General features: G+C 45.1%; 1 long non-coding RNA gene across 2 annotated transcripts; it reads right to left on the bottom strand.

The window, feature by feature from the left end:
• Window positions 1-42,902: 42,902 nt before the first annotated feature.
• LOC147758786 (uncharacterized) lies at window positions 42,903-100,671 on the bottom strand. 2 transcript variants are annotated; one of them, XR_015323791.1, is made up of 3 exons: window positions 98,300-100,671; window positions 46,940-47,067; window positions 42,903-44,048 (listed from the first exon to the last, which is right to left on the bottom strand). It is a non-coding gene; the product is annotated as an uncharacterized LOC147758786 (long non-coding RNA). The 2 variants fall into 2 exon arrangements; XR_015323797.1 differs by lacking the exons at window positions 42,903-44,048; window positions 46,940-47,067; window positions 98,300-100,671 and adding exons at window positions 54,194-54,985; window positions 55,107-55,986.
• Window positions 100,672-144,179: the final 43,508 nt, after the last annotated feature.

Raw genomic sequence — 144,179 nt, 5'->3', positions numbered from 1 at the left:
TCGCTGAGATTTTAGAATTGATTTCAGCACAGCTCGCCGAACCGACTGCCAGCAATCATCCGACAGATCGGCCTCCTTCAGATCACTTGCTCAGACGCATCAATCGGGTGGATTGTTGCATTTACAATTTTAAACGTTGCTGACGTCGTCGGTACCGCAACAGCGGCAGCGGGCATTAGCGTAGTTTCTGCTCGTCAAGCGCCATGTAGAGTGACTGTACAAGTTGTCGGATACTCATTTCGATTCAACGCTATCGACGAAGATACATATATCCTTCAAATTGACGGTGTTGAAAACGGACTTACTATTATTGGTTGTATTTTTACTACTACATTACACTATGCAATAGTAGGAATTGTGTGACACGCAGCAGACGTCAACTGTTTCTATAGCGACCCCTTCCCCCTACCCCCTTTTTTGCTCTTGCCCTATTACCACCGCTATCCGATTGAAGGAGTCGTTCTTTTCATCAGCATCATGATCGTCACCATCATAACCATAAACAGCAGCATCCAGGGAAGTAGGAATAATATCATAATAATAACAATAATCGTAACATGAAATCATTGACCCTACCGGAGAGAAATCCTCGTTACCACCGCAACCATTCGACTTTATATAGTATATAGTTTTTTTTTTTTTTTTTTTTATCTCTCCGCTATGCGTTCGTGCGTCGGTGCTATCGCCGAACAGCATCAGTCGATATTCAATTTTGTTCGAATTTGAATATAAATTTTTTTTTCGTTATTATTTCTGTACGGTTTTTTTTTTTTACTTCGAGCGTCGCTGCTCGGCCATCGAAGCTGCGACAGTTAACCGAAAGGCGGTACCAATTTTAGCGGCCGTGACGCAGTTGTATTGATGACAAAACTACTGGCTTCGGCACCGCCGCTGCTGCTAGTCCGAACGGGTCGATCATTCGCTCGCTCTCGGCGTCGTTTTCAATTTGATTTTATTTGTATTGATCACATAGGCCTCGGAACGGAAGCGAACGCAGGACGAAAAACGAACAGGCCCCAATCGGTTGCACTGAGCCTCGACAGAGGATTTTTATTATGAACGATTGCAACAACACTTTGTTAGACGCGCACTTATTGGCGTAAATTATGGCAGGTTAGAATCAGGATTCTCTCCAAGGGTCGGATGCAAACGATGACTTTCCTTGCCTTTACTATCAATCAAACAGTCTCTTCGAACAAGCAATTTTAATTTAATATATTTTCCAATGCAAATCGCTCAAAAAGAAAACCATTAGATATCTTTCGTTCGAAAATTAATTAAAAAGCACCTTTGGATTTCGTAGAGATCTGGCAGGGCAACAAATCGTGTCTTGCTGCTGTTGAGCTCTAGTTAGCTAGTTGAGAACACGAAGCAATTGCACGAGGGATCGGACTGAGGCCACCGACAGGCTTGTTGGAGAGTCACCTTACAGAGTGCCAGGAGGTCGGCGCAACAATGTTCGCAACTAGGACCAGAAATTTTCATCCTTGAAGAAGTTCACGATTGAAGCTCGACGTGTCCAATAAGCATTAAGAAGAGTGCGTACGTTTGTAGTTGTTTCAGCATACTAGCAATAGGTCCAACGACTGGTTTGTCATTGTTGTCCCTTAGACTGAATCTAATCAATGACAGATATTCCTCCAAAATGTTTTGTCTGAACCAGAACCGTCATTCCTGATGATTGCGGGTATTCCGTATAGTTTCCATCCACTATGATTGCAGCTTTAGCTAGGGATCTCAACCGTTTATAAGCTGATTTTAAGCGTTTTCCTTACGAATGTGTGAACACTTCATTGATGAAGACACGAGTGATCGAGCCCACTTCCACGTTGTCGCGCTCCACGAACTCTCGCTTAATAACACTCCATACGCAGTAAAAGAACGACTTCATAACTGCGCTGCCCATATTTTTCAGCTGCGCCGTCTGCAGTGATCGATTAGTACGAGCTGATAAACCATTATGCTGGAAGACGTCAGATCTTTTTTCAGATACAGTTCGTAAAATATAAAAATATAATAAAAAAAAAAAATTTTTAGTCATAGGAACGCCTTTCTGGAAAAAATACGATGACATGAATTCTTCTTTGCTGGACAATATACTCAGAACATGGACTTTAGCCATAATAGGCACATCCGCCAAATCGTAAGCAAACCGGCGATCATTTCCCCATTGATTTTTGCATCGATAAAGAGTATTTTCTCGTCAGAAAGAAATCGATAATGACCTGCTGTGCTTCCCTTAAGGGAACTGAGAACCAAGCGACACCTATCAAAGCTTTGCTTTTATTATCCTCGGAGAGCATCCGTCTGACTTTTATAGCATATGATGTGTACCTGAGATATTCGTGAGGAATTCGTGATGTTGTACGCCTATTCATATCAAATTTTCTCACTAGCGCTTTGATCGAAACAGAAAGATCTTCAGAAGCTTTCTTTTGGACAGTATCAAGTAGCCCTCGAGCCCGCACTGTTTTTCTCTGCCGTAAATTTTTCGTTGTACTGTGCTTGAGCATGCGTCGTCTTCGTTTGTAGCTAGAAACCCATATGCGATGATCACAGATTGTCGACTCGGGAGTAAGCCAAGAAGTTTATAACCTCGGCAGAGGCTCTTCCTGCGTGAAGTTACTGCATAATAGCTAATCTTCACTTTAATTCCCACAAAGTCACACTGCTTTTCGTCGTGACTGGCGCGTTGTTTTGTTCTAAAAAGAACAGGTTTCCTTTCGATGCCAAGAATGGCGGACAAACGTATGTCTGCTACGAAAAACAGCCCGCCAAAGCTTGGCCAGGTTTGAATGTTCCACCCTGTATACACATTTAGTTGTACCGATAACGTGTAATTAACAATAGCGAATAGTAATCTTCAAGGTAAACCTAAACTCAAACTGATTGGAAAAAGTTCATACAGTTATCCTTGAACGTTGCGTTGTCCATGTTTATCATAATGATGAATTCGCCATTGTTTTTTTCTGACCGAAAGATGATATTAAAATCTTTCCGAACGTTATAATATTTATGTGAATTTCGGACGTAAGTATCTTAATATACAACATCCTGATTGTTCGTTCAATCTACTACCGCCGTAAGACTCTTCGACTGAGAGGGATCCACAGCAAATTCTCTTGTGGGTACGCGTCGCGCCGTTGTCTTGCCGATGTTCATATTTAATCTGTTCGCTGATCCCACTCTAGTGGCCGAGAAAAACTAGAGATCAAGGGGGACCTACCAGCAAAAGTAGAGAGTAGGCACAGTTAAAGAGGTCTGCTTAGTAAATGGGGACATATAGTCAGGGGTTCAAGAGGAAAAAGAAGTACTGGAGGTAGTAGCGGCGTAAACTTCAACCCGCTCTGCCACGGGTAATGCGGCGCGACTAGCAAAACCTTCGTTGTCGTCGTTATCGTCGTTGTATTCTTGAGATTGAGCTCAAGAGCACGACACAAATCCTTGGTAAATACCATTAACAGTTTTAATCATAGTTTCATTTCGCGTTGGCCTTATTGTTAGCGGTGCCTGTGCTACTGTTGTAGATTCTCATATTTTTTTTCTCCTGTAGTAGGTAGTAGCATTAGTTGTAGTGGTAATTTTGCTTCTCAGTATTGTAGGTTGATGGCAGCTCCCTCAATGCGCTATATGCGTTCCTCTGATGTGTCTGCCTATGATGATGGGCCGCTGCACACAGCTCAAGTACATCTCCTCTAAGACCCTCCAAGCTTTCCCTATTCCCTTCATTTTAGTAGCGAAAGTACGGTATTCAGCCACGCTTTGGTGGTGCGGACGACATATAGACATCGAAAAACGCGCTCAACCTCATTTTGCCACTCTTGCGCTTTATCTCTTGCTTCGATGAATGTTGACCTTTGCGAGCCTCTTCTTCGCCTTTATGTCGCTTTATTCCAAATGCTTTAGTCACTAATTCTGCTGCTGCTTCTGGTACTGCTACATATACACATGTATATGTATATATATGCGTTCAGTCCAGCTATAGGCTTGTCTGGCCTACATAGTAGCGCCATGCTATGGGCAACAACAGCAGTAGTCCAGTAGTTGGACTAGGATTGGTCGATGAAAACAGAGCAGCTTTTTAAGTGAGTCATCCCACAGTTTCCTTTTTTTCCACTACAGACGAGAACAGATAGAGGATGATGCTGGCTTCGGTAGCAGACGCCTGATTTCAGCCTTCAAGTTTCGGGCACAGCCCTAAGAGGTCGGTAGGCAGAGGGGCGACTACAGGCTGCATCGCAATGGTGAATTTTTTAATGAAAACCTGCCGACTATTTCTACTACCATTACTACTACAACAACGACGAACACGATGAGGACTAAAGAGCCGTCGGCTCATTCAAAGCTGCAGTTAAAGCGCAGCCACTGCTGTTAGAACCGCAGTAGCTCTGATCGCCGCCAACTCCTCACCGAGTGCTAGTTGCGGGGGTGGTACGAAGACTTGAAGTGGGAGAGTTTTTTTAGAGAACGAAGCCGGGCGGGCCAACAGCAGCATTGGCAGCAAACTGGGACCGACGCGGGGGCAGCCAGGGTTGCAGGGTTTGGCAGCTTGGTGGCTAGGTCCCGGTATGGGGGTGGGGAAAGGGCAGCGACGAAGGAACCTAGAGTATTGGATCGAGGCGCGCGGGCGGGCGGGGGGATTAAAACGAAATAAGAAAATACAATTGCTCGTTAGTAACGCAACGAACTCAGCCTGAACTACGAATGACAGATGAGAGCGAGAGGACTTGCGAAGCCAGGGGGTGGCGGCGAGGTGGCTGAGGGGAAGAGCGCAGAGACGGGAATGAGTGGGATAGACAAACAGGAGAAGATGAAACAGAGGATCCATAGTAGAGAAACAGAGGTGGACAGTGTTTGGCTGGTTGAGGATGAACTATTTTTTTCCTGTTAACATCCAACTTTTTGTATAACGAAGTTCTGTTGGATTCTTCGATACTGTCTATAAAGATAACCATATGTTGCATACAAAGGAAGTAGATTTTTTTTACACTACGCTTAATGTCATAATGCAAAAAAATACCATTAGTATCAATACGGGATTAGCATATTATTAAAAAAAAAAAAGCTTATGCATTTTAGGTCCATAGAATTTCATCAGTGAGCGAGATGTTGATTTAAAATATATAGAAATTGGCTTTGTTCAGTCCATTCTTTATATACTGAGGTCAGCCATGAGGATAACCATGCTTTAGTTATACTGACAAATACATTTCATAATACGTGACGATATGTCTGTAAAAACGCCAAAATTTATCAATATCGTTCGATTAACTTCCGATGTTAGTATCCAGAAAATTTGTAAGTTTTTTTTCTTGCCTATGGTACTCTCACTCAAAATAAGAGCTGCACCTAATGTAATGACAAAAGAGATCATATAAAAGAAGGGCTTACAAACAAGGCAAAATTCTTTTTATATCTACTGAATTTTACTTTTTATTTATTTAGTATTTATTTTTTTATATATTTTAGTATCTAGTGCATGCAGAACACTGTCGAAAGATGAAGTATAGTGATTCTAGTTGTACTTAGTCACTGTTTTCTGTTCTGGTTTAAACACCCGACTGGCGACAATCACTCCTGACCGGGAATTCGCAAGGATTTATCTGATTGATCCACGTCAAATTACGTATTATGTATAACGCCGACGATATAATAATGACTGTTGATAATTTGTATATAATAATAATAATAGTTTGTATAGTTCGTGTCGTAGGAAGGGAAAGGCCAGTTCAGATTCATTATGAAACCGCTAATTCAGCATGGATTAAGTTAATGAGTATTGAATTTTACCAATTTCTGGACTTAATCGAACAATCTACGATGGAATTGTGTGTTCAGCAGAAGTAACGGGTCCTACAGTCTCTCATTTGCTAATCGCAAACGTACCAACAAACGAAACTTATGCCCATTAGATATAGCCAGCGATACTTGACGAAGCTGTTTTTTAATGGTTTTAATATTTAATGGGTCGCAATGTGACATATTTAAATGGGCGGTATTTACATAAATTTGTTTACCGGGTTATTTTTATCCAGCTGCCGCTAATTTTAGCCAGCTTTTACATAGACATAAAGCGTCTAGTTATGGTCATCTAACTGACCACAGCTGACAGTTCCGTAGACAAAGGAAATCTAAGGCAATTTCGGCGTCAATGCTAACCACGATCAGTGGTGATGTACAATAATTACTGAAGAACACATACATATATGCATGTGTGCCGATAAACCTATATACGTTTTCTATTGTATTATATATAGCATACGAATAATGGATTTAAATTGTTTGTTTCCTCATCATCTGTGCCTATTTCTAGCACTGAAAATCCATACAGCGACCTACTGTCGGTCCTACAATACGATGGTGTTATATTGCGAAAAACACATGGACGGCACCGTTCGGCCGCCGGAAGGTGTACAGGATATAAATTAGCAGTCACTGACTCATCAGTATGCGACCGTGCCGCTGCCTTTCCTCCGTATCATTCATTGCGGGACTTTGTTGGTACCATTATTGCTGTTGATGTTTCTGCTGCCCATACTCCTGTGACCACAGGTATAAGTGCACCTGTAGGTAGACAGTAACACCGGGTGATCGCCGGTGGCGATTATGTCGTGCATAAAGTATCCTTGCGGTATTCGTCCGATCGAGAGATCTGGCCGACCACAATGCTGGCTGATCCGCCAGGGGTTTCGTGAAGTAGCCCCTCGATGTTATAAAAATGCCTGACTAAGTCCCAGATCTGTACAGAGCAGCAAACTATCATCGAGATGATCATTACTGGGTGATGATGATGATGATATCAAGGAGACTGTGATATTCTCCTATTTGTTTCCGGCTAATATATGCAGATGGGACCACAATCGAGAGAACAGGATGCACTGAACGTAAGAGTTAGCCTCTACACTCAGTTCCTGATTTGTCTGCTCATCGTCTGTCCAGATTTTTCGCCAATTCTTCCGCGCAATGATACGTAACTACTGGAGCCATCGAGTCCAAATGGCATTGTTGTTATTGTTGATGATCTTTTGTTGTTGGGGATGCTTTTGACTGAGTCGTTGTTGATGAATATGTTGTCGGCATTTGTGAGCCGAGGGTGCCCGTACCTGCCGTCGAGTCGATGCTGTGTTATAGGTAGACAGCAAAGCAACGACAAATACTTGCTTACATTCAACCTTTTTGCTTTGTTACTATCGTCGTTGCCTGTAATTGTTCGAACGCAAATGCGGTGATGAGAGACCTCTGATGATCCTGTGAACATAATCTTGGTTGGCTCTGCACACGAATAAGGGTCGTATGTACAATAAATAGTGGACATAGTGCATATATGTGAGCAGCAGCGGAGGTGTATATGGTGAACGCAGAAAGTTATGAAAATCTCATTAAGCCCAGCATTATATACAATGATTATCGTCACTGGCTGCTTGAACTTGTGCATTATGTGCGCGCGTTGCATGGATCCGAATTCTCCGTCCACTCGTTCGTTCGAAACCATCAGGTCACAACTAGATATCACCACGTGCCTCACACTGCCAGGTTAGAAATGCCTGTGGCTAACTGCTGTCGCCCGAACTTTATGGGCCCGATTGCTACAGCATAACTTTGAGGAGAAGTTACTCCTACTCGAGTTTAAAGGAAGCGGTATGCAACAGCAGCAATAAAAAATGCTACAGTGACAACGACGACAACACAATTTGTACGACAATGATTTTTCGTCAGGGGGTCGCCTTCAGCTCGTTTTCAACTTATGATTCATTTTTACTTGTTATTCCGTGCGTGTGCACGTGCGTGTATGCATAGGCATATGCAAATATATTTATCGATGATAATCTGACAACAGATTTTCTGTGGTTAGCCACATATTACATAGGACGTGTTGTAGTTGGATGCATTCGGGTGTTGTTTGTGCGGCCCTTAGCCCGCGCGGTTCGTGGTCCGGGACAACTACCACGAAAATCAGCAGGGCGGAAAGCCCAGAGCTCGCGACGGCCACGACAGGCTTAGGCCCAGAGAACAATCAGCGATTTGTATCATAGTGTCACAGTGCGTAGATTTGTATTTAGCGTTGGCCTGCTCGATGGCTAGGCGTCGGCTGGCGTACTAATGTTTCTACATACAGAGAACACACAGAGACACACTGAAGCTGCAACGACGAAAGCGACAACTAATAAAGCAATTCATTCAGAGGCTCCAGTACAAATCGTAGTATTTACTGCATCCGGAGAAGGAGTTGACGCTCGAATATTACACTTCAATATATTTGTGCGTTGTTTGTGTTAGCTAGTCGATACGGTGCCGGCGTACGGCAGCTAGGACAACACTTACAATAGTTGTACTTCGTCATGTACATACGTAATCAATGCAGCATGTTTTTTGGTTGATGGCGGCATATAGCACATTGACGACGTCCCCCCACTGCTGGTTCCCCTTCCTATTAAAGCTAACGTGGGTACTCATATATAAACTTGAATGAAGGCGTGCGCGCTTATGAGGCGGCAGCTGTGCGCGTACAACTGAACCGAAAGATAGTAGTCGCTTATTGGCGTGGGCGACTGCACACGTACCGCTGATGTGGATCAGCACTGCTGGCTCGTGATACGAGAAAGACCGGAATCAATCCATGTTCAAATGTGCCTGCGTACTTATGAGTAGTGGTAGTAGTATCCGTAGGAAAGAGCGATTTTCAAATAATTTAACTTTTCCATTACAGGCGGTGCTAGATTGATTTGACGGGTCTGGTCAGTCAGATGCGACAGAGAAGGTTCAACGTTTAAATCTTGCAACAACGTGTAAACGAGAAAAAGTTCGTCTTAAGCTGGAATCCTGTTATCTTCAGCTTCAGGGGACTTGCCGCTTTTGTCGGAGAGACCCCTAATAATGTGCCCTGAGACATCTGATTTGCGCAACCCATGTTTTGGCGAAATGATTTTCCTGAAAACCAAAGACAACGTGGTCATCTGTAAACCCAGATAAGGTCAGGTAATCCTTAACTGTATCCCGTAAAGCTCAGAGCAGGGTCACCTAACATCGTGTTTACTGCTTTGCTGTCGTCGCTAGATCGCCGCCTAGATTCGACTGTTTCTTTAGGAAAAGTCAATCACTTTATGACAGCTACACGAAGAAGCGAGAATCTCGGCTACATCTCCAACATCATATTGAAGTATCGGCTATGCAACTACCCAACAAGTTCTGGCAACCGCAAAACAGATCTGACAAGTGACTAATGTTTGACGAGCCGCTGTGTGGCGGATGCCGTTCGTCCTCGCGACGAATCGAAGGGCAGCAGCAGCGGCAGCGGTCGGCGGATTATGGCTACCATGCTAGCCCATTCCGCAAAATTAAATCGTAGAATTAGTCGCCAGCCAGATAGCGAGACAAAATTAGAGAAAGCAATTATGCCATCCGCCCAGCTAAACTTCAGGCAAGAGTCAACGAAGTACGAATCGGTATTTCCACGAGTGCCTGGTGCAGAGGTAACAGGCACTGCGATGGAGACGACAATCGCACCATCCGTGGCACCAGCGGCAGCCGCCACCTCAGCACAAATTCAGAGGAAGACGAAGGGCAAGCGATGCGGCCAGTACGAATGAAGATACTGCAGAGCTCTCTGATGACTATTCGACTTCGAAACTATAATTACATGTGCTAATAGACGATAAAACCGAACCGAAGCCACCGAATGTACGAGGTAGGCAAACGAAGAGACCACGACGGCGACAAGAAGACGAATATAGTAAAAACAATATAATAATTATTATTAGTATCGTCATTATTATTCGAATAATTATAATTATTAGTAGGAGCAGAAGAAGAATAAGTCAGTGTTTTTAGCGGTTGCTTGCTACCGCAACATTCGTCAACAAAGAACAGAATAACAGAAATAGAACGTGTCCCGCGGCTACGAATACTCGTTGCGTTTTTTGTCGTGGTTCTCTACTGGTAACCGCTATAACATCGAGAGCTGGTTCGCGCACATTGAACAGCGCCAGTGCTCTGGATGGATATATGTAGATACTCATGTAGGTCTTGAGTATGTTCGCAAGGAAAGAAGGCCAGATGCTGTTTTTTTTTTGTTTTCGCCAAGAAAGTCGAGTAATTACAGGTTGGTTTGTCATTGTCTAGCTATACGCAGTGCAGCGGGTTGGCAGCCGGCCAGCTCGATAGAGCGTTGCTTGGCCACCGGTTCTGAACGCCTGAACGCTTAGTTGCTGGCAAAGGCATGCTAAAGCGTCTGAGTGAGGCCAGGACTATAGCTCAATACGTTTGTTGAAGTGCTGCTTGATAAACGTTATAGATTAATTCCATGCAGCGAAATTGTAGAGTCGAATCTTTATTCTGCTGCTAGGATCTATGGTACTATGGCCGTGTAGCAGTCACGCGGTGACGTCTATGCGTTTGTATGGGCTCGAAGGCAAGCCTTTTCCTACTTGTCGTTGATCTTGTTGTTGCTTTCATTGTACTGTCCTTGCTGACTACTATCGCCTATTCGTCAAAGAGCAAGATGGTTCGAAAGGGATTGATGGTTTGCTTCATCAGTCCTATCCCTGCTCCGCTGACAGACGAAGAAGCTCGCGGCTGCAGGAACTGTCCACGATGACCATCGGAGCTGCTTGTCACCGCGTGAAGTCGCAGCTTGCCACCAAATATTTAGCGTTGAAGTTGCCATTTGTAGACGAAGTTCGGATCCGTTTGGGTCTAGAATATATTGTGAGGCATTCCAGATGCGAGATTAAATTTCGCATAATGGAAATAAGTGACAGAGGCCACGTGTTAAAGTTGCAAACGCCCATGCATGGTGTAGTTGTTTGGTCAAGAAAAACTGTTGCCATTTGATAATCTCAAAGCCCATCTCCACGATAATAACAAGAACAGAATACAGCGTAACAAAGTTTTAGTGATGGTAACCAATCCCTATTATTTCGTCCTTAATGATCCTAATTGATGAAGCACAGTTTGCACTAAAGCGGCAAACATTTCGAGTATCTACTATATAGTATGATGTCCTGTGAACAGCGTCGAATCATGCAGACATCGTCAGGCCTTACCGACCTCATCTTGCTCCTTAAACGTTTCTAGACTGTGACATTTCAAATTTTGACGCCTATTTTCATTATCTGCTACTATTATAGGTAGACTAGTCTATTAACCGCGCAGCCAGTCAGTTCGCTCTATCACACAAGGGCCTCACATCGTATGTTTTTTTTTCGTCTGCCCATCGTAAGTAAGTTTAAACGACACAGACGGGAGCGGCTGTGATCGACAAGCGTCTAATAAAATCACAAAAATGATGAAAGATGACAGTGGTGATGGTAGTGTAAGTTTATTGATAAAAACCTCGAAGGAAATTAAGCGAGATTAACAGCAAGGATGTTTCATTAGGGTTCTGTTTCTAGCCATTATAATTATACGGCGCAGTGTCTCGCTATAGATTCTTTTATAAGAGCAAACAGCAGCAGAAGCAGCAGCAGAAACGAATCAAAGGCGACGAAAGTAATAGCGATGATCGTCGCGTCAGGAAGACAGCCGAGCGGCGTCGGACGGCTGCAGTTTATCGGCGAGTGGTGGCGTCAGATGAGGCATGAAGCACCTCGCTAATAGCTAACGTTGTCGGTAGTGTTGTTGTTGATGCTGCTTTGGATTCTGATGACGTGACGTTATTGTTTCAGAAGAATCGGTAACAGTTCACATGACAGAAGGTGCATTGTACTAGAGAAGAATATAGATGTACGAATGATGGGGAGGAAAGGCTCGGTCTCTGCAGGTGGAATATGAGGACTGACTCGCACATTTGAAACTTCAGAACCAATCAAACGAAGAGACGTTACTATTGACGTAACTCAATGTGTCCTGTGACTGATGGAACGGTTATATAGCTAATAGGACAACAGCAGTAGCTAGCGACCATCGTTCGAAGAAGCCGGAATGGTAAACAAGTCAAAAGCAAAAAGTGAATCTGCCTAAAAATCCAGCCAGTGTTGGCTAGTTAACGATTTAAAAACATCTACACATAGAGCATATTTTCTTCTAAGGACACTTTTTAGGTATTATCAGTTGTGACCTTCCCTGTAGTGTGTAGAATGAGTAGTTAAGTTTAGAATATTAGGTCAACGTGCATGTATACAAACGTTCCTGTAAGTATTCCCACCAATATCCCACCAAACCAAAAAAAAGCCTAGTTCAGCTAACTAATATCGTTGCCGTAAAACTCTTCTTGAGCCTTTTCTAGCATTTGCGTGATAACTGGCCAGTGGTGCATTGGATTAATATTAAAATTCCTACTATAGTCACAAAATTTAACATGATAATGGGACAGTACTCTCCGTACCCACCCCAACTTGTGCACTCCGAAAACACCCCAACTTGTGCGAGTTAAGGCACTAAGCTCCGTACGGCCAACGGCATTGTAATGTCAAGCCAGGAACAGTATGGAATTTTCTAATCCCAACAACGATAGTATTAGGAAAGGTCAATCTTATATTGGCGCATTGTGCCGCTGCGCAGCAGATGATGAAAAGCGTTATGAGTACGCATACTACGCAAACACTAATTAAAGTCCCCCGTTCTTTTTCCTATTGCCTCCCAATGAACAGGTGTGCACTTTGTACCTTTGCATAAAGCTTGATAGCGCCGTGTATCGTCCGTTGAAGTCACTCTGTAACAATTCGACCATCCATTTCTGCTAGCTGACTCACTAATGGTAGTTATTGCATCAATGTTGGAATACAACTAAATGTACTATTGTTCTTCCAGTCGACGGCATCAGCGCGGACGGCATCAGCTCACCACAGTGATTACGGCATTCAAGGCGGCGGCTGAGGCAGAAGCCACGTACGGACAAGCTATGCAAAGACGATGATGATGATGATGTTTTTGAGGCCAGCGTGAGCCAGCAGAAATAGGAGCGTTAGAAGCTATCAGGCCAAAGACCAATCTAAACTGATATCAAAATATTCATTATCAAGCGTAGTGACTCATGTGAGCTGATAGCTAACAAATGTGCTGGGAAGCAGTCGTCACGACGTTTAGGTGGCAGTTGCATCAGACCTTGATGATTGATATCTATTTAAACAAACAGCATGGACTGATCCATCATTATTTGACAAAATCACATGATTGCATGGACGTTTTTGGACCTATTTCACCGGCTGCTACTTTATTCGCTCTCGTTTCTAGTTAAATCTGTCAAGTAGAAAAAAATATTAGGACCCTTGTACAAGTCGAACGCTGTATCTGAGTTCTTGCAACTTCGAAGCGTACATTTGCGTTACGAGTTGATTCTCTAAGGGAGCCTTGGCGTTTCATTAGTTATCTATGTACTAATAAGGTGATTGTTTACTGATTCAGTCCCAAAAACCATTCGAAGAAAAAGGTGAGAATCGGCCTGCGCTTGACAGTGGAAACAACATTGGAACTAAAAACGCATATAGCCCTTTATAGGACACATTGCCCTCCTTCAAGGTCAGATCGTCGAGTGGTGTAAAAAAACTGCTCATATTACGGTACATAGTGAAGCTGAGTATTAATGAAGAGCAAGATTTTATAATATTTTTTTAACCCATGTACATTGTAGGTGCAAAATATACGAATACAGTAAGTAATAATGCACAGTGTTATAGGCCACTACTACAAATGAAATTTATGTGTCAACGAGTTTGTCTCCGCTCGCTAACACGCCATTTCTACTATGCTGTACCGGCACTCACACGTACCCCAATAGTTTGGGGCTCGGCCTGCTCCATTTTCTCCTGATTCCCCTTTCGTCATTTGATTGTGTGCTCAGTGTGATTCTTGGCCGTTCACGAAGAGGTCATCTAAGGTTTGTTGTCGCCGTACGGCTTCGAGGGACAAAGACCGTTGTCACCCTTTAAGTGCTTCCCCCTGTAAGAGGTGGTTTGTCCTATTGAGCTAAACTGCCTCCCTATCGTTCGCTCCTGCTGCTGTAGCCGCTTGCCTATTTGCCTGACTGCTCTCGCCTTTATGTGAGCAGCGGCCGTGGAAGTAGTCACCACTGCGGTAGCCGCCCCAACAGAGGCACTGACCACAAAACGTCCCTTCGTCGCCCTTATTCACCCGATCCCGGCTCGTCTCGACATTCCCCCTCTGTCGCTGATGCCTGTCCCATACCACAATCGAAAGAGCCCACCAACTGGCAGGCCATCCTCCACACAGACCAATTGCAGCCATTGCGCACTATGACCACTAACCACTCTAACGCTGGCTGCTTGGCCGGCAAGAGCATCACTGCCTACCGGTTGCCAGCTCTGCCCAACCTGGCGGCGGACTAGACCACACTCAGGGTATCCCCTACCGCCACCGCGACTACTATCTAACAGAAGGAGGTTCCCATTATGAAGCCTTATAAGCAGAAGTTGGCGTTATAGTATCACCAGCAGCACAGGCATAGATATAGCGGGCAAAGGGAATCGTGGTAGCAATGAGGTAAGGAGGTCCCGGATTTTCATAGTAACGACGATAACAAGGACCACCGCTTAGCCTTTACCGGCCTTGCTCTCGGTCGGTTTCGACTGGCAAGGGTGCCGGTGAAGTTGGGCTATCCTGCACAGATTCCACCAACTGCCGCAGCTGTACCTCGGTCGAGTCTAGTTGTCGGCCAACTGGAGGCTTGCAGGTGGGTCGGCTGGTGACGGCGGTTCGAGCTAATGAATCGCCGCCATGACCCCCGGATCCCAAACGCCAGAAGTCGATGCCGTTTCCTTTAGTTAACGCACGACAATAGTGTTGATTGTCGGTGGCTGCCACAGTGACTATCACCCTGTAACCTTTCGGCCAGGCTTTGCCCAGGCGAAACGCAGGCGCTGGAGTAGGTCTTTAAAGCCATCACCAGTTCTTGCGTTTGCCTTATCATAATAAAAACCATTGTAATCTGCAGAGCCGGAAGCGTGCTTCCTTTCCGTTGTTCTATTTTCTCACTTTGGAATTGTGATATATGCATGAGATGTTTTGTTGTCATTGCTTGAGCTAGAAAGATACGTCGAGAATGTGCGTTAGAAGAAACCTCTTAATAAATTGCAATCTAGATTCATCATATTTATAATGTACTGAGAAATTAAACTTCCCACCGTCAAGTTGCCGTTGGGCTGGAACCTCGCCCGTGGCAAACGAATAGAACGTCTGCTTACCTTGTGAGAAATATCGCACTGTGAAATGCTTGCCTTCCAGAACATAAAAGTATAGCTTTTTGCTCGAGAAAATTGAGCTACTACGAACTTAAAGGTCGAAATGTTTAGTTATTCAAAGTAGTCCCGCAGCAATAACGTGTTCCAGCGAATTTTCAAGGATAACTATAGTTACCATATTAAGTTGTCCGCCACCGCTAATATCTGGACTGTGCTCTTTGTCGTGGCTGCTGTTATTAGCGCTGCCACTCTGAAGCAGTATCAGTCGAAAACAAGAAAAGCTCCCTCTTGGCGAGAATATATTGGTGGCATTCTCCCGCGGATAAAGAGTGATTTGCGATGGCAAAATCGGGACTTCGCTATCGATAGTGTGTTGATATCATCTTTTTGATCCGAAGGCCGCTCAAAAGCCATTTTAAGTTTGTCCGCGTAGCGAATCATTCAACGAAGTTCGCATTTCACGAATTCACGAGCACAACAGCTCAACAACATCACAATAACAATCTGTGAGCTGTGCACAAATTCAATAAAAACAGACCACACGCTTCGGCTGTCGACGTTTCGGTAGATGGGTTCGCAGAAATTCAGTCTCCAGCAGAAGCATGAGATGCTTGGAAAGCGACAAATCAGCACTCATTGAGTCGTTCTTGTTTGGGGCGGGGGGTCACTGTGTAGATCTCGAGTGAGTAAAGACCCCAAAATGAGAGTGCTGCTTTTTCATCAATGCTAAAGTATAGCAATATAATTATTTTCATTGATTTCATACTCTATTTTTCAGGTTAAACGCATCCATTGTTGCCAGATACGCGCTGGCGCTGCGTTTTGTTAGAAAGAAATTGAATCAGATTACCATACTTTTTTTTTTTTTATAGGAGACCCACTCCTAACTTACTCTACCACGTGATACGTTGGCCAGACGAACTTGCTTATGCAACGTTGTTTGCCCAGATCCGGAAGGATGTGCTATGTTTTCATATAATCAACATTTCCTTAACTTCGCTCTCAAGAGTGACAAAATAATCTACGCTAGCGTGTTGACTCCTATTAGGATAATTAGTGCATACATTGTCGAAAAATAAAAAAAAAAATAGTTAATTGGCAAATTTACGCAACCATTTAAATACATGCTAGCTAGAAGGAACTGAGTAAATCTATTGTGTACCATTTACTGTACAATAAAAACAGTGGAAGGTAACTTTTTCGATAACGATAAGCCTAGGCTTACCGAAAAATAAAGCCTTTTGCTTAGGCAGTTCCAGGCCAAAAGTGAGTTCGCAGTAAAGATTTGCGTTTACATAGCCATTAAATTGGTTCATAATTGCACGATATCGAAATTTTGCGGGAGCTTACGGCAAGTGACAGACCTCGATGAATCTATTTTGACCTATGATGACATTATGTAAAAATGACGGTTTTGTCGTTTAAACTGGTCAGACTTCATTAAAGCCAGATGTACGGCTATGATACTCTAAATTTACTATTGTAAGCTGGCTAAGTTCACAAAAGTTTTCATTTTGATCGGTCCTACACCGTCTATTGGTTGTATATTTAGACGTTTTTATTTCAGAGAAATTAACAACTGATCCAGAATCGATAGGTCTTTATGTAATATGTGAAAATTATAGGAATTTAACTATTGCAGACGCCAGATCTCTGGTGCTCGGTTATGTTGGTATTGGTCAAAACAGTCCTTCCTCGCATTGAAGATTACATTCAGATAACGTCAAGGATTAAGGTCTTTACAGAGAAAAATGCGTTCTTAAGATGAAAAAAAATATATGTATATATATATATATATATATGCAAATTCGTCCTAAATACCTCGTGCTTCAATTCACAGTACAGCGAAGCGCATTATTCCCTGAGATAGGTTCGATGATAGCTACTTCAGTTACGTGGGCTTTGTATGCCTGCCTTAATAACATGATGTTGGCTATATACACCTCGTCCATACATTTACGATCGAAATGGAAAACTTTACGTCAATATCTTACCAAAATAGTTGTTCGTTTCCAATGGCCATTTTACTTCACAAAGCCTTGTGCCAATCGGTGGTCAAAGAAATTATCTGTTTACCTTCTTTGTACCTTATTATCTTGTAATTTCCATTGCTTTTTCGTTTTAAATTTCGGTTGACCTTAAAACTAGAAAGAGCATCATAACCGGCATTATGTCCTGGCGATAGTAATTAGCTCATCTAAGCCGAACTATTCGAACGTCATCCCTCAGCATCTTGTTTGCTTCGCATTCGTCATTCTTGTAAGGCCGCCGCTATTTGCGAGCGGAGGCGGTGGCTGGGGGCTGACATCGCACTCATAGATCCCCGTGCGCTGTCCGCATCTGAGTGACTCCGATCGAGTATCTTGATATTACCGGGGTTGAATTTCTATAAATTAAACAGCGAGCATGCCGCCGCACCGAGACGAGGATGAATCCGATGGAAGTAAGGATACTTGTAATTGTAGTAGTAGTAGTAGTAGTAACCGTAGAGATACGTTCAGTCGGCGTTTTCGTCGCTTTTTTCTTATCGACGCCATCAGCATGTGGATATATAATCGATCCTGTAGTTGTGCAGACGAATGTACGCGTTGGAAGACATTGCTGCGCGAAGTGGTGACCGAAGCGACTGACTGACCTCACTGCGGCTGCTCTCGCTGTCGCAGTACCAATGGTAACACGCCCTCACGGCAGGTGTCACTGATCGGCCGATCGAGAGTTCTTCATTTGATTTCATCTATTTCGTTTTCTTTTTTTTTTTGCTGTCATTCGAATCAGTATCCTCATCATCGTTTTTCCTCTGGCTGCTTCTGGAACTGTTACTATTTCATACGATGATGGAGGTGATGATGATCCTGTGAAAGCGACCATAAATTGTCAGAAATGATAAATCTGCGCTTTTGTACTGCCAGCCCCACCTGTGCTACCGTTCCGGTTGTTAATGATGTATATTTATCCGATAACATTAATGAGACCTTGCTGTGTTTGTGCTACGAAAGAGAGCATGGCCTTTGTGTCGTTACGAGACTCGACAGCCATCTGGACTGGCTAACTCTTTGAAATGTCCTGTTTTGTCCTTTCTCTCAGTTTGTATTCCTACTACTTACTTCTGTATGATTTTTATCTTCAGCAGCATTTGCAGCACGTTGTATACTACGTGCGTTTCGATTCATTGTCAGCTTTGATTTAGAATCGTTTAATTGTTTCTTTTAATTTACGCCGCTTTTTGTACGCTCAGATCGATTTTACATGCTCTTACCGTAATCCCAATCTCCATTTATCCATATTATTATCCATATTTATACAAATACATGATAATATATATAAAAAAAGATGGATCGATCGCGACGGTGCGTTAGGCGTTAATGAGACCAACTATCTGTAGAGGACAGATTTTTTCCTTTTCTTGCGTAACTCCTTACTTCACCTGTTTGTTCTATTCTATTTCCATCTACCCTTTCAGCTATCCGAAGACTAGTATAGCTATCCTTGCGAGAAACACTGATGTTTTCCTGCATAGTGCCTCGCACTCGTTCGAACTGAGTTTGTTGCATCGTAACAAACAAGTATGTCGAGTTACCATAACGAAATAATCCTGTCTTTTGCACGAAAAAAAAAAAGAAAAAAACATCCGAAACGCAATCACCGATCAACACTGTGTAGGCGTTGAATACGAATGGGGTGCAAACCTAGGTTATTACTTATGGATACTGCATAGAATAAACGAGTTTACCTTTACGTATACAATACCGAGGACAGCGGCTATACAACCGGATTAGCAAAAAAAAAGTAAGTCCCTATCCACATTTGCATATAATAGCGTACGGTTTCGAAGACACTTCGGTCGAAGAATCCCAGCTGGCCAATTCACCTGAAGTGCGAACGGCGTCAGCGTCAGCGGCCGAAGTGTGGCAATGGCTGTAAAACTCCTAGCAATCGAAGTTTTCCGTTTAGGCTGCGGTTGTTGAAAGCGTCGGCTTTGTCACCCGTCTCTCCCGCGCGGCTCTTTTCTGTAATCTATGTGACTTCGCTTTCGAATAGCTGTTTTACGCGTCACTCTTATCGCCGTGATCGTCGTCCAGAAGGAATGTGATAGGGATGGGGGGACCAAGCGACCTTGCTGTCCACGTCCAGAGGTTTAGCGTCTACGCACGGATATCTGTCCGATGAGTGGATGCCTGGTGGTTGTTGGTTGATCCTGCTATTGCTAATGCCGCTGGTGCTATTTAGGGTCTGGCACCTCCCGGCTGGCTCAGATAGTTGATCTTATTTTGTCAATTGGTATTTGCTCGGATTTACACTACGTAGACCCCCCCGCCTTCCAGCATATCCGCTATGAGCGTGTGTCTGTATGTGCGTGTGAAGGCATACAGAGGTCTGGCATGTTTTCATTATTCAGGGTTGGCTTACTACAAGACAAGCCCAGGGTTGCGGGAAAACGGTTTGCGCAAAATAGGAGCGTGCGAAGATTAACAAACTATTACTGCTAAACTGTTACGTGCAGATGAAAAGGGGCAAATATTTGCTAGGTACAAAGTTAAGACAATGGCCTACCCCGAAAGGCAAATTGAACTCATGGTATCATACAGGTTTTGTTAGCTGTTTGAGCACAAGCTGGAATCGAAATAGGGCAAGCACTATTCAGGACTGACCACTGAATGACAATACACTTATGGATACTACAGCAGATAAAATCTCTATCTGCGGGTATGCAGGTAGAGACAGGTTTTTTTCTGGGATAGGCATAAGCGTGGGAGAGATATCGCCTCAGTTTTTTTTCTTCTTGTAGTTCCTCCTAAAGAGGCAAGAAGTAGAATAGGAGCAATTGCTGACTTTGTTGCGGCATCAGCTTTGCTTCAGCTGTGTTAGTACTGATGCTGGTCAGTAGGTTCCGTGGCCGACCCACTTACCATCAGCAAATCCATCATCCTTTAGCCTATTGCTCACAGAACGCATAGGAGGATCAACCAGGATTCCCTGTTTGAATTCTGTAATTCCGCCTAGAGGAAGTGACGACAACAGCGACCATCCATGCTGATTTAGGTTCCTAGGTTAATGTTTTTGTCGGCATTACCACCCCCCCCCCCCCAGGTGGCTACCTCAGACTCCTAAAGCCATAGTCCTTTCTACCTTGAACTATTTCCCATAAGGGCTTTCCGTTCCTTGGGTAGTTGTTCATTAGGGTTGCGTGTGGGACAACATCTCCTGCGTGATCACCATCCACCTTTTTCATTGCCGCCTTAGCCGATGTGGTAGCGGTGGCAAAGGCACCAAGGGTCAGCCTATGATGATGGCCGGTTCGAACTCTTTTTCCCCGTCTTTGTCAGCCCTGGTCTAAGGATCAAGCAGACGTAATTCGTTCATGCAATGTCATTTACTCGAACAAGACAGGACTGACGGATGGGGCAATCGCTACGATGGCTGTTCAAAAGGGTAGTTAATAGACAGAGACTTCTGGATATAGTCAAGGGACGCTTTGAGGCCGATGGACGAAAGGATTACTAAATTACATCTTGATTATTAAAGTCATAATAAAACACTGGCTGTCTACTTTACGTACGATATTTTACCTACCGTTTATTAATAGGGGGAAGTCACAGAGTCCTACGATCAAGTAGCAGCCAGTGCAGACGTGAAGCGCTGGCGTCCGTGCAGGATATGTCCATCAGAGGATTGTCATAAATGCTAACGAAGAAAAAGCCATTGTCACAGACTGCGCCGAATGAGACTCCGACCATCTTCCTGTGCACATGCGATCTGAGAGAGCAATTCGTAATTAACAATAATAATCATTATTACATTTATTATTTGCGTAGTCGTTTGTATCAAAATGAAGGGCATCAGCAGGAGGGGAGAATAGCGACGATTACCAAGATCTCCTCATTTATCTGTCAGATGTAGTTGGCTTCAAGCTCGCCAACTCGTGTCCTTCCGTTAATGAATGGCGAAACCAATCGAATTTTCGTGATGCTTTCTGCAGTGTGTCCAGCAAGTTCGATAGGTGGCGTGGTTTTAGGCCAATGCAATGATGCGTGTCCCTACGAATGGGCAACAACTCTGTTGTGCTAAAATTCCGTTGACTATGTTCTAATTACTATTCTAGTCTCTGATTATGGACAATCGGTCTATTTTTCATACATAAGCGGACGCCTAAGTTTAGGCGAACTATAATAAACGAGAAATTGCATTGTGCATTGTACGAAGGTTACCTCTTTAGAAATGGTTCATTTTGCTCTTTGCGACTTACTCGAGCATCCGACAAAGCCCTCGCGACAAAGCGACGCTGTGGTACAAAATAACGAGTGGATCATGATCAACGATTTAAAGAAAGTTACCTTTCATAGATGTCAGTTGATAATCTCACATGTATCACCTTGGCCTAATTCTGTATATAAAAAAAAAAAAATGAAAAACAAAAACTCCAGGCAATAGTAGAAGCAAAGTTCCTACTGGAGTAAAAGCTTTCCACACATTAGTTATAACTGCCGAAATTAAGAACTTACTGCATGTTACAATTTACATCGAACAACAATTACCCATAAACTCAGTTGATGGGCAATTCTCCAGCGATACCTATTACACGCCGTTAGTCTACAGTTTACTTCAGTCCTGAGTGCTAACACGTTCCTAGTCGTCTAGCCGTAATTAGTCGATAATAATATAAACTGATACAATGCTTTAATTGTGAGTATAGCTCGGGACCTGATCGAGGTAGTCGGCTCGCAATGTGCGGCAGAAGTTCAGTGGTGAACTGTTTGCAGTGTTTATATATGGGCTCTGGATTCTCCCATGGATACGCTACAAAGCTATAATCGCTTACAGGCTTGAGTGGATTAGCTGTACCTGATCGGCAGCTTCTAATCAAAGTCCAATCTGAGCCTTTTCCTCTCTTGCGTGTTTCCTTTCTTTGCCGCTTTCCTTGTGTTTCACCCTTTCTTGCTACTGCTGCTGCTGCTAGTAAGTGGCACAATCCCGACGTGTCGTCATTGGCCAGCTACATTTTGACATCCAACTATCTTGCGGACTAGGTTGGTTCAAGGGTCCAGCTCTTAAGGTCTGCTATAGATGAGCCAGATAGCGGCGGTTCGCCCACTGTCCCACCTCGAAATCTCGACAGTTAGTCCCGGTGACCGTTTCCCGCCCAACTACATGAGTCCGACGAGTTGTTAGACGGCTGCTCGCTGGCGCGAGCTAAGGATAGACAGATTCTTGCTGGGTGTTGGATGTCGATGTAGTGATGCTCCAGGGAGCGTAGCTGCAGGCTGGTTTTGGAGGACGACGAGGCTCAGCCCTTGCAGTGCTTAGTGCATGGCCCGGCGGGACGAGATAATAAAGGATTATCCAGCTCAATCTGTTGATTTGACACCGATATACACAGCGTATAGAACAGAGATCGATGTAACTCACGATAACACACTGGATTTGCTCATCTACCCCACGCTCATATGTGCGTACTTGCCTTCCATTAGTGGCTAGCAGCGTTATTGCTTCGTGCCACTGTGGCCTACTTCGGTAATGCAACGATCACGCACTACTAAAAACATATTGCGAATTTGCAAAAAAAATTGCAAAACCTGCTTCTATTGTTATTTATTTACGCTTGTTCAACATGGATTACCTCAGCAGGTACAATTTCTCTAACCGCTAACTAGATCCAGCGTTATTTTATGAGACGAACGCACCTTATCATACACTTTCCATATAGTTAAATATTTTTTTTCTGTTCATCTGTTTTTCGTTTTTGGTGACTCAAGTCATCGTAGTTGCTAGCAGTTGGCAGATGGTCGTTTCTTTTTCCGCTGCTCACGTCCGTGAGGCCTTCACAAGGGCAGAGAGCCATCCCTTCAGCTCCGTCCGATCTGCTGTCCCTCTATTGGCTCTATCCCACATAGCCCCGAGTAGTCGGCTACTAACGCAGACCAACGCAACTACCCGGTCGGGATGTATGTGCCTGCCTGCCTACCTACCTAGCGCCTATACCTGAGCACCAGTATATCGAGCCGAGATCACGGTATCTCTCAATTCCTGGGGATGTAATGTTCACTCTTATAAGGCATAATATCTCGAAACTATGCTCCGCCATTCGGCATCGCGTAAGTTGGCCGCTTTACTTAATTCTGACACCACCGCCCGCGCCTTCACTCATTCACCAGCGAGACGACTACGAGGGTGTCGATCCGTCGACCTCGCAGGTACTGCTACTATGTATGTAGGTGTTCGGTGTTGTGGCCCAGCGAGAGAGGGCTAAGGCATATTCCATCGCGTTATCCGTCTATATTTGTTGGCAGCGAGTGACGGCGAAGGCGAATCGTCCTATATGTTCATAGATACGACGTGTATGACTCATCGTTACATACCTTATACCATAGGGTGTATAGCACCAGGCACTACCTTTATACAGGAGGTAGACAGGCAGACAGGAAAACAGAACCTTTGAAGGCATGAAGAAGCAACGGCAACAGCAGTACACTTACTGCTGATGATGCCGTAGTCGTCATCGCATGAGCGTCAATTAGTGTTGCACGAGACCGACCGACCGCCCGCCCGCCCGGCCGACCAGCCTGTCGGCCGGCCGGCCGGCCGTCTTCCTAGCCACGGTGGCGTCGCTTTGTATACATGGGGTGTTGGGAAGGGAGTCAAGAAAACCCAGCCCGCCAATGAGAAGTATCGTCACAGGGTGGCAGTGGACGAATTGACGGGGCACTGCAGGCAAAGACGGACATCTAAGGTAAGGATTTTGCTATGTCTATATAGACAAATATTCACTCGCATCCAGCCACACATATACGTATACAGATAGATACATACATACATATATCGACTCTGGATGTACAAGGCGTATACATTGCCTGTAGAATCTAATGCCCGTCGACGCTACCCATAAAGCAGCCAAACAGACCTCTGGTACAAACACTGAAAAGCTGTGCATAAATGCAGCATGGCGATTGAACAGAGTTCGCCCAGCTGATCCTGCTCATGCCGGCTAGTTCGTCATCGCCTTGGCCTTCTGCTTGTCAAGCCAATAGTCCTCTATGCCGCTTGGGTGCTACTCAACGACAACAACAAATCTACTCAAGCTGTTGACCTGGCTAGAAGTACAATAGTAGACGCCTCTTTGTGATGTGGCCTTACCGTCAATAATCGTCAGTCGTCATCATTCACACGATTGCTATGTTCTCGTACATCCTGGCGTTCTACCAAGTATGAAGCGTACGAGCTATAGCGAACGAGTAATATGGCGGTACTCGAGCGGGTATCGCATCGAACTCCTTTTATGAGGATTGTACCATAAAATATGAGCTACGGGCAAATCCAACATGCCAAAAACAGATGTCAGTCGCCAAAATCAAGCTAACAAGCGCACAAACATAAGTTTACTGCGCGTAGTTTTCCTCGACGCTTACAAGGCTCAATAACCAATTGCCATTGCTATACCTAGTCAAAGCGAAAACTAGTTCTCCAGCAAGCTTGTTAGCAACATTGACAAAAACCTTACAGAGTATTCTTTGACAAGGTCAAAATCTGAACGATGTATTTCACATTCTGCTAGGCTCTTCTATGCTGACATTGCTCCTGCCTCGCTTACTACCACCAAGCAAGTCAAACGGCCGAGATAACGGCTATAATAATCACTAATAATCTCTCCAAGAACTATGCTAATTTAATTAGAGCACTCTCAGACCATTGAAAACTTCAGCATAGCTCTAGACTCGACTCATCTCTTCGTAGCTACTTCGGCTTCGACCGGCCCGCTTCAACTTAACTCAAATCCCACAAGCGCCATAGGCGTCTCTCGTTGAAGGCTAAAGAAGTCCCATCTGAGAAAACTAAGAGGGCAACGAAAGATATATTCCCTAAATTTACAACCTCTGCTATATACACATACACAGTCACACTCGACTTACGCATACGCACCCACATACTTACACATGTAGAAACACACTTCGTCCTTCTTCTTAGCGATGGACGAATGGATGGGCAAGTCGCTTCGAACTCCCCAGGAGCGCTGGGTCGGAGAGGGTTGAGAGAGGCCTAGTGCTGTACAACTGGTTATACCACCATCGGTGGCGACTCTGTGATAGTACCAAGCCCCGTGGCACGCTAACTGGCCAGCCCCGTTGTGGCGCTAGCGTCTAGTTTTAGCACGGAAGACGGCGGCGGCACATTTTGGTTGGTGCTATGCTTGCTCCGTAAGAAGGCAAAGAGGGGGGAGTCTGCAATTCGTGCAATTAAAGTGCACATTAAATCGGATTGCCTCTGGCTCTCTGGTCAAGACTAAGGAGGGGCAAGCGCGACGTAAGAAAGCCGAGGTAACGGCCGGGAAAATCTAAGGCTCCCTACATCTTGCTCACTATAAGATGCTTCCAGCAGCAGCAAAAGCAGCACCACTGCCTAACCTTTTCCTGACGGGTTCCTCTTCTAGGTTCGTCTCTCTGCCTGAGAATTGGGGTATGTGGCCGTCCGCGTGTGCGCTCCTCATCAACTTTGAGACATCAAACATAACAGTCGGTTTCGGCTTATGCGAAAACGTGAACCGGATGGCTCTCATAAGATAGGCTCTAGCAGCATTACTCTAGAATATTTTCAAATCGTCGATAGCCGACCATCACCATCTAACCCCCTTCAGAGGGATCGACTTCTAGGAATTTTATTTTCGGTAGAATATTTCAAGGTAAAGTTGAGAAAGTTTCAACACATTTTTCGCATGTTTGAACGTACATGCGTGCTGTTTAAATGTAGACATAGCCATACCTGTTTCGTAGGATCGACTTTAATTTTAATTCTTTTTAAACCTCGTAACTTTTTAAAGTCAAATTGTTACTAACCAGCTGTATTCTATAAATTGCTGAAGGCTAAAACGTCGTGCGTAAGCGGGTACGTCTACGGTATATGTTTGTGTGTTAGCATTGCGCGCGCATTACCTCATCCTGTCGTATCAAAGGATATCGGGATAACGAAGTGTCTTCTATTGGTATTCCATAATTCATTTGTGTTCTAGCTGGCTGTTTGTACTAAATTCATTCCGGTTAACTGACCCCATCAAACTAGATTTAGAATTGTTCAAAAGCTTTAAGCGTGCCAGAGAAAAACTTCATAGAAAGACCGTTATTACGATGGCTCGAAGTTCACGAGGCTCTTATGGCCAACTCTTTTAGTTTGCTTTCCTTTGTTCTAATTGTTATTCAGCCAACCTATATGTGATTTCAATGTCGCTATTGAATTATTAATTTTACTGATATCTTACAACAGGGTCCGGTGCCATGTTTTGTCGCTTCTGAAGGTGTCTTCCTTCATTATAGGAAATGTGATGCATTGACATGAAAACGGCTCGCTTTTTATTTCCAGTAAAAACGTTGAGTGCGAGCAACTATGAAATCCTGACAATGAAAAAAAAAATCGCAGACGAAGATACAGGACTTGTCTGTCTGTGCTGATCACTGAGGGAGTATGGAAAGGACCACGAGACGCATTCGAATTTCAACACAGTAGGCTTATTGTTTGAAGGTCCAAGGAGCTTGTCGCTAAAACCTCTCCTGTTGTCGTCGCCGTCGTCGGTTTGCCCTTAGCAGCAGCAGAGTTTCTCGCTGGACACTGCTCTACCGCCGTCAACCTCCAGCTGTCAATGATGATACGGGGTCGACTCCGCCTTTTGTACTGAGTAGGCCGGCCAGAGGGAAGGTAGACCTAACAAAGCTCGGCTCAACGAACAACCCTGCATTCGACAAGGCTACACAATCTGCTGAATAACTCACTAACTCACGCTAGTGGCAGTAACCCTTACATTGTTGATGTTGTTTTTATCATTATTATTATTATTTCTGCGTTGTTACCTAGCATGGTCTCTCTTTTTGTCTAACTGTATCTCCATCTGTCTCTCGCTACGTAATATTATCGTGGGCCAGTGTCAAGCAAGTTATTAATAATTGAGCTTTTGTCAAGCAGATACACGCTTACTTGCGCGACCTACCAGAGGCGGGCAGGCTAATTTGACTGTGCAGGCCATAGCGACTACACTTACGGCAATAGAATAAGGGGCGGCAGCAACCTTAAGATCGTGTGCACCATGGTATGAGAATGGGTATAGGCGTTCCTTATTTGAGGCAGCCAAACAAACAGCCATGCAATTCTGTGATGACAAGAACGTGATTGACACATCTATGACGCTGTGATACCCACGGTGAGGTATAGGAAGCTTAGAACTAAAACATTCCATATCAGGGACGAAGCTAAAAAACTTAGATAGGGTTAAGTTTAATAAAAATTGTGTGAGTAAGAAGAGTATTTATGCTATTTTGCCTAGTCCTAGACAAATGGTCCAGACGTAGTCAAAAGCATTGCTCGCAAAAATATATTGCCGATAGCTTTCGCCGAAAACGACGCCACTGTAAACTCTGTCCCAGCAATGTAAATGAATGCGATCACAGCGACCGTATCAGCAGCGTGACTGTTTTGTATGTGTAATGAAACATTCTACGTTTGATCTCCAGTCGAAAATCAATGAGGCTAAGCACATCATTCCTAAATCACTGAACAACTGATAACTACTCAAATTAAGTAGCAATCTCAGAGTTAAGATTAGAGGCAGGTGCTTCCTGAAGGCAACGAGCCGCTATCGCTCGTTTTTGTTTTCACTCGACGTATGTTTCACCTGTCAGATAAATCTGCTCTAGCTCTAAATCATCGAACCACGAGTGAATAGTATTCCGCATTCGCTGCGAAAAAGCTTTGTCGCAGAATATTCTTAGATGTCTGTCCTGCTTGGCCTTTTTGTTCTCCATTTTAGTTGCTCGGAGACAGAGACCATTCAACGTCTATGTTTGTCTGTACGCCCGAAACAGCGACGGGGAGGTAATGGGGCGGGGGGAAAGTCTGGGGGGTTCTTAGCTTTGCGTGGCTTGCTTAGCCGTGACCATTCGCTATCACTCTCCTTTGCCATTGCCATCAGGGCCTCTTCATTCGCTCGTCGGCTCTCAGACCCCGACCGCTTCTCGTTTCGTACTTAATTGCACTCATTTCCTTCAAGTAAATGCAATACCTCAGAAGGCCGAAGCGGCGGCTCGAACAGCAGCTCGTGCAGGTCCTGCCCAGTCGCATGCCCGTCGATCTTTACAGAGGGAGCGTCGAACAACGCGGAGGGACGACACGCAGATACACAGCACTCAAACTATCTGATCTCCTTGGGCTGCACTCAGCAAGACAACGAGATAATAGCGCAGGATTCGTTCGGCATCTGTGAAACAACAATGGCGATCCCGGACCAGTGCCAAAAATGTTCCAAGTGCATGAGTAAAAGCAACAGAGGCAGGTAACTAGACGGAGTGCGTCAGGACGAAAAAAGCTCATATGGCTCAAGTAGCAAATAACTTAATTCGGTAGTTTCTCGGGTAAATAGTTGTTTTCTAGCAATCGAACATGCAGTCACTGCTATTTAGTAATATCCGAAGGTCTTGCGCAACAAACGTAGGTAAAAGAAAAAAGGAGACAGCACGTTTAATGGCTATAGTTGAAACCTATTAGATCGCCATATATTCCGGAGTTAGCTTTGTGCACCAAAATATATGTATACCATTAACGGAGTACTCAGGTTCTTTGAAGTATTTCGTTCAACCCGGTTGATTGTTTGTTGACATGTAATGAGTTCACATAGTTTTTATTCGTAGAATGCGGGTCTTCAGTTTTCAGACGCCCGATATTAAAGCCGATTTGATTCAACAAATTTCATAGGATCGCTTCATTTGTCCGACAGGGCTGTGCACGCATTGCCAAAAATATCTGAAACTATCCAGAAGCCACATGTACTCGGCATTATTTGATACTGTAAACCTACTATAAGACATAATATCTATCGCGGACGATAGAAACGGTTTTCGAGAGGCAAGGCATGATCGAGATTGAACAAATGTATTCCAACGTTTCGGTGATGATTGTAGGTCTGACATCTTTTCAAATTTACTAGCAAAGCTAAGATTGTAAGGCATAACGTAATGTTTACACGCAGCGCCATACGGATGCACTTCGAACGATCTATCTTAAGGCCAATTTGTCATAGCCTGGTTTCTCCCGATGGTAATAAGACTATCCAGAAGGTGGGTATTTTCCAACCGATTGTTATCGACTATTCCATCGAATGCAGACGACTGATGTTGACCTAGTAATTCGATCACCATTGTTGTTAGAACATTTTTAGGCATTTGTGACCTTAGAGATCAAGCTAATCTACCACTGCGAGATAAATTACTCTCTAATCCGTACTTGTAGCAGTTGTATTTGTTTGCAATTGCTATTGGCCGTAATAAACAATGGCCAGATAAGAAAGCAACACTGTTCTTAAAATTGTAACTCTGCTATTTAATATATTGTAACACGAATGAATGGGTTGTACGTCAGTGAACAGAGACGAGCCATCGTTTGTTATTGCTGAGAGCGGTAATAGTATCAGCGGAGTTCTTCAATTATCAAGTAATCGATAATATGTCGTTTCTTTGAATGTACTAAAATGCCTCTATGGATTTTTCGGAAGACGGTCGCGTTTATATACTGACTTTATCTCTCACTTAGTAATTGGTTAATTTTAGCATATGATATTACAATAAGCGTCCAATTTCACCAGTCCTTACGATCTACATAATCCGTTGTACATGTATTTAGCAAGTGACGTTTGTCCGGAGACGCAGAATCGGATAGAAAGACAGGGACCATGTCACACTTACAATGCCCGGTCCACTCTGGGCTTTGGTTCGGTGTTGCGGTCTGACTGCCGAGGCGACTCTAACATTAGCTCCAGCTGGAGCAACGGCGCGGCCGTAGCAGAATTACCGGCCGAAAGGAATAGTTGAGGGACGGCACGCATCACTTCTCTCAGGCCCGCAGCGTGTACATCGTTCCGTTTACAAACGCGGCCCTCTTTTGCCAGGCAATGGGGCATCAGGTAAACGGGGTGCGAGCGAAGGGCGATGTGAAACATGTTCGCTTAGGCTTTAGCTGGCTGACGCATATCCCTTGCGTTTAACCAGAAGCCAGAGGAAGGGGTTGGGAACAGAGTGTAAGGGACTTGCGGAGTCAGACCGAAGGACTCAGCCGACTCAGCAGTGGAAGGGGAAAATGGACAAGGGACCAATTGGAAATAATTCGAATGGATGTCTTTACGATCTCACGTCGACGCCATTATTATCCGCCTTTGTTCATCGTCGACATCGTCGCTGTTGTTGTTGCTGTCATCGAAGTGGCCGCTGTTGTCATAGTCGTCGCCTGCTCTTTGCTTTCATTTGCATGAGCGAGGACAAAATTAAACCCCAAAAGTCAGTGAACAGCAATAGAAACCGAAGCAGCACGACAGCCTGCTGCAGGCAGCAGCAGTTGCAGTCAGAGTTTTCGGCCTGAATCAGGCTCGTCTATATTCGTTGGTTAGTATGCCTGTGTGCGCGGTTGACCGTACGTGTGTGTGAAGGCGTCTGTCTATCCGTGGTGTCACTGTTTAACTGCGACAAAGTTCACTGCCACCGCAGGTAGCCTGGGCTTCCTGCTTATTGCAGGCCGTAAGGTTTAGGCCAGCCAAGGCAGCTTATACCAGGTTCAACCATACTAGACTAAACGTCTGCTCCTATCAGTCCTCTAGTGACATGCCGTGCGTCGCCAGTGCTTAGCCCATAGAGAAAGAGACGAGGATAGCTAACACAGCTCGTAGCCCGCATCGTGGAACTCGTCACCCAAAGACTATAATAATCATAATAAGAGTACCTATCTGCTTATACACACGTACATATATAGCAGATATGTCCATATATACATATGTGATACGAGCTCTGTAATTCCTTTAATTCCGATTTGGCTGGTCTGTACGAGCCAGTCGGATGGTACCGGACGTCGAGGGTGTCTGTTCTGGGGGTGACGGGGTGCGCGACACTTACCCGTCGTCGCATTGTGCACGTATACCGCTAACTGTGTTTATATGTTGGCAGAATAGCACGGCTGGCCATATGAAGCAGGGGGCTATGTGGATTGCTGATTGTATGATTTCGGATCTGTTTTGGCTGCGTTAACTTTCGTATTCCCCTACCGATTCCTAAACCAATATCATCAGAGACGTAGAAATGTTGCATCGAAACAAACTCATTGAATGGCTCCTAGTTGACACAACTGCACCCTATCCAGCAGCATCCGGTACCGCGGCTAAAGTGGAATACACGCACACACAGCTTGTTCGAAATGTCAAAAAGACACCTATTATAGTACTAAACCGATTTGCTCTATGATGCCTCGAGTGACTCTAGTCTATAAATGGAATACATCGTATTATGAGGTGGCATAACCTCACAGATTTCCTAACCTTAACTAGAATCGTTCCAAGCGAAATGCGTTCACATGGCAACAAATTGCTGTACCTACATGCTTGACTCGTGCCTCTAACAGAGCCTGGTTCAGGGCAAACGGATCGTTGAAATAAGTACCTATTTACGGACCGTAAGCAGGGATTGTTGAAAATATATTGAATTTTACGAAGCTAGTCACGCGTTAGCATTGCTCTCATGAGTCGTTTCTGATCTAAAAAAGGCCATCTACGAAAGCGGTGTTCACTGTTTGGAACTATACGTGTGCCTTAATAAAACACCCCACGTAAATGGGATATAACCTGGAAAGTATAGTTGTCTGATTACTCCAACCCTACGATTTACCTCTACAATATTTTTCGTTCACAAAAATACATTCTTAATGTATTCATTATGCCGCATTAGAAACGTATTTTACACGCCTTCCGTTTTTCTAACTGATACCGTATGGCATAATTGTAGTATAATGCTAAGCGACAAAACCTTTTCCTAAAAATTAAACCGACTTAGTTGTGTTGTATATTGCAGACTGTGCGTGTTTTACCTAAATGTCTGGAAATGTTAGACTTCGCGCAGTGCTCTCAGATTTGGTTTTTTTGTCAAGCAGGACGTACTCTGGCTTTTCAAGGAATTTATGACTGTTTTGTACGTAGGGTTGCTTTATAGCGCGATATATCACAGAACTTTACATCAGAGAGGCGATCTGAGAAAATTTAAAGGCTCAGCATCAATATGCAACATTTGGGAATTATAAAAATTGATCAAGCGAACAGCCTGTTTTTGTAGGCAATTGAAAAGGTGAACAGGAAGATAAAAACGTGAGAGCATATTTGTATGCCCCCGTATGCGAAAGTAGATCTGCCCATAATAACACTTGCTCTTAGCTTAATCTACACAACCTTGTATTTGATAATCTATGAAGTGACTCCATTTCGATAATGACAGCCTGACCCAATGAGTAGGTGCTTGTCGCGTATCAATCTTTTCTATATGTATACATATATATATATGTAGACGCATATATTCCCCGTTTAACTCAAAGCAGGCATATTCGACACGACTTAACAAGCTTTCGTCATCTCCGCCTCTATTTCACCTTCTTTCCATGGCTGTCCTGCTGTACGTGGTATTGGTCAATTCCCTTTGTCTAAATACTCTCTTCTCCACTGGACCGCCTCTATGGCCGTTTATATGTCTACCTACTTTTCGGTCCGCTTATCTGCCGGTACACGCTCTTGTGTATGTGTATGGTAGCTCTGTGTCGCATCATGGTTCTGTCGCCGCGCACGGCTTCTTTCATCCTCACTTCCGGCCCCACTTCCGTCTCGTATACCCCCGCTACCTCCCAGTCTTCTCGTTGGCCGGTCACTATGTTTGCTTCTCAAACCGCTCGTTTGCTAGCCCCGTTCACCCCCTACGGCGGTGCACCGTCGTCGTTTTCTTCTCGTCTCTTTAGCCCACGTCACATGGCGACAAAAGCCACTTACTCTTCGGTCTTGGACCTGTCGTCTTTCAAGACAGCTCCTAGCCACGTGGAAGGCCATTCATGTCGTTACGTCATCGCATCGGCAGCAGACGTGGGCAACGGCGACTGAACAAAACCAGCCAGCCAGTTCTACTAGCTCGTTCCGCAGCGGCTGGCTACACAGTCAGACACTAGTCGGCAAGTCAGCTGATCAAGGACGACGAACCAAAAGCGTTTTCCTGTGCAGTCACTAGAAGGTACTGTTGAGTACAGGCCTTTGCGTGTGTGTCCTCTCTACGAACTATATGGACAGACATTGTTTGATAGCCACAACCATATCTATTTCAGCAGTCATGTATAGCATTGATACACATCACCAGAAATATATGATATAACCAGGTAATCATGCGCCTGCTGTCCGATCATTATATTATGGGTGCACTGCTGGTAGTGATTCCAGCAAGAAAGGATTCCCCAAGCTGCCGAATAGAAGCAAAAATGTTACATGGATATTACTATCAAGTGGAAACAGGCAGAAAATGTAATATGTAAAAAAAGAATGAACAACTTAAACGCATGGCGTTATGCTCGTTGATGATTTTTTGATAAAGGTTCCTGGTAAAAGGAGAACGGATTACGGATCGAAAGGATATATTTATATTTCATTTCAAGGTCGGACTCATATAATCAACACATTCCAAGCTCGTTCAAGTGTATTATTTAAAACATGTCAGATCGTTAACCGTTAGCTGTTGTCCAACGCGTGACCACGTGAGAGGGTGCAACGCGTGTGACCAATAAGAATGGCTTTCTACTTGCCATCCGCCCTCGAAGCGTCCAGCTCGGCCACTCCCAGGGTGAGAGACCAAATCATCGAGTCCGAGTGCTAATTGGGGGGCCGAGTTTGAATGTTAATCAGCCCGCCAGTGGCAGCGCGGCAGGTCACGAGGCTCCTCCCTCTATCACAAAACCTCACTCCTTTTCAACTAGGCCAGGTCTGCGGTGCACTGCTGCCGCTTCTACTTCGAGCCAGAGAGCAACGCAGAGAGAGAGAGAGAGAGCGAGAGAGAGATCACCTTAATCCCTCTATACCACCCAAGCCCTTGCCCCCCCTTGGGAGGCCCCACCTTTTGTAATTAGAGGGACGACCAATTGAGAGACTGGCCGCATGGCCGACGCTTGCTTTTGTGTGTATCTGGACTCCACTAGCGCAGCATGGGCCACACTCTACCCTGCGTGGTACCGGCAACTGAACTATCACGACTGAACAAGCCGTTGGATAGCAGGCTGTTTTGGCAAGCTCCGAGCCACAGCCAAACCCAGCCGTATACAAGCTGGGCCTGACGGCGAAACCGGCGGACCTTTGCTGGATACGTACGCTAGTTGGTTCTTGGCATGGACGGCAATCGCCAGTAACAGTTAGCGCTCAAATGACCGCTCCGCCCCAGATTCACTGTTCCTCTCCTCTACCCCACTCATGGTTCCGGAAAGAACTTTCATGGCCTCAATAGCTAGACCATTCTTATTGCACGACAATCACCGCTTTTAGTTCGATCGACGCACCTTTCTCATTGCGTGTTTTCGTCGACGTTTTGCGCTGTCCTCTGTCCTTTACCCCCAGCACGAGTATCCTGGTGCTCATCCTATTTCTCCCTCTTCGGTTCCTCCGTTCTCTTTCCATCCCATTTTAGTCGAACTAGCGCCTTTGCTAGTACCACTTCCTGTCTTCCTTTTCTGATACTCTTTGCAATACTCATACCCCAGTCCATCGCGTTGCCCTTTCAGTGGCCCGTGCCCCTATTGAACAGAGTCCGCTTCTCAGTATCCGTATCGGGCAATAACCAACCGGGCAAGCAGAGTTTGCCGGTCTGTTGGACGTCGACACAGTGGACGCAAGCGGTTGGCGAAGTTGGTTGGGCCACAAACCGGTTCACAGCCACAACTGCCAGATTGCTGTAGTCTGCCAGCCAGCCAGCCAGCTAGCCCAGTAGCAGCTCCAAGTCTCCAATTGGCAGCAGCAGGCAGCCTCCTTTTCTCTTTCCACTGTGCTTCCACACGAGCGACCGTGTCCGTGCGCTCGGTCGATCGTTTCTGTTCTGCAAGGAACCCTGCTGCTACCGCCGTCATCCTGCAGCGGACGTCGCCTTACTGCTTGCCACTCGTCTGCCCTCGCCATTCTTCTCCATTGCTGCTCCACGAACACGGACGGCCCTTGCTTCTTCCGCTGTGCTGTACTGTGCTTACCTCTGTCTGTACTACCCCTAATTCCGTCCCCTAATACCGTAACTGCTGTCGGCCCTTTTCCCCTCAACCCAACCCAACCTAACCCATCATGGTCCTCCCTCGTTCCCGCTGCTGTAGTAGACAGCAGACAGTCAACCAGCCTCCTAGAGCGCTAGCAACCAGCCAGCGGACTGTATATAACTCCGTTTGCAATTAGTGTTTCTCTTCTCCTAGAGCTCTCGTCTCGCCTTTACCCTCTTCCACCCAATCCAGTGTTCTTTCTGGCGGCGGCCCCTGCCTCCGTCCCCGTGCTGGCTCCCCCATCGTCTTCTAGCTTCGCCTCCGATCGCTCACTACTGCTGCTGCCGACGCCGTCTTCTCTTGCGTGTTGTTCCTTCCCTTTTCGATCCCAGCAGCACTCGTTTGGTTCGCCTTCTTCTTCGTCTTCCCCTCGCACCACCCTGGACGCTCTCCTCTGTGTCTTGCTCCGACCCGTCTTCCTTCTTTTCCGTCGTCTCTACCACCGCCGCCGGCCGCTCAAACAGCAGCCGCCTTTCGCCGCCGCTGCCGCCACCATCAATGTCAGCGGCGCTACCCCCGTCGCTAGTCGTGGCGGAGGAGTGAGTACGGGGAGAATTCAGTTTGGGGAGAGAGAGAAGGGGCTAGAAGGGAACGGTTTGGGGGAGGGATCGTCGGTCGTGAGTCTCTGCTACTCCTGCTCTGCCAGTGAGGCCCCGAAAGGGGCCACCAACTGTTCCTTGATCCCTCGAAACGCCTGCTTCCTCCCACTTCTCTGTCGCTCCTCGGTTCGTCCGTGCGTTAGTCGACGAAAAACCGGGGCACGGGGAGCGAAGGCTTGCGCAGAGCGTAGGGACAAACGGGGGATCTGAACGGAGCAAAGCATGGGAAAGCGAAGGCCCCTCTCTTCTCTTTCCCACTACCCCCGCAAACGACCGAGCCAAGCCGGGCCGACTGACGCACTCCGGCGCCACCGCACCTAGCGACTACGACGGTTCGTTGACCCGACCACGTTCACGGGAGACACTCATTAGCTCGCGCTGAAATTAACCACTAGTTAATTACTCTTGTCGTTAAAGGATGACTTGTGACGAATGGCAAGAAACGTGGTCGCACTATGTACTTCGTGCCAGTATAACAAGCGCGCTAGCGGTGTTCGTAAAAACAATTGATTTGTGCTGCTCATATGAAAGAACCCTCGGGCGTTACCCTTGTGGAGGACTGTTAATTAGGCTTAATTTTTACACACGGGGCGAGAGGGCGTGTGACTGGCTGACGGCGAACACAGCGCCCTCTAGAGCCCCCTGAAGAGACTCCCAATGGAATCCCTATCTATCCCGAACTCTCGGGCAGCCCTGATTGGAATTAATTATCGGGCCTCATCTAGGCCTGCTAGGAGCGAGTCCAGGCAAGCAGGCCACGGCAGCTTTCTGTACGGTCGGTCCCAATATTGGGCTTGGCAGTGAAGCTGAAGTATCACCGCCACCGCAGTTATCGCTTGATAGCAACGGTACGCTAGAATGACCTGCTGTACTCTACGTAACCGTCTTAGAAGTTTAGTTTGCTAGTTTGCTCCGGGCTAACGGGCCAACCTCAAACGGGGATTCATTGTTTTCCCATCGCCAACCCGTGACTCCCGTTTTACTGAAGCGGTTAAGCCTATGGGATGCTGGGTTGAATTGTGCAGGGCCTTAAAGGACAAGCATGGCTAGAAACGGTCTGACTATGCTGTCTACTCTGGCATCGCCTAGACGTCATCATATCGTCTCATTGAGGATTTGATAAATATTTGAATAAAATTGTCAGCCATTGATCGGCTGGAAACAGCATAGTTCGATAGCTTAATATACAATATCGATACGTGTTATATAATGAATTTATATAATATACTTCCTAAGGTGCTGTTGCTTATCCTGTGCGAAACAGAAAATCGTAGCCAGAAAGCTTCTCAGAAGTAGTTGTCGTTACTGATGTCTCGATCCAAAGACAGGTAAAGTTATAAATAGATTATGAAGAATTAATTGATCGTTACTTTTAATTCCTATCAACAGATTGAGTCATGGCCACGCTCCTATATATTTGCAAAATCTCAATATCCTCAAATATCTCGATTGTCTTCACCGAGGACTTGTGGAGAAAAAATGTTGAGTAACTCTTTTCTATCTATTTCAAGGAACAGTCTAAAAAACTAATATGTCGAGGGTTGAAGGGCTGCGTTTATCAGCCATGGTACTGGAGCAAATTCTAAGACTTAAATGGTGTACCCCAGATTGTGGGGTTATTCAAAGCATTCAGATTATTCAAAGCATCTACAGGTACAGAGAATTTACGTGCAATATTTTGTAGAATTACTCCTATATTTAGGATGTGATACCAGTTTTAAGCTGGGATCTGTTCAGTCTGTGATCTCGGTCATCTTTAATTGATACGATCTTTTTGAACTTGTATTTAATGATGAGCGTATCACCAATGATATTCAGATTGGCTGACTCAATTTTAGTTTTCTGTTAGAGCTAAATATAATTTGGCTGTTGCTCGAGCTTAAAGATGAATGTTTTCCCTGATATATTGCATCGTCCGACATATATCTTATATATATATATATATATATCAAATCGAACAATAAAATTCGGCCTTTTTGGAACTTCGATAGGTGTTGTTTTGAGGTTAGCTTACGCGAGCAGCTTTGAGGCCCGAAACTGTCTCCTCATTGCTCAGCGGTACGGACTCAGCTTACGGTAACAAGGAGTAGTTGTCACACGGACGTACGCAACTGTCGATTCATAAATTTAGAAAGTTCAGGAAGTGGATATTACGGTGGCTTTATTAGGTTGGCATATATGTAGGGTCTATTTTTATTAATAAGCTTTCTTCAAATTTTTGTGTTCGTTGCTAGCTAAGTGTTAGATACCATTAGAAAGTTCTTTGATTACTTTAGGAGGTCGTTACGGCAAATTCTAAGCTAAAAGACTATTTTTTCCACCCAACTATCATTGGGTGGAAAAAAATAGCTTTTTAGACGCTTCCTCTATTTCACCTGTTTTCCTAAGGTAAAAAGCTGCAAAAGGCACTGTATGCTTATTGCCCGTATTTGTTCAATATGAGAGAAACTCGATTGTTACCATATTTAGCGTTCAAAAAAATGAGCATCTTCACAATGCACAAAGAAAATGAACGGTTGTGCATAACTTCATGATTCAGAAAATGTATCGGCAGCTTAATTTCAGTACACGATTTATTGACCACTTACGATGTAGTCACATCTTTCATGTTTAACTTCTATCCGGAGTTAACTGGAAAGCAGGAGAAGCCCTTTATCAATATCGAGCAAAGGTCAGGAGGCTGCCCCTGCCAAACCACATGCACCTTCAGAGTCTTTGTACGCAGGAGGCAGCTGTATGTGACTGAAATGGACATTAAAGAAGAGCCTCTCAAACCTTAATTTAGCACAACCATTGAGAAGATTGCCTTATTAAACCTACTGGCTTAGAAACAAACTAAACTTTTAAACATTTAATGAGTATAGTTTATACTCCTCATCTATCCAAACATTCTCTGAACAGTGCATAAACTCAAATTCAACAAAGGTTTGTTTATAATTACTCTCGATGACTTAACCAGACCGTTATTTAGTCAATAAAAAACAAAAGCAAGTTTGTTAGCTCCAAGATTACTCAGTCAACCAGTGAAAAATATTCTGTTTCTTAGACCCATCAACGAAAACCACATTCATGGTCAATGATGTAGGCAATATTATGTTATTACTTGTGAAGTTTGACAAAATTACGTTTCCTACCCTTCCATATGTATTTTAATGAATTATACGAAACGATAAACTGGCCACCGTTGATCCTTTAAAAAATTGCTGTCTCTCGAAATCGCTTTAGAGCGACTCTCGACAAACAAACGGCCGAAAGAAGCGCATCGATTAGGTCAAAAAGAAACTGTTGAATTTAGCTAAACGCTTTTTGAGCTAGAGAGTTTTCACTGTACACGCCGCGCTTATCTGAGGTTGTTTCCTTATCTAATTATACTTATTGCATAGTATGCATGTAGTATGTCGTTGACGAGACTTGTATCAGCAAGCCCTAAAAGAGTCAATGGTTTAGCCCTGGTTATTTCGCCAATTTTTTGACCTTGAGTAAACGACGAACAGAAAAGGCCAAAAACTCGATTTCTCGCTGCCTGATATACCCGTTTTTGAGGCTCGAAGAAATAGCAATACTCCGTGATCTGGAGAGAACGATGATAATTGGCTTATAAAGCAATGATATAACTTCTTACTTGTATACGGCACCACGAACAAATAAAGAAAGATCTGCGAATGCGAAGTAATGGAAAAACAAGATGACTTATGCGTCAATCCCAATAGTTTAGAAATTCGTGTTCCAAGAATCTGATTTCAGCACAATGTTTGTCACAGAACAAACAGTAAAATATGATATTAGTGTTTGTATGCTATGTGTGTTATGTGTGCTAACCCCATCATGGTTTCGGCGGAAAAAACGAGACTGATCCTTAAACGCTTGCCCGCTTTTTTCTTTTATGAATCTGTACCAAAATTCAATTAATATAACTCACACGTCTCGCGGTATAGTTACTACATGAGCATCCGTCGTAAAACGTAATTAAACAATTTTAACGAATAGATTTATCAGCCGGAGGAGGGCAACTAACGTAATTACCATTTTTTATTAAATTACATAAAATGCATTGCTCGACGCTGTCTTTATGATTACCATAAAAGCAGCACTCGAGGGCTTTGGCACCCCGCACGTGCTTTCGTAGAATTCGTGCTAACTTGCCTTGTCATCGTCCGAACAGGACTTCATTGATCTCAATCGATCCTATTTTGTATGAATTCGATTTCTGTGCCGGCGATAGTGTCTGTGCTACATGTATGCACGTGCGCCACCTTTCCGTCTTGGATGTCCTGGCTTACTGAATACAATATTAAAGTTTAAACTAACTAACTCCTTCCTTTGAAATTGGCTAACTGAAATTAGGTTTAGAATTATACTGGGTATTAATACCCAGAAAGTTACTGTGTTCGCTCACCTGTCGATACCATGAAGCCGCACGCACCTCGCTGATCAATCAAGCTCAAAGAGTAAAGTGTCCTATTTGACTTTCAACAGCTGCTGCCGTTGTGTTTATACGATGCGTTGGTTCTGATAACTAAATCGCTATACCGTATTTCTGCGACGCTTTAATCGCTTAGACAGATCGGAACAATAGGACAGAATGCGTCCACAATAAAGTCTGACCTCTTTAATTCGTTTGCTGTGAGGCAACTGAAACCCATACACAAAATAAATCCCAGCTAGCTAGAAAACGGCTTGGGATACTGTTATGTGTAAATATCTACAGGGAATAACCCTCCCTTACATATGTATTTGTAGATAACTGCATACAAGCCTGTATCGAAGAGTTCTTCGGTCGTTCTTAATATAATATTATGGTAGCAATATTTGTGATGACAGCAGTAGTTCATCTTGGCCTCTAGACGTCGTCCGCCGTCCATCTAAGTCAAGCGATCCATGGGCTCATCGCCTTCCCAACTATATTTACTCTGCCTTATTATAACCCCTGAAACCTACTAGTCTAGCCTAGTTTCAGTCTGCACGAGACCTCCTCTCTGTATCATACGCAGACAGCGTCATCGAGTCTCGCGCACTTCGTCTGCAGGGTCTATACTTATTGGCGCGGTTGGAGGTAGCAGCATAAGCCGTCGATAGCTTACTCGCTCGAAATAATCGCGACATCACGGATTACAATCTTCGGATTAAGTCGGCTCCGAAGGTCACAGTGAGAAGGTTAGCTAAAAAGGAGCTACCTAACTTAGCCGAAACCGTTGCCGCTGCCGCTACTACTGCAGTATCGAGAAGCTATGGGGCCATTTGCCTGGGCTCCAATCATGCTACGACTACTTTGTCTTTTCCCGTTTGCCTTGCTATCTTGGCTACTAGATATCGTGTCTGCGTAGTCATTTCCCGTACTCATCCGTCGTGCTTGTACTACGACGATGCCTCTCTGTACTATGAGTGCGGCAGAAGTATATATATATATATATATATATATGGTTCGTACGAAGTTCGGCCGCTTAGGCAGGGCACTCTTTCGGGGGGGGGGGGGGATGTCAGAGGCTAGGGAGAAAGGGGTTCTGTGCACGCGTCAAGCGCGCCCCACGGGAGCAATGTGTGATCACCCCTTTCGTTTGCTGCAGCGTTCGTGTTTCTAAGCCTTGCTGCTTTACCGTCGTCAGATTCTGATGTGATACAAGGTGAACGCGAGAAGGCAGGCGAAGGGGCGCAGGAACACACAGACATACACACAAAAGACAGAGAGGAAATAGAAGCCACGAGATAGAGAGCGGCGAAGAGAAGAGTCACAAAAAGAACCAGTAGTCAGCGCGAGCACAAACGCAACTCCAAAAACTACTATATGTATGTATGCATACAGCCGCTCTATGTAATACTATGAACGACCGACAGATCTTCATGCACATGGCTATTTGATAGAGCCTCGTTGCAGCCACGCTTCCCTGTTGACCTTCTTCTGTGCGGCTTCTCCTGCTCCTTCGTTCTCCTTTCTTCTCGCTTCCTTGCTGCCTTACACGAAGGATAAAACAACAGGAGCACAACAACGGGCAGGATGACACCCTTTTTGAGTTTTTAAATATTTGCGCCGCGCGAGTGGCGTTCGGCCAGACCCGATCGAGTAGTTTTTTGCTAAGCGCGCCCTCCGAACAGCGATCAAGGACCGTCTCGGATTGTAGTGGCATGAGGCACGAGCCACCGCGGCTACAAAAGCCATGAGTGGGTACAATGATAGTATAGTGCTGCCAATGACGGTAGTAGTATCAGTAGTTGTTGTCGTAGTAGCGGACGCTTGTGGTGATAGTTGGCTGATGGTGTAAGATCATCTAACTTGGCCGGGTGAACAAATCGTGGCTCTTGATGTTCAAATATTACCCTTTTTTCCTTCTCCTTCCTTTATTTTCCTGCACATCTCTCATTGTCGCGTTAGCTAGCTAGCTAGCTAGCGCGGCACTCGTCTGCTAGGCGCAGTAGGATGTGTTTGTTCAGGGTATGTCCTTTTGCTCATTTCGAAGTCTCTTCCTCATGTTAAGTTTTTTTTCTAGCTTGTTGAACGGTGAGGGCTAACTCCTCACACGGGAGTAACTAGCCATTAATAACGCCTATTGTACATGACGAAACACACGAGTAGATGGTAAGTGAAAAAGAACTCGATGTAATTGCTGTACATCGTGGGTGATTCAAGCAGTCGTCCTATTTTCTCCCGATGGCAACAAAAATAAGGTGAGGTCGACTAGTGTAATGCAAGCGGCATTGAGAACGCGTCGAAGAGCGATGAAGCTTAGGTTCGGCAATCAATACATGACGCCATTGAAACCAAAGAGTAGTGGGGCACGTCGGTTAGACGAACACTCGATCCCTGAAAACGCCACACTCACTTAATAGATTTTGGATGACAATGAGTCCCAAACGAAGATTTCGTGAAACAACAGAGTTACAATTCAGACATTTTTAGCTGACAGAAGATAGCTGAGTTACTACGAAGACATGTGCTGTTTGCCAGTCACAGCGCAGATTGTTCAAAGAGAGCGCCTGGAGTTACTGTTAAAGCATAGCTATAGTCAAATACACATTGTGTAGGCTTAATCTAAAGCAACTTGGCCGAATCGTTCGTTCATAATTACACTATATGTTTATTTATTATTGTTTTACAAATTACTAATGATAGTTTCCGTAATATGTAAAATCACCCTTCGCACATCTTTCCTTATTTTACTGACTAAAACGTTCGAAATTCAGTGACGTTCTTTTGATTCGCCTCATCGTATTTGGCTCTCTCTCTCTCTCTCTCTCTCTCTCTCTCTCTCTCTCTCTCTCGCTTTCTCTCTCTCGCTCTCTAAGTTATCTAGTGAAATAATTAAAAAGCAATAACACTCAGAGCAGCCCTATGGACCTGGATTGCTGCCCCCCATCACCCTTCTTAGACCTAGAACGATTCAGTGTGTACGCCGACGCGTCTCTAGCCTTCGGATGCTGTACGCTGATTCACTCATCGACGACGTGACGTTCACGTCAGCTTCATAAATGCAAACAGACACACGTCTTGAAGTAAAAACACACTCCGCAGGCAGACTCTTAAAGGGACAACCACAGCAACAGTGACCGTGATAGGATGGAATATACATCGAGTAGTGCTTCTACTTAGACAAGTTCACTGGTTTTGCACAGTATAGTAGGCCCAAGCCATCTAGACCTGCATGAGTCCGGCCAGTTAGCCGCAGTCTCTGTCTTTGCTTGCGCCATTTTAGAATGAAGACTGAGAATGGTCCATGACCGTACCTTGCGGGGTGGTGCACTTGTAAGCAATTTTTCCACTCATCATCGCTGCTACCAGCTTTACAGTATATAGTGAGTGCCATGAGACGGCGCCAAGTCCTCATGAGGGGACAGCTAGCTCGTGCGAGACATTTTTTCTTTTCTCGTTTGCTTGCTCCCGCTATTTTGATTAATCGAGCCATCCAGTCGGGGCTGTTCTCGAGTCGGTCAAGTAACAGCGCACTAGAAGGAGACAGAGAGAAAGGTAGACGACGACGCTGAAGGTGAAAAGACTCTGAGGAAGGACCAGCAATAGGCGGCATTAAAGCAAAATGCGGTGGTTCAGAGTTCGCGAATTCGCAGTCTCAGTGTTGTGGGACGACGACTTCGAAGAAAAGTTCGCATCACCGATGGGTGTAAACGAACGATTTCGAAGTCGCGGTTCACACCCAATGGCACTTCGGCAATGGCAGTCAAAGCAGCGGCAGTGCCTGCAGTGTTTTCGAGGTTGACTGCTGAACGAAGTTACCTTAAAAGAAAAAGTGTTAGACGAGTAGTCTTAGAGCTAGTCATTAACATTTTGATGCAACGCCTCAGGATAGTGAACTTAGGGAACAGAACCGGCCATAATGAGCACTTGGTAGTAGACGCCATGTTGTACTTTGTGATTTAGCTCTGGACAAGGTCGGCATACATCTGGATACAGCGGACAAACGTGTGCTGATTCGGGCCTAGGATTGACATGTTAAGATGGTCTAAGTTCTTGAAGACGGAGTATGCAAATTTAACGTACGAAAAAAGTGACTCTAGTCTCCACAGATACTTCCTTAATATTCAAATAAAGCTTTGTTGCGAAATGGCGCGAGACCGGAGGCTATCTCTCAATCACGAATGATGACCACAATAACAATAATGATGATGTTTTAAAAACAGGAAGCTCTCATCTTCTCGAAGCTTCGTATATCACAATGAATACGCCTGCCGTAATGGTTTTCGTGCTAGCGTTTCTCAAATCGGTGGCATTCGGCCAACTTAAATTTGACTTCCTTTTAGACTCTAATTACTTCCAGGTACCCAGACATAGCCAACGAAATTTAGGAGTACTTTCATTTAACTAAGGAGGACTACTTACATGCATATTTTGGCAATACGAGTATTCAATATGAATGCAGGAGATAAACTGCGATCTATAAATAAAACTACACAACAAAAGCTATTAAAACGGCGTTCAGAAATGACCGGCGGCTTTATATAATAAAGAGCTGAATACGCTTATATAGATGTAACAGTAGAGTGAGTGGTTTAGTCAGATATCTAATATACTAGAAACACCTTTCAAAATCAATCGGTTATGATTGCCAGGACAGACACCAAACGTACCCGGACCTTAAAACAGATATGAAACGTAGGTTGCAGATGTCATCACTTCGACAATCGTAAGCCGCAAGGCCAAATATGGGTTACGGGTTGTCGAAACAGCTGAATCGAAGAAAGCTGTGTATCTCTCATTATTTCTAAGACGAGATGTTGCTTATGAGCGATATGAGTATGAGCTTTTTTTTTATTCTGACAGCAGTAGCTTCCCGCAGTTTTCTCGATTCGACCACGCTTGTCATTTCAGCAACGAAAGCTCTCCGCCTCATTTTCGGTTTTACTTCATTGCGATGCTTCAGCGGTGGGTTCTAGGACGAAGGGACGAAGCATTTGCGTAATGCGTAGCTCTACCGCTTTTCGCAGAAGACAAGTGACTACTCTTGCTATATCAAGTACACTCCCCCTCTACAGATATGTGTATCTAGAAGTTCGTTCGCAACATCTGTATCAGACAAACGACCAACTAACCCTCTCGCGTTCATTCAAGCACACATCGACAGACATCGTCAGACAGGCACAGGAAAGATCAGAAAAAGCCAAGCTCATCGGGAACGCCACGCTCACACCCATGCACGCGTAGGTACGCGCGACCCCTTTAAAAATCGTGACCATACATAATGGAAAACTGCAGACAGAAAGAACGAACTGCTCCAGTGTGATTCTATCGAGGGAGTACCAACAGCGACCTAGAGATCAACTCCTTGGCACAATGTGGAGCTCAGTGAGGACAGGGTGTGAGGGGAGGGGGGACAGCAGTAGGTCAGCCCTACGAAGACCATACGACATACGTTTGTGTTGAGTAGTAGTAGTATTATCTGTTGATACGCGCTTATGTCGACCACACTAAAACGGGTTGACAGCAGGCCGAAAAAGATCGAAGGGAAACTCGTGGACGGCGAGGCTAGTAGCAGTCGTAGGGATAGGCACACACCCATTGCAATAAGCCGATACAATCGCCTCATGTAATGGCGTTCATCTCTGGCTGAATATTTTACAATTGCAGTTGAGGGTTGAAGCGAACCTCTTTTTTTAGTTTCTTATGGAGAGCGCACCACCGCGCGTTTGACGAGTGGCAAATGGGCGACAAAGGAAAAAAAATTGTAAAAGCGACTGTACTATATAGTGCTAGGACTCGTACTAGCAGACGACAGGTAGAGACTTGTAGCACTAACTGGTCGGTTGTGTGGCGGTACCTATTGTTATACTACATGCAGGACGAGGAACGAAACTGAGGTATGCAGCGACGGGGGTATGCATTTGGAGAAAAAGTCTAAAGAGCCAAAGAGTGAAATGAAAATGAGGATAGGTTAAAACGAGAAAGAATCAAGACAAGAAGCAAATGCCGAAAAAAAGGGATATGATGATGACGAACAGAAGGAGAACCAGTTTGGTACCCTATATATAGATTATAGGTTTCTTCTGGGGATTTTTGGGGGATAATATCGCCGAAATGGTGAGGGAATGGTAGGGGGGTCACCAATGACTATTCGAGCGGCCCAATATCATTCACTCCGTCGTGATCAAGGCGGCCACCTTATAAATGGAGGTCAACGCGAATTATAGACAACTGTTGCTTTGCTTTGGTGCTTTTTTTTCTAGTGGCTATGGTAAACGTGTCCTCGATTCTGGTGACGGTGATAATGATGATGTCAGTTCAGTACCAATTGTTCAGACTCGATTCCTTCTGTCCTTGTTGCTTCCCCACAATTATAATACCTCGATTACGCAAGTAGCGACCACTATCCTCTTTTGAGCTGAAGACTTTACGAAGTAGAAATTGGGATACAATTAAATGCCAATTGAAATGTGGCTTACGTTGCTGATCCTTATTTCCTTCTTTATTGAGAAGTATTTAGGTGCGAAGCACCTAAATACTTCTCAATTTAAAATTACTATTTTTCCGTGCGTATTCTAACAATATTTTTTGCATTTGTTCACAGGTTAGTCGACGGTAGCGCTGCAGTGTAAGATTCCCGCGCACTCGGTACATCGTTCGGGTCAGCCCGCTAATGGTCCCCCCTCCCCCAAACTAAATATAGTACTTACCCCTGTATGTAGACATGAATACAGAGCAATGACCGTCTGCTTAGACCAGCGGCCAAAGAGGCAACGACAGACGGCCGTCGGAGGAAACGTAAAGGACCTACCGCTACAACCAGTCAAAAGGAGAAGAACTGCAATAAAGCCGTAACAACAACAACAATAACAACAACGAGATTAACAATGTTAACAACAACGGTACTCAGTAATACCAAACACAGAAACAACAGAAGTTGCTTGTTATAACTCTGCGGTTATGCCACCAGAAGCCGCCGCTGGCCGCGCGATGCCAAAGCAAGCAACAACAGGGTCTACGGCAAAACAGATACTAACAAAAGAAGAAGTTGATTGTAGTAATTATATATTTGCATCACTACGAATTTCTACTCTCGCGTTATTTATCTACTTTTTGGATAGCAGCGATCATGGTTACCCAACGCTAAACCGAGCTAGGATTGACAGCAGGCTAAATATAAGCTAGCAGCAAGCAAATGAGTCGCAGATTCGCTGAGGCGATGACTAGATCTGTATAGTTATTTGGGGCATTCTATTTAGATACATATCAGCAGGCTATTGACAGTTAATGCCGATGTGTTAGTTTTCACCTGTACGCTTAAGAGCTGAGGTCAAAGTAATAACATATTTGAACTATGTCTTATACTTACACTTGCTCTAGGAGGTGGCCTTCAAAGGAGAACTCGGTTTAACATAAAACATGTCTGCTAGTTAGTTGACTTCCATTCTGATGAAAGCCTGCTGGTGACACGTCTTGCAAACGTTTCGGTCTTTGAAACGCATCATACGGTCCCCCAACAAGGGATGAGATTTTACTTAAGCGAAGTGATACCTCACGCTGTTCGGGGCCAATAATGAGTTTCCACATGACCGTAACAGATATGTCATAAGCTTCTAATCTATTATTTCCTTCGATAAGAGGATTGAAATGTTCGAAACTTGATAAGCTTGCTACTATAGATGAACTACGATGTCGCATGATGACACGTTTACTCTGCGTTGGCGCCATTGCGTCCCCCAAAGGACGACATCAACAGTAAATCCAACGGTGACGCACTTCATTGCAGTGGCCTACCGGCATCTGCTGTTACAGCTGCTGCATATGAGCAGCAGAAATAGCCTTGAGTAAGCGACAGTTACATGGGTCACTACAAAGCGTTGGTCTGCGATAGCCAGCGTTGGTGCTCTAGCCGTCAGCAACAGCGAACAGAACGCGGTAATTACATGTTTGCCTTTTGGCCACAATAAAGCCAACGCCACAGTTGCTACCGTCGCGACTACTGCTGACCCGGTAGGTACAGATGGCAGTGATGGACTCCCAGCCAAGCGGCCAGCGACCGATGGCGTCGTGGGCAACGCCGACAGGACGATCAACGAAACGGGATGACAACAATCATAACTCGTTCGCTTCGGAGGACAAATCAAAGAGAGCAGTAAATTTTTTTGCGTTTGCTTTTTTTCAGTGCTTAACAAGCGAAACCACCTGGAGCGTTTCCATTAGACGACGGAATTCTACACAAAACGAGCGAGCAAAACCCATTATTGGACGAATCAAATAAAAACTGACTTTAAAATGACAGCCGAATGATGTAAACGACGCAAACTTATTCCGAAAACAGAATATTTCCGTATACACATGGGCTGAGTAAAAAGACGACGTTATCCCTAAAAGGGATTCGCTTCTGACCAATTACTCCAGCTGTGAAATACTGTCGTTCTGCTAAAACTTAACTTCAAGGCTCGGCTATTGTTTTCGCATTATAATATATAATTGATTACAATAGGCCACACTGTCCTATCGTAACTGTTTATGAGTCTGTTATTAATTAACACAAATAATGCAGTTTGGCTACGCAAACAAAGATCGATTGTCGACGGCTCCGTCTATTCTTCAATTGTCTTACAATCAGTCTTTAAAGCATACAATTCACCAGATAAAGCGTACCGAAATGATTAACGGACTGATGCTATTTAATTTATGTAAGAGATCACAAAGATTGTACATCTACCAAACTTACCGTAAGCCATATTACTGCCCCTCTAGTTATTCAGCAAGAACGTACAGCTAAAAGCGACAATCTAGATTATATTTCCTCCGGATTTTAGTATCTGTAATATTTTGCTCAGTCAGGCCCCTTGATCTATTTGAGTGAAGATTATAAACCTGGTTTTTCTGGTTACGAGCTGACGACGATCTAGTAAACTATTTTGAACCAAGAAATAGCTGACCAATCAAAGGCAGGATTCGTTTGTCCTCTCGTCCTTTACACGTTGGTTTTTCTTTTCCCTGGCAAAAATGTCAATGCAGTTTAATGCTATTAGTAGAACATAGAGCTGGTCATGACACACTGCACGATACTTTATTAACTAGAGAATCTTAATCCATCCGAAGCTCACTGATTGGCTTCACTTTTCATCACTATGGCCGGCAGGAACAATGAATACAGTTTTTCATATGCCTGGACTCCAATAGAGCGTGCGCGTGTTCCAAATAAGTGCTAAATCTTACTATGCTACACTGAAAACAACGTACGTATCGTCCAAAACGTCAGACGTACAAACAATTCCCTTCAACGACGGATCTCGTCCATCGTCGTTGTATCGTCAGTGGGTACCATACCATTGGCTACCCCAGAATGACCCGTTGGTCGTGCTTCAGGCGTTTATACAGCACCTTCGAACTACAACAACTTCTCCCCACACTAATCTCGCACTGTAATGTATGACGTCGTATCAGGATGCGCTGTTTGTCTGCTGTCAGCACACGCATACGAGATAACGGTGTTAATTACTCAGATTGGCATGGGGGTAGGCATCGGACTTGGAGGAATATAATGATAATTATAATAATAATTACCTCTCAGGTTGCAGTTACAATTCACTACAGTTTTCCATTGCTCAACAACGGCGGCGGCGGCGGCGGCGGCGGCGGCGGCGCCAGCAGAAGCTCCGGGCATCTATACCTATTCATCTAGATATCTATCTGTGTATAGGAAAGCGCGTCGTTGTCGACAAAAGCCAACGACGGTGATAATTCATAGCGGATGGAAACGCCACCGTAATGTGTGTGCCTATATGAGTACGTCTGTTACGTACTATACAGCGCATATCGTCTCTTTGTGTTCCGTTCGACACCATTATTTTGCGCGATCTCGCGCACGCTCTCCTTCTGCGACGACGGTCGCTTCAATCGAGTAGTCGCAGTTTAAGTAACCACGGCCTCCACCAAAGCATCACTGCGAACGCCGGGATGCGATGGGCACCGGTTAGAACAATCAAAGACGACAGAAACTCAAGAGACAGCGGCAGCGTCTATTTCGCGCGATCGCGATTTCTTGGATCTCGTCTACCCACGTCTACCGATTGGCGTGGTTGTGACAGAAGCAGCAGGCCCGTATCATTCTGCCATAGGTTTTATCAGTAGTGATTCTGCTGTTGCTGCTACTTCTTTTGGTATGGCACATCATCAACACCGCCAGCAGTGCTGGTGCCTGTGCTCTTAGCGGCGATGCTGATACCAGCGCAGTAAAAAGCCATCACCATTACTAACTGCCACAACTGCTACTACTAGTACTACAGTAATTGGGCGGCAGAGAGCTGGCAGAAGCCGATACATTGACGGCGTTTACTCGCGCACACGCCAGCATTCGGCCCGACCCGAACCGACTACGGCTACGTAATACGAACCGCGGCGGCCGGCGTCATTTTCGTCGTGGCAGTCATTCTGGTATAAAAATCTGTGTCTACCGCTCCCTCATCTTCGAGCGATTGCCTGCTCAAACGAGGGAGATTAAGAGCCGAAAAGATTAAACATCGCCAACAATATCATCATCACCCTTATCATGACAACGATGATGATGATGATGATTGTCGTCACCATCATCATCATCACCAGACCAATCATCCCCACCACCATCATCAGCAGCCGCAATTACAGAAATAACGAGTGGATGGGTGTACAGCCAGCCACACAGTTGTTCGGGATAGTGGAGCGGACAGACGCAACTCCACGGAAAAAATTGGCAGAAATGTTTATTATTAATAATTCATATAGGAGAGCCACTATGGCAATAGGAAAAAGGCGAAGGAAGAGAAAAACTCAAAAGAGAGTGCATACTTAGAGGGATAGGAAGGTAGATAGAATAGCAAAAATTATAAAGAAAGATGATAAACGAAGACAAAAAACTATTTTGAATAGATAATTACTACTATTATCATTCACTTGTACCAATGTAACGTTCTGATACGATGAAGGTGAAGTAACAACACAGGGAACCGTATCCGTATTATTTGAGCTGGCGATACGAGAGCGACATCTTCGGAAACGCAAAGCCTGTACTACGAGTTCTGGTCGTTGCGAGCCATTGGCTTTTAATGAAGCCGGTAAAGGTATCTTGGAATGATACTACAAATGTTACTGGCATGCTGGGACAACAAAAAATCATGGCAGAAGTGGAATCGAGTCCTGGCAGACAATCTCGAAGGCCGAAAAAATTGACAAAACAAATGAAGGACCGCTAATTTGTTATATCCACAAGCTTAAACTGGCAGCGAGCTATAATCCGAGATTGGCGTAGATCGATAGTCGTTGATCTAAAACAGTAGCCGAAGGTCTCCAAAACAGCATTCGGGGATAGGGAATATTAAGTAAATACAATCGAGGTGACAACGACCGAGAGTTCGCTGCGCCGATCATGCGTGCCTCGTCCTGAAACGAAGCTTTACAATCATTTCTCCATTTTTAAATATAAAGATTATTAATATAAATAAACTTCGTCTCTGCAGGTACTTCATTTGGTAAGGGTAAGTAAGCCGCTATCGCGGCGATCGCAGATTTCCAGATATAAAATAACGCCTATGCGCCGTGATTCATAATTCCTATTGTCGATTCTTTGTATAGTACATTAGAGATGCGTCGTGAATACTCAATCGTACGCATAAAATAGGGTCGCTTGAAGAATACGTCCAGGAAGTGCAGTATGTGTGATCGACGGCGTTGAAGCTGGTGAGATCTATGAGTTATAATTGGCTGCCCATAGCTCGAACTGATAGGAAGATGACACAGCACTCATTACGTAATGCTAGATATATCGAAGACTTATCGTCCAGCTGCACTGAATATATATATATATATATATATATATACACACGTCTAAAATGCTCTGTACCAACATGCGGTGACACCAGGCGCGCGATCTTGTTTATTTCGATTCAATGCAAAGAGCCTGACTTCGAGCAGACGACGCGAGCAGATGGATGGGACCGGAACAGAATAACTGTACAAGATGATGAAACGTGGTGATTATCTTTCGCTTAATCCCAAAAGACCTGTGACGTCCATGCAGTCATACTTGTCGGACGGATTTTCGATTACAAAACGGTATTTCGGATTGCGCTGCGGGGGCAGGCTGACAGATCGGTCCCGTTTATAATTGTTAAATAATTGCTTTCATATAGGTCGACGACGACGACGAAGACGACGTCAGTCCACTGCTACAGGCCAAAAAGGACGATCCCTCGTTTTCAAGAAACACGAGCCGGTGTTGCTTTCGGTTAGATGACGCGTGCTCTTGCAGACTTCTAGAGAGAACTATCCGTAAATATAGGACAAAGATTCTTTTCAAGTACATGCGAGAAGTTCAGTCAGTGTTGAACGATTCGTACTGCGTATCCGACGCGTCAGTCAGTCAGTCAGTCAGTCAGTGTCGCCTTGCTAAGTTCTCCTCGAGGAAATAGCGGCCGAATTTGATTCTGTGGCTACATTTGGGCGCATATACTTACAATGCAATGGGTAAGCGGGAATGATGACCATCTCAGCATGATTGTCGCATCAGATTATCATAGGCTACATTGGTCACTTTAGCCATTGAAGGTTGCGACATGAGAAAACGGTACCGTACGGTACCGTAACGGTAAAATAACAAAACCGCTGCACAACGCTGAGTCGCATCGCGTAAAGTTAAGAAATTACACAGGTGACATAGAGAAAATATGACCAGTACCAGTATTTATTTAGTGTCGTGTGTAATACGCCTATAAGGATCAGTAGCCAATTCGACATTAGCGCATATGGGATGGTCGCAACAGAAATCGGCACGGGTGTTGTTTGCAGTCGCTGATGTCAACCGTTCGCGGTTAGAGTATTCAAATAGGCCCTTTCCTCTTCGTATCAGTGTGGGACCAATTCGTACCAAACGAGACATAATAGATAACACTAGTCAAGGGGCCAGCTGACGTGCGGTAGGCGGTAGTTGCCACCACAGCGGGCTGCTCCGTAAGTTTTACGTAGGAAGTGAGCTGGAGAGGTGATGGACTGGCAGGGGACGCCACACCGTTGAGCCAACGAGTGGGGTTGTATTTTGGATATATACATATGTATATAGCTATACGTGTAACATGGCGACTGAGAAGGTGATTGATGATGTGTCCACATTTTGATAGAATATTTATTGCAATGGAAAATAGCTTTACAGGGGGGGTAGTGCTTTCATTGCAGATCGGCTTTGGAGACTGAATAAGATAGCCCCGCCGTTGTCGGGATTAGCGCAAGATGTGAGAAAGATCAATTTTGACTGAAGAATTAACAAACGTTATATCCATATAATTTGGTGTTGCTTGCCTACAATAACGCATGCGGTTTTCAGCAGAAATATACTTCCGTGCTTAGACTCTGTGTTTTCGAATAACTTAGGATTTATCTCGATTTACATTGAAATAAAAGCAGGATAAGTGTCGATGAAAATGTCTAGCGGCGCCGTGCTGTAATGGACCGAAAATCCGTCCGAAAAACAGTAGTAGCAAGGTTGCATTATTAAGGTAATAAATAGTTGCCGTACTAAGCAAATAAGTGGTAATAATGTAGATTAGAAACGGTTTCATTGTTAGCTAGCACGTATCGAAAAAAAATGTTACAAAGAGGTCTTCTTCGCCTTCGAGGTTAGGCCATATTCTCAAAAAACCGTTGTCCGCTTTGATAACAATATTGCTAAGCATCTAGCAATTATACATAGAGCTAATTTTGAAAAGATACTTAATAACGACCTAAATACTCCGATACTTTGCCATGAGGTCTTCTCCATTGATATAACACTGTTATATTTATGCATCGATAGATGGATATCGACAAATGTGCCATGTCGAAGCGAAACTCCCTAATAACAGAGTTGAGTTCTTTTTTACTTTCTTTACCTAGTTATAGTCGTGATGATATGTTGCTAAGCCGGTCAATTGTTCGACAGATGTATATCGCACATGTATACATATGATAGAAGAGCCCTTCGAATAAACGGAAGCTTGTTGATTGTATTCAATAGTTTTCTATACACACAGAAATTTTGCAGATGACGACAACGATTAAGCCTGCCACGGCACTGGAAGCCCCATGCCCTCCCCTACTGCAATGCCGCTGCATGAGATACGTGCATCTTGTATAACTGCAAGTGGGACGCGTTCAAAGCATAGCGACGTGTTGGTATAACTGGTCTCAATCTTGAACCGCAAAGCACGCCAATCGATGACTCGAGAATCCGTCTCGACAGAATAAACGAAGAGGCAGACGAAATTAAACCAATTATTCGCTCAAATTGCAGTCTTGTTTCAACAATTATTACGCTCAAAAATGGACGTACGAACGACAATGACCATGACGAAGAAAAGAAGAAGCCTTTGGAAAAACTCTTGCTCGAGAGAATCAGACAAAGAGAGAGGGAGAGAGGGAGAACCACAACCGGTCTGTTGGTTCCGACAGCGGCGACCGCGTCAGCATGAGAGGGTAAACGTACCAAATCAATAGTACGGGATCGTGCGATAGCCGAATGGGTAGATGGAAGGCAAGGTTGAATCTAAGCGCTAGGGGCGAATTTTAGCGACGAACTGTGTATTGTGTGCCGGTAGATCTTGACACGATCGGGATGCTTTACGCAAATGTACGTTGTTATGTCGAAGCTTCGAAACGCGAGATCGACAGCACAGCAGCGCCATTAGAGACGATGAGGATAGCCACTGCGGCAACACACATGACAGCGTACCAGAAAGCGACTGAAGGGCAAAAAATATCAAGAGTAAGAAAGAGAGACTTTGCAGAAGGAAAGAAAACAAGAACGAAATGAGCATGGCGAACAATTAAATCCATTAAAATAGGTTCGGCCTGCTTACCTACCTGTCCGTTTCGTTGAGTCGTAGCTGTTACGGCGTTAATGGCGGCGCAGCGGGAGCAACGGCCGCGCCGCTAGTGGTTGGCTGAAGTCGCTGGTTGAAGGAGAGTTTTTCTCTTCAGTCTCTGGGGAAAAGGAGCACCGACATGTGTAGAGTGGGCTGGGTCCGTAAGAAAAACACGACCGTAGAAGACTGGGCAACCCCGCTGTCACTGCGGGCAGCCTGGTACAGCATACCTATAAACGCATATGTTACCGCTTTTCTGCTCCGATGGGTGTTTTTTGGTTTGACGAACACGCAATGCTATATTCGCGTGTATGCTCCACACTGTGTGTCGAATATAGACTTACTCATAACAATATTGTAGTGATCGCTGGGTCCAACTTACTTACCCACTATTCGGCTTTCCCTATAGTACGGATCCGTAAAGGCAAACAACGGCACTCGCCAGTATAAGAAAAGCTTGAGAGAAATACCTACCGGTGTATGGCAGTGCCATTGAAAAATCGTCTAAAATCATCGTCGAGCCGAATGTGAAATCCAAGAGTTGAGGGAGAAATGAATTATCGAGATGACGACAAGGACTTCGTGGTTGAACTACTTCAGAGGCCTAGATGCTTGCTTATGCGTAGTTCTCAACAGGAAACGACATTAACAGTTAGACAACGAACAATCGGCTAACAAACGAAAGAGAGGGTTGCCGTGGCGAAAAACAGGTACATCTCGACCCAGCTCCTCTTCGAATATATCGTGTTTGCTGGCGGATAAAGCGTCGACAATTGACACCAGCCACGGGGTCCTGTACGATGTTGCTGAATATGGGAGCAGCCCAGCGTGAGCCTCAGAGTTATGCGTTTTTCCCTCTCGTCTCTGTAACATACATTTTTAGTTTGTGATCCGGCCAACGCAATGGGCGCGTACTACCAATAGCCGTAGTAACATCAATGAACTGAGTGAGCTAATCAATGAATGATCAGACGCTGTTGGAATCAGCGTTCTGTGTGAACTATGACGATGGTGAAGCAAAATGTTGATATTCTAATGACGATCATGGTCATAATAGTGAGGTTTATCTAAAAATTCGTTTTAAGAATATCTTTGTGTTTTGTATGTCTCTGCGTGTCTGCTGAAACGATTTGAATTCCCTTCGAACTCGGACCTGAATTATGCCGGTAGATATTTTCTGGCAGACGCTGCTGTGTCGAACGTGTTTTACGAGTTGCTATGCGCGTATTATAAATACGAAACATATACATGACCAGATATATGAATAGCGGTGAACCGCACTCTAGCTGAATGAGAATAGTAGACCATGGCTTCTCTGCACTTATAAAGAGATAAGGCAATGCTGTTTATTTAAGTCAATGAGTCGTTGGAAAGGTGGCTTCTTCAAGTCTTCGACCTGTTCCAAGCCTTATGACATATTTCCAGTGACAATGTCGAGCTATCGAACTTTCCCAGACGCCGGGTTCAGGGAATGAAAATGTATTTGTTACAAGTTAATATTAGTTGTAAAATAGAATAGTTAACGCAAGCTGTACCGCTGCAGTTGCTAACGTAAGGTTAATTTATCTATCGTCGTGCAGGCCTAGATAATCTATTGACTTCTTTGCTAATACCGATTCTGGTAGCACATAAAACGCCTCACTCAATTTAACCATTTCTAGTTATCAGCATTGCTAGCAATTACTAGCAACCTATACGAGCTAAAGGGCGTCTCATGGGTGAGTTGTTCACGGAAGTTAACGTCAAACCTATAAAACCTGAGGTACACACACATCTACTGACTTCAAGACCCGTCGTATATTGTCTAAAGAGTCCAGCATTTTTCGATGCTTCCACCCCAGAGAGATGCCACTATCGATTTAGTATTTTTCTTTTTCCCATCTTCTCGTTAATTCTCCTTCTTTTCCTCACGTTCTTGTCACTACTAGACGCAGTATAGCAGTAAAAGCAGCGCTACCGGCTTCTTATGGGCTCGTTGGCCTGGTCGACCGAAGATCTGGCACCTCCATGTTCTATTTCGACTCCTTCCGCCACCCCAGGGACGCTTGTGAGACCACTGTGTGGGGTGGGGGAGAGGAGGGGGTAGCTCCGTTACTCGTCTTCAGACGGAGACCACACATCACACACTGGTCGACTGAGCAACGAACTAAGCAAGAGACAGGCGGACATCTTCGCATCTAAGGCCATCGAGCGAGTGCTGTCGCAGTAAAGTAACCCCTGTTACGAAGGGCTAAGGGAGTTTGGCGGGGTATGGGGAGATGGGAGCCCTTTGGGCTGGTACTGTGCTGTCAGAGTGAGAGACAGCGGCTGCAGCGCTTAAAGCGGTTGCCGCTGATTCGGTTTTACCCGGCTGATGGGGCCATGCGCAAGCTACTACTTCCGCCCGATGATTCTGTCTTCCTGATTTCTCCTGTCTTACCACACAACCACGGTCGCTGCAACCGCCACTAGCACTACAGTAACGACCGCAGGACAACATGGTTCAAAAGTCGGCCGAGGCACAGGTGCTAACTTAGCCAATACATGTCCAAACAGCGACGCAATACATCTCATAGACCACAGTACAGCTTTTATGGATAGCAGGCGAAAACAAGCAAACAGACGACAATGCGACCGTTTCTCACTTTAAAGTCTGAATCATAAATGTACTACAGTGCAAATTCGTTATCTAAGGCCGCCAACGTAAATACCACACAAGGTCGTTTCAGTCATTGCTTTTCTTTTTGTTAGGCTCAATTGAATAGTGCCGCCTAGTTGGCCTGCTGTTAAAGATAACGTTTAGAAGGGGACTAACTTAGAGAAACTTGTCCAACGGTTCTATTCTATGATTCACTGAATTGTGGTAGCATAACCAAACACGAGTTTAAACATTTTGTTGGCCTTAAAAATATCCTGTATACGTTAAACGTTGGATTGTTCGGCAGGTTCTGATTTTCTTCACATATTCTAGCTGTGATAATTGATACAGTATAAGACTGAATAAGAGTCACTAATTTCGTCGTATTTATTAGCCCCCGGCAGCCTAGATAAGTACTTGGCAGATCCGCGTATATGGCTTTTACAATAACACACATACGATAACGGAGCGCCGTAGGTCTCTATGTTTTAAATTTTACGCCCGGTATCGCCATGTCCCTAAGATTAGAAGGCAAATACGTTACCCAGTAAACTACGGTCTAATATTAATTAAGCACCCATCGAAATCCTATTTTTCTTTCTCGATAAAGGCGTCATCGTTGTTAACACATATATCTATTTATTTATTAAAAGCTAAGTTTTATGATCGTCGAGACTACGCGTAGTACTGAGGCATGTATAATCCTATAAATGAAATTTTCGAATAGCTGATTCTCAGTGACTTGCAAGGCTCGCTCACCATAATCACTACAATTTAGTCAGATTCTGTTCCTTGAAGTCCTCTCGACCCATTATCTCTGCCCCGCCCAAACTGAGTAATGCTCCGGCTTGTTTCAGTCCAGCATGGACTCACTGAAGCATCTGCTGTGGTAAGCTAATCTATCGAAGTGTCACTTTTATGATTTTAACCCATAAGAGTTTTCCCCTAGGGCGAACTAGCCGACGATCGCCGTACCCATGAGCCTGATAAGGTATGGATTTCGGCCAAAATATTAGAAGCCACAAAGACGCTACGCGGAGGAGCTCTACGAGAAGTGGGTTCAGGCTTAGGAAAAAAACGGAGTTCTATTTGATAGATGGCAAACACTACCATTAAATAAAGTAGACCACCCTCAGAACGGATGATCGAGCAAGATAGGTAGAGAAATAGCAAACGGAACAGGGGGGTCATTTTAAGAAACTAGTTGGTTTAATTATGTGAAACGACTTGTAAACTAGGGCTATAGCCTGGAGCAGTCTCAGGAAAAACTCTATCCACTCTGGGTAAGACTGCCAACGGAAGAAAATATTAGCAGAAGTGATAGACATGCTTGTGCGTTCCTTCCACTCGTGTTATACTTAAACTAAGATCACCGATTATCTCAAATGACTGCTAGTTGGGAAAATTGGCTTTCATCATTAGTTACAATTGCAGCCCTATAAAATATCTGAATTTGATATTTGAATTAATTTTACCAATACGCAGCTTAAGCGCATTCTTTCTCTACTGTTTTTTGTTGCATTATGGATAATTTGTAGGTTATGTGGATTGACAATTGGGCATATGGCATATAAAATACTAAGTTTCGTAGACCCATGGATAATGATGATGATGCTGCTGCTAGCCAAACTGTTTCTTTTTTCTCGCACTTCTCAGCTAGTTACCGGCCAGCCACTTCTAAGTCCGTCGCCATACGTTCGTGACTTGTGAGGAGATAAGATATTGTTTACGCCGCTAATAACCCCATCGTCTTCTGCCGTTTTTTCTCTGTCAGGCGCTCTACCATCGAGAAAGCCAGCCCGCCATCGCTGTCGAGGCAAACTGGAGGACAGGATCGGGTTACCTGGCCGCTCGTCGGCCGACGAGTTCTCGCCATTTCTTCATCAACAGGCCTTCTGTACTGTTGCTGCGGCCGCGCCAGCCGCCGTATCGTGCTGACCCAAGCGGTGACAGATAGTGAAGGCTAGTCGGGGTTAGTTTGGGGTACAGAAAACCGCCGGGCCAAGTGACCACCTAGTGGATAGGAGAAAGGATCCTGAACCTAGACTCCCCAACAGGTCCCGCACTAAGCGAGACACCTAGAGAGTGGCTGAGTAACAACAGCGACGAGCCAGCCGTCCGGCGAACAATGAAAAATGCGAATGCGGTGGTCATTTCGCAATATCAAATGAAACCAACATTGTGTGGCGGTGTTCCTAGTCATGATGATGGTGACGATGGCTATGGCGGGCGAGATGGCGCTGTTGGTAATAGCAGCAGCAGCAGCACATTTCGTTGGCTCGATTCGTTCTTTGGTCCGGTGTCTCTCTTGCCGTGAGGTGTTGGTTGCCGTTTTGACCGGGTCGGTCTGTCGGTCGGTCGGTCGGTCGGTCGGTTTCGCAGGTTCGCTTGCCATTTCTGCCTGTTTACCGGCGCCGATCGCGTAATAGCAGGCCCTCATAGACAGAGAGTCAAGCAGACAACCTCATACCGCTCACATGGCTACCTTGTAGTGAGGTGCTCGCTGGTTGGATAAGCGAATGACCGGCTGTTTCTGCCTGTTCTCTCACTTGGATGGGATGGTTAGTTTTTTCGTCGCTCAGGCGGTCGCTCGCTCGTTTGCTTGTCTGCAGAGAATGGCAGAGCAGAACAGAGGAGAAGCACTGACGACAATGGCGGTAGTGGCGGTGGTGGCGATGGCAGCAGCGGCGGTGGCGGCAGCGGCGTAATTAGTGAGTACGCCGAAGGGGCTCGCCGGTGGGGAGGAGAGCGAGCGAGGGCCCAGCGAGGCCATCTGTTCACGTTTGGCCGCTGCTGCTGCTGCTGCTGCTGCTGCCGCAGCTCCTTTTACCCTCTACGCTCTCTTCCCTGCCCGCTCCTCCCGCCGCCTGGCTTCGAGCTGGCCTGTAGAGCTACTGCTGCTGCATTATAGCCGAGGGGGCCAATCACACGAGGCCGAGGAACAGCAGCCTCGGGGACGGTCGGTCTGCGGGGGCCCATTTATCCCCGTCGTGCCGTTCTGTGCCCGCTGCCCCTAACCAGTTTCCCGAAACTACCCCTTCCGGATTCCGAGCCGCTGAGTGGAAGGGAACCAACGGCGAACAGCAGCGGCAATATCACTACGACTGGCACAAGCAGAGCTGCTCCTTCTACCGCCACCTCTAGGACCAGTTACCCTGGCGGTCGTCGTACAGAGCGGAAGCGGCGGCAAGAGCCTGTACCGTCGGTTGGATGTACAACAGGCGCAGCAGCAGCGTAATTAGCGCCACGCTGGCGAAACGCGTGCTGTTCTGTTGCCTGGGCCCTCCAACCGATTGGCCGGACTTTCTGGGGCTGCTGCTGCTGCAGTGGGCTGCCGACTCGACTGTGCTCTCAGCGCTTTTCGCTGTGCGGCTCCTCCTGCTGTTGCTACTGCTGCTACTACTACTCTGACGAGGGCCATAGGGAGAAACTGTTGGGGTCGGATGGTTCAGGTCGTTCGGGGGAGTGCGGGGGATAGGGGCAGTGAGTTGAGAGTCGCCGGGGGGGGGGGGGGGGGTGCCTGCCACAAGGAAAGAATTGCGCTGGGTTGGACGGAGTATAACGGAATTGCTGGGTTGTACGGGGGCTATGGGGGCAGTCAGGGATGCAGTGGAGAGGGCAGACCAGAACGAAGGGGGCACACAGGCAGGCGCCTGTTGGAGAGAAAGAGAACTAATTGCGGCAGCAGCGGCAGGCACTAGCACAAGCGGCGGTCGCAGCAAGAGCAGCAAGCCAGCGAAGGGAGCCGTTAGGCTAGCGAGGCACAAGGGCAGAGGCCGAAGCACAGAAGCAGAGGCAGGCCCAATCCACCCGCCCTGTTCGGCCTGGTGCTGTTCTGCAGAGAGCGGGCGCCGTTTCTGTATCGATCCACCCTCAGAGGCAGGCAGCCAACCAGTTAGGCTCTATGGAGAATGGGTTGGGCTGGGTTGGGCGAGGGGCAAGTTGGAGATTCCGATGCAGCAGCAGGGGCTGGGGCTAAGGCGACGCTGAGGTGCTCTTGAAGATCGCGCCTGCCGATTTGCGCACACTTGCTCGATTGCTCGCTGGCTTGCTCCGTTCATTCGCGCGCCCTTGGATCTATTCGTCAACGAAGCTACCGCTGCCACCAGACCGCCCGGTCCGTTTATCGTGACCATAACACCCTCACAAAGAGACAGATATCCTAGAGAATAGATATAGACAAAAAGAGCCATCTGCCTTCGTTGATGATTATACTGAGCAAAGTCAGCGACATTTGCTCGCCGTATGTGGTTTCGCTCGATGACGTATCAGGCGAACGTACACGATACGTCAACACACAGATATACACACAGATGCACGCAGTTACTCTAACTGGCAGTGACGCAAAAGCGCTTTAAGTGGACAAGTCGACAGCTCAATTCGAAAAAAGTAGAGGAGCAAAAGAGAAAGAACGACAGCTAGAATTCTATTTAAATAAAGGAATATTTCCATGCGAGCAAGCTGTCTATGGATGGGGCCCATGCAGACACCCTCATCAAAGAACCCTTGTTACGCGAGGAGGGAGTGTAGATTCCTTTTTTGTATAGGTGGGCCCACAGTTAAGCTAGCTAGTGTTAATTGGACACCATTTTTAATCAAAGAACCCGGCGCAGCAGCCGTAGCATGCCACATCGCTTACCGCCGCCGCCATGGGCGGGCCGTCACGAGCAACGCGGAGGGTGGGCAATAGAACTAGGACCACCTACAATTACCACGAAATAGTTCAACAATAGAAAGCCAAAATTAAAATCACGTCTTTATTTTAAACAAAGTAGCTTCTAAGTAAATTTTATTCCAAATGTCGTCGATCTTACCATCTAACTTGAGCCACCATAATCATAAGTGTGTTGTATAGATTAAGTTAAAAACGATTGGAGACGATCATTATATTAGCTTGTATTACGTCAACAAGGGCGGCGATAATATTACTTTTTTTTTTTTAACTCTGTCGCTGGCTAAATTGATAGCAGGTCTATGCTATATTTATTAGGTAACCGAAGAGTGTTATTTACGAGTGGTTTTTAACCTAACACTAGGGGCATGAGAAAGCAGCCTCGAGTCTCCAGGTCGTACGCAGAGGAATAGCCATAATGGACCACTTTCTTGTCTATCATCATCATCGAACTTAATCTGCAACGTTACTTCGCTTTAATCGGCAGCAAGAAGAAAAAGCGGCAAAAGTTGCACGATAGCTGTGAAGCTCTGCGCAGCGGTTTATTGAAGGGTCCCCCCAGAATCGCCTGAATCACCGCTGCCAGTGCTACCTCGTCAGACTGCTGGCTGCCCAAACCGCTGTTTGTCAGGAACAGAGCCCTCTATTGAAGGAGCCCTTCAGTTGCAGTGACCTCCGTCGGCTTCTTTGCTTTAGGGGACGACAAGGCAGGGTGTTTGTGAGGGATGGCGGCGTTGGAAGCTCGAGCGGGTTGCCTCGATAGCAAACGGCGAAACAGTCTACCGGCCGCCGGTGATAGCGGAACGGATAGACGGCCATGTCGATGCGGCCAAAAAGAATATATGAATGAATGGAGAAAGAAGGAGACCGGAGAAACTGGCAATGGGAGCCGAAGATGTCGGAAGTAGGCACTCATAAGCCCAACAACCCAACGACCCCGAAACATCAAAAAAGGTCAAGGTCAGAAAATACCGTCGTCGTCGACGAAAGGCCTCTATCCGTAACCACATTTCTCAACCGAAAACATAAAAGGATAACTATACATCGGTGGATTCTAACAACGAAAATTAGTGTATTACGATCGTGGCCAACAAATAAACTATCGGTCTTGCCACTTAATGAAATGTATTAACCAAAAAAATAGCGCCTAAGTACAACGACAATACGTTTTATATTTTGTCACAAGGACATAATCTGTGACGTTCTTTAAGTCTGCTTCATATCGAGTTGAACTATTCGCCGTTGTTTTGCAGTCTTATCAATCAAGTTTGCGAAGACAGTTCGCTCGCAGTAACAGAAGAAAGGGGGTGGCTGGGAATGAAAAGGACGAAGAGCAAGAAGGCGGCGAACACGAAGTAAGGCGACGGTCATGGATGGTTATGTGGATGAGCTTGAAGGAGTTCTTGGATGATTCGGATCTTTGGATCCATCTTCTCTTGGAACTAATGAGGCCGGCGTCCGAGTGCCGTTGCTTCTGCTGCTATTGCTGCGGCCACTGTTGGGCGGTTCCGACTGGGTCGTCGAGGACGGTGGGTAGCAGATGTGCTGAATATCCTGCGTCCCCGCTCCCCGGCAATTAGGAGCTGCCGGACGAGCTGCATAGAGAACGGTGCGTGCGTTTCAGCCATAGCAGTCAGAAGAAAGAAGCTTCTAGGAGAAGAACCAACCAACGAGTGTGTTCCCAGTCGTAGGAGGTGACGGGGGCACGGTACGGCTTTGGGGCTTGGGGCGGCGAACGAGTAAGGGACCTCCGTCGGCAAAGGGGTACAAACGTGGCAAACACTCACAACTGACAGTAAAGCTTGAAGAAGCAGAGAGCAGTAGCGTCATCATCATCATCATTATCGTAATCATCATCGACAACAACGGGATCAGCATTGGCAATAGCACGAGCCTTCGGGCCAGGCAGTCTTAGTCGAAAGGGGTTGGCCGTGCAAGGCCCCTCAGCTGAGGAGGAACTGGCAATGAAGGGAGAAAGGGAGAAGATGGGGATAGCTGGGAGTTACTAGAGGGGGCAAAGGCAAGACGGCTGTGGCAGTAGCAGCAGTACTCTCATACAGTCTGCTTTGGCATAGCAGCTTGGCGAGGCATAACAGCAGCAGCTGGCGAGGCAGCATACGCTCTGCTGCTGGCTCGCCGGTCTGCCGCCACCGTACCCGGTACCGCACACTGCAGCAGCCTACTGCTACCGACCAAAGTACTCACTACTACGGCTGCTGCGGCGACTGCTTCCAGAGCAGCAAAAGTAAGCAGCCATAGCGGGAAGCAGCAGTGATGGCAGCAGCAGCAGCAGCAGCGGCCCATCAAAGTTTTAATTTTTCCCCTCTCGTATCCCTTCGGAGCGTTCAAAGAAAAATAAGAGGAAGGGAATCAGCGGGTAGTGAACGTTAGGCGAACGCTGGCACCCTGTAAGACTGGATATGGCAATGGTCTCACGAGAAAACGAATGGGGTTTGAGCGAACCAAAAAAGGCTGTTGGGCTACGCACACATGAAGGATCAACGGTTCGGAAGGTTTCGGAGGGTGGCAGAAACGACGGCAGCGGCAAGTGGGCAGCGGATGCTGGTGGCGGCGGTTCCGGCAGAAACGGTAGCAGCAGCCACGGCAAAGTTTCGCGCTAACGCCCCTTGCGTTCACTGGGAACGCCTCCACAAACCCCCGCCCCAGTCACGTGACCCCCAGGCCACCACACAGCCACCGTACGAACCATGACTAACCCCATCTGCTGGATTCTTTTTTTGGTGCCCGGCGCTCCTTTCTCCGTCCGATGCTATTTTGGGTCATCATTGGGCGTTTGGCCTGCCACCATAGCCTTCTATCTTGGCCCGCAGCGTTTGCTGCTGCTGCTGCTGGTGCCGCGTTTGTCGTTGCTGCTGCTGCTGTTCCTGATGTCTAGGGGTAGTAGTGCCTTCAACTCGCGCGCCTCTCTTACTGTTTCGCGCTCTTAATGAGGCTACGCCATTGCTGGCTGTAGCTAAGAACAGCACCAGTGGGGGCAGCTCGCAACCGACGACCTTAGTGGCAGAAGTGGCCAAGCCAGCATGCGGCTAACCGTGGCCCATCGCCCGAACACTCAGTAGCACCCATGGTGTGGAAACAGCGTGAAACCCTTGGTCGTCATTTTGCACGGCCCTACTTTCTTTTGCCGCTTGCAATAGCGCCTTTCCTTACCGGCGACACGCCTGTGTGTATTTGGTTGTATGTGTGTGTATGTATGTATGGATGCTTGCGTATTCGCTCTCAGAGTCGTTCACGTAGAAAATGTAATGCAGCAGAGATAAAACCGTTTTGGCACTAGTCCTATAATTATACCTGCAACAGTAGTGAGACAAGCCTAATGACAAGTATCTATTAATCGACCTATTAAAAGGTCTGTCGACCAGGCATATATTAAATTTGGGCCACATTATTTTTCCTAAAGAGACCTAAATAATATGTAGATAGGCATGAATAGTAAATACGTCTCGCTCATCCAGTACGATGCGCAAGGAAAAATATAGTCTAAGGCAAGTGTAGTTGAAATTCCGCAAACTAATTGGTTACCTAACAGAAAATAAATAGATCTAACGAAAGGACATACGAGTCTATATTTCCCTGGTAAATATAATCCAACTGCTAGAGCTTGTTCGGCCGGCTTTATACCGTACTCTCGAACGATGGATCGTGTGCCGCAGAGTGAATATGTATATATTATAGCCTTCAAAAGTAAAGCAAAGTTCAGGTAGGAAGTCAATGGCATTACGCGCGCATCAGACAACGTGGAGTTTTGGAAAACAACGCGAATGGGCATCCTTATGTGATCGTATCATGTGGCCTTTCTGTAGCGGATAACAGATACGGATAGGACAGTGACGATAGCAGCTAAAATGGCCTTGTGAAGAGGAATCCTAAAGTTGTGTTTGTAGCATAGCCGGAAGATCATAGCTGTAAAAATTTACCTGTTTTACTAGAGCAAAAGACATCGACTCGTTTCCACCTTACTTATGAGCCTGCGGCTGCTCATCGCGGCCAGCGATAGCCAGATAACAGCTGGACAAGGCTATGCGTATTACTGCGGCCTGCAACTGTTACTACAATAGCTACGTACTACACATACGAACTGTTGCCGCTGTTGTTGTTGTTAGTGTGTTACTCCTCCGTTAGATGCCACCACTATCATTGCTGCCGCTGCTGCTTCCGCGGATGCGACAAAAGTCTTCCTGCAATATCTGCAAGCCATGGCCTGCATGCTAACGTATTATGTAATAACATATAAACTCACACAACTATTGTACCCACAGTTGTGAGTAGAGTTTGCAGATCTATAAATGAGCAACGTTTATCCGCCTCGACCCACTCAGAAGCAGAGAAGGCTACAGACCCATATGCGGTTGCGGCAATTCACCTTTTTCAGACTGGTCGCCCAGCTTCAATTGGCAAGGGGTATATATGAACATAGTCCTTACAAACCCTACCAGATGCGTGATTATTAATCAGTGGCCAGCGGGCAGAAGATTCAAAGTTTTATGCAGTTTATAAGAAGGCTCGTTTACAGGCTTGTCGTCTAATACGACTGTTCCAGAGATTCAAGTAACACGACTCTATTGGATTTGGTAGGGCTCGCTGCTATGAGCTTAGGAAGTCGTGAGCCAATCTCTCTGAAAAGTTTGTCTGTGCACAAACAAACAAACGTAGATCCAGTGATCTGCGTTAACTTCCATTTTATATTCCGGCTAATAAAATACATAGGTAATGTTTTAGAGGTCCACCTGATACTGATCAAATAGTTCAAACGTCGTGAACATTTTTATGAAACACCTGTCGAGGTATTTTGCTTTCGCTTTGTTTAGGTCACTCGAAGAGAATCTAATATTGAATTAAACTAGGTAGAGGTCAGCGAAAGGCGATGGCAAGTTTAGGAACTAAGATAACTTTACAGAGGAGGACACAGTGCATTAAAGATATATTTTTCTTTCACATAAATGTAGAAATATACATAAATATAATAAATGCATAGTTAGCCAACTGTTGGTTCTCCAGAATTCAGTCTATCTACTGTACATCCATTTTACAAGTTGATGCAGTCCTCAATTATAGACCTAGGTTACTTGCTGAATATGGACGCAGATACCCTATGAATAGTGCTATTTGTAGGCAGTGGTGAGTACACTCCAGATACGTCATGTAAGTTGACTGACATCTTATCCCACATGCTCTCCACGATATAAGGTATAGCCCATATGTATTACCTTGTGTTATTAAACATATCTCAGCTGGAGCAGCTATTTAACTAAAATAATCCGCTAACAATAAAAAGACGCTCAGAAAAAAGGGGCTATAAGGAAATCGGGCTTTTTCGCTATACCGCTTAGCATGAGCATGAAACATAGAATACTATTGCTGATTATAATGGTGAATTAAATCAATGATGATTATGTACCTACATCTTAAGCTGTGCAACATGCAGGTTTAGACTTTAAAGTCATTCTATATTATTATTATTATTACGACTTGCCTCAATATGGTCTTCACCGGCATTGGGCAGCCTTTGGCCGAGATCTTGCACAGAATTGTTTGGGTTTATCGGCCCTTAAACAAATACAATTGCAGTTTATTGTCCGGTTTATCCAGTGGCGGTCCGTTATCTTTAGCAAATACTTTGTTAATTCTCATTATTATAGTCTATTTGGAAACTTGCAAGTACGCGACAGCTAGCAGGCAGCCCAAAAACAGATGAATCTTCGGCTGCCGTCAAAGGGAGAAACTACGGTATAAGTAATGGACAACAGCATAACGTATTAAACGAAGCCGCTACTATTTCGGCTGGCCCGCCGTAATTCGTACTACTTAGAATATCTATCTTTGGTCGATATCATTAGCAGAGTGTCTGCATATTCTGGGGGCTCGAAAAGATCGTCGGCCGAATAACGCTTGTCCCATATCTGAACGAATACGAGAACAGATATGCCAAGACTAGGTTGCCGATCGGCAAGACCGAACTCCGGAAAGACCGGTGACTGCTCTCATAAACATTATATGCAGAGGCACGCATATACACACCGAACCGTCCAGGGATGCATATTTACAAATTGACATTCAATCCCTAACTGGCACTTATACGCTAAGGCTACCATATGTTAAACCGCTAATGAGAGCTCAGCCTTTCGGCCATAGGCAGTCGCCTTTTACACCATCTATAGTCCCTGTCCATTTTATGCTAGACCTACACATCTAGGGTTGAGACCTCGCAGTCGAGGTGCAGGGGGCCATTGCGCCTGCGCTAGCAGCAATAATCACTATGAGCACTCTTACTGAGAGCTCAAAGACAGCAGCTGTATCGGCCAACGGAAAACATTCCGCCGCCGCCTCCTTTCGATGTCGTCGTGTGTCGGCTATTGTCGACTGATAAAACGAATGATATGTGTCGTAGAGCAAATAGCGGCAAGGAAAAGCCAAGATCAAAATTAAAAATATCAATAAAATAATTCTCTTCAGATTCTTTTGTTCTTGCGAAGCAGGCTGAACGCTCCATCACCTCGAACTGCCAGATCACCGTGGCTGCCATCTATCGGGACTGGAAAATACTTTTCGCTGTTACTGTTGTGACTCGGCACCAACGTCGCCGTTAACATGAACAAAAGCGGCGGCAATGAAAGCTACGACATTATTAATATCGAACACTACCGCGACGCGCCGCGCCGCACCACCAGCATCGGCAGGTCGCTGATACCACTGTTTTGCGTTTCGTGCCATACTTCACGAAGCTGCTCGGCCAGATCACTAACAGACAGAGAACGAGAAAAATACGAGACAGGCAATTAACACGATTGGTCATAGTGCACGTTACGAGTCTCTTGTTTCCACCGCTGCCGTCAGAACCCTTGTTGCTGTTGGTCTACCACTATTATTAATATGGTGCTAAGACTGCGAGAGGGACGTGAATGCCGAGAAGACAGTAAATCGATTGATGCTCTTGATGAACCTCATGGGAAGAGATGAGAAACCATCGATAGTAATATAAAATGATGTTGCTGGTTGGGCCGACGCCACTCGTGATGCTGCTATTCTGTCTATCTATTTTTACACGCGAAACTATACGATGAGCAACGACGTGCCGATTGTTTTGCAATGCAGAGTGGCCGATAAGTCAGCCCATCCACAGGCGACGACGCAATGGACATTTGCTTACGATATTTCTAATGTCTGCACGAAAATAGCGACGAACGAGCTGAAAAAATAATAAGCGAGGGGTCTGCGTGAAGGGGCTGATGTCTGTGTGCGCACGATATATTCAGTTTTATCAGACGGTCGGCGGCTTTAATGCGGTAAATGTTCGGCGCATGTTTCTAACTGCAGTGACACACATACGGAATGAGTACGGTGAGTACGGAATGAGCCTTCCATTGAAATACGCTAATCTTGAACGAAGAACAAACACACATGTAGGTCTAATTGAATTTTTTTCTATGAGATAGAAAGCGTGAGATACGTGAAGTATCGATGATATCGTATCTTATAATGGACGAGCAGGAAGACCAACCTAATTGTTTCCGTTGTTTCAAGTCGGCACACTTGTATCTTTCTGGCGTTACATACATCACGGCTTACGATATAAGTTGTGAAATACTTAAATATTTATAAATAATGCATCATGCGTTAGTTAGTTGCTTTTGCGTTGGTCAGGCGCGGAATTTTTCAAATTGTTCTAATACTTGCTAGATTATGTTACATGTTGTGAGAGTTCTATTCGTGCGAGAGGTCGTCTATCGTGATCGTAGCCTAACGAGACGACTTCTTTTGTAAGACATGTAGGTTATGTACTTGTTCACACAGATTTTACGTATTCAAACCGTATCGCCTTGCACGATTAACTCTAGTGGCGCCTCCTACATTTTGTTTACCTTAGCAGACACCATTGGATTGGTACTAATAGTTGACCCAATACCTTACCTATTGGCACCTAATATCCTCCAAATAGCAAATATTTTATATGTAGACTACGTCGTCAAGTGCAAAGATGTAGTGTTTATACGAAAATACACGATACCAGCTTTTTTCTCCTATACTACATGAATAGCCGTGTAGACTGTTTCCCTGAACGCACATGGATAATAGCTAAAAAAAAATGGCCATTGTTGCATTTCAACTTTGCCAGCAGTTTTTTTTTTTGTTTTTTTTCCGATTTTACATCACTTAACGACAGCTATGCACGGATTCACTCTGCGGCGTTGTGAAGCAGACAACTATCCGCGACTAACTAATTCAATGGTACCCCATCCAATTTGCATTTCGCTCAAATGAACTGAGCCAGTAACAAAATTACCTATCGTATGCTTAGCCAGAATTATACATAATTACCATAGCCACTCTATCGGCAATCATAATGATAATAATCTTCATATGAATATGCTAATGACAATATTAATCGTGGTTGTATTTGAATTTAAGCAGGTAGCCTCGCCGCTGGTTCGGAGCCGCTTACCTAACGGCCTCCGTCCCAACTGCCCCCGCCGACCGCACCGCCATGTTAATAGAACGGCGACAGCAGTAACAACAACAGAGTTTCGTCCACGATAGCGTTCTACGCCTGAACTATACAGCGAGCTGCCGATGCTCTGCGTCTGTCTGATCGACAGACGTAATCATCACAAATTTGTAGCCCAGCGGGCGTTCCGTCGTTAAAGCGGCCGGTGGAATTCATTCGGGCTAGAAACAGTACAAGCACTGCGTTCACTTGAACGCTTTAAGCAATCGCATTCTGTGGCTAATGTTGTCTAACAGAGCGGGTCTATCTGCGCGTATCTCGTTCGTCTGTGGCCTAATGTTGACTCGCGTAGGCTTAACTGCCGCTACCGTTCACTTGGAGCTCAGGCAGAAACCATAATTGTTATTGTCCGGCAATGTGGACACTGCCTAGGAATCTGTTTCGTCATCGTTTACTAAATCTACTCCGGCCCTCTTTTACTTTATCCGGCTCCTTGAGTCCCCGATTTCCTGCCAGATCCATCTACCCACTCGAGACCCAGCAGCATCGTGCCCAACAGAGTTTTCATACGGTGCTACACATAAAGTGAAATATATGTCCTGTCCCCCGTTCGCTCTGTACCGTACTATCTATTCGACTGAGCCCGAATGCATCATCGTCGTGAGCCGTTGTGTTGGATGGGTCAAGCCCATCGCGGCTGTCGTCGCTTCATAGCTGTGGGTGTATGCACGCGTCCCGTAGGTCACTAGCGGGACTTGTCGACCGGCTCGTCAGTTGTCTACTACGTTTATGCTTAGTCACAGTTGTTGTGGCGAGGTTTAATCTGTGCTCTCTTTCTGTCGTTCTCGCTCATTTATCGTTCATCCATCCACGCTTTCATTCTGCACGCACCAACGTGACTGTTGCGATCGAATTACTACTGGAAATTCAGGGAGTAGGCGACCACAACCAGTACGAGCGCGAGGGCCACCACTACACTATGGCGCTCCTTGCCCATCTGCTGCTTTCCTGTCTCGTGACGGCGCTTATCAGCGATCCGATTTTCACGATTCGCTCAGAAACACTCCAATCAGAAACGTAACTGTCATTAATCACTAACTTATCGCCGCTTTGCATTTTACATCCCCTGCCCCTCTCGACGTAAGCTTATATATATATATATATATACATGGACGCACGCACAAACGCACGGCCGTACCCGGAGATGCACGCAGTCACAAGACACAAACAAGCTGAGACAGTGAACCAAACGGACGGGCGGACGCGAAGACGCAAGCAAGACTGCGGCCAATGAGCAATCTCTAAGTCGAGATCTAAATGACGACCCGAACAACAACAGCGGCGGCAACAAAAACTACTGCTGAAAGGTAAACTGTCAGAACGCCGGCCCGATCGCGAGTGGACCTCACTTGTTCTTTGCGGATATTGAAGCTGTTTCAAGTTTAAGCTCCTCCCTCTCGGGCAATCTTTTACTAAGCGCCTTTGTGAACGTTTGTCCCTGACATTTGCCGATGAAATGTCTCGTTGAGAACTTCACATACAGAGACAAAAGGCGATAGGCCGCGTTCACTGTGTGAGCGTTCGAGTTGATGAGCACAGGAGTTGACGATAGCGTTGTTTCGTCTTGTGACGTTTGGCTCGATATAAAGAGCCACTTTGAAGTCGGCACACATCGCCAGCTGCCAAAATAGCTCAACAACAATAACCTCAAAATGGTTACTGGACGGTAGAGAGCTTTGGCCCTTACGTTGATTTTCGTTGACGTCTTGTCGTCATTATCAGTGCGACAGGTTATTTATTTCCAAAAAGCGTAAATTCCTATTCTTTGGCTGTGAATTGTGTTGCTGACGGGCTTCGTTCAGCATATATGCATAATTTAATCTCTATTTGACTGAATAAATCTAATAATTATTCGTTTTTGCTATAGCATGTAGAAGAAAACGTACGCCTTCTAGTACGCCTATGCGACTATTGATTACATCAGCCTACGTGACATCAATAGTACTTTAAGTGATCTTCCTTTACATCCCGTGATGATTATCATCCAGAATTGAATTGAATTCAGAATTAATTTAATTTAATGATACCATTTTCAAACATATTAAATTTTCATAAACGTCCTAGCATATAGCATGCGGCTATTACAAGGCTAAGACAAAATATCATACGAGTAATGTATACAGGCGATAAAACTATAAATATTTGTCTTCTCACCTGTCAACCAAAGCTATCTATATCTACCTAAGGTGTTCTAATTCGTTTACGGTCGTCCTTGGGGCAAACAGAGCTTAAGTAAAACATGGCATTCTACCGTATAGAGCTGATGTGTATTTTTACCCCAATATCAAAAAACGCATGCAATTGCAGATGGGTGGCTCACCAGCTGATCTGAGGCAAACTCTGATCCATTCCCTGTCCGATTGCCATTATTAAGTCGGCGGCTAAGTAACGATATTATCATATCTATGATCAAGACCGAGAAGAGGTCTCCTATTCGGCTAGGAGAAGCAGAAGGGAGGGGCGAGGGGGTTGAGTGGGGGCCGGTGGGGAAGGTGGGGGAATGATTTAATTTTTTCTTTTTAGGCGCAAAAGAAAAATTGAGAACGTGGTACCGGAAGTAATGGCTCTAAATTCTACCTAAATTGCCTGCCGCTACGGTAGCGCTACTACTGCCGCAGTCACTGCCGCTGCTTGTCGGTCGAACGACCAACTCTATATGGCCGCCAGATTCCCAGTGGCCAACTAAAACCCGTCGTTTTTGCCCCAACTGCAGTAGCGGCGATAGGAATCGCCGTTAAGTCGCCGTGGTAGCAGCCGAGATCGTCGTTTTTCGCTGCCAACAAATAATCAACCCTAAGTTAAAGGATAGAGGTAGTTTATTCCTACACTTATATCTTCGGTCACGACTCCACGCCGTTATTGCTATCGGAGTTCTTTTTCTTTATTTTGATTACTTTTCTTTCACCCTATGCGTTGTCCCGATTCGTTTAAATGATAGCATTACTGATGATAGTTAGAGGAAATTAGTTTATTATATCACATCTCTAAATCTAATTGATACGCGACACTGCGAAATGCTGATTTATTACGAGGTCGTTTGGCCGGAGGAGAAGGAATTGAAATGGGTGCTGGTTGGACCGGGGCGGGTTTTTGTTGGACTGGACCGTACAGGGCAGCGATTGTATGACTATATGCCCTAGGTGGCTCGACCAAGTAGCCAAGTCTGAGGGCGTAAACGTGCAAGGGTACATGCTGTTCTACCTAGTCAGCATGTTCCATTCGATGCAGACCATAACCGATCGTTTTTTTCATTCCGTTTAGAAAAGGGTTCTTTTAAGACGATATTTCAGATCCAGGACGCTCCGAAGAACTGTGTGTGTGTGTGTGTGAGAAAAAGAGGGGAAAGAAAGCGCGGCCATTTTGAAGTAAAGCAGGCTATAATCTGTCTCCCATTGCTTCTGCCTGTCAGCCTGTCCCAGCTGAACTAACTTGGCCTCAATTTCTGGACTAGGACGAGTAACGACCATAGTACATATAGGATGTACATGCCATGCATGTATTCATGGATATATGAAATGTCTGTATCAAGGATGTACTAGACTAGTATGGTTCCTTGTGAAATGAGGCTACCACCATCGCCTAAAGCTTACGGGCGTTGCCTACAAAGTATAGGGCCTCGTTGTGGGTCGGAGTATTGAAAATTCGAACTGACTACGTTAGGCCATAGTGACTGCAGCGCGGTGCGTGAGTCACACTTAGTGTTTTACTGCCCTCGATGAAGCGTGGGTTCGAGGAAGCATCCTGATTAGTATAGAGAGGACAATCAGGAGGAGACTTTGTCTGCGAGGTGATAGATGAAAATTTACAGTGAGCTAGTAGAAGTAATAGTACCAGTAACGCAGCGATGGCTTGGTCGTTGGTGTAGTTGCCAGACAGAAGTGGGATATGGAACGAAGGCCGTTGAAGCAGCAGTGTGTAATGAAGAACGCTCACGGCGAAACGGTAGTCGTCCTTTCTTCTATGGCGAAATGGCATTGACGCCAAACGAAAAATAAGAAACAACAGAGTTCAGAATACATTGACATTTTACATTGTATAAACGAATCCCAGTATTACACTTGTTTCATAAATAAATTGAACATATGAGATATTTAATTGTTTTAGTATTCCTAAAGATGAGACACCGAGTTTACATGAAAAATACCAGCTGTTATATTACGAGGGCTTCTGCGTGCTATACGTTTATAGTTATACTTCTAATAACGGAAGCAGTGCTAGTAGTAATGGTGGTAGTGATTGTCCCAATGATGGCGAAGACGCTACCGTCTACGATGAAATGCCCTTACATAGCCGTGAATCGGCAGAGTTCCCCTCAAAGAGGATCTTGTGAGTGATATGTACATTTTTATGCTTCTGGTACTTCTTCCTAATCATGAGCCGCAGCGCTCTCTGGGTATCAGACAGAGAAGATCACCAAACCTCCCACGACCCGGTCCCGCACGCGGATCCCCATTTTCAAAGTACCGGCAGACCCCTCCAACCGCACTAGTTCTTTCATTCGCCTCTATATATTCCCGTCATTTTCCCCTATTTCCACAAAACGCGCCTTCCTTTGCGCTGCTGCTACTGCTCTTTCTGCTGGTTCCTCACTGGCTCCCGCCGACTCCTCTCACCCCCCCCTCCCCCATACGCTCAATCTGACTATGAGTACGCGTGTCTGTATAGATGTCTGCATGCATATGTGGTGCCTTATGCTTTCTTGTATGAGCTGCTAGCAGCTATAATACTTTAAACTTGCGATTTCTTGGGCCTTTTTTCTTAGGCAAAAAGGCGCGCTCGGCTTGGCCGCGGCAGCAGCCGTAGCTACTGCTGCAACTGCCGCCCTGGTGCTACTGCTGCCGCGCTCGCTGTTCAATCCGCGATAAGGGAGGGATTATTTTAACGCGTTATACTTCCTTTACTGGCTTCTTCGGCTACCGCTGTTGGGCGCTCGAGCGCTGGTGAGGCGACGGCTAAGGCGATGGCGCCAACGGCGGCTACGACTCATCTTCCTTTGCTCGCTTCCACTTCGTCGTCGTCGTCGTCGTTGCCGTCTTCCTTTTCTTCGTCGTCTCTTTCTTCTTTTTCTTCTTCGTCTTCTCTTCCAGCCCTCATCACCGATATCACCGACCGAGCGAGCAGCCGGCCGAAAGGCCGGCCGTTCGTCCCGTCTCTCGGCCGTGGTTTGCGAAAAAGAAGGAAAAGCTACCCCTTACACCATCATCCCTGCTCCCCGTACGCCTACCCCACTGAGCGACCGAGCAAGCGCGATCTCTTCCAGCGAATTCTGTACTTAACCAAATTGCCTCATTTAGCATATCTTCCCTCCATCGAGCCAAAGGGAGATCTATTCCTGCTCATCGCCGCCAACGACTTTAACGTTATCTTCTCGGATGCTGCTGGAAGAGGCTGGTTTCTAAGCATACCGCCACTGCTGCTGATGCTACTGCTGCCGCTGTTTCTGCGGCAGCTGCTGCTGGCCGGGTTCAGGACCGAACTATCGAGCTTGCTGACTGCTTGGTTTAGCCGTGTCTGTTCGCCTGCTTGCGGCTGACTTTCCAACTTCGCTTTACTACTGTTGACTGCAAAATATAGACCAGCTACCTGCTTCGTACTCTTAGCTAATGTGGACCGAAGCGGCTTGCCCTTGGCGGAAGTCATCTGAGTTAAGTTTGGCCTATGATGATATTTTCTGGCTGAGCTATTATCTTGGTTGCAATAGGGCATATGCGTACATACAAGCACTACTCCAGAGATGGCGGCCCTGTAAAGAGACTTCAAAGCCGTTGGTCCCTATATAGTTCTTATGGATTCATCAATCTTGCGTAAGCAGCCACAACGTCAACCAGCTAGTTCTGTCTGCTGTGACACTCTGAAGTGCAAACGTATTGTCTTTCAGTGAGCTTGGAACAAATCGACTATATCTTGAAACATAATTGTTTTATGAGAATTAGTGGGGAGTTGCACGTTTCGCAGTAACTGAATTCAGTTTGGCATACTAATTTTAAATTGAAGCCGTTATAGAAACGAGTAGCATTCACATATACACTGCGAAAAATTACGGCCTCCTAACGATTGGCTGTTTGATGTAGGCCGACTTGTACTTGTCAAAATCTAAGCTTAATATTGCCAGTGCTGAGTTTTGGGGTTACTTTTCTCTCATCATTTCGAGCCATATCAATCGTACGACAGCCAAACTGTCAAGTATAGCAGAATTCTATTGACTGTATGAACAAAGCTTGAGAGTCGTTTTCGGAGACTGTTTACTCTTTGGCTGCTTATTAATAAGTATTTCGCCTACCCTTTAAGGGTATTGCCAAGAAAAGCCGTATCTAGAAGATTCTTTTTGCTGTTATCTTGTCCCAGATCTTAATCTTCTTAGAGCAGAAGGCCAGGCCACTTAGAGCAACGCAACTGTCGACGGGTCCATGCTGACCATTCGGGCATGACTGCCCCGACTAGTAGCCCTGAATTATGTTTGTCGAACAACAAGTTACAACAACGTCCTCTTGACGTACCCAACTGCATGGTATAACTCGGTTTTCATGGAACTGCATCAAAACAAAAGTTTCAAGTAGACCAAAATCTAATCATGCTATTTTAAAAACGGCTTTTTGTGATTTTCACAAATATGTATGTAAGCTTCACTTTGCAAGTAAACGCTACGGCGGAAATCACATACGTGGTTGAAAGAAAAAATGCGTTTTCTAAAGAGAACGATCGACAGTCTCAGATGCGATAACTGGAACGGGTAGCAAGTTGACTGAGCAATTAGCATGATTCTGAAGAATTCGAATCGGGAAGAACTTTTAGTAACTCTCACCATCCGCCAACCGTAAGACCTAACCCTAAAAAGACCGCGCTGTCGGAGCAGCTAATGCGCATCTCATTGACTGGGTTGCCATGGCAACTCTAAACATGGGTTGATAATTACCACAGCATCTAGTTACCGTGTCTTTGTATAGGTCTGTTAGAAAAAAGCCCAATTAATCTTCAGCAAGATTCATCCCGGCTGGACCTTCCAATGGAAGTACGTCCTTGATTCTACTACGAGGAGATGATTTTGAGGAATTTTCCATGCAGCAGTAATAGCCGTAGGAGTTCGCAATATCTAAACAAATTGAAAAAAAAAAACCCCTGAACCACACGGTAAGGCAGTTATAGTCATTGGCAATTCGAATCTTGACAGATCTACTCCCTGCTTCGAACAAGTAGCCGTTTCTAAAGAAAAGCCTCTATTTTACTTGCAAACGGGAAGAACATGGATGATGGCGGCAGCAATCGACGATATTGAAATGGCTCAGAAAGGCTCGTACACGGTGGAGGGATATAATTGTGCCTCGGCGTCTCTGCTGTGCAATATCAATCCAGCCCTGTCTACTTGTCCTCGATTCGTTGAAGAAGATGCTGTCCGCCAACGCATCAGTTCCGTCGTTTGCCATATACCATGCAACTGTTATGCTCCAAATTACTTGTTGGGTGAAACAACTGTTACGCGTCAGAATAAAGTCCGAACGGAATTCCTATTGGTCGTCTGAACACGTGTCTGTCTACTGATAACATCATCGCACCGTCACCACATCATCATAGTTATTATTATCATCTCATCATCGATCGTAATATACGCGTTAAGTGAAAGCTTGCATATTAAACGCAACCGACAATGAACTGCTTTTCAATACAGACACACAAAAGTCCACGTAGGATGCACACATAGGTACAAAGATGTGCAAACGTTTGTGGATCGTGTGAAAAGCGATCTATTTTCCTGTACTCTACCAGCTAATGGCCTCGTGCTAAGGCTCCCATGATGCGCACTCTGGAGTTCTTTTATTCTTACTGTTGCTGTCAGCGATGGCGGCTTGCTTGTACAGCTAACTTCGTGTCGTCACCGATCGAGGACGCCGCCTTCTACTACGGAACGGTAGAGTTTACGTTAACTCGCATCCAGTTATGGGTGCGAGTTTCTGGGTATGTCCCACCGACACGGGCAGATGTGTCAGTTGCCCCTCTTCTTTTTCTCTAAATTGTTGCAGATTCAATCTTACCAAAAGGAAAAGCATATATATATATATATATATATATATATATATATATATATATATATATATATATATATAGTCACAATGACACATTTAAAATGACCAAGTCGTGCCCTTCAGCGTTACTTCAGACCGATTGCGGTGCGTGCCGAACACTATGAACTCTACAATGCTTGTAACACGCATGTTAAAAATCTATTTGAAAATCATGTTTTTGGCAGAATCCAGTTTGTGCCAAGTTTAATCAATTTGTTTAGGTTCGATTTATAGGTTTAACTCAGGAGGCAATCGTAGGGTAACATATTTAGACTAGTACTTTCTATTGAGATCTCTTTGATCGGCGACTCGCTTGCCAGCGACTAAATGTGAATTAAGTCCTACTCAAGGGATGTCAATTATCCAAATAATCGAAGGTTTTATTAAGCAAAGACAGGGAAGAAATTCGGCTTCGCAAAACTTAACCCCCATCACGTTGAAGCCCTCAACAGGATATGTCTGCTATAATTAAGAATCAGCCGTGTGTTTCTTGCCTTCCAGTCGATGCTTGCCATGCCCTTTTTTCCAGTACATTGTAACCAGGCAGATAGGAAATATTCTGCAAATAGAATTGAGTCGTTTGCCTATGTTTATTTCCGCTGCAGCAAATTCATCACAGAAAACATGTGCCATCGTAATCAAAGTATGGCCGTATGTGTAAAGGACGCAATTTACCGGCCGGCGTGTATAATTAACTTGGCTAAGAACTAGTCGAAATACGCACAAAGTTTATACCTGGACGTTATTGGGGCTTAACGCATTTTGCCAAAGTTTCTCATGGCTAAAGCTGATATGTATAGAACCTGCTCAGATGGCCATATCTGCTGCATTTCTAGGCTTGTCGTCGACAGGCACCTACTCCCGTAAAAACTATTTTGACATCAACCATTTTCAGAAGGTGCTAACAACCGGGACGTTGGCTTCAGTGTACCTACAATGATCTATTAGCCCAGCTCTAGAAGTCAAACTAGATGCTATCGATTCCTCGATCTTCGAGCAGCTCCGTCGTTCTATCACATGCCATCTTCTGTTTTTGTTGATTATTTATCTGGTTTACCTGTATCGCTTTCGCGGCGGCATCCACATGATGCGTGTAACCACTGTGTGATATGGCGTTCACTTTTCCCTCTCGTTTCTGTGGTTTCGGTACGTTGCTACGCCGCTGTTGCCAGTTTCCCAACCAACGGCTGCTTTTACTAACGCCGCCGTTGACCTTCTGTTTCCTCCGTAATACTCTCTTTCTTCCCTTCGGGTTTTTTTCGGTTGGTCTCAGACGAGTGTTTTAGTTGCGTTTACTGATGGTCCTGCACCGACACCACCGCCGCTGCAACGATTTTGCCGCCGTCGCCGGACGCGCCCTTCATGATAACCGATGACTTTTATCAACAGACGGCGGCAGAAGAGACGCGGGCAAAAGGATGAGAATAAACTAAGTCAGTACCGGCCGCAGCAACGACGAGAGAGCAACGCTTCGAAAGTCAACAAATGAACGAAGCTAATAGAGGCACTGGCCACTACGTAAGTCTTATAGTCAGCCGAAATTTGTTGATAGGCCATTGTTGTCGATGAGACTCGTTGCGTGCCAAAGGTTGATAATCGCGTAAGACGCTATTGTCACCGGACATACGCATTTCGGGAGTTTTTTTTTTATCATACTGTTAGGATAAGGGTCACGTATAAGATATTGCTTTACATGTGTAACTACCACGAATCAATTGCAAGAAACCTCTGTTTGACTAAATATAATGCTTATAGTATCAAAATGAGCTTGTAAACAATAAACCATCAAGCGCGGCTAACTTGCTAGATAGAAAAACGCCACTCGTTGTGTTATCGTGTCTTTGCCCACGTGCAGCGGTCAACCTTATCGGCGTCAGCCGCCATCGTAACATTCATTAGAGCACGCTAGGTAATTCTATAATCCGTGTTATATGATTAGGCCTTTGTTCATGTGTCTCTCTGGGAAAAAGATGTCTCCTGATCTTGTATAGGTGTATATACACATACTTAACAGATTGAGAATCCGTTACAGCATTAGATATTAAATCCAGTTATAACATTGTATTACACGCATATGTAAGAATAATTCATTTTATCACTGTTTGAAGTTGTTTTGAAACACTTCTTTCAGCTCGATTTACTCAAAATTTGTCTAGATTTTATCGCATGATAAACCGTCGTCAATTTGGTAACGATATGATCTGGAGTTTCAGAAATGCCATTCATCATTTTATTAGGGCACACTTACTGCTCGGCTTGGTAGGTGACCATGCTGGGCTTAAGAGACGCACACAATAATTATCCATTTTTTTGGCAATTATATTATTATTGTTACTTATTTAACTCACGACCCAACAAAGTTACGTTCGAGAACAAAATTCGGTGTATGGTTATGCATGCGGCGTCGTGTATACAGTATCTGTTTGCTTCTTTATATTTTTCGTTCTTTTCTGTTGTTTGCTCTCTACAAAATATAATTGATCTTGGGTAATTGCACGTAATGACGTTGAGGACGGTTCTGGGCTGTATTAGTCGTCATGGCCCCTATCAGAGCTTCGTTGAAGTCCGCGGCTTCTTACGCTCTTGTATATTAGTAAGCGAACCGTCATGCCTATCGGCGTTGGCCCTCACATGATCATATCGTAAAAAAGGATCGTAGTCCATTTACATTGTCGATTTTAATAAGCGGGTGCCTATACAGTGTACCAGGGCGTAGATATGACTTGGTCGGAGTGTTTCTTGTTCACGATTCTAGTTTAGGCGTAACGAACCACCGTTAACTTCATTAACACGTCGAGCACACCCACCAAATATGATGCGTCTTTAATTCGTCAGCAACTCCCATCAGGCCGAGCTAGCGCCAAAAATTTCATTTCCAACTAGGCCTATTCAGCTGTTCCTGGGCGGGGGAGGAGAAGACGTCGCGGATGAGCGCAACTCGTTTATTGTACCTAATGTGCTTAATGTATGGATGCAGCTTATATAGATGGACGAATGTATTAGGTTTTTGGCGTTTCTTATTTGCTATATGCCTATGCTATATTTTTGTTGTCGTTGCAGCGGAAGCAGCCTCGTTCGTCGCCAGCTCAGCCAGGCCGAAAAACTGTTCATCATATTTTGTGAACGTGAATCGCTGGGTGCGTAAATGTCTTCAATGACAGCAAACACGGCTGTAGCGTCAGCCACCGCCGCACCCGCGATCGCAGCTAGTACCATCAAACGAAGGTTAAAGCTGAACGGCGCGGGCACGACAGCGCGGCCATCGATAACATTACACGCAGATAATTAAGATAATATTCTCAGTATATATTTAGCCGATGATCTATTCAATAGGATCCACCTGTCATTTTTCAACTGCGATGTTGCAATTTCCGTCGCATACTGACACCTAAAAGCTTTCTATAGTTGACTGCCGTCCCTATAGACACACGCACACATACACACGGGTTTATGTGAAGAAAAAAACAAAAAAAAAGTAAGAAGAAATTTACGTAAATATTGCTGTACGTTTAAGTAAATGATAAGATGCTAAATATGGATGGTCACCGGTTTGGGGTGTAATCGGGTTTTTAAGTGGGTAACCCCTTTTCAAAATGTGTATTATTTCTGTTATCAATATCGAGAACCGGATGCTTCACAGCGTTTTAAATTGCATTCTGCCGTTGCTAGCGGTGACTTCCGCCTTAAACAGAACCCGAGCTGGTGAGTTTGTTTTATCGGGGTAAGAAGTTGAAAATACATCCGAAATATCCTGTTATAGGCATGAGTTGCTGGCAGAATTATTGTCCATACACTACCTCAGAACGCGTTAACTCCGACAAGAATGGACGGCCAACAAACCGCATGCAGCTAGTAATTGGACTTTTAGAAAAATCAGTACCAGCTTCAAATGAAAAACAATACGTTACCTCGAATACAATAAAAACATATTACTATCAGCACAACATTGCGGTGGCAGTAGCAGCCTCAGCAAGTAGAAATGATGGATATAACAACAGCAATAACGATAATAAAAGCCCCATCAGCGATCACGCGGGCACAATCGAACAAGGGGAACGTTTACGCAGAGCGAGGATTATGGAAGCACGCGGGAAGGTAGTCGCATCATTGATGCCAAGTCATATTTTACGTTTTATATTTGTATACGACATTCAAAATGACTTTGGCGCGTGACGACTCTTCTACCAACTGCTAGACAATCTTAGTGTGTTTGCATTACGCAGGTATACATTTTTCTATAGTTGTTAATTGCTGCGAGAAACTTGTCAGGACATAGTTTTATGTGTATCCTCTTTTGGGTAGTAAGGTTAGAAAGGAAGCAAGCAACCTACTGGTCCCATTTGACGGAAAACAGCAGAAATGACAGGGGGTGCTCTTTAGCTATCAGTAGGATCAGAGAAGCTTTAATTATGACAGGGCGTCGTCATGTAGGGGTAGAAAACTGGGGTCGACCGTAGGGGGTGGCAAAATGAAGGAGAAAGGGAACTCTTGGAGCATTACGGGCGCTCCTTGCGGGGGAGAGTATAAGACGAGCTTTCGGTTGTATAGGAGGTTCTGGCAGACTGAGTCGCTGATAGAGACTCGTTAATCTCGTATGTGGAAAGGGATGCACGGATATAAGGTTAGAGAATATACGGCCACAAGGACCCAGTACGGGTTGAGAAGAATGAGATTTGGCAAGGAGGAGAGGAAGTATGATTCAACAAACCGGGGACTTCTCGGTAACCGTTGAAGACTACAGAGATGCTGCTGATCTCGGCCAGCTAGTCGATCAGATACTGATGTTGTCGGTGGTATCGACAAGAAGAAAAACAAAGAGATGGCAATAAACTTAATGGGCTCCTTATATATTTCTTTGACCAAACAGCTATATGTTCCTCAATTTGAGATTGTATAATTTGCAGATGTCATTACCACCACCATCATCATAATTTTGCTACGGTTTCCAAAGTCTGTTACTCCATATCGTAGCATTGACATCGCATGGAGACAAGTCACATGGACGAGGAGTAAAAAGCCCCTAACGGTTCGTTACAGGAAATGTGCTGGCATTTTAAATCTTCGTTTTTCACCCTTTAGATTATTGTAGTTCGAACTCAAGCTAAACGGAAAGCAAACAACTTATACACAGCAGATTTATCTTACTTAATTGGTCTTACTTAATTAGACGTTAATTTATATGCCCAGACCCATATGGCGGTTTTGAGTTGACGGAAAGGAAACTTATATTGAAAGCGCGCCACATCTTCTACTTTTTGGAATTCTCCAAGGGCGAATGGAGACGATGTGTTTAGTGATCTTGTTACACGGCTTCTTGGAATTCGAGAGCTAACGTCCTTTGGCGCTAAAGTTAATCTCTCACTTTTGCATATCGCTTGCTCTCTACAAGCACTTTTGCGACAACTTAGAACTTCAACCGTGATTTATTGTTGTGGTAAGCATCCTATGATCCACTACTAAATTTCGTTCATTGTTAGAATCGAGGCAGACGTGAGTTTAGCATCCGCTATTCGTTACTTGCATTTACAGATCGTAGGACTGATGCACATATTGTATTTTATATATATTATATACATACCTGTATGTGTCTGTGAGCCTTCTCCCCTGCTCCGACATTATCAGACCTATAATTGAATGATCAGTCTATCAGGAATCTCCACACTGTGAAGTTACCCTACGGCTAAACCTACATATTGTCAAGGGCAAACCCTAAGGTAGGAGGAAACGAAATGATAAAACGTTGCACACATATGCGCACTCGCACTATGTACATATACGCTATACGTGTCGAGGTAGTTTTCTATCGCTGCGACTGAGGCTGGTATTCCGGGGTGGGTTCCGCCCAACCTAGCTCCCGTAACGGTGGTCCTTGCTGCTTTGTCGACGACGACGACGACGGTGGCGTAAAATCAATTCTAGCAACAGCAGTTGCAGCACTGGCAGCCGCCCTTGCCACCGGCTGCGGCATCAGTACCACCAGTGGCCTCGGCAGATTCGTCGTCCATAAGTGACGATGTCGTGATCCAGCCCCGTTCGATTATCTACTACCGTACGATTCTTGAGTCTCGTCGTTGTCGCGAGGCTATACCGATTACCAATCATGAGGAGCAATGGAAACGGAGCGTATGCTCAAATTATGATTATTCGACAGAATTCCTCCGCTTGCTTGTCTGCTGATATCCGCCCTTAGGAATACCCCCAACGTCGATTTCAGCCTTAGCATCGGGGCGGAGTCCCCTTGGCCACTATAAAAATCCTTACTTCAGGGAAATGTATGGGTTTACAGGCAAGCAGTTAGCGGCTAACTGCTACCCCTTGCGTCATCCTTGAAAGCTGTATCGGGCGGGGCAAGCCACAGTACAGAACAGCAAATCCTTGTATAAGTTGTCGTCGCGGCGTCCGTTGCGACAGCCGTGGCCGTCCGGACAGTAGTAGCGGCGATGGCGACTACGGCAGCGCCAAAGAAAACGGAATGATAGCGAAAGCAATGGGGACGTATCGAAATGCAAATTGATTCGAATAATATCTGCATTACAACTCTAAAGCGTCTATATATCGATGTGTGGTCCGTCTGCTTTTAGTTCATACACGCCAGCTGGCTTTACGTAAGCCATATGTGAGACTATGAGGCCTGCCAATTTTGAGGGACTTCCTATTTCCCCTTCAAATGCCTACCTTTTTTAGCGGTTCCTATATAATGTGCAGAGAGGTGACTCTTTGACGAGCCTTGCGAGTTCCGTTTACTCTTTTCTCTACCCTCTCTACTCCTATCTAACCCCCAATGGCCTTACCAACCATCGAAATCGCTCTTAGCCCCGATTACCCCCCAGCCAGAACTATTTGCCGTACCATGTGCGGTTCGTGGACACTCCTTTTCTCTCTCTCTCTCTCTCTCTCTCCCCCTGGCTTTTCCTAAACTCCTATATTACTCTTAGACATTTCAGCGGTGCCTTTACGGAGGAAAGGCAGAAATGAGCAGCTAGTGAAATGACTACGTTACTGCCTCCAGACGGTAATAGTTAAATTCGCCATGCTAAATTCGATCGTTCGACCACTGCGTTCGGCCATAGATCGCTTCGTCACAAACCTCTTAGTGCCCCCGCTCAAAAGAGCGCTAGCCAAGAGAACCAACTATAGCGACTGGTGCTATCGCCGTCAGGGATGGCCAGTAGTGGTATGCACGTATTCTATTTTATTAAAACGGACGCTCTTGCTATATGCTTGATAATAATAATAATAATGAATTTAGTTTGCATGCTCGAACTGCTCACGACTTCAAGTGCTTTCGACTGCTGCTATATGTATAGTACTTCCTATAAAACTGGCAGCCAACCTACTAGTTTTATCGTTTTCCGAACTTCCTCAACGGCCGAAAGGAGCTCCGCGCCTCTTGAGGCCTTTTTGGAGTGACAGCCATTTCCTACGGGACGGATAGTAGTCTTGACAAAATGCGTAACGGACAAATCCAACAAACGCTTAGCGGTTCTAAAACACTGGAGCTTGTTGACGATTCAATGATAAATTACACCCGCTTTAGCTTTACCCTGTATGTGCCAGTTAATTGAGGCGTTTATTCAGTAACACATAGACTAGTTTTTTTGGAAACCTTTTTAGTACACGATAAATAATCTGCATTGTTTCTTCAACCGCGAACGTGTTTACTGCCGGTATGCTATGGAGTTTTCGACACGTCTACCTTATGCGATATGGCCATAGAAACACCGTTTCGAGTAGGCTTTCGGTGTCTAAGGTCGAGGAACGACTGTGTTACCATGTAAGTGCAGGAAATCTGAAGGCCGACAAGCCTTACAAAAACGAAGGAAGCGGACCTGTCCTTCGCTGCTCGTTTCCACCCGATCGATCTTTTTACCGTTTTCAATTGACCTTCACGACATGGAAGAGAAGATTCTCATGGGAGATGAGACGCATTCCATGTTATTGATTGCCGTTGCTATGGGCGAAATCAGTTATTCTGAAGCTTGGTCACATACACAGCTAGGCGAGAATCAATCAATAGATGTTCCCACAAAGGAATCAATTAGCATAGTCCGCACTATGAATACGTGCGCGAAGGCACAGAGAAAATGCAACTCTATTCAGTGAACTTCGATATTTGACGTTCATTAAGTTACTGTAGAAGTTATGCTCGGCTAACACAACTGATCGTCATCATGATAATAATAATAACATTTATCTCTGTTACTTTCTATAGGGAATCGTCAGTGTAATTATAGATATATTAGAAGATTCATTAACAATTCATTCCCTCAGCCAAGCTATCTTACTTGCTCTCTACGTTGAAAAGCATTCAAAATAACTGCACAAAGTCTTAGTTGAGCATTGCCCCCCCCCCCCCCCCCCACACACACACACAAGTAGTACTGTCATTGCTGTAGCCTGCACGTATTGAACATTCTATAATAAGGACACGCCGTCTCTAACTATCGGCTTTGCCATATGTTGCATTATGACTATTAAATCGACCTTTCTCAGGAAACACTTCGTTTCTCCGGGAGAAAGTTTATTGCTGGTTCTGAATATCGTGATACAATAGTCCTTTTTTTACTCTTCGTTGTCAGAACAACGGCACCGTTCAGGCTACGCTCTCGGACGCCGTGCCAGCATCCCGTTCCGTCTATCAAACCTTAATAGAATGCAACAGGGACGGTTCATATCGTTATGATAATTACTATTATCGCCTATGTTAAAAGTACATTAACGCCTGAAGGTTGTCACACCAGGGCTGGGATGGATGATCTTTACGTGTGCCTGCGATCAAGCCAATTTCTGTATAACAACTATTCTTCGTCCAAAAAAGAGCCTTGACATTGCTTCGGCAGTAAAATCTGATAGCAGAATCGACCACAACTCCACGTTTCGAATTGGCCGGCAGCCGGGCTGGATTTCGGTTGGTATATGTACGTGTGTCTATGCGTATCAGCCGCCGCATGTATATTAGACGCATCGGATGAAACGACTCTGATTGACCATAGAACGCCGACCCTATACGGCCTAATCATAATAACAGTTCTAGTCCCTGTAGTAGTAGTAGTAACGGCAAATGCGACCCAACTATAATTATCTGTAATTACTAATTGTTGTATCAGAGGCACATTGAGCACGTAAGCAGTCGTGTGGTGGGATTGCCCCTTCTGAAATGCCAATTTACAATGGCCGACTCTGGCGATACCCGGCAGGAATTACAACGATGGTGTCTCCACTGGTACTGCTGCAGCAGAAGCACATAACTTCTGCCAACGGATTGGGGCAAAAAATATATGAAGACTAACTATTACAGCTAGCCTTTGGGCTGTTGATTCTCTCTTGCGCGGTCTGCCTTTACCCCTCTCGCGCTTTGCTGATCGGCTTTGCAGCAGCAAGGGGCAGAAAACTAAACACTGCCAACTCGTTCCCGAAAAAGCAAGGCTTTTACGCTCTTGACCTTTTACTTTTGAAGCAACCAGATTGGTTAAGCGTTAAAAGAACCGAAACTTGATGAACGGGAGGCTTGAATGTATTTTCGCACGAGAGAAAGTGTCGAAGCTATGGGAGTGAAAAAATGACAGTGCTTGCCGATAACAGTAACAAAATGTATATTATTGACGTGATCCATTAATTTGTTAGCGATCGAAATACACATTGTCAAACGTATCCGTTTGAGATTACTGTTAATGTAGTAAACAATTGTGTATATAGACTCAAATCTAGTAGGTTAATGTCCTTACTAATAGGGTTGTTTATTTGCGAAAAGCAACAAAAGTCCGTGAGGTTGAAGCAACTAATTCTACTTTGGGTAGAAAGAAGCCAATTTGACATACTTACTTATAGAACTTAAAAATATCGCTGCACGGTATGTTGTCGTCTGCTAGCTTCCAGATAGGGTCCATCTTATTTATCGCCGTAATGCCGGAGAGACATGTATAGGGGTTGCGTGATCCTGAAGCCGACCGCGAGCAGTTCACGCTTTTAGTCGTGATGAAGTTTAAAAGGCTCCAGAGCCAGAAGCTACGAGACGCTCGAAGGACGAAAAAGCTCAGTGTCCAAGTATGGCATTTCATATAAACTGAGATACTAGAACAATTCTACACATAATAGCTATACTTTACTCCCTCAACAGACTGGAAGACGAGAGCTGCAGTACCGCAATATCGGTGATACTAAACGTATTGTCATAACATTGCAGAGCATAGTTACTGCGGTCCGTCAGCGTTGACATTACCGACGTCTCCTCCCTGTGTCGATCGACCTTTGCGTAAAATCGGACTCAAGAAGCGTGAATGACTTTTCACTGGGACATGTCATATCAAATACGGCACCGTCTTTCAGCAATAAACATACTTGTAAGTTTGTTTCGGGAGATACTTTCTGCAAAACAACAGTAGCATAGGGCAGGTACAGTTGAGATATGACGGCATAAAACGCCATACATGGAACATCTATCTATCCTTTTCAGTGTCTGTTTTTTTCGTTCGAGTGACTGAAGTTCCTGACTGGTCTTGTCGCTAATCCAGGACACGATAATTTGCCATCTTGCTTTCAGTTTCTTGTACGACTATTGCTGTTCTTTCGTTGGCAGTCAAGGCTAAAGTTAAAAGCGACAGTTAAGCTGATTACGATGCCGCGGCGGCGGCGGCGGCGGCAGCAGCAGCTGCTGCTGCTGTTGTTGATGGCAATGACGACCACGTATAATGGTGATTCTATGGTGGATTGTTAAAATTAGTACAATTTCTCTCTCTCTTTTTGCGAAGTGAGCCGCATGGGGTGGTTCAAAGGCTGCCGTCTAAATGGACGCAGCTTAAAATCGCAAACCTTACCGCCGTGACGTCAATTGAAGCCCGGTAGAAATAGGCACATTTTTACAATCGACTTTGAACAGTATTAGCTAGCCAGCTCAGATGTCGCTGCCGCTGCATGTCTCATTAGGCCTCTTTTATCCTATCATTAACTAGCAGGTAGCTGCAGGAGCCAAGGAGATCGCGGCCATGTATTATATACAACAAAGCAGAACAATATGATTTAATTGGCCGACGGTAGACAATCACAATCGCTTTCCCCAACAACGAACGCGCCACGTCGCGCTCACCGGTACGCTTGCCGTTTTATAATTCTCTAAAAACCGTCTAAATAATACCTTTTTATAAATGACATTTATAAAAAGGCATTATTTACAAGAAACAAACGAGTCGAACGAAGGCTATCGATGATATTGTGCGCCCCACTGCCGGCATACTGGGGCGTTTTTCAGACAATAGCTATATAGCGTAAGCTTTTAGAGGATAAATACATGAGCTCGGTCATGTATTTAGCCTTTACTTTTGTATGGGTCAGGTGACGTGTGTCTGGGTCTATTCCAATATTCCTAGATAAGGTCAGAAGCACTTGCTAGTGACAGTTTTATAGTATTCCGCATTTCCGACTAGTTACTGTTGCGCATATCTTTTCTACCAACAATTTTCGACGGCTCATTTTTATGCCCAGCGACGAGACGCCGCACGAATATTTACATAGCGTGTCATCGCGGAGCTATTTCAAGTACGTCAGTACTACCCTAAAGTGTCTAAGTAAATTAATTACTCAGCCACCGTGAATTTTCACCAAAGCTGATATCGATAGCTATCGATGTTACCCGGCGTCCTAAACTGGGCCTGCGGACTTTTTCCACTCTATTACATTCATTCGTTTATTCTGCCGTTCCACCGTCTTGGTCCTGGTCAATTTTTTACATCATCCCGCGCCAAGCACACTGCGGACTTACAGAGATGTATCGGTTGAAGCTGGGCGTTTTGTGTTATTTTGCCAGCTAATTTTACACACATTGTACACACAGACTACCGGACACTGAAGCCCAAAGTAAATGCACATCTAGTAGATCTGTTCGCTACGGCCATTGACAATTTGGAGATCGACGTTGATGTTTAACAGTAGCAGCGGCAGCAGCAATGACGTCTCGGATTCATTGAACGGCATAGTTCTATTTTAACTGAGCCATGTCTTTCATAGAAGTTTGGTACTACTTCCCGGAGGCGACCGAAGCGTCATCTCTATTGGCTGCCCGATCGTCCCCAGCTCGGCGGCATAAAAGACCCGGCAACGCGTTGGATGAAGTGACTGGGCCCGCTTGCGCTGGCTAACGATAATTCTGCTCTCTCTCTCTCTCTATCTTACTTTTTTCTGTTGGGGTTAGCGGTAGAAGTTCGACTGGACGGCGAGGCGCAAGTGTTCGCCATTCATCTTCAGGCGTTACGACGAGTGGACAAGTAACTCGCTACTAAGCCCGCCAAATGGCTCCCCAATGCTCGTCTCGTGCCGCTCCACAATGACGCCAGAGAAGGCACGAGCGAACGGCGAGGAGACTCTACTCGTTTCGTTTTACGTGTTGTTTCGTGGCTCCGGCTAGCGGTGGCCAGCAACAGCACCTTCGAAATAGTAAGATTGATGTTTCAGTGAAACGCTACGTCCGTCGACCAGTCATTCAGATTTGTTACGTCTCGAAGCTGGAAAGCAGCGTCGCTACTAAATGAGCTGTTAGCAAGTTTAGCCGTATATACATGTATATATATATTTTTATGCGGGTAGTCTGCGCAGAGGCCTTTTTCTTACACTCCAGCTTTAAGCGAAAATGACAAATTGTCTCGACACGGTAGTACGTATTTGAAAGAAAAACGACACTAATTTGAAAGTTATGAAAATTGCATCTATCACTATAATACAACAGTAGTAACTTATCCTTCCGATGTATATATGTAATTCACAGTGTTAACTTGTTTTATCCCGTTCGCTCCTGTCCGATTCTTAAACCGAAAAAAAAAAAAAAAAAGCCAATTCAGCTTTAATCGTATTATAGCAGAGACACATTTCTGCGTAAGATTTATAATTATTTGTTTCGTTTTTTGATGAACACGAATTCCATAAAGACACTGCTAATAGTACTCAGATCTGTCTGGCCTGGTTCGACCCGGCCGGGCGTCACTTTCGAACATAAAGTACGTGAAAGAGTCACTAAATTTCACAGTCATTGGCGAGAGACGCATCACCTCGTGGCCGGAACAGTACAAAGCACTTGCCGCCCACAACACGATCAGTAGGAAGGGCAACGGCAGTGGGCTAGCGAAAACAGGCTGCCGGGAACGATTACCGTTCAGCGTTATGGCAGGCGTCGCGTCACACAAGTCGGCTGCGCCATATGGTTTTTGTCTTCATGTTTGGCGCCATAGACGGCGACGGCCGACTGTGTAGCGTTCCAGACAACGTTAGGCCGTCGGGTACTGTACATTTCTCCCACTACGAAGTGATTTCTTTGGATATAAAACTAAACGCTGGAAACCTAGTCCGTTTGTTTGTCTGAATTGGTTCAGTGGTGCGGTGCTACGAAGTGTGTATCAAATATATATTGGGTCTATTAACAAACGCTGCGCGACACCAGTCCCTAATGGAGATATCGAAAGAGACGACGATGAACGAAAAACCCGTGCGAAAGTACCGGCCACAACAGTTATATCGCATGTCAGATGACAACACTATGCGAGGGCAAATTATTGAGGAGGCCGACTCTGTGCTCTCGACGATATACAGATGTGTGTACAAAGACAAAGGATCGTGTCGTTGTTTGGCGTAGTAAACTTTAAACAAAAAAGAAGGATAATATGCAGTAGGTCCGACTTAATTCTTTCTAACCTTGAAGATATTGTAGGGACGGCTACGAAGGACCATGTTTGTACATAAACGTATGTCGATGGTGTCGTAGTTCGGAGGCTCGTCCGCTTCATTGACCTACAAATCAGCAGGAGAGTGCTTAGTGGCTGGTCACATTGATAGACATATTTTAAGGGTGAAGAAGGAACGGTGATGGTGATAGTGTCAGTAATAATAATAATAGTAATGCATTAAAGTTATTAGGGTTTACCTTTGTGGCTGTACTGCCTTGCCTTACTAGATCTTCATTTCAATGGCGATGGAACCCTAAGTGCACTTCGTTTTCAGGATACCTACTTGTTCTGTAGCCATTCATGGACGTTGTGTTTCCTATTTAGCTGATGCATGATGCATGCGAGTAAAACACTAAGGGCCGAAGAGGCAAATGTATACATAAAAAAAATTCCTTTCTAATACACATTGCAGGTTTGTTTGTTTGTTTTGCAGCCAAGACTTGCACATAATTGTGTTTCTTTTACTAGCTTTCTAGCTATTATGACTTATGTTCTCCTCCGTGACAGACTGGTAGAAGTGTCACATGGTCGAACCCAAAGGAGCACGCGAAAATAACCAAACAGCATCTTATTCTTCAGGTAAGAATAGGTAAAAACAGCGTCGATATGTCCAGCTGACAGAAGTATCTTTGGCGCGCCAACGGGTCGACGGAATACAGAATTCGCAACGATTAACAGATTGACGAAACTTTATAGAGTCGTAAGCGTATGCTCATTTTTAAGGAACGGCGATATTGAGCGCGAAATTTCAAATTTCAAAAAAATGAATATATTTTCGACAACCAATCAACAAGTTTAATTAGCTTTTAGGAAGGCCCATCCGATCATATCGTATCGTATCCATTAAGTATGCTTCTACACGTAACGCGTACAGATAAACTTTTGTGGAATGTTAAGAAGTTGAAGTTATTTATACAGCATGAAACAGTGCTTAAAGACAATCTAACTAACTTTGCCTTGATCGACCACCGGTCGATATATTTTAGCTCCAACTTAGTCCGAGTTGGCATACGCTTGTAGGAGTCAAACAATGTTTGACACATTTTCGTAACCATGCGTTAACAATTAGATCATACCAAACGACCCAAGTACGTTGAGAAGCAATAGCACCATTCGTTGAACTTATCGAGGACATGTACATGTACGCTTACATCCAACAGGGATAACTTGTAAGCTTTTTTTTTTTCGAGACATTCTATTCCATTGATCTAACCGTTTAGCAGACAATTTCGAAAAGGTATCGTTTGACCAGAGGTCAGAACGGAAGCGAACATTTAATTTTTTTTATATAAACGTACATGATTGCTCTTGTGTTTCCCTTTTATGTAGTGCACCAGCTATCATCCCAGTGTTTTCCCCATATAAACAAATTGTTAAATACATTACTTCGACAACGGTATTTCCTCGAAACTGCTCAAATCTACACTTCGATTATTTGTTGTCCGGACGGTGCATTACGGTAATACGCGGAAGCTCGCATACATTATTCAGCTTTTTGTTAGTAACTTGCTTATCTAGGATCATATCCAATTATCTTTTTGATCACATCATTCTCTCTCTCTCTCTCTCTCTCTCTCTCTAAAAGTACCAAAACATATTTTCTGTACTTAATTCTCGCTGTATCGAGAGCTTTTTCTTTACGGTCTTCCCGTCAGCTACTTATGGCTAGCAATTAGATGCTGGCGCCTACGAAATGCATCACAATTTAAGCTTCTGCTGTAGTTTTGTGTCTCCTTTAACTATCGCTACCTGCCACAATTAACTGCACGATCCGTCGATCGAGTGGGTCCTAGAAATTGACGATGAGGTTCAGACATGCGACCAATTGTCTATCTAGTATTCGGAAAGAGAGAAGAAAAAAGGAAAATCCTATTGAGCAGTTCAGCAGAATGAAAGTTGGCTTAACTCTGTGTCCTAGCCAATTGGATTCTATGCGGCAGTGGCAATAGATGTGCCTATAGTAATTATAGTTATTGCTATCGTCTAGTTGACAATTTTGATGGAAAATATGCCCACTACGACCTAACAAGCGTAATGTACGGCTTCAAGGGAACCCTTGTTACGAATCCGTTGGTATAGCACAGGAATTACAAAAACAATGGACTCTGTCGATAGGAAGTATACTTCTTACGTGATACAGAAGAGATCGCAGTTCGTCTGTGCTGTTTTTCAATACAAAGAAAAAAAAAAAACAAAATATTCTCGTCGATCGATACACTTCTATCAAACACTGTCCCGTCTACGGACTAATTTAAGTGAAGCGCTTCAATGCGGCCGTAATCTGGAGTTCGTCCCTGTCGTAGAGGCCTCATGCGCCGCCTAAATAACAACACAATCACACGACCTGCTGCGCCGCCACATTTAATATGTTTGTTATCGTTGATGTTTTGCAATGCTGAAGCTATTACCACTGCCGCTTTTGCTGCTTTTACCGAGATTGAGATCAATGTGAGAAGAAGAATAAAAATTAAAATACGACCCCTTCGGGGTTATCAGGTGCCCCCGACTTCACTGCTTCATTGTCCCGGTCGTGCACTCCCTCCTTTTTTTCCTATCTAAAAGGACAAACAACAACGGCGGCAGCAGCAGCAGCAAATACTAAGCAGACAAGTCCGTCGGGGGTTTCGCGAGAGAAAGCGCCTGTGAATGACTTCAAACGCTGATGGAAGTGATGTATCTATCTTGCTTGGCTGTAGCATTACTACTATTACTACTACTACTACTACTACTAGTATGACTGTGTATGCTTGCTATGTCACTTTCTGACTTCGTTTGTCAAAGTCGATGTTTGGCCGAGGGGGGATGAGGTCGGCTTCTGCGTGCCTAACCCGTACACTCATTGCTCTATGTAGTTGCTGTCGCTGTACTCAATGCTTCTACTATCGCTGCAGGTGGAGAATGGCACCGGCTTTCGCGCTCGGGCCAGACAGCCGGTTGGTTGTAGAAGCGCAAGTTGTAGAGGTTAGTGCTCTTCACCGCCGCCGCCGCCGCTTTTGCCTGTAAACAAATCATGAATGTGGGTGTCGCTTGCTTGCCGGCTCTGATTGAATTAGTGCTCTCGAGGGAGTGGTCGGGTTATACGCGCCGAGTCGCGCGGAGAGCCTCTCTCCCTCTACCGGGCAAGGGACATCTAGCCAGAGACCGGGAAAAGAAGATAGCTAGCCGTACTGCTGCTGCTGCTTAGCATGAGGCGCACGTCCCAGAAATACCATCCAGTTTAATTACTCAATAGCAGACAAGGGGAAATCAGCCCAGGGGTAGTCGGTGGCCACCCCGACACAGTTCCACCATTATCTCGTCCCATTCTGCTTCACCGTTGCTGCCGCCAGTGCAAATCGACTGACTGTCTTCAATCGATTGATAGGGAAATCATTTTGCGAGTGACCAGGTCGTCTGGGTCTAGCCGTCGAGAATGCATTAGTAAATTCCCTATTCTGGCCATTTTCGAATTTGAAGCAAACAACTTTCTATATATTGACTATCCCTTTGCACCAAGTATCATTGATTAGGCTTCCCTGGAGGGCGCTATTCGTATCAATATGTAAATCCTAATATTCGTCTACAGCCACAACCTACACACTTGGAGAAAAACAGAAAAGAGCCGCCTCGGCAATTGAAAAGCGTCGTTCGTTTGGCGCACTGCTTTCCCTACCTCGAAATTCGGCCTGTAGTTAACATCGGTATGATCAGCCTGTTCGATACTGGAAGAACTAAAAGAGAGCGTGTTACACAAACTGGTTAAATACGTGCACCCACAAAACACTTCCCTCGATTCCTTTCCTTCAGGCTGAAACAAAGTGGTCACGTCAATCAGCGTACATAACCAATCATCCGCATGTTGTTACATTTCTTCCAAGATCAATCTCATTTTGTCTCTACGGCGATCGCCACCGCTGTGATAGCGAAGGCCATTTTGCATCGCTTTTTTGAAGGCCTGTTTTCTTTCTCATTAGTCGCCCCTTCGCGTAGTGCCAGTAATCGCAGTCGTGCTGATGTAACTATGCATGTTTAGTAAATACATTTTGGAATCTCGTACCGCGGCGGACCTTCATCGCGGCATCGGTGGCGGCGGCGACAGTACAGACGTTCATTAGCGGCAACAACGAAATAGCTCACTGTTGTTTTAGCCGCGTCATGGACAACGACGTAAAGGGGGCGGCGGCGGCGGCGGACGACGGAGATAGAGCAAAGGAGTGACTGTTGTTGTGTACAGAACATTGGACTGACGATGCGAAGGCAAGCAACAAGAATTGCGCGCGAAATTCGTTCACATGTTGCATCCGATGCGGCATCGAATCAAACTGGCTTGTTCGTGGAATCAACTTAGTGCACTACCGAAACTAGCAAATACGGCGTCACCATCTCTAAATTGGTAGCACAGTTTGGAGATAGCAGTGAGACCGACACCTATGACTGGCACCCACCCGCTACCATGGCTTTACGGAGCAGTTACGCCGGTATCCGATAGGATCGAGAGTCATGTAACCCTTCATCTATTGGGAACGGCTTATAATTAACAGATGAAGAAACAGCTGCGCTTGTATCTGGTCGAATGAGGTAGATAGGGGCAGATGGAGCAGGCAAAACGGCAGAAATAGCCCGATTTCAAGGCGAACGTTTCCACAGGAAGTTGCTTTAGGAAGGAGAAGACACATGACTTTACATTCATATCGCTCAAATCTGCCCTAGCCTGCTTGTACTGTCGGGACGCGGGTGAATGGCAACGTTAGTTGAATACTTACTAGGTATAATAATAGTAGATTTTAATATAGTTGTTGATTTTATTATTTGCTGCGGTCTTTAGTGTTGTTTACTTTATTATTTAGTTTATTGTTTTCTGTACGGTCTACTTTAGCGTTGCTGTCGTTGTTCTCGTAGTTGACCTTTTGTAGCGTAGCTACACCCATCACTCAACTCCTGCAGACGTGTAGCGTTTAGCGAGCTCCCCAGACAGCATAGATAGGGACGAAGCGATCCTCTTCCTAGAAAAAAGAAACTCGGCGACAACACCAGCCAGCATCGCGTCGCCCTACGACGGTACCTGCGTAACGTCCGCATAGCCATACTGCACAATTCGCTTGTACTAAGATAGACACAGCAGTTGAAAAACAGACAGACCGACCGACCGACCCACCGACCCGACCCGACCCAACACAGCACAACAGATTACAGCAAAAGATTTCGGTGTTTTCATTTCTCTTCGTCTCGTCCGTTTTCGTTAGTGCTACTGCTGCTGCCGCCACCGCCACCGCCACGGCGTTGCCGTTCCTCTTCGTTAAAAGCTCGAATGGCAAAAGACGAAAATGTCGACGAGAACGTAGAAGCAATGTTACAGAAATATTGGCATCCCCCATTCCACTAGCCGGTTGCATTAACCACCGAATTGGTAAAAATTTACGCACAGGACGCTGAGGACACTAAAAACCCAACGGACAGAAAGGTGAGCGAACAAAGCTACAGCCAGTGATGACGGATTCCTCAACGACAATAGAAAAATATGGACGAACAGATGGAAGGGCGAAACACTAAGCGAGAGGGACAGAAAATGCGTTCAATATACGATGAAGCCGATTACCAGTAACAGTCGGTCAATACCATTTTAAAGATGCACTTACCGTTTACTGGCGTTGTCGTCGCTGTTACTGACGCTGTTGTTTGTGGTTGGCTTTGGTGTTCGGTGCGCGGCAGAAGAGTGATGGCAGACCGCAAAATGGCGAAGGATAATTCTCAAGATGCACAACATCAGCCAAAACAGCAGAAGAGTAATGAAGATGATATAACTTCGACAACGATTCAAAATCGAGCCGATCGACAATGCGTCACTTAGACCGGCTGGCTGGCCGGCCGCTTTGCGTTTGGTTCTTCGGCGTAAGCGATGCCCGTCATAAGTGTCAATTAACAAGAGGCCCCGATGAGCAGATTGGCTGTGTTCAACATCTTCTTTTCTCTTGGTGTTTCGAATTGCCATTGTCCTGATCGAACGCAGGGATGCAGCGAGCCAGAGAAAGGCTAAACGAAGTTTGGCCAAAGCAAATGTCACTTCGTTTCAGGGCAAAGCCACAAAGAGTCAGACGGTCAGAGACGCTGAATCGAACCTCTTCAGCCGATTCGCGCGCATCTTCGATTGACGACGGCAAGGCTGCGTTTTGCTAGTGAGCCGCATCCATGTTGGCATTACTTGCGCCTGCTGGACGATGATGCCAGCAGATGTCACCCTAGACTGATAAAAAGTGATCAATCGCTCGATCGAAATCGTAATATTAATAACCATTGTGTGATATTAAGGTAATGCTTTTGAAATATGGTACACAGGTGGGCTGTCAAATTGCCGACTCCTTCACAGATCATCGTCGTAGGGCTTCGGTTGCCGACGGCAACGATGACTGCTAGATGGGCCAGTGTCCACACTTATTAGTTAATATCAATAGGCGTACGAACGATCATAACGAATGACGGGATAAATGCGCTGACAAAGTTTCTAGTTACCAAATAAGTTATATTTGTTGCAAATTCGAAAAGAAAGCATTTCCAACTCTAGACGCCCTAATAATAATTCATATGGTAACACTGTTCAACGCTACATGTCGCCATATCGAATAAAAATAGATAACTGATAAAAAAAAAAATGTCGCATTGATCCGCGCAGCGCTAAAGACATTATGCTGTGGCATCCGGATTGAACTTAAACCAAATTCTAATAGTTTATTTCTACCTGCTCACCGAGACGCTAGTGTCTCTCGAGGCTCGAGTGTACCGTTTACGTAAGCCTTCGAACAGCCTGACTTTCAAGCAGCCGAACGCATTGCCCCGGCAAAAGGTAACAGAGCTATTGTTGTTTGCCGTATATTGTTCTGCCACACCAAAGTCCGACATTTGCCGTGCATTCGGCCGACTGGGCAGGCTAGCAGATTCGTAGCTGGATTGATTGCCGTCTTCGACAAAGACACAGCCATGGTATCGCGAGCGTTACAAGCCGATCTCAATAATACCATCATTACTATGTGTGTACTGCTCCTATAATACCACTACAGTTACTTTTTCCATTATCGCGCATTTCTATAATAGCCGGAGACGCGACAACTCCCAGCCGATGTTCGTGTAGTCGCAGCGGTTCAAGCAAACGAGTGATAGATGTTCGTTGGCGTCCTCGTCAAGAGTCGGCCCAAGTCTATGTCAATTTCTATTTATTGCATTGCGCGCTCCATTGCTGCTACTCGTTCCATGGACGCTGCCGTTGACGCCAGCGTTGTTTGTGTCGTCGAACTTCTACTGCCATTGGGTGACAACGGAAGTTGCAATGGCAGGATCGCTGACTTGTTCGTTTGCTGCACCTTTCCCAGCTCAGTTCTTTCCTCCACCGCTTCTCTCCTCTGCAGGCCCTGTTTGTGCTTTTCGCTAATTGCAATTTAATTGTCTTCGGATTACTTCTGTCTATTCTGAGCTGTCTTTTGGTGCGTGCTGCCCTTTTTTTGCCGACAGTTAGCGGAGCAGGGTCTTCTTCGACTCGACGTCAGTGTCACATCAAAACGCTGGAAAAAAAAGGTAGGTGCCCCTCATCTTCGTCGTTTTCGGGTGGTCGTGTTCGTCGTTGTTGTTGCTGTTGTTGTTGTTGTTGTTACCGTGTTCTTTCGGGCGGCGGCGTCGTCGTCGTCGGCGGCCGCAGCACTCCCACCCTGGCCGGCGCACTCTATCTGTCTGTCGTTTAATTTATTCGTCCCATACTGAGTGAGCTCGCACATTTGTCTCTTCATTTCGTTTTTCTTCACCTTGCGACCGCTGAGCGGTTGCTGCTGCTGCTGCTGCTGTTGATTCATCGTTGTCGGCAGCCTGCATCATTACTACGCAACAGAAAAGCGAGCCAAAGAGCTCTCTCAAATATCGTAGCGGGATCCACTGAGTGCGTATCGCAGATAGAGACGATCAGCGACAGCCATCCGAAGATCCTGTCGGCTGGAAGTGGCCGAGTGCTATTCGTACGGAAACAATAAAAAGGACATGGGATAAAGTACGACGTAGCAGCAAATCGATGGCAAAACTAACTTCCGCTATAAAAATGTAGCAATAATGCGGATAGCGAAGCAATGATTTTACATTAGACAAAAAAAAATAATGATTATATTAATAATAATATTGTACCTAATAACGAAAGAATGGCAGCGGCGGTGAATGGTTAGTAAGCGAGTAAACAAGAGACAAAAGCAACATATTTGCCCAATCGGTTTGCCCAACAATTAAGCCGATGGATCAAGCGAAAAACAAGCCCCTATAACAATAACAGTATTGACACTCCACGCGTCTATGTAATTGTAACCCTCGTCTTATCGTCACTACAGCCATGGAAATTATTTTCGGAGCTCTGAAAACTCCAGCTCCGAAGAATGGCGGTGATCCGCACTGACTCTTCGAGCCATTACCGCTGCCAGACAAAGTCCTGCACTCGGATTCGATGTCGGCATCGACATTGTTGTACGGTTAAAGGTTCGCAGTAACTGACTTGCACGTACGCACGCACGCACGCACGCACGCACGCACGCAGGCAGGCAGGCAGGCAGGCAGGCGTATCCATAGCTGTAAGCCTATAAAAGGTCGTCTCTGAGATAACAACTTTGGAAAGGTAGCCAGTTCTAGTAACCGCAGGAGTTTCGCAGCTCGGCTCTCGTTGGACTCGCTGTTGTTTGTACCTGAATGTCCGCACTAAAGCAAGCTACGAAAAATCGGGTGGAAACAAAGTGAACAACGGACGGCGGACGCCCAAACGGTAAATAATCTTCTGCGGTGCCACTTTTTGCCGTAGTAACTCATTTTGTGCGTTCACCGCTTCGTCTTCCCGTGTCTATCGGAGGGCAAGGTAGAAGGTTCGATTTTCTCTTTGACCTTGTCCTTTTTGGTTTTTGTCTTTCAACAAAATGAAAAATCGCCGTCTTCTTTCTCAGGTCTCCATTTAGCTTTATCTAGTTCCTACCCGGGTCATCTCTCGTTTCATTCGCTTATTCATTCATCCAGCCGATCCCTTTCAGCTGATGGCCATGCCAAGCAGCTAACAACAAGGCATCCAAACTTCTAACCAATCACTTCGCCAGTGTGTATCTATTTGTGCCTCCTTTCGTATGGCTGGCTCCCTCCGTCCGTCCGTTTGTATGCTCCACTCCGCCTTCACGTAGTCTGTCCATCTGTCCACAGCCATCATATAAGTAAATGCTATTATATTATACGTTTAAATTCTTCACTACCATAACTGCTGCTGCTGCTGCTGCTGCTGGTGTTATTCGTAGCAGCAGCAGCAGCAGCAACGGCTGATGTGGTTGATGGTCTGTCCGTTTGTGTGTTTAGCCGTCCGCTTTTTGTCCGTCCGGGCGTCTGTTTGTGTGCCTGACTATCTGTCTATTTGTCCAGTCGTGGTAAATTCTGCTCCACCGGCTGCATGAGGTGGGCTAGCGCATGTTTATAGCTGTGAGTGTGTGTGCGTGTCTGTGGCTCTGTTTAGCGTGCAGCTCACTGTTGCTGTTTCTGCACCTACATGAGTTATATATATTTTCTTTTTTCTAAATGTTTGAGCTCCGCATTGCTAAATTTTCGCTCTGCTCAGAACGAAGGTGTCGCAATGAATGATGTGCGAGAGACGCCACTACAACAATATACTGCTGGTAGTGCCGCCGCTGCTGCCGGTGTAAAGAAATTAAAATTCATTTTTTTTTTTTTTTTTTTTTTTCGCCTGTCAGTTTTCTGTTCATTTCACAGAGGTACATTAGTACTATTATTATTATTCTGGACGTGCGGGCAGGAGCCCACCAACAACGACAAGAGGGGTGGAAATAATCCGGTATAGCAAAGACAGAGGCCAACGCCAGCAGACGAAGCCGATGTACTGCAGTGGACACCAAACCAGGCCAACGCGGACAAGCAAAAAAGAGAGGGGAGAAGAATTGTTCTAGACGAGTTTGTGTCTTCGGAAGCAATCAGACCGGTGGACTACGGCGTGTTTAACACGTAGACGTATTCTGATAGATAGTGAGGGATACAGCCATTAAAAAGCAACAACGTATTTAAACATGTTATGCGAATGGTACTCCACCTAAAGAGTTAAGCGAAAATAGACTTCCATCAGTTGATTAGTTTATGTACGTTTATACTGTTAATCTATACTACTAACGTGAATTAGCAAGAGCTTGAAATCTCGATTGAAATTATGCTTGTTCGTCCATTTCGCATGTTTATAGCATCGCCAATGGGTTGCAAACATCCTCTTTACGTTACTAAGGGTCTCGTTGCTTTTTCTCCGAGCTCTAACCAGTTAGATTTGTGCTCGCCGCTTAAGTTTCGTTTTATCTTCGAGTATCTTTTATGTATCATACAGTTTCAGGCTACATCCGTCCGGCTCACTGCTGCTATTTTCACGCACGTTGCCAGCACGGCGGCAGCTGCGAAGCGTGCCTGCAAGCAAGACGCAAAAATAGTTGTCTGATCCCGTTTTTACCGCGTGCGGAAATGGCTGGTGCCACCACAGACACTGCGGCTAGCTCTGCCGCCATCCCTGAACGACCTCTGCATGAAAGAACGAGACGTAGCCAAGCCACGGTATAACAAGCTGCTGTGAAGTAAGGGCAAAAGGTAAAAAAAAAAGCCACCGCACCATAGTGCTGGCCGTCCAGGACAAGGAAAAAAAATGCGAACTATACTGCCACTGTCGCTGCTTTGGCCACCATTACTCTTACAACTGTAACTTGTGCACGGTACTTGGCTGACAGCAGGTGTACTTCCTAGTAGGTACAGTTGTGAGCTGGGAGCAAAAATCTTCTTCTTGTTGCCACCTCAAATACTGTCGTTTCTTGCCACCATATCTTCATGCCTTTTTTCCTTGCTTCAACCTCGCGCGACCACAGTCCGTCGTCCTGTTCCTTTTGCCCCATACCCTACCTCCCTTTACCACTCCATAGGGTTTTTCGGTTAGAGAACACTCGTGTTCTCCTTCGTTTTCCTTTTAGTTCTGTAGCTTCTCCGATGGCTGTATCCCCGTTGAGCCATCTCCGTCTGTCTCCTTATTTCTTTGCTTGCCTTGTCTGCCGCCACCATCACCAAGCAGAGCTCAGCACAATGGCAAGACTCCCTTCAGATGCTTAGTGCTAATTGCGCATGCGTAGAATGAAAATGTCTGCCAAGGGAAAAATGGGAAGAGGCGAAACGCAGAGGAGCAAAGTTGAGGGCAGTTCGGTCCTGCTGCGGCGTTTCCCGTCCAGTACCCCACGCCTTACTCTACTATTTGCTGCTGTCCACGGGAGCCCCCTTCCAGTAGATGGCAGTAGCTATAAGGATCCTATGTGGCCCGGCGAGAAGGAACTAAAGGAATTAGGGGCCAGGTGGGGCTACGTAGCATGGCTGAAATACGGGGTGTGTATTGGCAGAAACCTAGTAGCGTGGAGGTTATAGGGGACGAAATGGGAACGAAAAAGGCGACTGTTGAAGGGCAAAGATGGCAAAGGAGTCTCTAAGACCAAAGAGGGCGTTGTAGACAGAGGCTGGTCGGTTGCTTCAGAGAGTAGCGGGCGCGGAGGGGCATCTGAGTACGGGGGTTAAGAGGAGGGGACTTTAATTTTGATGAGGGACAGCGGCGGCTATGGCTGCGGCAGTGGTAACTGAAGCAGTAGCAGTGAGTGCAGCGGCTGCCAGCGTCTATACTCCTATCTGCCTTTGTGAGGTGGTAGCTCCTTTGACAGTAGTGGTTATGACGATGCAAAGAAGCGCAAAACCAAAAGCCTTCGAGTAGAAGACGCCAGATTGGGTGAGGCTAACTATCCAAGAAAAAATGGCTGACTGTCAAAAATATCTATAGAACGAGAAAAAGGAAAAACAGACCAAGAGGGAGGAGAGTAGAGAAAAAACAATGAACAGACGAGAGAAAAACTACCTTGATAATAGAACTCATTGAGCAGTTATAGAAGTCCATCTGAGCAAAAAATAGATGGCACGAAGACGCACAATAATATAGATCACGAGACTTATATTCTATCAACTGGAAGCCCATTTTTCCATTATAAACATAGAGCCACACATGAATGAATGCGTATTTCATTACACGTACGTGCTGACCCTGCCGTTTTTACCTAAGTACTTATTATTCTTATATCATGTTCATCTGACATTACGTATGTTAAACACTTAAACATGATGTCTATGGGTACGTAAGTACCTAAATAAGATTAAGGTACGTACGTGAACCCAAGCAACATATACATAGCTAATCGTAAACATCACTTCGGAACTCGTTGTGCCAAATTTAATATTACTAGCGCCAGGATCGGTGGTGGACGGCAGCCGTCTCCGATCGCCAGAACTAATAATACCAACAATGATCACCGTCATCGCATCATCGCATCATGGCATGTTGAATTTTATCTGAGTGGTTGGCCCATTCAGCCAAGATGATTAATATAAAACGTCGAAATCGGCATTAAGATCTAATTTAAATAGAATGCCAAATCCTATTAGAATTGAAAAATAACCTAACGACGGAACCGCACGTACACAGCCACCTCTGCCGTTACTGCGACGCGTTCGAGTGTCGCTATTGATACTCCACTGTGAAACATCGTAGATTATGACCTAACTATAACAGCTATCATTCGAACAAAATTTCGAACATGAATTCGTGTTAAAAGTCTTACCTAATTAAGTTAAAAATCTAGTATGGAGATGAGCCCGAAGTACGCAACGAGAAGTTAAGCCCCTGGAAAGGCTAACTGCCATCGAAAATCACACCAAACAAAACTATGCTTTGCCTTTGATAAACGTTTCGTTCATATGCAGTAACTGTACATTATTGTTCTTTACTCAGTGTAAGCCTTGTCAAATGCTGAGCTAACCATGTGGTGAATTCTATTTTTTTTTTTTTATGTTATTGCTAGATAGCTGAAGCTTTTAAAATCTGCCTATATGCTGGAAAACAAAAATGACTTCTTGAGAACAACATAACTAATTGTATCTATTTTCAGAGTTCAGTAAATAAATAAATCATCATATAATTGGGCATGTTTAATGGGTATGAGCGTGCCATTGATGTTTTTAACGTACTCAAAACAAGCCGTGTTTTGCCGACGAACTAAAAAATGTTTTAGAAGTTGGTTAACCGCAGTCAGCAATATACACAATCTGAATATTAACGACTAACATAACTGTAAATACGTATAGCCAGCTTCTTACGCAAAATTCATCAGAGAACACAGCCTCTTTCCAACAAAGCTGAGACACAATGACAACTCTAAACAGAACAATAGTGTTATACTTGAATTGCTTTTACGTATTGCGTGACACCATACAAAGCGTTTTGCGTTGCGACCCTTCTGGCAATTATCGACTGGACTTCGAGGCCGGTAAACGTCGTCTTTTCGCCGTGTATAGACATACAATCTGCCTCACTTCTCCAAAGTCTATGTGTACACAAAATAGCCATATCCATACACATATGTGGGTTCTCACTGAAGTGCACGGTGTCTCTGTTTCGAAGGGTGCCTCAATGATATGGGTTTCGAGGGGTTAAAGCATAGAAGGGAATCGGGCCGATTTCATTCACCTGGTACAGTTTCCGTATCCGCCTTCACATTAACTGCTGATATACCTATTACATGATCCATTTCCACTGCTCGAGTATCGGTCCAATAAAATTTCAGCAAGCGGGAACGTTGATGATCGTTGTGGCGGTGGCGGCGGCGATCTCAGCGAAGCGTCATAGACCAGAATGTCGTACATATGCATACACACATCACACAATAGTTTAAGCCTACCCCTCGGCACTTTCTCCATGTTGACTCGGGTCTACTAACATATGCACTGATGTACTGGATATTGCAGAGATATACAGTCAGATAGCCAAATAGCGTATGTGCTGGCGCGCACCTTCATATAATAATTCCAATAGTCCTCATATCCCAGCTTCCCCCGGCACGCTTTGCCTATCGCCCTATCTGTACAGGTCCGCGTTCTCTACGTAGAAGGGGCGGTGAACAGCTTGTAGAAGCGTACGAAACGCCTGGCATGAGATAGAGAGACCGACTCGAGGTGAAAATCGATGAGGTCTGCAAACAAACATCGACCCAGCTGAGCAGGAACGGGGAAAGGAGAAACTGACCGAAGCTTGCTACAATCTTCGTATTCCGATCTTTTGGCCGAGAATACTCCTAGCAACGCTCACGCCCACAAATGATTTGTGTCGTAGAGAGGATATCGCTGTCTCCTTCGCATTGGCAGAGGTCGCAAAAACCTTAGTGGTTTCAATTCGAGAATTGGCCTTAGGCAAAACAGCGATATATGACAAAAGGCTGGTAGGTGACCCTGCTTGTCTGTACAAACGCGTTCAATGAACATGTAACCTGTACCACCTATAATTTCACAATATTCGGAGGCGGGTCGGTGCTTCCACTTTTTCAGCTGGTGATGTAATAAGCTTTTAGCAATGGGCAGCTAGCGATGACGCTACATGGCGGATTTGCTCGATTAGAGCATATGAGAACGCACAAGTGGCTACGAGCACGTGTCCATAGAAAGCATGATCCGAAAGGCGCTCTCCTATGACATGCTTATAACTAAATATATATAGAAACGGTGGTGGAACAATGGAGGTATTCAAATTCAGACGAGTGCTATATTTTAACTATTTTCGTCTAAAAGGTTAAGCTTACAAACCTCAAATGAAAGTGGCATTCAGTACTTTGTCCTAATTTCTGCTACATCGGTAAGGGGTCTAATTGTGAAGCGCAAGAAAATGAAGCATAGTCCAGCTACTAATAAAAACGCATCATTTAAATTAAGGATTGATTCGAAGACCTGCCAATGTGTCTTTGCTGGTAACTACGAAAGGAATACCTTATAAGTACTAAATACATCGTTTTCCTATACTTCGACATACTTCAGTTACTTTAGTAATTATAATAAAAATAGTATATATTCTATGTATAATGTATCGACGAATAGCGTTGTGAATGGGTTTATTTTTAAGCAAAAATGAATTGGATAATTTCGCCGCGTTGTGAGCCTGAAATGTGCAAGCTCGTAATGGCCCCAGGCCTCAAATGCATAAAGCAGGAGAAAATAGAGCTATTCAAAAAGATTCCAAATCGTAAATTTCCGTATAGAAATATGTATATAGAATATATCATATAGAGAATAGTTTTTTTTTCTTGGCAATTGACGATCATAGAATTGATAAGGATGATTGTTTTTTGCATCCGCACATGATTCACATTAGGGTTACCCCAGTGTAATTTCCGTACGGCATGTAGAAACAGTAGTTCGCTGGCACTCGTTCTTCGACACAATGTAGTGGGACGGAACGGCCAGGGGTTCAAGTTGCCATAGTAAAGAACATATAGTACTCTTGAAAAACTGACGCTAGTCTCATTCTATGGATAACGATTTTATCCCATGCTTTTGTATTTACCAATTATTAACAAATATTTATCTACAAGCCTACAAATCGACCTTCAGATCTACCGAACTCACAAATGTCGTTTTTAAGATGGCTTGTCGGATATATCACTTGCCGATGCTCAATTCTTAACATCGCTGCGAGTAACCCTCTAAGGCAACATGTCGTGATTTCGATATCACAACTCATGTAGCAGTCGCTGCCTATTCAACAAGTACGAGCTAAAGCACCCAGCGGCACTTAGTAACGAGCCGATACGATATCGCTGTTTTGTAATGATCCTGATCTGAGATAGCAATATAAACTTGTGAGCATACGCAGGTCGAGATCAGTGGATCTAAACACAAATCACTTTATATCGATGTCTGCTCAACTGAATCTGATGCGATATAAACATCTCATATTTATTATACACACATATAGTAATAAGCTATTCGTGCAGAAAATGTGATACAAAATTTGAAACAAACAAAGGCCAAAAAATATTCGTACGTCCTAACAATATCAGTGTATCGTTTAGCCGTACAGACAGTGTCTCTTTTTGAAACTCTATAGGTTTCCATAAACTAAGGTCGCAGGAACTGTTCTGTACCCTGTCGCTATTGGCTAGATTTCTCAAACGCACTTTATTTTAGGGTCCGTCCGTAGGGATACGAAACCGTGCCAGTCGGCAATCTACTTAAGCAAGCGGATGTTGGAGTTCAGCTGCTTGTTTCCCAGCCATACATCAATCAGTTGTGCTATCGAACTGGTCTTTGCAATCAGCTAGTAATATATGCATATAGATGTAATTGATCATGGTCAAGAAGCTAATATTATGAAGGCTGACCTTAAAAAGCAACGCTTGTATACTTAATCTGGACGATACGTATGCATCTTAAGGTTTTACCTGGTAGGACTTATAATATCGATCACGAGTTGAATATATCGTCTAGTTAAAAGTCTGGTGGAGAACTTGGAAACTCATTACCATTTTTCGCTTTCAACAACGAAGTCGCTTGGTTGCTTGATGGCAAAAGCTGATTTTAGCGTGCCACTCTACACGTTGGCCTTGAATGACCTTAACGGGCCCGTTTTTAATACTGTAATCTTTTAAGAGCAAATTTTTTTTTTACTGCAGGACGTCGTGTTTTTGAAGGCGCACAGATGTCCAAGAGTTGAATTTTGATCATTTCAAATCGGAAGATATTTCCAGTACATGAGCGTAATAGCCAACTAACCAAGACAAATGATAATAATAACAACCTAATTTGAGACAACTCTTTGCTGAGTCCTATTTAGATATGTCCTGGGTTATCTCAGACATGGTCTGCTTATCTAGAAAACTGTTTCGTGACTGGTTCGTAGCGAGAATTGCAAGTCTTGAAATATTTCAAAAGCCATGTTCGTCTTATACTACGCATTACATCTCTGTCATTTTGATACACACGCATCAGTGGGTAGCCATAATTCACCTTCTCAGTTAGTAGCATAGACCCCGCATTTGCTCATTGTCTCCATTCAGCTTACTGTGCTTGAACTCTAAGTAACTTCTACCTTTCGATTCAGGGGTCAATTAGTACATGCATATATATATATATATACCTACTCTTCGCGATATTTCTTCGCCATTGATTCCGCGGGCTCTCTAGTTAGCTCGGGAAAAAGTCAGTCTAAGCATACCTTTACGGCAAAGTTCGGTCCGATTCTTCTGCTACATTGTTTTCAAGCTGTTTCTATATTCTCGACCCTCTTTCCGTGTGCTTTCAGCGACGACTAGTCGAGTTGGCAAGCTACACAGGCTCACGCACATATAGCGTCGTATTATACGACATAGAGGCACAGACCCTAGTGTCTACGAGACAAAGGCTGTCTCGGCGAAATGTCGTAGACTTAAATAATGACAGGAATACCCAATTAACATGGCTGCTCAACCAGGGTCGGGGCTTCTCAGAGCGTCGTTCCTTTGTTCATATGCAGATGACCAGTAAGAGGAACTTGGGTTGCTCGCAGGACGACAGTGGCAGCGGCAGAGGCTTGCGGCGCCTGGCAAGAGGCAAGAGCGGGTTGTCCTCAGTAGATGTAGCCTCGTTGAAAGGAGTCCACCGCAAAGTACGGGAGATACTCATTGCTAAAGTCTGTACTTCTCACTCTCTCCTTTACTTCCCTGAGTGTTTGTACCCTCGACAGCACCATCATTGCAACGACGACGAACGAAGAAGATAGCTGAGGCAGGACTCGGGTTAGCAATAGTGCTCACTCTTTTCACAACTTAATCACAGCCCAATTGCTTTTCGCTAAAAAGCAAAACTCAGTCGAGGACTTTTAGTCAAACCCAACAAGGGAAGAGGTTTGTGGACTTTTTCGAGATCACCGCTCAACGTCAGCGAAAGATTGTGCACAAAGGTGAAAGCTGAGCCTCAATGTAACTAGCTTGCTTGAATGGCGAAACAATACTGAGCTGTGACCAAATTGCTTTCCTGCAAGAATTTATGTTCTGTTTATAATCATGAGATGATATGGAAAAAATCTTATGGATTATAAGGATATTCTCAATATGTTTTGATTAGCTCACAAGTAGACGAACAAACAGTATTTTCTGCCATAATGACATGTTGGGTATTTCTTGTAAGCAAATGACAACCAATTGGATGGATCATTTCTAACAGGCAGACCCTATGTTTTGCTTACGGCGCGGTGTATATGATAAACTTATTGACAAAATAGAAACTACATCATATTGAAACATTTAACGTTACCTAAAAACAGATCGATTTGAAACCTCAAATTGGCTGGGCGAGTATGTCTCGCACAATCTACTTGATTCATGTTTTTCTCTTATAAAGTATATAAAGATTATCCCTTTGACTTGAATCCGCAGATTGTCTGGGAAATGCATTTTTAAACTCAAGGTGCCAATAGTCATGCCGATCGCTTCATGTTCAAATGACTTCTGAGCTGCAGGCTTGTCCTGTTTACGTTACTTACTTACGTTACTGTTTGCAGCCGAACATATCCACGGCACTCCTTGAAAACGCTCTTTTAGAATTCGTTGAAACATTTCCTCGCACACTCCCTTGATTATTTTTCCTTTACTCATATGCTTCTTCGTAAGAATTTTTTTTATAAAAAGAGCTATGTTTTCGGTAGATCGTATGCATTTAAAAAATCTGGGCTTTTTTTAATTTGATCTGGCCTGCCCACCACCAGATCAGTATCTATAAGCACTTAGTCCGATTCTATTGTAAGCTTGGCCTCTCGACACCCTTGTCGCCTTTGTCAATTTCGACCCCCTTGATGGCCCTGTTCGAAAACTTCCCTTTCCTCGACCCCATTTACTGGGGTAATTATAAGTGTGAAGTGGAGATGAGTGAACACTTAAATGATTCTTCTTCATTCGTTCGTTCGCCATTGTCCTGTTCGTCCTACTTGAGACTTCAAAGTGGTAGTGGGTGTCTGTCTCATGGAATGGAAAGGACTTTGTCTTTGCAATTATCGAACGCAGTGGAGCGTCACGGACGCGAATGGGACCCAGTCTGCTGGCCTGCTGCCTACCGTTTGCTTGGTGCTGCCTAAGTCTGCTGGTCTCAACTATTTCTATGACCCTATGACATGGCGATACGACAACGGCCTAGTGGTGGATGGTGGCTATTCCTGCAAGCCGCCGGCCGTGAGCTACTGGTGCTGCTACTGCTGCTGCTGACTCCTCCGCTGCGTCGGACACGACCGAAGTGCCATCGTACAACCGAAACCCACGGTTCCTCTTAACAAGAGTCGTTAATTTCCAAGGATTTTTATAATGCATTCATCCCGTAGCCAGTCAAGCTGACACGGTAGCGGCGGTAACAGCAGCGGTGACGGGAAATTTCACCGATCAGGATTTTGCAACGCCTCTGGGAAGTGATCGCGAAGGTGTCTCGCGAGTTACCGCTGTTGTTGCTGCTACTTCAGTCGGTGTACCCCGATCGGTGCGCTCGACTTTCTTTCTTACCACGCACAGACCCCAGCGTTCTTCTGCTCTCTACCTACCAATTCCTTTCACCCCCTGAGCGTCATGGAGTCGTATTGATTTGTTCGTCTCTTGACAAACGATGAGTTCTTATGACACTCATTAACGACGCTTACGCTTAGTTCGCCAAAGTGATCTTCTTTTGACTGCTAGACTAGCTGAACGAGACAACTTTCTAGCCGAATGGTGAGCATCGACGGGTGACGACACCAGGCAACCGCTTCCATATCCTCGGAATTGCACTTAGCGCCCGCTGTTCGTCCCCTCGAACTCGTTTAAGTGTCTGAGGTCTGTATGTGTCTATGACCACATGCGTCTTTTGACGTGAGTGGGCACATATATCGATGTGCACATTCACGTCCAAAGTATATATATCGATGCGTGTACCTGGGTGCGCGTTCTTCAGACGGCGAGACCAAAACGAAGTAGAAAGAGAAACGATTACGACGGCAACCTGGCGTTCAGTTGCGATAGGTCGTTCGCTGTCGTTACTGCCGCTACTGTTGGTGTCGTAGAGCATCGTAACGTTGTCGCTTCTCATTTTTCTCTTCTCAATTGGACTGAGTTCTCTGCCGTTTGCAGGACTAGGCTTGTTCTGAGCTGGTCCGGTAAGGCCACGTTATGCTACACTATCCGTTCGTAACCGCTGTCGACGGCGAAAACGACAAAATCAGGGCAGCGAGGGCGAAAACTACAGCCAGTGGCTAGCAGCCCCCGCTTGCCGGCGACTGTCGACGCCAAGAGGTGGCGTGCAAATCTCATCTGCTATGCTGATTGCAGAGATAAGAAGGAACATCCTCTTTAGCCTCATCGTCTTAACATTCGCTGCATTTTAGCCAAGAAGACGGGACAGACCAGCGCATGAGATCGTCGTCTTCTGCGTCTCAGCAAGTGGGTAAATGAACGGACGAAGAGCAAACTGCTCTCTCAAACTCGCTTTCTCGTTCTTTCTTTCCCTTTTTTCTTTCACTAGCGGCAGGAATCAGACCGTAAGGACCAAGCATGCAATAGAGACAGGGGGAAATCGGGGGTCGGAGAAGAGAGTAACGAAGGAAGATCGGGAGACCAAATAGAGCCAGATGGAGGTAACGCTTAGGCGAATGGATAAAAGGCGACAGCAATGGCGATGCCGACAAGGGCTACTACCACCAGTAGCAGCAGGAGGACTACTGGGGGATGGAGGATGAGCAAGCAAGGCCAAGGGGAAACAGGCAAAGAAAATAGGGAGTTCGCGAGTAAACTCGACGTCGCGCTTTCGCTACTAAGGGGCGAAAAAGCAGGCACAGCGAAGCGGGTTGAAAAAATCGCTCCCAACTCGTTAATTTTTAGCCTAAACTCTCGGCGGAGACCTAAGACGCCTCAGGCTTGGCTTTTAAGCATAACATTAGAAAAAACGAAAGAAAAGAAGCGAACATAAAAAGAGAAGAACAAGATTGACCAGCTGCTCACTAAAAAGAAGGCGGCTGGTTCCGTTCTGTAGCTAACCCCTTACAGCTAACACCTTGTCTTGGTCACCACTTAACGGTGCAACGAAATAAAAAGAACTCGCTAAGCAAAAGAACCAACGACAAGGCCTCAATGCATAGAACAAAATAAGACAACAACGTATTGTTTGCAACAAACTGCTCAATACGAAAAGATAAACTAGAAAAAGGTAAGGTTCAGCGTTACCTGTTTGCTGTCCTAGTCGTCCTTTGTAAATGCATTATATATTGTAGATAATCCTTTTAGCCTACCATATGTCTGTATACATCTAACTCCTACCTAAAACTGCATCGAAACTTTGAACATTTGCCTCCAACAGATTGTTCAACGAAGTAGAACGTTCGCTCCAGCTCTAACGCTGGCAGGCGAATGTAACCGTCGTGCGAAGAAAGGCGAGAAGGCGTTAAGGCAAGCGAAGTCGTACACTTGACGTGGGCCGTTCCTTCCTTTCTCGAAGTGCTAACGAGGGGTCTAATTTTTCACTTTTTAAATTGTAGCGCACCCGCCACTTTCCCCCATGTAGCCCCTTGAGCTTGAGCCGTCTCCCTCCTCCTACTACCACTACTTCTACTTCTACTACCACTACTTCTACTTCTACTTCTAGTACTACTAGTACTACTAGTACTACTTGTACTACTAGTACTACTTGTACTACTAGTACTACTTGTACTACTAGTACTACTTGTACTAGTACTACTACTTGTACTACTACTACTACTACTACTACTACTTGTACTACTACTACTACTACTACTACTAGTACTACTACTACTAGTACTACTACTACTACTACTACTACTACTACTACTACTACTACTACCACCACCACCACCACCACCACCACCACCACCACCACCACCACCACCACCTCATAGTCCGAACGATGGGAAAACGCCCACCGGGCGTCCACGAAGACCAACGATGCCACTTCATGGCTTTCACGGCTCCTGCTCCGGCTACCGGAGATTCAGCCGCAGACTTCACCGTTCGCAGGCCCCGTAGAAAAGCCTGGCCAACTGGTTGGTAGCTTCTTCCACCATTGCCTCCGTCCCTACCCCGTCTGCTGTCCCAGTCCATCTTTGGTGCCCGCGGCGCTTCGTTTAGCGAGTGTGAGTCGAACAGTTTTAGACTGTGCACCCTTTGCTTGTAAGCAAGAGCAAAGCAAGAAAAGTTAGTTCACTTTTTGCTCGGTCTGAACTGAAATTTCGAGAAATGTGGCGAACTCTAGCTGCCGCCACCCTAACTGGACATCAGGAGATTATAAAAGGTCATCGAATAACTCCTTCCAATAATGAGAAACAGGAGAAGCAAAAAAACGGAAAAGATCATAACGATCGAAGTTAGGAACATCTACGAGAATTACGACTGTACGAGGTGAGAGAATGGCGTCATAGTGTCTCTTCTCATGTTATGAAAAAAAATGCTAGTCCATCGCTCTTATCCTACTGCTTTCGTTCAACGCTGCTCTATCAAAATCGTTAAGCCTCATATCGTGTAACGACGTCGAGTGGCCCGCTTATAATTCATAGATAGTTATAGAAATGCGACGGAGTTCGCAGCTGCCGACCGCTGCATTTCGCGATAGGCGCTCTGGTCGACGACAACGTCAAAGATGGAAGTTGTAGCAATTCAGCCCTGCACTATCTATATGTCGTCTTAGCAATCTCGTCACGCTCCTGTGACCACTACACCGCATTCAAATCTCGTAGCACTACAACGGAAAGGAATTCGTAGTTGGCCAGTGCTGCTGGTGATGATCGCATTGCCAGCTGCATATCTTCCTACGCAGCCTGCTATTATACCTAATACTTTCAAATCTCTCCTCTGGGAGAGCAAACGAGTGAGTGAATGATGATCTGATTCTGCATGCGTATGTGGTATGCCATTCAGTGCTACTGCACTGCAGCCGACTGAACTCCATTGCCGACACAATTCAACCCAAATGTGACCCTCTTTCCTTCCAAGGATGAAATCGATGTAAACGCATATTTTTTCCTCTACTACGACTGCCAAATTAGACCATTACTTCTCAATTTCTACGCCGTTCCCATAGACTCACTCACTCACTCCGTTCCGTGTCCTTGCCTGCTATTCCCTCTGGCTCCATCCGAATCCGGCCCCTAATCCGTTCCCCCAGCAAAGGTTACTACACACTACGTCGAGAGCCCTTTTAACTGACAACTGGTTACTTGCAGTGATATGATGGTGACTTTTGTCTAAATCAATTTCCCACAAAACGCAAACAGGCAACCAGCGGTGCATAGTTCTCGTACAACAAGCATCGATAGTCAGACACACATATATCTCCGTGCAGACAAATGAGATACGAACGAGGCAAAATGCTACTGTTATAGTTCCACTTCGACAATCGATATGTCGTACGCGTTCTCTCACTTATCGTCTCGCTCGTTACCCTGACTGGGTTATCTCCTCGGAGTTGCTTAATCCGCTTAGCATCAGCCCCGTCATCTTCGTAGTCCTCATCTTCGTTTGCGTTCCTATGGTCTTCTTGGAACACACGTGATCCTCGCAGGGCGCAGCCCGTCCAAATCACCCTTTTTTGCTTACCTCGTCCTCTCCGGCGTGTGGTCCTCCTTTACAGCGAAATGCAGGCTGAAGTGTGGGTTGACTCGCGCTGACGAGGGCCGCGAGGGCGATTTTTTTTAAAAACAAACCGCATTCATTTCGTCTGCTTTTTTCTACTCTGCGTGGCTGTGTTTGCTACTCGTTTCCATCACTCAGTCCCTACTGGCCGATCTCGTGACCGCACTTTGCCTCCCTTTGCTCCTCTTCACTGTTCCGCTGTTATTCACTGTTTTTTTACACAAGCGAGGCGGGCGCCGCTTCTGCAGACTAACAGTATTAAGACAATAAAAATGGGGTTGGGCCTGCAGTGGACCAGGGATTGCAGCAGTGGATATGGGTCACGAGCATAAGCGACCTGGCCATCGTAGGATGTATATGGCAGTGGCAAGATAAAGGTTCTACTGAAGGCCGTGTCCAGCCGAAGATGAGTGTTGGTGCCTTTTATATAATCTCGTTCTCTCTAGGCATTCGGTCTCGTACGGCAGTGATTGCTTTACGCGATGGTACGGGAAAAAAATTTTGATTTGATTCAGATTTAAGAGATATATATACTGATATAGGAAATACAGTAATATCAGCAGCGTTACTTCTTCATTTCTATCGTTTTCATTCTACCATCAAAGGCACTAACAGCTGTCAACGAAATGAAGCACGTTTCTAGTTACGAAGGAAAGTCCGGGACTGGATGTGTCGCTGCAATCGGACCGCTGTGACTCAGTATCGTATGTTACCCGCAAGCAAAAGACAGCAGTCGCAGCAATACTGCGTCAGTAGAAAGGCCGTATACATCAATGGCTAGCGTCATTTGTCCCCGTTGTACTAGCGAATGTGTATATAACACGTTTATAGTGACGCGCTTTACTGGAACTGTTTAGGTCTATCTCCAGCGTGGCCGGCTTTATCATGACAGTCCGTCTCGCTGCACTGCCGCTAGAACGAGAGATCTGGCAGAGACTTAGCGATTGCGGTTTGAGCCTCAACAAGGTAAGTACTTGATTAACGGGATCTCGTCACAAAGTGCCAGAACAGACGAATGACCTCTTGAAAAACATGGTTTTCAGGACCGCCAAGGAAATGAAATGTCTAAAATAGCCAAGTTGCATGAAACCAATGACATCGATATAGAACTGTCATGGAGAACGACGAGTGGGGATGCAAGAAGTGTGTGACGTTTGTTGGTCTCCGTTACCAGCCGCTTCCCCAAGCTGGTGGTGTGGTGGCAGTCACAACGGGGAGTCGCCGACGGGGCGTGAGCCACCGCGTCGGACGTGCAGTTAGGCGGGGCCTCGGGTCGTGTCATTCAAACACAGCACTCCTCCAACTGACGCCGTAGAGTCAGAAGAAAAAAGGGAGATAGAGAGAGAATGGGGAGAGGTTGAAAAAGAACCACTACAACTACTAATACTACTACAGCCATCATTGCCACCATCAATATCGGTAACAGCGTAACTATGGGCGCCGCTAAGAAAGTGGTCGGCGAACGGAATTGTACCGCAGACTGGACAAACCGCAAAGCAGCTTTAGTCCTACCAACGAAAAGCATTGCCGCCTCGGTGATTATAATGCACCCTTAAGCTCTCGGCGTACCCGGACGCCGACAGCAGCAGCAGCAGCAGACGCAACGTGGCCGCAGCGATATTGGTAGTTATCAAACTGTTCATCATCGAATGGCGTTTAGCTAACGTCTCGGCCGCAGCAGCAGCAGCAAAACTCTATAAATAGAACTACCATAAATACCTAATTGAATCGCTAATTTTGTTGAATATACGCTCATACTATCGAAAAGATTATCGTAAAAACATTTATTACATTTGACTACAACGCCGATGTCAAAACGGGCTGAAGCTGCTTCGCCAGTTCTAATAGAGCTGAAAAAAAAAAAGTGTCTTCTGAATTTTTTTGACGTTGGGGTAGTTGTCTTCCCTGTGCAACAAGAGATAACGACCAGACGAAACAACAGCGGCACTCCGTGTGCAACGATAGTTCATCGTCACTGTGATCGAATACGAATAATTGGGTGGCGTTGTTCTTCAGTTTGGACATAGGCGTCCAGCCAGCTCCGTGAAGCAGTCGGTGCCATGCACAAAACACCGTTCTTTTCAATTATGACAGGATCTTGAGTACATAAAAGCGATGGTAAACGGCAAAGAACGGGTCAGCAATGTCACGGAGGAAACGGTGACAGTCGCCCGGGTAATATGGCAACATCGGGATATGCTTGTCTTTGGCTCGCCAGCAGGCGTATCTGTGCTTTTACGTAGTATATTTATGTATATCCGTTAGTTAGCGGTTACGCGCCAATGAGCGAACGAGCGTAACGTTAAAACAACAACTGATATGATGATGATGGCGGCAGCGCCAGCAGCGAAAAACAAACTACGGCAGCAGCGATGACGATGAGGAAGAGGATGCAAACGCTGAAGAAAAACTCTGACGATAAAAATGTCCTCCTTACGTCCAGAGGAGCCCCGTCGCGGAAGAATCTGACATTACAGCGCGGGTAGGGTCGGGAAAACGCCCCAGATTGTGAACTGTGGGCAGACGACATAAAACGGTCGCATAGTGCACTGCGGAATACAGCAAGTGCCATTCTACGACATCACATAAGAAGCCGTCATTACTACAACCGTTGATTTGAACAGAGGCCCGTACTGGCTGTCCGACTGCCTGTTCGTTGGCCGTCGGCCGTCGGACGGATGGACGGACGGACGGACGGTTCGGCCGAAAATTGAGCGAGAAAAGAGTGTAAAGCGACAAGAGACATCACGATCAAAGATACACACTCACGAACGCAAAAGGTGATCGTATATGTGTGTACACTGCCTGTATAGGCAGACAGACAGATAATGAGGCCGACATGCAATAGTTAGCTGTAGCTTGATAGATCTACTTACATAACAAACCAGCGGACAATCAGAAGCTGTGTACACGCTCACGACGGTGCGACCTATGGGACACCCGTTGTACACTGATCAAGCATGGCGCCGAACAGAGTTTCGAAGCAGTAGTACTGCTATTAGCAAAATGCGTACTCACGCGTACTATCTGTCTACAAAGCAGATATAGAAGAAAGACAACGAACCGGAACACGTGACGGTCCTACGGTGACAGTTACACAACGGCGGCGATCTGTCCGTCCATCTACACGCCGAGGTTTCTGACCGCTGCTGTCGTTGGAATGGAGCGGTTTGAAACAAGTGGAGATGTAGATAGAACGAGAGTTTAAAGAGATTAAAAAGAAGAACACCGATTAACGCAACGTCGTCTCTATTGTCCTTTCTTAGCATCTTTTTTCTTTGATACAGTCAAATGCAACTCATCGCGATAGTGGGTGGGGACACGAAACCAATGGTACATGATGGACTTTGACGCAATAAACGCGATAAATTGCAAGAAAATTTAACGACGGTGGCAATAACTGAACTATGAGCAGATCTACAACAAGTATTGTATAAATGCCAACGACCAAGACACATTGACGCAACGCTTTACCGATTTCAAAATACAAGCAATATCTTCGTGACTTCGTGGCTCAGTCAGCTTCGGATAGCTATAGACAGCTGCACGTGGGCAGTTCAAATTTGTAGTGCGGCAATCGTGTGAAAAGTCCAATTGAAAAGTGATGTACGCCGGTTAAAATGGCCCGCTTGCGTAGAGCAAACCGCATCAACAATGGAAACATGGCAAGAAATGTACAATAGTACTTGTGTACACAGATGTATACTTGCTAGCCATAAAATGTATGACTGGCAGATGGAATTCACCGACGTTAGCTTGATCATGAGTAGTCAAGATGCACATCACATTGAACTCCGTTAGTGAGTGCACTGGCTTCAATATAGATTCGTGTTTAAGCCAAGACTTCGAAAGGGTCTATTTAGTACCAAGGTCGAGTGCATCGTGTTGGAAGTCTATTATTCTATCGCAGGAACGTTGCTGATTACTCTATAAATAATAATGATGATTTCAGTAAATCAGTAGGTACTACTTCTCTGATTTCTTGTATGTCCGGGCAGCTAACTATGATTTTTTCGTTAATCCGATAACGTACCGCAAACATGCTTGACTAACACAAACGTTGAATAGCAGAAACGGTCAGAGTAATCTATTTCTCATCTTGAATATCGTTGGGTCACGGGAGATCGCTAGAAAACGTTTTTACGATCGATCTTCAGTGGACTCCTTTGCGATACATCTCGGTACCGCCGTATAGCATCGGTTTAAACATTTGTCAAGGGAGAGCGCTCGATGTAATTGAAAATGTCCAACGATATTGGAGGTCACATACTGTATTCACCGAACTCAGTTGCTCTTCTGGAAGGTCAAAGTGTGCCTACGACCAGACCCAAATCTCTACCACCTCCAGGTCCCTCAAGTTAATGAGTAAGCAGGTAAGCAGAGCGTTAAGCAAATGAGTCATAATAAATGGATGCGGATGGATCTACGAGCGGTTGTGAATGAATTTTTTCAAATTGACGCGTTTCTGCGTCATCTGGTGTTTGAGTTCATTGCAATGATCTTCACCGTTAAACGGTCGAAGGGGAATTATACTTGCAGTAACAGTGGCACCGAGACTGCTCATCACGAATGGGAAGTCTAAGGCTTGCGCTCGGACTTTCAATCACCATTAATCGCTATTGGCAATCGCGCACAACCGTAAGCCGTTCGAAGCTGATGGGCTTTATTTTAGTGAGTAAAATAGATTTAATAATAACGCTTTCTTAACACATGCTTTTTGTATAATTTGAATAACTGTCAGCAAATTTTACAGATGACTTCAGCATCTCGTTCCGATGCATCATTTACAATATGTTTGTAATAGTGCTATGCACCTAAAGAGAAAAGTATCATTATAACTAAAAACTTTTGTTCAATGTCCAAGTTAACTATCATAAGGTATTTCCGTTGAGATTCGATGCAAGGTTCTCTTCGTCCGCGTGCCGCGAGACACCTTTTCCTACATCATACGAAATTTCCTCTCAGAGTGATGTTCACGCATTTGCTAGCAGCAGCTTCCGGTTTATCCCTTTCAACCTCGTAGCCCTTCTCGTTTCTTCCGTTTCAAAAGGCAATACGACGGACGGGCAATGAACGAATAAACAAAAACCCAAAGGGAATAACCAAGCGATCTGTACCTTCAGAAGATTCCCATAAAAAAGAATAATCTAAGCAAAAAAATCACAAAATGCGTATTTCTAAGGTGCGGCCGCCTTCGCAGCTGAAAATCTGGTATTTTTAATTCGGTTCATTACGTTTTTGTACTTCAAAACATCTATTTGTTTCTTTTTAACCTATTGAACCACCGCCCACACCTTATACCAAACACCGACAGCTACCCCGGGATGTCAACTAGGCCAAATGTCGCCACACCTTATTTTTGCGAGACTCAAGACTTTAGTTCGATATAACCTCGTGAACTATGTGAACTTTCATCATCATTTTCGGTGCAGTCTTGTCTGTTTTTCTTCTTGCACTCCCTCCAATACTCACTTCTACCACTAACCTTGTTGTGACGCCTATTTTATAGCATTAACCCAACAGCACTATACCGTATCGTACGCTCGTTGTCTTTGTGCTATTACCGAGCAAAACGGTCTTGTCCCTGCAGGCGTTAATGTAGTGTCGTAGGCGAAGCGCCTGTTTCGGCTGTGTTGGCGAATTCGGTGCGAACCCTGCGGGGGACTCCGTTAAGAACCCCGCCCGCGCCCAAATGGAACAACAACGACGTTGTGCCTACGTTCGCGGCGGCACCAAGAACCACAAACGCGACGTTGCGATACAACAACAGCAGCAGCCAGCAGCATGGCGTCGTCGTAAACATCTTCGCCGATAGTCCTCTCTTCTCGTGGTATGCGGTTCCACTACGTGAGGCGCTCAGCCGATTGTTTAACGTGGCCGGGACGCCCATCAAAGGGCTTCATCGGTACTCCCTGAGCGTACCTAGTACCAGCCCGCCTCGTTTTTTTCGCGTTTCTTCGCGAAATTCACGATGGTTGTAGGTGCACTTCAAGGTTCACCTCACTCTGTTAGTTGCTGCTGCTGCTGCTGTTGGCTGTGTGTCGCTCCACACATAAAGCCAGATATATAATATACACTTCACCGCCGCCTCGCCCGTTGAACGATACACCTCCATGGAGGCAGCCTACGGATCGATGGTGCCATTGCTGCAATAATAAATGAAACGTCACATCTTGTTCTATGCGTCTCATAATTTCGTATCTTTGTTTCTCTCTTGCTCTATACTCCTGCCCCCTTCTACGCTCGTCTCCCGTTCTTTCGAATCTTTCATTCCTGCTTCACGCTCACGCTCCGTCCGCCGCCGCCGCGTTCAACCTCTTTTCAAATTTTCATTTATACGATTTACAGCGAAGTTCGCTTATTCTTGTCGAATTTCATTTGAACTCGGACAGTCTCCGCGAATTAATCCGTGCGGATGACGCTATTGCCGCCGCTGCATCGGCGATCCATACCACAGGCACTACCGAAGCAGAGAGTCATCACGGACCAAAATCATAATGATTCCCATACGCAAAATTAATAATAAGAACAACAGACGGCAAGCAGCATAAAAAATCATATGGCACCAATAATGTGATCACCTCTCAGCGTGTTCCCGCTCCGCGTGAATCGTGTTTTTTTCTCGATAATAGTCATGAGATTGCTTAATGATTCTGTCATTTTTATCATATATTTTTTTTATCATACCGCTGCCCCCGATGCTACGCTAATGCTATTAGGTTCGAGCTATATGAGGTTGTGCCTACGGTAATATGTTTTTATTTTGTCCGAAGAAATGTGTTGTTTTTCGTTTGACACTTTGCCGAAGTTTCGTATATTACACACAGTACCGTCATCGTCGTCTGCCCCCGCTGATTGATCCTGAAGCGTAGCGTCGACTAGCGAGGCCAACAATATTTCTGATGTTACTGCTGTCGGCGGCCAATGGCCAGCACCTACTTTTCGATAGGCAACAATTGTATCATCAGCGAGTACGATACAAGGTGTGAATGAATTAACGTCACTGCACAACGACAATGGAAACTGACTGATTCTGCCTTTTTTCTGTCGGTCGTTCTTCTCTTCTGTTGTCCTGCGTACTTCATTTTTTTCACCTGCAGAGGAATCGACGAATGAACAGGAGTATGTTTCTGTGTCGAATCCGCCTGACTCGCAACGCCTGTGTTCGCGTCCGCCCCGAGTCCATGTTTGGGCCCTCGTTGCCCTTCTCTGCTGGCTGACGGAACGTCCTCACGTTCTTCCATCTAGACGTTTGTTTCGCACGCCTCCGTCAAACCAATCATCGTCCCTGCTGCCGTAGCTGCCATGGGCGTACGGCAACGTCAGAGGCTAGCAAAGAAACGCAGCTCTTGCCAGAAAAGACAAAGCGAGCAGTTGTCGTTGGAATAGCAACGGTGGCAGCTTCGGCAGTGTACAAATGCTTAAAATCGCGCGTCTGTGTATATCTATCTCGCTGCATGTTTGTGCATGCATAGAAACATTAGATTTCGTGCAGATTTCGTGCTTCACGCTAATACAACGACACAACAGCGCCGAAGTCGAGGGAAGCTGCGGGAGACCGTCGAAGTCTGGCAGCCCTGTCTCCTGTCCCCTTTCAACGAATTCATAGAAGAAACGCAGATTTGCGTCTCGGATTGTTAAATGTTTGCTAAATTCATTGAATATCGTCGTACAATGAAAGCCAAAAGGAGTTCATTAATTAATATTCTATCCGCGATCGGCAGAGCTGGTTCGCGTGCGACCAGCTTGTCCGTATGACTATCTGCGCGTGTTTCGTATTGTACAAACAGTCTAGCTATAACCCAAACCGAATCTTCTAGAACTTTTTGATTTGTGTTTATTAAGCGAAATATCACTTAGCTATAATCGATAGCCGCACATCACTGGTATTAGTAATGTGTCTACATATGATGTAAACACATTTACATAGCGTTTTCTTAGCAGTTACGATCGGACGCAAGCGTAGTTTCGTCAGAATGAATATACCTACGTAATAGGCTTCTCACGCTTTCTTAGCACTGGCTTAAGTACTTTAAACGTCTAAACCTCAATCAAGCATTTTTTAAATATATATTTTCATATCGAGTTAGTCCGATCTTGTCCAATCTAGCCTTTGACAAGCAAATACGCAACGTTTATGCGAACTCCACGTTTGGCCCAACTACCTTGACCAGTATGCATCGATGAATGCATACCGGACGAGGTAATTAGTACGCGTTTTTAATTAAAATTAGGACACGTCGCCTAACAATAGGGCCATGCTTTTTTCGTTCGCTGTTGTCTATTTTGATTTTTCTGAAAAAAAAACAAAAAGGATTACCGATAACGGTAACGCTAACACCGTATGCAATATTGATGACCATCGAGATATCTCACCGACGATCTACACTATTTCATTACGAGCTCGTTATGCATAAAATTACCCCAAAAAGTCAATAGGACCAGTAACCACTTTAGCCGAACAAGACGGAAACAGCAAGCGCATCATTTTCAATCGACCTTTCGATCCTATTTTCGCCCGTGCTCAGCCGCTACCTCGGGCACTTCTTCCGGGATTTCGCCTGTTGTTTCAGAGCCTTTCGATGATTTTTTTCTGTAAGGGTCGATTCTTTGCAAATTCAAAAACTACCACTTTTCTTTCGAAGTGGTGACCGCGATCATTGCTATCACGGCAACTGTTCTTTGTAGTTGTTACAGCAAATCCTTCACGAAATCCACCCTCTGTTCGTTACTAGTCGCACTCTTTCGCTACAATTTCATTGCAGATGTCTTGTCGGCTGTCGAGGAAAACTTAGAACAGCAGAAGTTGTTATCTGTTACGTAGCTGTTTGTGTTTCTCGTTCGTTTTGCCGTCACTGTTGTTTGTCGTCGTTGCCTCTTTAGTTATAGTTGTTGCAGTGCGGGAATAAGAGTTGGATAACCGTTGTTGGACAAGGGATGGCATCGATTTCTGGCGAAGTCCTCTGTTTTTCGCCATGTTTCTATCAGCAGCAGCAGCAGCAGCAGCAGCAGTTTCGTCGTAGTTGACGCGCGCAGCCGACCTGTCTCCCCGCTCTCCCGCGCTCTCTTTCCTTCTGTCGCTTTTGGTTTATTGGTCTCCTTTGTTCGTATCACGAACGTATCTCGAAACGTTCTACTATCTCACAATTACTTTTTCTTCTGTTACTTATACAGTGCCCTACAGTGGTTTCGACGGCGACATGCCGGCACTGGCTTTCCCTGAGTTGCTACCCTGATTCGCTGGTGGGATGACTGCGCCGTCGCGGCTGAGTTGACCCGGCCTCAATAACGCAGCAACAACTACTGCCCACTCAAGTTAGCAGCAGAATGCGGCACGTCACCAAGGCGAACACATTGTTGCCTCACGTTTTCCCTCATCCTCCGTGCCTCGACGTATCTGGCGAAGTATCACCGGAGGTTGTAGCGGCCGCAGTAGCCGTAATGGCGGCAATACAAATAGTATTAGCATAGCAACGGAGATGCCGGTCACCTCTTCGGCGGCTCGTTGGCTCGCAAGCAAAGTAACGTACTTATCAATGGCATCGGTTAAATCTGAGAGGAGGATCGTGGCGCCGCCGCTACGCCGAAAAGACGACAACGTCGATGCTGATAGTAATTACAAAACAAAATCAAAGATAAGAACAACGGCCTTCATAGGGAGATACTGCTTTGTCTGAGTCGAATCATTGGCGGACAGCGGTGGCAGCTATCTGCGCCGTCACCGTCAACAATCACAACGACAACAACAATAGATCAGAAAACATAGCACCGTTTATTTATATAGCGGCACTGGTACTTTGTAGTTTCTGACTGGTAGTCATTTGTGCCCCGTCGTAGACGGTAGTTTATTGAGGTACCATTTGTCCGAACGAAAACTGTGTAAAACAAGCGAGAGTTGTCAAAATTGTGTAACCCTGACGGCTTCTTCGCGTGTGCCTACGTATCTCTCGGTGTCAAAATAGCGAACGCTTCATTTCATTCATTCGAGTATTCAACGTTCCTTAATGGCGGCGCGTTCGTTGATACGAAGTCGAAACAAGGAGAGGAATTCACCTCCATTCAAGTGAATCCTGTATTCTGTTGGAAGATATTAGCCCAGAACAGCTGGATCACCTGGGACAGCGCTTCTGTAGCTCTTATCGAAATTAAGCTTCATATCATGTGACTGAATTACGCATTTACGTATGAACGGACAGGTTGCCATGGTAATCGTTTTCATCAGATGCTTCGTCTATTAACTTCCGCGTTTTGACTCCACGTCTGAATAGTAGGTCCAGTAAGCGTTTCATCACCAGCAGTCATTTAAGGTCTTGCAGAAGACCGAAATCACATATTCCATTTTGGTACGAACGTTAGCCCATCGACAGACTAAGATATATTGTTGCTTCAAAGAAGGTTTCGTATGTGAGTCCTGTTACTTCGGTGGCCATTGCCGGCTAGCGTTAGCCATAAGCACCGTGTACTCCCTGAGAGAACCCGTACAGATCACGAGGCGTACGAGATCAGAAATAAGCTACACTTCCTAGCTAACTTGAGCCATGACCAGTGAGATCAACTGACCTCAGCCGAATATCCGTGTCAACTGACTTTAAAACGAGAATCGAAAGTAAGCAATTACAAGATCAGATATTATTAGCAACTTACTACGCAGTTCAGAAGCGTCGTCCCAATTGGATTGTCGTTCAGCAGGAGCTAGTTCATTCAGCCTCAGTTTGCTTCCGTTCACCTTTCTCGGCGCTTGAACAGCTTCCTGATCAACAGATCACGCCAGATAATAACGACGTCTGTTTATTTTAAATAGACGTGCTAGTAATTTTGCGCATGCTCAATGGAATAGTTTTGATTATTCAAAAATTGGTTCAGAAAGTGTAGACAGCAATGCAAAGCATACTTATGTATGATAACTTGTCGTATTTCTTTGCTACCCATAAAAATGTTGGATGCGCATTATGAGTCGACAATCAAACATTTGCCCCAAATATAGGCGGGGCGGGGGGGGGGGGGGTGAACGAACAGTTCGTTTGGCTCATTTCGTCGATAAAGTTACTCGAGCTCGATTTTAGCATTGGAGACATCCTTTAATGGTTAACTAATTTACGCTATCTTTTAAAATCGATAAGGACGAGACACTTTTTATTTGTGCAGAACTAACAATGCTGGTACTAAAAACAGAAAGTAAATGCGTCTGGTATCGATAGACACAAAGAGTCTTACACCTTCACTTGAACTATTTAAGCGTATGCCAAGAGATGAGCTGAGATATGGTAACTAGACTACCGGTTAAAGATTCAACCCCACAACCTCATGTCCAGAAGATTAATTCTAGAGTGGGAAACGAATCTGGCATGAACGCATTACGTACAGAGTCAATCAAGGTTGGTTGCCGAACGTCATCTTCTAGCTATTTGAAAAAAAAAACTGTTTCAAGTAGATTGCCCAGTGAAAGTAAGAACAGTCTCTGGGAAGACAGTTAGAATTTATCATTTCGCGAGGTCATTTTTTAAACAACGGAGAAGCAGATAGTGATGTGGCCTGCTCACTTGGCCTACCATTACAGATATATATACATGTGTAGACGAGTCATGTTGTTGCTGCTGGCTCCTTTAATCACCCTGCAATTCCTACTCAAAGAGTCGAAAGATGATTCAACGACACAAGGCAAATTATCGCCGAGTTGAGAACTTATGTGCATATATATCGTTTGGCACCGAACACGCGCGTCCAAATGAAGCCCATGAACACGGCAAGCTTTGCTCTCTTTGCACACACCCAAGCCACCCGGCTCTGCGTATCATCGGATAGTTCAATCGCGCCTACCGTACTACAGCCTTCCCTTTGTTTCTTTTGGCAAGGTACACGGCAAGCAGAGGCCGCAAGAAACCGTCGCATTGGCAACAGCGGTCTACAATTTGAGTTTGATGAATGTCGATGGAGTTCCAGTTGACGCTAGGAGCTGATCGCTTAGGTAACACGATCAAAACAGAGAAAAAGTTGTGCAGGTGAGCAGATTACACCATTTCAACAATGCCACGTCGAAACAACAAAAGCAAAACGATGGTAGTAGTAATAATAACTAGCATCAAAGTATGTTAGCCCTTATAACTTCGTTTGACATCTGTTACCTCAAAGTCAATGCCTCATTGGTTAAAAAAACGTGATTCCCTAGAAACATAGAAGGAAATCAGACTGGCAATTGTATGCTGCAGATAGTTAGGCATAATAGAATACTACATATAGTTCGACCTAAACTTATGTTGGATTAAATGTGAGCCCCGATATTTATGAGATCCTGAAAAAACGCAACATTATTGGAGATGAAAATGTGTAACCAAGCTGCACTGATTAAGCCGTCAGCCTTGTTGCTTCTCTCCAATTCCTTTTCACAAGCCGATACCATCGTGGAAAGCTGACCGTGACTCAGATGCGCAGAATAATATTGGGCATCTCAGCGTCGTCTACAGAAGTTGACTCGTTCGGTAACGCGCCTCTTTTTCCCCCCTAAACGAATGCAGAAAACGCGATAGGTAATATGATGACTTTAGTTAGACGTTAATGTTGCGGACATAGCGCTAGAGTTGGATCTTTGCGCTGATGGAGAAACATGGACGTGTCATCGCGATCAATCAAGCGATATAGATAGTATATAATAGGTACTAAATTCTGTCATTGCTAGCAGGTGTCCATAGCAGAAATAGCGGCTGTCACCGCAGAAGCTGAAGCAGAAGCGTTTGCCGTCGACGAAATTGCAGACTACCGAGTAAACAGTGTCGCCGACGATGTTTTTGCCAGGATTTTGATTCCTTATTCCTGTCTATTTATATGCTTATTGAAGAACTGCTGGCGATCGGAAGATTAAAAGCTGTGGGTTCGCTTCCGTTAATAGCAATCAAAAGCCTTTGTAACGCATATAAAGAGAAGCTGCAAAACGAATGATGTCTGCTGCTGTAGTTCAAAGTTATTGAAGAAAGCAGCTGGTTGCATCCCATACAATCCTAAACAGATCTGTACGATTTAAGGTGACAAAACAATAACAAAATTAATCAGCTAAGTAGAGAAAAACCAAAACCATGTGTTATAGTTACTGTCAATGGCTGTTTTTATATTTTACTATAAGTATTAGATTATCTATGTGTAGATTAAACCTTGATACATTGTCTTAATTATAGATGCCCGTTATTACCAAAAAAAAAGACCTGTTTTTTTGCCTTTTAACAAAACTACACGCAAAAAATGAATTATATATATATATATATATATAATTCATTTTTTACATTTAATACAATGATCCTGACGATAATACAATAATACAACCGATGATCTGGCTGGTAAACAACTACACGTGCGCAAAAGGGTCGCGAGCGTCATGCAGCCGGACACAGCATCGACAATGGCGAACGAACGAACACTACCGTTTCTACCAGCGCGCACAGGAACATCATACACGTCAGTATAGAATGATTGTGTCATGTTATTCGATAGACAATGTGATGAATTTTAAGGACTTGCCCTGCAAAAATGGATCAGGCATTGTCTCACTGATAGCAGTAAAAATGACGAGACCATCCATCTCGCTTTAAATTCTGCTGTTTATAACTGCTGTTATTTTTGTGTTTAACGCCGTTACTGTCTCCACCGTGACGGCTGCCGCAGATCAGCTCAGACGTCACCGATGTTTCTACACTGGTCCTTAATAGGAACAAATCGCCTCGTGCCTCTGTCCGTCCTATTTGCTGTCAGTCTGTTTGTCTGCGCTGTTCATCATCTGGCCGGGACTGCCATCGCCGTCAGCGCCATTGCTTATTCTAATTTCTTTTGATTTTTCAGATCTTCATCATCAGATCGCCTTCGTTTGATCGCCTTTCGTTACTGCCGCAACCTGACGCTGCTACTAATGACGCTGTTGTAGATGTAAGCCACTAGAAAATGCTGATGAGTGGTGCCATTTATTGTTCGTCGGATTTTCGATCCTTCCTCGCTCCGTGTTTCTCTACACGTTTTCACTCCTATCTTTCAAGCTGTTTCCTATTCTTTGCTTGTTTGTGGAAACGGTGTTTGTATTGAACGAAAGGCCAGCGTTGCTCGTTCTAAGCGATCCACTTTAAAGTCGCTCCGAATGCTGACGTTTCACAAGAGCTAGTAAGTGGCAGCGCCATCATTTGTTATAGGTTGCCCCTACTGCCGCCGTTGTTGCCATGGGTAACGACGACGGCAGAGCGAAGGTAGGTAGCACTATCGTGATTGAGCGAGGATCTTCGCGAGGATCGATGGAAGTGTGATAAAATGGCTTTTAATGCGAAATGCCAAAAACAAATCGCAAATCGTTACAACCACAGTCACAAGATGTCGAAAACCCATGCTCGTGTTGATGTCCATGATGATTATGTTTATGCTGGGCAGTGACGTGCGTCATGGTGCTAATGATGGTGAGAAAATGTCAAGCAGTTGTTATCGTTCTCACCCCCCGATCCCGATCGCGATCGCCGCTTTGTATTTCCGCCTCTGCTTTGAAGGCTGCCCGAAATTCGGTGTGAGTTATTACAGCGTCTGAGCTTTGGCCATATAGCGCGCCGGATCATTAAGCAGAAGGTATTAGCACCAGGCTATGCGCGAGTTATTGTTTTACAGGAAAAATACTAAAATCGCTAGCATATCACTGCCGTTGGTACTATGGCACATTCTACATACATTGGTCACAATTTTGTTCGACATCGTGGCATGACGTGCTTGCCCTGGGACCGTTTCTTCAAGCCGGTTTCTGTTATGTGGAAATACGAAAATAGTAACACATATCGGTTCGTTCTAGATAGCGGGCGTTAGCTTTGAGGAAGGCGGGAAAAGGGAAAGCAATAATTGAGACATGTCGGCTTTTGGATGTGCGCTAAGCGTAGTAACATTAAATTGAACGAATTTCATTATTTCAAATCTGTAGATATGCTCTATGCACTAATCCGTAGCAGAATTGACGTCTAGCTGACTGCAACAATACATACTACACGGCTGATGATTATTATTGCTATTACTGCTAGCGAACGCAAAGTCTGAACCGGATCAACCGGATTTGCTCCCCCATCTGATTCGACTGGTGGATAGAAGCTAAGTGAAAAATCAACCCGCAGTCGAATTCTCGGATCATCATTGATAACAGTGACTGTTCTATTGGCGACAAAAGCCCCAACTGATAAAGGAGACCAACAGATCATAACATAAAATAAAATACGAGATATTGAATTTGATATCAATGAATGAGAACGAATCGATATTTAAGCACTTCTCACTTACGCAATGTTCTATTGTAGTTTGGTCCGTCTCTCGTTTGGGCTGCCTGGTCGTTCTTTGTTTCGAAGGCGAACTATCACCCTTGCTGCGTTTCTACCAGATACGCATAGGTGAATGAATATAATAGAATATTGCTGGGTCGGAGCGCGTATCCACATTTACGAACTAGAAGCTAACAATTTTCAAATTATTTTTTCCTAATTTACCTTTCTATTGCATTATGTATGTATGTGTGTGTTCTTCGTTTACCATTATTATAATCTGGGAACACAAAGGCTTCCAGAAACTTCACTGCAGAAACGGTTAGTGGCACCATTAGCGTCCAAGTAGCTGTTGATAGCGAGAAGCACGTATGTGCTTTCTGCACGTGTACGTGGAATCAATACATGACGAAGCGGAGTCACTCGCTCTGGTGACACGTGTATCCGTCATCGACGCTTCCTATTCAACGACGCGATCTGTATGTCGGTGTATGGAAACCATTATAATTTCTGACTTCTCCATATATACACACATGTATTCCTTCACTCGAAACTGACAAATGCTAAATGCTCTGGACGCTATTTTCAGAATGTTACAACCAAGCAAACAGTATAATCTGTACAGGCAATAATTTCGAATAGAGAAAACATAAATGTTTGACATAGAAATTAAGCGCGGATAATAATTCCGCACGAGCGTGCTGCGTCGTTCCCTCTATATATATGCACATGCAATGTTTTACAATGCACGAAAGAACAGAAAGATGGCGATGATGATGATGATGATGATGTAGCGGATGACGATGACGAGATCAGCGGCGGCGGCGGCGGCGGCGGCGTCAGCGTCAGCAGTTGACTGTCAACGACCCGTCAGTCGACTTGGCGGACGCAAGCAACAACGGATTTCCTTTCCCTTCGAGTGAGAGAATAAAACAGCAACGACACACAATAACATGACAACGACGAACAAAGCGAATGAATAAGAAGAAGCAACGACGACAGGCGCAACAACAAAGGCGACCTGAATAAGGAGCGATTGTACATATTAAAGTAGAGCAACAGGAAATTCCCTTTCTTTTTTTCTGTACTGCCCATCGATGTATCTCGCCTCAGTCACTCTCGTGCGTTCAGCAACCGTTTTGTGCTTCGTTGCGAAGCAGCGTGGCTAAAGCGACAACGTCGATAGTAGACGAGTTTGTTAGCAACAGTCATCCATGGAACCGGCCAATACCGAATTGCACATTGTGTATGTAAGAAAATGCACTGAATTATTTCTATGTATGTATTTATATGGTGATCCCCCCCCCCCCCCCCGCATTGTATCATGAATCTTCGCTGGCCGAAGACTTGCGGGAGGCTATAGTCCGGATCTTTGCAGCTGCTACTACTGCTGCTGCTGCTGACGCTGTTGTCGTCGTTACTGTTAACCGGTCCTATAAACTGTACTGGCCGTTGCTGTTTTTGTTTATATTGATAATTTCAAGTCTTGTCTGCTCGTTGAACGTTGAATCGTCGGTACACATGCAACGACAATCTCGATTATCAGGTCGTTTATTTGACGGTGGCAGCGGCGACCGCAAGGGCTGTTGATCTGGTCGAAAATAGTTATGGCATCTCTGAGTCATTTTTGTTTTTGGTAAATTTTCAAAATTTTGACTGCGATAAGGCCGGATCGTTGGCTAGCCTGTGTGTTCTTTTGCTACGCGCACAACTATAATGATACTTTGTAAGGGACTGATGAAATAACAATGTGACACCGGACCGCTTATACTGATTAGAGTGGTAACAATAGGCAAACCGTCGAAATCGATGCTTTGACAGCGAATAGAAAGACGAAATTTCGTCGACGGAACCAAATGGACATTTCCTAAGAACTACGATCACCAATTCAAGAATACAGAGTTGTAATTCTAATGGCCATGGACGCGGCGACAACATTAACAATTAGGGCCACACAAACAATGTCCTTATTTTTTTGTTGTTAAGGGACCTCAACCTCAATGACGGAATTTCGGAGCATGTGTTGATAAAGACCTTCTTAAAAAATCGACCACATGCTTCTCATGTGCCTCGAAACATAAAACGAGCAGCACTCTGTGATGGTACAAATGCTCGTCCAATTTTATATCATTTTCCAGTTAGCCTTCTTTATCTATTCATTCTCGTTTTATACTATAACTATTCCTGTGTCAAGAATTTAATTGCGGCCCCCTTTTGCTAGTTGGCTTTAAGTGATGATTATTTTAATTGTGCCCCATTCTCGTTTTATCATCACCATTCGAGCACCAGTCCAGCAAACTGGTTCGCCGCCGCTGATGTCAACACTCTCGCAACGGACCCGTGGGGGCGCGTTGCTGCAAATGCCTCTGGCTTCACAGGCTGCCTGCCGCTATGGCCTGTCGCGTCGCTTCAAGACAATAGTTCAGTGTTCCAGCTCTTTTCACACCAACCATTCCCACCACCCAGACAACGGTAAGGACTTCGCTTGCTTGAGGTTAACGAGATGCCGACTCTCATTAATAATACTAACAATCTCCACCCCGACTCGACTTAACTTCGAGAGTGTCGTGACTAGGGACAAGTATTACAGAGGGGCGAATCGGGGTAGAAAAGGGAAAAGGAAGCGACATACTTGTGCCTTTGAGAGGTGGCTTGACGCAGCATCAACGACGAGTGTTGGGAAAACGCGAAACCGGATGCCGATGGCGGCATGGATGAGGCAAGCTAGCGATACAGCGAACGGGATGTAGTATTCATCCTTGTCCTTGTGGCCAATGAGACGGATATGTATGCAATATCTCCGCGAGTCTGTGGCAAACAGCAATGGCGACAGCCTTCTGAAGTTGCAACATGGTGCTGTGGAGGGCTACTGCAGGGAAGTATAGGGAGCTAGTGGAGTCTACCCGGTTTAACTGGCTGATCCTGGAATTACCGGCGTCTGACCTGACGGATGGTGCTGGTTGTAATGATTTGGTTGTTCGTGCTAAAGAGTGAAAAACAGAGAGCTAGCGTCTGCTCGAGCTCCGCTTAAGCATCATGATGCTCAGGCTGAAGAGGCGGTAGGAGGAATATTGCGCGCTGAGAGAAGTGTGAGCGGGGGCCAGGAGTGTCCTGTATTGCTTGTCTGTATCTCATAGTTGCCTGGGAGTGCAGTTTGCGCAGGCTATGCGTCTAAGTGAGTCTCATGTGCACATAAGCGAACGTCCCGAGATGCGTCTGCAGGCGGACAGTGACCCGTAGTGCAGCAAGCTGCTAAGTTCGTTTTGAGTTCTCCTCATCAGCGCCGCCGGTGCGCCGCTGCCAGCCCCATTACAATCTAAATACCCTCAATTAAAGCACGCTCAAGATCTGTGCTACTGCAGCATCACCGCCGGCACGGCCAGAGGCCCGTAACGGGCCCACCATTCGCCCGATTTCCTTCGTGCATTCCCTCGGTCTCCCAGTTGAGTCGAGGCGAGAGAAGATTCCCACATCTAATTGCGCCGTTGGCAGCTTTTAATGCTAAATGGGGATTTTACACGAGCTGTTCGCTTGATGAGATCATATCAGCCTCAAAATTGCGTGAATATGCTAGCTGAGTCCGGCAGAATGAGTATACACGTGAAACAAAAAGGCTACCGCCTACTCCCCGGTGCCTACCTCCCACGACAAGCGATTTAGTCATCCGATTGAGGGCGCGGAACCCGGGCTTGTTTTTTTTTTTACAAATGTGTCATCGATGGGCATGCCAGTGCGGCACGATATAATAGTGACCGTATTATATGCTCGTCGGACGGTATTTTCTGAGAGCCCGCTCCCTTGGTATCAAGCAATGCCTAAATGAAAACAGTAACTAATCAGTATTTCGAATGCGTTTCGTTCTTACATTTAATTAAGAACTTCGTCTATTTGGCTTTTTGTTCAGTTTTCGTCTTTGTTGTTTTTGTCTTCTAGAAAGAAAAAAAAATTCCACATAAATGTCGTTTAACAGAGTTCGCTTCAGGTTAACCAAAAAGCGGTGATATAGCTTATAAAACATTAGATGCATATTTAGTCACGTAGATATTTCATAAATTCAAGAAGCTCTTTTTAGTGCTCACATCTCATAATCGTCGTCAGCACCAAAAAAACAAGTGACAGTCGGACACTTTAGGGTTGCTGTCCTAAGTTCCTTGGCTCGTGTATATGTGTGTGTGCGCCTGAGCACGGTAATAACGTTGTAGTACCGACCTAATTAATTAGCTCATCTTCTGGTGTATTTCCAGCGTTTAAGCCACTTTGAAGTTGAGCTGACGCTGCTACGATCTCCAGTCGCGATGAGTAAGGCTTTATTCATTTTTTGCGCCTGACTCCTTTCGCTTTCTTTCAAGGTTGCCACGCAAAAAGCAATAATAATGGCCACAGTAGCAGTCGAAGTCACAATAGCGGAAGCAGAACTGGCCACATCCCAACTGACTTAGTCTCAGATTAAACAGCGAAGCAGGCTCTTTAGGGTTCCAGTCACCGTTAGGCCAGCGAATGAGGAGTCATCAAACAGCTCAAACCTCAAATGATACGAGCTGTTCCTTCCATTTTCCCTTACTTATTCGTCATCTCGGTGCAGCTGCCCCCGTTGTCGTCTACCCATCTCTCTTTTGCCAGGAAGATCTGCCCGCCCGGGCGCCTTCTACTTGGGCTTGGCTCGCTCCTTGCACGACAGTCCGCCGCAGCTGCCCGTCGCATTGGCTCTTAGCAGCTAACGCTCCTCTCTAATCCCTCGACCGGCGCTGCTGCTACATCACTGTCGACTACTGCGATTACCACTACATGTACGCCGCAGCGACTAAAACCACTATACACGGACACGGGTGCTGTCCACAATCGGCAAGACAGGCTGTCTGCTACTGCTGCTGTTGCCATGCTTACCAACGCTATGTTGTCCAATACTCTAAGTCTAAACGAACGACCACGATCCCGCTGACGAAAGCTACTGAGCTCAATAGCCGGCGACCGAACTGAGTGAACCGAAGAAAGGAAACTGGCGGCTAAACTCGATCGCTACTGCTACCGCTACCACTGCTATTGCCACTGCCGCCGCAGCCAATGGCGCTGATGACCAGACCACGCTCTTAGCTAAGAAACTAATAGCCCGTAATGGGCGAGAAGCAGGGTGATAAGACCGATGAGTTTGAGATTTCCGAATAGAGGCTAATAATAGTGAGTGGCTTGTAAGAAAAGGGTCTTGAAAGCGGTACGATCAGCGCCATAGACGAAGCAACGGATACATAGACACATAAGTATATGCTGCGCATTGGCAGGACGAAATCCAGGGGTTTAAGGGGCATACGACAGAGTTTCAGTCGTAGCAGCAACAGCACCGGCAATGGCTTCCGAAGTAAGAGCAGCAGGAAAAGCAGCAGTCGTAATCGAAGATCTTACGTCTCGCTACTATTTCTTCGTTTCCATTCTGCCATTACCATGACGCTGTCTTGCTTGCTTTGTGTATGCGTATGCCTGTGTGTGTTTATAGTTGTAGGAAACAGAAGAACCTTGTCCATAAAAGTAGGAAAAAGTGCATGCATATATAGTGTAGATGTACGTATAGGGAGACTCGCCACTTACAGACAGACAGCCACTCGCAATAGAGCTAGCTGGCTGGCTGGCTGTCTGTAAGTCGAAATTGAACCCTTTAATAGACTTCGAAGACTTTTGAAAGATGAAACAAGAAAAAATGAAGACTACGACAAAAGCAGCAGTTGAATCAACCGCTGGATCGCGCTTACTATAGAAAGAAAGCAAATATGTGCCTAATTAGTAGCAAAGGTAGTGCTGTTCCAATGTTCTGGGCGCAGAAGGCAAACGCCGATTGCCAGCCAACACGCAAGTGAGCCGATGTTAATATATGAAACATCATCATTGGCTGTGTCGCCCCCTTTGCCATCGTTCCACTTATAATCAAGATCACCAATATCTCCATCAGCAGCATCGTCGACATCACTGTCAGCATCCAGTAGCACCAAGGACCAATGCTATTAAAGTTTTCTCTAATGAGAGTTGAGACGGAGATGAGTGCGGAGACGACGCTGACGGAACAGGTTTTGTTGGCAGGCGTTTCGTTTACGCCCGAATGATCCCGTAAAGGCGAGAAAGAATTTGGGTACAGAACAATGACCAGGAGAAGTAACGTTCTTTCTTTGCTTTTTTAAGCGGAACAAGACGTACAAGACACACGAGTAAAGCCTAGAAGATTAGGAAGGAATAAACTTACTAAGCATGTAATATGTACCATTTATAAAATAATAGGTAACTTGCGATCAATGCTGCCTGTGCGACTGTCACATCGTTAAAAAAAGTTCCACTGGAGATGTCTACATAGGCCTTTTTTGGAATTATATGACTTTCGGATTATTTCATGATATATTTCGTAGTAGTAATAATATGATGTACTTTATATATGAATATGAACTTTGGTGAATTATGGACTTATACGGATGCCGCTCGCCTCAAAGGGGTGATACGTAACATGAGCAGCGTTTTACACTGGGGTAGCTTGTGAAAAGTATTGTTAAATTTCATACGATGTAGCATGATTAGAGCCCAATAAGAGACTATTAAATGTTTTCATTATTTAGAAGTTTTCTTTTGTCGGACAGCATGTGTATAGAAAGACTTGTCTGACATCTATTTCTGTACGCATACTGTCTTTCTCCCGGCGCACTGACGAATAAAATGCCCTGTGGTCCTTCCTGCAATGTCCTGCATGGTGATATTAATGAGCGCGTATCATATATACTCCTTTTATCGATACATGTACGTTCCTTCAGGATGCTTCATGGTATACTCCGCAACTCAGCCACGGTAAGAAGACAACGTTCTCCGCGGAGCGTCGCCGCCTGATTGAAGCCGTTGCCGCTTCTGCAGCGCCAGCACATACAAGTATCGTGCCCTTAAGCGCGCATATACACACACACACACACGCGCGCACTTACAAGGCATAACGTCGACGGCAGTCGTACTAACGCTAGCGCCAGAAGCAGTTCACGTGCGACGTATGGGGCTCTGAACAACGAGGACATTTTTCAATTATTTTTATACTCTTACCCATAGCGTCATTTATCACCAGGCCCAAGCGTGACTCCCAGCCCAGCTGCAACCGAGTCCTCAGTAGCGTGTATATGGTAGAAGACCAGTCGGGAGCCGAATGCTGGGGGGTTGGTTGGAAGCAGGAGCCTCTGATGCCGCTGCAACTGAAGAAGATTGGAACTGTCTGGCCACCCTTTCTTATCGGCGTTCACTGCCCCGGCTTTCCTCCGCAATTACTGTAATTATTGTCTTGTCTTCACTGAGCGATGCCTGAATCTTTGAGGCTCCAGCAGAAGGTTTTCTACAGACATCAATGAAGCTAGTTCGTGCCAGCAACGACAGCAGCAGGCTAAGTCAGGCAGCGTAGGTCCTATGAAAGAGGGTTTGCTATAGAGCATCTTCCTGCATGTCGGCTGGAACCTCTTCATCGACTCTTCCCATTTTACATGATCCTGCTGGTGATGGTGCTATTGTGCTCTTCTATGATCCTGTATCCGTTTTTAAATGCATATACAGAGCTACCATTTGTGTACGCTACTATTGCTATTATAATAATCCAGCTAGAAATTCCAGGTCTTGAAAGATTTTTACCATTTTAAAGTTAGAACGCGATAGATGCGACTGAAATCGCGTTGAAATTTTAAAACTATGCATCGATTTGACGACAAAAACAACAAACGACAGATCGCCATATTTGCGTCTAGCATCCCCTAACCGAGACTAAGTACTCAGGGTACCATCTAGCTCGTGTAGTGTTATATAGCATTGCCTTTAATTGGTGCGTTTCCGCCATATAAAATTTAGCTATAAAGATATATGTGTTGCTTAAAACAAGGACATCTCGCTTTACTGTAGAATACAAAAGGAATCGTTTTCAATCTCGTCTACTTAACGACGTCACGAGCGGATGTGACGAGACACGGACTAGAAGTATCGGAAAAACTTGTTACGCCTTGTTAACGGAAGTTTATTGAAATTATTTGTAAACATGGTAATTTTCTAGCTTTGGATTTTCCGTGATTTGAATTAAACCGTAGCGATATAAACGTGAAACAGCTGTTCGCGAGACGTATGCTTTCTTTGTTTGGTTTTTGTATACGTAGAAAGGCATCAGAGAGACCCATACGAAGAGCGTTCATGAAGTGGACGAAAAACGTTTTACTTCATCTTTGATGGATTATGCTTAACTTAAATTTCTGTAGGAAGAAGTTTGAGCATTTACTGAATACTTAACGTTAAAATAATTCTGCTAGTAAACAACAAAAACAAGCACAGTTAGCATGTGAAAACACACACGTAATAAATGCGTTATTTTATATAAAATTAATCACCCAGATAATGCAGTTTGAAGGAACACATGCAATCATGGTTGCTACGTTTAAGGTATGTCTGAAAAAAAATAACTTACAAAGCATTTACATCAATTAAACGAAATTGACCCAGAATAATTACGAAACGTATAATTAGTAATTAAATATACACGGAAAAATAGTATATATATATATATAAGATGAGATTTTACTTAATGGATGTTGTTCTTTTTTGCCGACTTTGCTATTGCTATGAGTGACCCAACCGTTTACAAAGCTAAGCAGAATATAATGAAAGTTATGGTCTGGCCGAACGAAGAAGCTATCTATAATAAGAACAAGTACACGCACTATTACAACTTGATCCGGCCGGTTTACTGCTAGCATGCTACCTAGCATACTCTGTATAGATGGGGACAGTTGAGGATAGTGAACAGAGATCATAGCTCAATCTACCCAGACTTGACGCCGGACAGAGCGACAGTTCCGCGCGGGCTGATTTGAATAAGTATTGGCGTAAGGGCAAGAGAAGCTGCTCGGTCCGACGGACTGTGTGTATCCGCTTCTTTAACGCACTACCACCGGTCTGTAGCGCATGCTTTGCAATAGTTGTAGTGGTAGTAGAACTCGTGCTACTACATCAGCAATCCTACAAGAACAGAGGAATAGGGACTAAGGGGTGACGAGGGGATTTCGCAGCTCCTCGTGACCCAGCGGTTCTAGCCCCTGCCAACAGCGCCGCTTGAGGTGCTCTCGTGGCCGATTGGTCTGTTCCGGCGTGGCGGGTCTCGTTGCTCTACGCTAATTAAGATGTAGATAATAGTGGGTATTCTCTCGCCCCAGAAGACATTCGAGCACCGTCGAATTTCTTCCAACCCCCGTTGCGAATCGACTAGGCCATGCAGAGGATATCTGCGCTACCAACTTGTCCTGTTACTTACACTTTGTCTATAGGAGGTCTCCTGCACGCATATGCATGACTGACCCGATCTGTAAAACTAAGTTCTTCAAGTAAAATTCACTTGGTCTATTATTATGTATTAAGGCTATTTTGAATATGAAGTGTACATGGAGCTGAACTTGAAGGCCGGTGTAGAAAAACGTGAGCGTCTTTATATGTGTAAAATGCGTCATATGTGTAACGTTATATAAATAATAGGTATTTGCACGATCTCCTGTTCAGTAATACAACTTTCTTGTGTAGAGTTCCTGTGACATGAGAGATATGCAATGATCAGTTATTTAAGTTGCACTCAGGTCATTAGATTATATAAAACATTTCTGGGTAATATTAGAAAAAATCTAGTGAGAAGATGTAGAGCGATCTATGAATCCAGTTCGAAAGTTTGTTCTACATTTACAAGAGCAGGCCGGCCGCAAAAACGGCCTCGGCATGAGCTAATCTAACACACCATCATTCGTCCGACAGTTTACTAAAAATCGTAGAAATCTTCTATGGTAGAATGCATAGAATCTCGCTTTCAAACATGCATAGTAAACTTACATATATTTTTTAGCAAAACTTGTCTTTCTGATACACGTTGCTATAATTATAAAGAAAAATCCCATACTAGTTTTACTGAGCAATAAAACAAACATACGGCCATGTCGGCCTATTTTTTTTTTGCTAAGGCACTAGTGATGATAAAACAGCCGTTGGCAGAACTTGTTCTGTTTCCACGTGTTGGTTAGTCAAGTGACTGGGCATGAATTCGCTGTCCGGCGTGACCCACTGTGGACCACGCTGCAGGCCATACGCAGCACCACTGCCACGAGACTTACTTGCCTTCTGTGTGTCTGCTTGTTACTGCACCTATTCCCCACTAACACCACTACTCCTGTCGCTGCTGCAAACATCTAAAAACGTAATTTAAGTTTATGCAAATAAGACCAATAAGGAGCGTAAAAGTGGACTAGCCCAAGCGGGGCCAATGGGACTAAGGCAGCAGGATCTAGCCGGCAGGGAGAGGTTTCTTTTAATCAGTCAGGATATTTTTGTGGATGTGCGTAGATCCTGTGTAGACACCGTGTAAAAAGACTGGTAAAAGGAGAGATTCCGGGCACGCGAGATCTGCAAGCTCAAACCAAAGACGACGGCGACGACAGGAGGCTACATGGAGCGTGTAGATAACATAGACAAGAGAGGGTGATGAACAGAAATCTATTTGAAACGCCCGCAAAGAGGGCACTGGGGCTGTCCGCTTTCCCTCTTCCGAAAGACGATAGACACTGCTAAGAATAAAATAGCTGGGTAAGTAGGTTAAAAGGTTGACGAGGAGGATGGCAAGCTGCCGGCTTTGGCCTGGCCATCCACCTAATTAATAATTTTATGCGTATTGAGCATTAAGTGTGGTAGACGAGAAACTGACATTGACGAGCTTTGTTGGAACCGACACCTATTGCGGAACGCGTACACAACGTTGTTGTGTTCATCGATGGTCGATTCCGCTGTATTGGTTGAATTGAGTTAAGTCTTGATACGTATTTGAACGAAATAGGTGATTAGCGTCAATGAGCAATAGAAAGATAGAACAATTACGAAATCATTGCTTCACAAAATTTATCTTGAATAGAAACGTTTCATTCGCATCGTAGCATACATGTCGTACATTACGTTGCTTCTTCTGTGGGAACGAACGCTGAGACATCTATTAATGGAGCATTAGAAAACAGCTATTGTTACCCGGTACACGCACGGTACAAGCACGGTTGAATTTTTCACTATTGAAAGAACTGTATTCTGGTAGAGGGACGACATGGAAACGCAACAGCGTTACTAGTGCCTCGTCTGAAATCCACCAAAAAAAAAATCAGCGTTTTTTTTTTCTGTACGCTGTAAAGTTGTATCATTAGACCAACTCATTAGTACATTTCCTTTGAAATCGCTAACCTATTGGTGAGAGCCCGCTTTACACTCGTGCCCCCTTCCTCCTTTTCTTTTCCATCGTTTTCGTTTCATTCCAGTCCGATCACATATGAATCTGTATCACTGTTTCATATCTAATCTTATGTGTTAGCTGTGTCCAGAGTATTGTTGCTTGCTAATATGGGATATATGATAGCATCGTTCCATCAAGTACTGATATATATGATAGATAATGGAAATTTTGTACGACATTAGCTTGATGCTGCTGTTTCTCAGTAACTATAACACCAGAGGCTGTCAGCATTTCAATTCATATACGGTGGTGTCTGCTGCACCAGCATTGTTGACGAGGATGATGAGCATAGACTACGACAAGTCGCGGCTCCGCCTGTTCTATCGACATCGGCGGTGCTATATGCTTTCCATCTAACGTAACGTGCCGCCAGCGACCGCCATGACACTGTGCCCAACGATGGTCTTAATGCTTAGGGCTCTGCGTTACGTTACAGAACGCCTGAGTTCTAGCGGTAGCGTCCTGTCATCTCTCTCTTTATATATAGCATTAGGTCTCGTCTAGAAGTTATCCTCTGCTACTGTCTTCTGCGCGAAACTGCCAGCCACAGTTGGACGTCGTCTACCGGCATATGAACGTGGTGATGGCGGTGACGAGGGTGACGGACGGTGAAGAGGCTCCTGCAGCGTGGCATCATATCAAGCCACGGAACAAGGAGGGTCGCCTGAAAACTACAGCCCGCTCACAGTCTCCTACGCGTCGCTGTATCAGCAGGAATCCTTACAAACATCAGCGGCTTTGGAATCCTAATGCATATACACGCAGGCACAGAAAGGCCAATAGACAATACTCATCAGCCGTAAAAACTAGCTCTAGATGTTGCCTGCTTCTCATTCGTTCTTTGACTTGAATAACTTCCACGATGACGACGACAAGCGCAACTAGTATTGCTACTGCTGCTACTCGAACTACATTGAACTGTCAGCGTCGCTGAACGATTGCTGTTTCTGTTGCCAATGCTGGCGCGTTTTCTGCCGTTGCTACGAAGGGACACACAGTGGTCGCGATGATGGTAGTAGAAGTACAATGAAATAAACTGCTGCTGTGCTATAGCCCACTATAACGACACGCCGGACGCCGGTGGCCCTAGTAGAGGCAGCCGCTGAAACATTTGACGCGCGCAATGTTTACAATAGACAAAGTGAGCTACAGAGAAAAAGCGCGTCAGCAACATCGGAACGTGAACAGGGCTACGTTATGGGCTGACCGACGAAATTGGCTTGACTGTGGTAAAGCGTCCCGGCTAATTCCGATTGACGATGTTCACCGTCAGATGTCTCTTCGCGTCAGTCTGCTAAGTTTCGCTGTTACCGTTGAGGTGGCTACGCCAGCATTAGGAGTATCAGAAGCCGCAGCGGCATGTAATGATTGGTAACGGCTAGATGGATCGATCCGTTCATTTTCGTCTTCAAACACATTACCAAGACGATATCGCGTTGTCCATCATCGGCGAAGT

Source organism: Varroa destructor, unplaced genomic scaffold (assembly GCF_002443255.2).
Source record: "Varroa destructor unplaced genomic scaffold, Vdes_3.0 BEIS01000001.1, whole genome shotgun sequence".
NCBI classification, from domain to species: Eukaryota; Metazoa; Arthropoda; class Arachnida; order Mesostigmata; family Varroidae; genus Varroa; species Varroa destructor.
Note: the sequence above shows the minus strand (reverse complement) of the source record. Positions and strands in the feature narration are given on the sequence as shown.